The following is a 105,937-nucleotide window of genomic DNA, read 5'->3' as shown; positions in this document are numbered from 1 at the left end:
TGCCTTCATTACAACTAGAACACAACTACTGCCATTTTGATTGCCGGGCCTGTTGAACGGCACTCAGCAGCGGACAAACCCGAGCAGTGATGAGAGTTTCCAGTACCAAGTGTGGAACAAATCTCAGTAGAAACAGCGCAAGAAGTCTTACGATACACCACTCTGAATCAAACCACCAACAGAAAGGAAAAACAATCAGCTGGCATGAGGGCTGAATGACTCCATACAACCCTCACACGGCCTGAGGGTCTCTCCTCCTCCTCCCACCTGCTATCAAGAAGTTTTTATACTGATCTGCGCAGGTTTTGTTGAGTCTTGTGCGGTGATTTTGGACAGGTGATGTTAAAGAACTGGAAAGACCTTTCCAAACAGCCTTTCTACATTCTCACTGATACAGGAGGCACAACTGTCCTTTTAACACTTTGCCCATTACTCCACTTGGTTTTGCTTTTCACCTGATACTGTTCAAAGTTCTGCAAGTCTTAAATTTCCAACTGACAAAGTAATTTCCAGGCTACTAAGTGAAAAGGGGTGTATCTCAGCCTATGTGGTGCTTGAGAAGAATGCTTCCACCAGCCTGCTATGTTGGAAGCAGAAGACAATTTAATGCTCTGCATAGCAAGCAGATGTTTTTCATTCATTATGCTTCTGGTAAGTGTTCATTGTGCAAGTTTCTAAGCCTGAATTTTATAGCTGCATCATCCCCTGCTAGGAGACCAGCAGCCTGTATCATTAAGTGGGCATGTACTTGTAACCAAATGCTAAGAGTACATGTTTCTGACACCTGTACTTCTAAAACACATAAATAAATGAGAAAACATACATATTTTTGCTAAACCTCATAGCATGCAGCTTGTAATCAACCTCATAGGAGATTAAAAGTAATTAAGCAACTTCATTCCAAAGACCAGGATACAAACTGCCTCCAAAGAGCAAATTAAAAACAAATATCAGCTTGTATTTTACATATGCATGAAGAAGCTCCACAAAGCCATCCTTTCATCTTTTTTAAGCACGAAGGAAGAGAGAACACATCAAGGAAGCAGGAGAAATTTAGATAAGCACTGAGAATGTGGCTCTTGTTACAAGATGCTTGAGACACCTTTCTGCATGGAGTATTGATTTAGAAGTCAGGATTGAGACACCATCTCGTTTTTCTTCTAAACAAACACGACTGCGTCAAAAAATCCTTAATGCAACACAGATTCATTCTTTACTGGAAGAATTCACAGTACTCTTAATGTTTTGTAGAACTTCTGGGTCAGAAGGCCAATAACGCCACTTAGAAAATTAAAGGGTTTGGTTTTGGTTTTTACATCAATTTTTCAATCTACTTAGGAAAAAAAACCAACAAACTAACAACAAAAACAACCCCCAACACCCAACCACAGAGCGATTCCAGTGTTAATTTTCACCACTTAATACTTGTGGTTTTATTTGATATATTTTGGATGCTGCCATATCCCATTTTGCTAGATCCATTAAATAAGAAATCAATTATAGTCTTCCCAGGAGAGTGAAGGAAGATTCAGTATTTAAGTCACACAGAATCATCTTTTTTTTTAAATTCAAGAGCTGACAAAGCTTCTCTTGACCAAGGAACGCCATGGATGAGAACACCAGTGCCAATATGCCATTAAGCCCAGCACTTTAACTTCTTAAACAGCATCAATTACATTAAAGCCTGATCTCCAAACAGGTCCAATCGATGCAACACCACAACAGACAAGAATCTGCCTTTGCTGACAACCCCGCACAGGTAAAATGAACTGGCCCATGTTGTAGCAGAGAAGTTGTACAACACACGCCTCTCCTTAGTGAATCCATCTGTACAAGCTCAGTCGTACCCCTTGTCCACCTCCCCACACACGTCACCCCTAAGCAGCGTTTTAAGAACGTCATCCATATTCCCAAATCTGTCCACACCACTCATTCAACCATCTGTGCAATTCCACAGTTCTTACCTGTATTAACTCAGTGCTCTCACCTCGCACCTGGATACCAAAAATCCCAACTGCATCAAGGTAGGACTTGCAGCCTATAGCCATGAGGTGGCAGAGCATTACCCACTCGCTCTGGTATTTCAGCCCCAAAACTCCTTTTCAGTCCAGAACATGATGCTGCAAACCACAACATAGAGCGTTTTGTCCCATTTCAGCATACCAGACAGAGAAACCTCCCCATGAGCAATCCCACCACAACCACTTCAGCATTAAAGCAGTTCCACGTGCTTTCTGCTATGTATAACCTCTCATCAAGGACCGCTTATACATGGGTTTCCATTAACTCCCGCATCTATGAAGTTTGTCTCATCAGAGACACAGTCACACGAGAACTCCCAACTGGGTTGTTTTGAGTATTAACCCCTAGGCTCTATTCTCTTGTATAGGAAATGCATTTGGCAACTGCACTCACTGGGTTATCAACTCATCAACCGTGACGCTTGGGATACCAAGTTTCTACGTTGCCTTTACAGATGAAGACAATGTTTTAGTTCTTTAATATGCCCATTTATTAAACAGGAAGTCCTTCACAAATGATTCCATACTATATTGATCAAGATAAGTGTTAGAAAACTACCATTTTCCCTACATACAAAAATACAGACTTTTACACTATGAAGACATGATCAGAAGAGTACCATGAAAATCTGTAGAGCTCAAATCTTCAAATATCAGTAAGAAAAAGAGACAGAAAGACAACTAAATAAAAAACAATTACAAAAAATATCGTGCCCATATACAAAAGATGGGAGAAGCAAAATGACATTTAAAACTGATAAATACATAATTTAAACTATGCTATAACAGTATGGATTTTCAAAACAAGACTGCTTTCTGTATTGCAAGACATGACAATTCTTCAGCTTGCATTTTTTGTTCAGCATAAAACCCAACAGAAACGAAGCGCACAACATATTGGTGTAAAAACAAGTCAGAGGTTACATTTTCTTGTAGAGTTACTTTGCTTTTGAAATTGGTCAAGCATTAAGAGCACAAATTTCACATACAGAGCTGGGAGATGCTACACGTACACATGTGAGTTCCAGCTGTCGATATGGAGGAGCCAGTGCTCACAGCTGGCAGGTACCGCTACAGAACACACCTGTTCTATTAGCCGGCCTTGTGTGCGGTTGGGGAACTTCAGCAACACTTACCAAATAACGTGAAATTGCTTCAGGGCTGTGAATTGTCTCTATGTGCACGTTTGCTAGCTTGTGATGTTCTCCAAATCCGCCATCGGGATTTGGTGATAAATGAGTACCTGATCTGCAGTCCCCTAAGTCAATAGGGATTTTGCCTGAGTAAGGACAACAGAGTCAGGTTCTGCATTCGCACACAGAGTGCACTTGTAAGATTTTCCTTGGCAAAATGTTACATTTTTTTTCTTACTTCAAAAGCAAAATACCAAGGGTATTACACAGCAGACTTGTGCTCATATGATAAAAGGAAAATTGCATCCCCTTTGCTCAGCCCGAGATGGAATTCTAACCCGCTATTCAACTAATATTCAGAGCTGTTCGCAATTACAATCTGACAGTATTGGACCTGCATCCCCGAGGGATCAAGTCTTTCAGTCAGGCCTGGATGCTCCTTCCTCAGACATTATAAAGTACGAGCTAGAACCAGAATGCTTAGATTACACCCACTGTTATTTCCAGAGGATGCAGACATCCCACGCTGAGCATCTCCTAACACAAGTCTCCAGGACAGGAATCTGGAGCACCTTCCAGCTGACATCAACGGGCTGTATCTCCATCTGTCAGGCAGAGCAAAAGTGAGACAATCTTTGGATTCACCATGAAATCAGACTTACTGTTTAGTGCACAACGGGAAAGCAATGACTACAGCAGCCATAAAACTGGTATTACTGCGAACAAAGCACAACGAAACCAGAGATGCGTTAGTGACTCGTATTACAAAAATAGTGTTTACGGCTTTAATAAATTTACATCTCTATTTTTGTGAATGACAAGTGTTTATACCACACATGGAAGGCACCCTAGGTGAAGCAGTTTTTCAGTATTTGCTTACAATTCTGTGAAAAGACATACAAAGTGTCAACTTTCAAATCAAAATTGAGCATTATATTGAGAAATAAATACATACTTTACTATTTTATTGTGGGTTCCCGAACCCTTACAAACTTCAACATATACAAATAGTTTCAAAATGACACTAACACAGAAGAGAGTAAGTCTAGACAGATATAATGATTAGCCAAGTCATTTGTTATATTATGTCATAAATGTTATGTCTTAAGTATAGAAATCATTTGAAAATGCAATAAATTGGCCACAATATATAAATCAAAATATTTTCTTACTCCAGAACTGTGATGTATGAATTAAAGCTGATGAACTGTAGTGCTAAGATACACTCTCCCTCCTCAATATCCAATGAGTAGAAACCGGTAAACATTCAAGACTAAAGTATAAACAGTAGAAAAATGAAGGTAGCAATTGTTGTAATAAAGGGTGCTAACCAGAACCACTGTAACCTGTAGACAACAGGATAAATCTAACATTACTAAAAATATTTAGACAATAATGCTTCTGGGATTAAAAGGTTACCAAAAGTGATAAATCAGCCTAGTTGAGAGGGTATTTTCTTCCAAGCAAATGAAGGTTTTAATTAAATATGTCTATTGAGACATTTGTCCAAAGCAAAACAAATACAATACCCTGAAATTTCCCATATTCTAAACAATAGTCTGTGGCAGTCAGAACAGGCAGATGCTCATGTTTCATTCTGTTACTCACATCCAGATGTTATTAAAACAGCTGCAGGGACCAGCCCCAATCAAAAAATAAGAAAAACCCCAGATACTCCATTAGTGTGATCTGGCTATTGCTTTTTAAAATGCTCCTATGTCCTCATTCTGAATTCATGAAGATCGTTTCCATATCCTTCCATATACACTAACTGGCTTTTTAAAATTGTACCGATTAAGTCCACGGTATACAGATAAAACCTTCATAGTAAACACAAAGCTCTGTTATAAATATGTCAATCAAGGTAACTATGTATATTGTATATAAAATTAAATATCTTCTGTTTGCCAAGTATAATTTAAAAAGGAATACCTGTGGCTAGTTATTAAAAAAAATTATTAACCCATAGAGATTAAAAGGCAGTTCCACTAACTCATCCATCCAGCATGCTTACAAGAGTTGCACCGGGATTCTGAATAGGCAACTTCATCTCATCACATTTTCATCATAAATAGTCAACATTTTGGGGCATAAGAACACTTTTGAAAGCTGTATATCCCAAAAGAAAATGACATTGTATTGTATACTCTAAACTAAAGGCTATCAAAAATCACAGTGTAAGCAGATTTTTTTAAAGAATATTTTTAGAATACAAATGGTTAAATTATAAAGAGATTTTTAAAAGACAACGTAAAAATAAGACCAAAACAACAAAGGACCCCTTTGAGGTTGGACAGCACTGCTCTGGCTCTGTTGAACACACCTATCCAGGTGGCCAAGTGGCCAACAAGGAAAACAACACACCAGTAAAACTCTGAAGTGGCATTCAGAGATTTCCTGAATATTTGCATCAACGCATTTTAACCATCTCCCTCTGTTAAAATAAAGTGAGAAGTATGGTATAATTTCTACAAACTGTTTTCAAACATTCCACTGTTTTACGTACCTATTTCGGCTTCATTTTATAGTATTACTTTTGTTGCCATTAAAACTCAAATACACATCTCTAGCTGCAGAGCCTTCTTGAGCTTTGTTGGCCCTCAAAACAACCCATTATTTTATGCTGTAAACAACAAGAACTAAGCACCCAATTTCACAAGAGCTCTGTTCTTTTCGGTGAGAAGACTTTCTGCTAGATCCGCAGAGCCCTCTGGATGCAAACACCCACATCCTGCAGGTCTCTGCGAACCAACCACTGCATTTCAGCTGAGCAGCGGTTCGCTGGTAACCACACGGATTTGTCAACATACCTCAGGTTTTAAGAGGCACCATAAACACCGTCGGGGTAGAATCTCCGCACCGTGTCACCAGCCAGCATGGCCGCGGGGTCAGGACAGAGGAACCATCCTACACCCGCGCTTACTGCTCATTCCAGGGGTCTCTCTTCGCCGGGAGGCGCAAAGCAATCATTCCTTCTGCAGCTGTGGATTGTTCATGTATCATTCTGAAAGTACTGGATAACTGTCACATTTGGGTTCCACTTTCCTTCGCACCCTTTAACGCATCTCAAATTCACGATTAGGATTATTTATTTACCCTAAATACCTGCTGCAGATGTTTGGCTCCAGAGATTTCAGAATTAAGACCTGTTATTTATGCACAGTACAAAGCTGTTCAGTATTTCATCTGAGCAGAAGAGAGGGTATTATTTTCTACGCTATTTGAATTGCTATTACATTTGGGGCTTTTAAAATTATGCCCTAAAAACATTATTCTTACTTATTTGGGGTTGTTGGGTTGGTTTGCAGTGGTTTGGTTCTAGTTTTCTTTTTCTGGTTGGCTGGTTAGGGGGGGATTTGGGAGGTTTGTTTGTTTTTCACAGAAAGGAACAAGTAGGAACATTTACAAAGTTGTCATGAGACATGAAAATAACAGATATACAGACAGGGACTAAGGAAGGGTTGCATTAATAAAACCACGTATTAGATAAGTATTTGCTGAGCCTGCACATCCCCAAAATAGCAAAGGTGATAAATACCACATTTGCTTAGGGACGTTAAAGTTCATGGGAAACTAGTGGTTAATTCACTCCAAACGGTCCACATGCAGCTTGTAGCAGATCGATGTTTCAAATTTAGTTGTCTCTCACAGCTACTTTGTTTCCCTTCTATATAATCCAAACAGTAAATAATGTCCCTGGAGTACTACTAAATGCTTCACTTACATTTTTAGAAAGTATATACTGTACAATACTAATATCATCTTGGGTCCCAAACTAAGGAAATCACAAATTTACATTTCTTTTTTCTGGTTTACAAAGTGTATCAGATAGTATTTATTAAATTAATACTCTCTGAGTTCTACCCTGAAACTGTGCTAAGCTCAAGTCATGATGTCAGTAATAAATAAAGACATACTGTTCTCAGCTCAAGAAAACTTATTTCACGTGTAAAAGCACTCAAGGTCATTCAGGTGTATTAGGCTACATGATGAAGTATTGCACTGTATGGGAAGTACAACTGAATCATTCTGCGTTTGTCATTCCAGCTAAAAGAGAACAAAAGCTTTTCATGATCTCTCTCCAGCGAAAATGAAAAGACATCAGTTTTGTCACCGTGTTTTCACAGATGAAAATAGTTCTCTGCCGCTTGATTCAAACATTGCCGTGTCCAGTTCGCATCTGTCACTACCCCACTCCTCTCTGGTACCAAAAAGCCCAGGCACTTCTATCGATCTTCTCTTCGGTATAACCTGCTTTTCATATTTCAGTGACCTACTGCAACATATTGCTGTTTGTTCCTAAGACTCCAATTAACTGCATTCACCCACTTCAGAGTAACAACTACAAGGGTAAGAACATAATGCAAAAAGTGTTCAATTCAGATGTGAAACAGATTCAGGCATACATGGCATACAGTTCTGCTAATTTCAAAGACTTCATCAGCTTAGGCCTGGAAGGAATCCAGCTCTAGAGATCTTCCGCCCCACACATTTTCTTCACGTAACACGCAGGCATGCATATGCCAGATAACAGATTACATACATGAATCACCCATCAAAAAATCAAGGGGCATCTTCCTAATAACATTATGACATGGTCTAACTGATTACTGCAGAATTCAAGTCTTGAGTAGAGAAAATATCCTCTTCAGTGGAAGTACAATTATAATAAGAAAACTTCAGTTAGGTAAAGCTATTTCGAAACAAATCAGTACAGTCGTATTATCCTCCAATTATCTAAACTAATTTTTCAAATAAATACTAGGGGGAAAAGATGCAGAAACACCCAATTAAAAAATAGATTTAAAAAAAATATAAAAATCAATGTTATCTACTACCAACAGATTTAATTTTAGAAAAAACAAACAACCCCCCAAGACAGAAAATATTTATCTTACACGAATCACAATATTGCAACCATAGCAACACTTTATAAACACATAATTTTTTGCTAGTTCTTGCTTACCCAAGGCTTCTCAGAAAGGCTGAACCTTAAACCAAACCAAACCATCACCCATACCAGGAGAAAGAACAAAGCCATGACTGGAAAGCAAGTCTATTGGATCACGGCCCCTTCCTTCTCTATCGTGCCCCTTCAACCTCCTTTTCTCCATCCAACCTACCAAGCTGATTCCTCATTTCAGAATGAAAAACAGAATGTATCCCAACATTCTCAGAAACCACATGCGTGCATTTGATGCATTATGGTGATCATTTAGCAAGCATGCTCATTTTCCACAAGGTCAGACCTGGCCAACGCCATGCATGAACTGAATATGGCCATTTCAGAGTAACCCACAGAGTAACTATCTCAACACTATATATCCATCAATCAAAAATGTGAAATGATTGTCCATTTCAGCTATTTAAGTGCACCAACAGTGAAACCGCAGGAGATATTACAGGTAAGAATTGAGCTGCGCTGCCAAGGCTGCATGAGGACGGACACAGAGAGTTCCTTGGACACGATACGTGGCTAAAGTTATTGCTCTTTGCCCCTCACTTCCTTTTTGCATGTATTAAATTTACTTTTGGTTGATTTCTTTCTTATATTAACCAAGCAATGCCGTGCTGGTCTTAGTGTTTATGACAGACAAAGAAACACTGGCAGAACAGGTATATTCAGAGCTTGCACTTGAGAGACGGAAGGAAAATATCATGCAGTTAATTCAAAACAATGACATACTTCAAAACATATATATATATATACTATATATTATATAAAATATATAATATATGTATATATACATGTGGACATCTTAAACTGATCTTGCTTTTGAATGACCAACATTTACTGCCTTCATGACAACAGCTTCTGACTCAATGCACCTCTGCACAATGCAGCGCTGGGCATTCTTTGCCACCATCTGATCTTCCTTTTCTTCCCCAAAAAAAGAAAAGCCCCTTTATTGTGTGAGGGAGTAAAGCACTTCTTTTCCCTTTGCAGTCCCACGCGAATGTCGCTTTCACGCATCCAGACGCTGAATCTCAGGGCGATGATCTACTTCTCTGGATTCTGTCCGAGCACGTATGTAATCACTGGTCTGCCGACTACTTTGTTGTCTGCTGTTCATTCGCCACTTTTTAATAGCTAAATATGTGTTCACAGCGTACACTGCCATTGCCAAGAAACCAAATATCTACAAGAAGTAGAAAGAGTTGTCAAAGACAATTTTTGAAAACAAGAACAATAGTAGTTTCACAACAAATTCCTCAGAAACTTAGTTTTCTACTTTATTTGCACTGAGAAATCATCATGTTGTGTAAAAATGATGTTTTTCTTCTTCAATGAACTACAGAATCTGCAGAAGTGACTAAGATAAATGATCCCAGAAAACAAAGTTCTCTGTCTACAATCACGACAATTAAATCCTGCAATGCAACTTCAATGGAAGAACCTCTTGTAAAGAAGAATACAGCCCTTCATCCAACAGTTCACTCCTCAGGGTGCACATGGTAGTAGATGAATGACAAGAGAACCAGTCCAGACATCAGCCTGGAGAAGGAGCTCATCTGCAGTTCTTCCTGTATAAACAGCTGTAATTGCTTGTGAATTTTTGGCTCTATTTTTTCCATAGACTTGCAATACAGAGCATTATCACCTAAACTAGCTATGGAGAAAGAAGCAAGGCAAGTTCAACTGCTCAAAGTGTTCTCTGCAAGTCATTTTTGTTTGTTCTTCCCTCGAGCCTTAAGACAAACAACCCAAAGGATGCCAATATTTTTAAATGAAAATTAGCTTACACCGGCCATAAAATGACAAGTAAATTGAGATGGCAAAGGCAACAGGAATATTCATTGAACATAAGGGAAAGGTTACTCTTAGTTTTAATAGAAGATAAGTGTCTTATACAAAGAAGTTCAAATTCTTACCACAGCAGCAATTTCTGCTCCAGTTTTATGGTTTAAAGCAGCAAGTACTACAGAGGCAATGAAAAAGAAGAAAGTGCTGAGTCCAGTGTTGACCAGATCCTAAAAAAATAAATTCATTAGCATTACTAAACAATGATTCTTTGCTTGCTTTTATTAGAAGTGATGAAATAGAAGAAGCGTCGAACGAGAACTATAGTAACACATCCCCACATTCTATGCAGTTTATCTCTTATCCAAAAGAAGGCAAAGATTATTACGCAGGAAACGTAGCACGTGTGCGCATTAGTCTGTGAACTGGAGTCAAACAGCACGTACACATGAAGCACCAGCACAGGTTCTGGATGCATCACCTCCATTTCTGCTGGGTTTATGAGAAATGTACTGCCAGCATAAACAATGAGCAAAGCTCTACCTCAGCTGACGCCAAAGTAACCTGACTATCCAGCTTTAGCGCTTCAGGAACCCCTTGTTCTCTTTCGCATCACAAGAGTGCTCCACGCACTACCCAGATAGCAGTCCTACAAGTTCTTTGAGGCCTTTATTGAAGAAAACTGCATGTCCTATGCTATTTCTATGAGTAGCAGCTGCCTGTATTGCGAGAACGCACAGATTTATTTAATTATTTACACACTTATTGCATAAAATTGATGCTTCAAGCAGGCATTTTAGAACATACGCACAGCGGCACCCCAGGAGCCTCAGTGTAGGGAAAATTCCTGCATTGCTCCAAGCACAGAAAAATGACAGGCAACATGCAATTCAGTTATACGTATGCCGCATATGTCACTCAGCCTCCAGACGACTATGCTGCCATGCCTTAAATAAAGCAGGGCCATTAACGTAAGGTAAGTAAGAATTCTGAATGTCAGCTATTAGCACAATTATGTCAATAAAAGAATATCTGATCAGACTCAAGGGGGGAAAAAAAAGAGTTGGGACTTGAACAGAAGAAATAAAGTGCAAGATTCACTAGGGACTAGCTGTTCAGTATGTTATTTGTGGCATCTTTTAAGATTTTCTTAAAGCATTCGATACATATGTATACTGCACTGTATGCACCCTACAGAGATGCAGGAAATAACAGACTATCGCAATAAATGAACAAACAGCTGAGGTCAGGGAGCAAGGAGAGGTGAGGAGGAGTCAGGGAATGGCAGCTCAGCACAAATATCCTGAAGGAACATGAAATCAGCAGGAGGCAAATACTGTCACAGCCAAGAGGGACAGAAGAAAACCTGCATACAAGTTTGGTGTGCGACTCACAGTCCTGAGTTAAAGAGAAGGGGAGAAGAAAAAAGAAGGAAAAAAGAGCATACTGAACATGCCAACTGCCACCATAGAAAAGCATCCCAACACCACTCTCTAATTAGAACTGAAGGACAAATTTGTTTTACTTGACCCTCATCTTTCACAAGCCTGTTCCTGCTCCTCCACTTACTACACTCTTTTCGTTGTCGAGATCATCTTGTAAAGCACTGTAAGAATTTAGGCTTAGAACACTGAAGACATAAATTTAAACTTATTCCCTGGGCATGAATCCCATGACTCTGTTCCAGCTACACAGCACAAAGACTTGGAAAAGACCATTGTCATCCAGCCACCCCCAAAACATCTGTCTGTCTAGCCGTGATTGGAGAATGCTTTAGAAAGCAATTGTAAAAACTGAAGGTTTTGGGCGCTTTGTTATTCACAGGGAAAACTACCTGTGTTTTGGGGGTCCTGACCCAGCAACAGCTGGTTGTCAAAATGCAGCATACCTGGGGATAAACTGTATGACTTAGCACTGCGGCCCAATTCTGAGAGGTTTCCATTGCTATTTCCACCCACATATTCACATTTCATGAGCCCAGTAAGACTCAAACGGTCTTACCAAATACTGAAGAAACAAAAGCAAACTGCAGGTTTCAGAATCTCCTACCATCTTTCCACCTGCTAGTGCATCGTCAGAGATACACTTTCTCACCTCTATTTAATCTTACTGGTACTTATGGCATCAAACAAAATCGTTTTTTTATGAAATAGTTATTGCAGTTTTAATCTTATAACTTTTTACTTTGCTGAGATAATAGATACTAGAAAATACACGGCATTTCACAAGTTCTCCAAGTATCCTCCTCTCCAACTTTGAGGTCAGTGGTTTGAACTGTGCTTCTGGGGTTCAACAAGGGCTGTGGTTCTCACTGGCACAAACCTTTCCTCACCACAGGGGAAATCTCACTATATATGACAACAGATACCACACCAAGGATGCTGAAACTAAATACGGAGGAGAGGGCAGCTATGTTCTTGAATAATTTAAGTAAAAAACTTTAAAAATTTAGTTCAACCCAAGGTCAAGTTGTATATTTCACTACCAGAGTTCATTTGGCAGCTATATGCTTGAATAATTTAAAGACAAAAATTAAAAATTTAGTTCAACCCATAGTCAAGTTGTGTGGTTTATTACCAGAGTAAATTTGCCACCTATAGAAATGACCTACAGAATGGAAATAAAATCCTAGAAGAAATAACTCTGAAGAACATGGTAATTGCAGTAGGTAAGCACCTCGAAATGTGATGCCATGACAAAAAAACGGGGGGGGGGGGGGGGCGAAAAAGCAATTATACATTCCTTTGGACATATGGACAGAATAGGTGTAAGGTGGTAATCTTACCTGTGCAAGGGATACTGGAATGCTGCATCCTGTTCCGGTAGCCACATTTTTAAAAGTAAGTTGAAAATTGGACAAGGTACAGAGAAGAGCCACAGAAGTTATTTGAAAGGAGGAGGAAATTTCTCACAGTATGAATCAAAGAACCTAAACTGCTTTGAATATTAAAAAGATTGAGCTATGTACATGAAGACTCCAGTGTTCCAATAATCAAGAAACAGTAGCGCTTTGAAAGGTTAACATAGAAAAATCACAACAAAATTAATAACAGAACAAAATTAACAGCTGCAAAGTTAAGACCAGAGTCATATTCAACATGAAGTAAATGTAACTGTAAGGGAGGCAACCACCAGAACAAACAGTCAAAAATGTCCTTAATATTCCACCTTTTGCTTCTTATAATCCAGATTATGTTTTTTCAGACACACACTCTCTTCTTCCTTAGTGCCATACTAAAAAATTAAATGGATGACACACAATGCTCTATGATTTACGGGGTCAGATGTGCTTATTAGTTAATCTTGCTGACCTCTGTCTGTTTTAATCTGCTACCCTGATTATCTTGCCAAAGGAGAATATTACAAGCAAGACAGCAAAACCTCTCCACACCATGATGGACATTGTCACCTGTCTCCATGCTACATATTGACTGGAAGGCTTCTTGTCAGAGGTCTGAAATACTGCTGAAATTACACTACCGGTTGCCTTTGTCATAGTTTTTCCAGGAAACCAAAGATATGTTAGAAACTTTGCCGTCATCACTGGCATTTTATTTCATTGTTCTCCTTTACAAAGAATATCAAATTCATCCTTGCAAAGAATCCAACAATTCAAATCCAAAGAACTGATTCCATCTTGAGGTTCCAGTTTATATGTTTCTCCAGTTCCATTATTCCTGTTTAGGTCAAAACTTTTTAATGTCATTAATACTTGTTTCAGACTCACACAGTTAAAAATATTATATATATATTTTTTTATATATATACATATATATATATATATATAAAATACATATATATATATATATATATATATATATACTTATACACCAATATATAATGGTAACATCACAGATGGAAGTATCAGTGGAGGTTTGTTTTTAATCCAAAATTTGGTACTTACTATTTAGAGCAGAAATATAAGAAAAAAGGCAAAACAAAACACAGTGGTTTTGGACAAAGTCAGAGAAGAAGCAAAAGGGAATTAATTACAGCAAGAATTCAAGAAGGAAAGGACACTCCCTAAAGTAATGTTACTTTTTTCCACGTAAGAGAAAATGAATAATCGTGGCAATAAAAAGAATAAACTAATTGAAAAAAGATGAGCCGTTTCAAATCTGGCCATGATGGAGCTGAAGTTCTTGCTATTATATTTATAGACAAAGTAAAAACCACATCACACAGATAGAAGAATTTCTGCTGAAATTACAGCAACCTCATGAGACAGTATGCTGTGCCATAAAATACTGTACAAACTGCCATCCATAACAGAGAATAAAATCTATGGGCTGAATCAAATCCACTCTAGACTGCTGCTGCTCCCTTTTTCCTTCCCAAAAGGATTTAAAATGAAGACTGACTTCTTGTCATTTGCTAGTTGTGCTCAAGTCACCCTGATCAGTCACCAGTGCTCCTATTAGTCCAAAGGAGAGTATCCAAGACACACTTTGCTACTGCCATCCCCAGCCATCCGCCCACTCTGAAGGAGCAGAAGAGGAATCTTAACTTGTGGAGGAAGATGGGTTTATGCCAAGACAGCGTTTTATACTAAAACAGGGTGAGGCTTTTGTTCTGCTCATTCTGCCGTAAAGGCTGGAAACTCTATAAAAGTGGACAGCATCCTACAGTCTTTCATTTTCAAGGGTCTGGGCAGGTATGGTTCCTGGATTAATGAGGACAGAGAAAAGCTGGACTGGTGGTATGAACTCTGCTAACAGGCCTGGAAACTCCCATGAAGTAACTCCTGAAAGCTGCAAGGGACACCAGCTTTGAAAGCTGCTGTTACATCCTGTTTACACATTACCAGCAGGCGGCTTGGATGCTCAGAGGCGCGTCAGGAATATCCACACGGCTTTATCCATCCCTCTCTCCATGACTTCACACATCCAAGCTTTTTAAGAGACATTCAATCAACACACACGCTCTGCCTTTTTATCCCATATTTTGTGGCGAAGTAAGAGACTGCACAAACAACCAGGTACTATTTAAAAGGGAGACGGTACCATCTTGCAGTTGTAATTTGTATAAACAAAAATATGACGTTTAAACTGGTGGTTGCTTTTGTCATTTGCTTTCTGAAATCCAAGAGTTTCCATTTAAATGGAGTTTAAAGTAGCTAAATGAATGCAATTTGGAAAAGAAGCCTGCACTTTTCAACAGCTTGACTTTGTCACAAAAAGTGACAGAAGTTAATGGCCTGCTGTTGTCCAGGTTGTTTTCCACAAAAGAGAGAGCTCGAAGTAAGGATTACTTTTGGCTGTCTGGTTTTGGCAGCTTGTTTTCCAGCTGGCAGGGGAAGGGAGGGCAAGTGTGGTTATTGGGTTTATGTTGTTTTGGTTTTATCTGCCCTTTTTTGATACATTGTCTCTAATTTTTCCTCCAACCAGTACTTCACTTGCAAGGTTTGGGGACTTCTTCCCTATGTGAAGCTATCAATTTGAATTTTACAAACATAGCGGTTAGTCCTCTAAGACAAGTACACTGCTCAAACTCCCATAATTTTACCCTACAATCATACTATTAAACATTGTATCAGCATTTTGCACCACAATTAAAAATGGAAACATGCTTTCTCAAGTAAAACTAAATCACAGGTAGAAGGAATACAATTAACTATATGAGCACTGAATTCCACCTCTTTTTCTTATTTATTTAGGCTCACACAAGTACAGGAGCCTTATTCAGACACTATAGTCTGCCACTCCAAGATTTACATCAGCATCGCTTCTCCCTATGGAACAGCTCATGACTGGTGATTTCAGCAATCTGTCAGTGACCAGAGGGCTGGATTCCGCTGTGCAGAGACCCCCAAGTGCCCGTCTCATAGCGCGGGGCTGACGGTCCCCGTGGGTCCCTTGTCACACACACAGTCCCCAAAGGGCATTCGCCTGCAGGTGCTCCTGAACAGGAGCTTCCATCCGGCCCCAGGTGTCTGGCTTTGCTGTAAATCAGTTCTAGCTACAGCATCTCAAGCAAACTATGTAAAATAAACCACCCTGAATTAACACATGTGACTTTGAAATGCCTCAGCCAACTCTCTGAAAGGTCAGGGACAAGCTATGATTTTGAAGAAGTGGAAGTAGTGGCCTCAAAACCAAGATTCATATTATTTTATTCTCATTTCTAACTATTTTTGAGTTGGAATACAAGGTCTGTTAGATGTAGTGAAGCTCCTGAATGAATGCTTGGACAAGCCTCATTTCATTTTGGTTTCTTGACGATCACCTGCTTATTTCCCTCTCGGTTCTTTCTCAGCTGCTCCTCACTGCTTTCCCTGCATGTTTTTCCAACAGCAGTCCTGCACAGACAGGAGCAGCAGTCATCACAAAGCAACAGTCCTCACTAGCAACAACTACCAAACCATGGAATACTTCTTGTATTCAAAACGTGTTTTGTATTTCATAGGAATAATGTGTAACTGTTTACACCATGCTCCACCAAATGAGAACTGTCCACCAACAGCACTAATCCGGTGGATATTAATTCTGACAATTTTTTAAAATTTGTAAAATATTAATTTTTATCCTTAATAGGTATTGCTATTTTGACAGCAGTAAACAGAAAAGTGAAGGATGACTTTATTTCTCATTCAAGAGCTTTGCAAGCCAAAGAAAAATCAAGGTGTTTTTTCAAAACAGAAGAGGGAAAAAAAATTAAAAAATAAAATAAAAAAGAAAAGAAAAATAAGATTGCCCCCTGAAGGCCTTTGAAGTGCAGCTCTGTAATCACGCTCTTCAGAGCCTGGGTTGGCATAAGACAGTTTGACATTCTGGCACCACATCAGATTTTCTGCCAGCCAATTCAGTGTCAGCTGCTCGCACACCAAGTTTCATCTCTGTAACAGCTGATAAAACCCCGTCCCTGCAAAGGTGATGAAATGAGTGTTCAGGCAGCACAAACTACAACCGCTGCTGTGCGTCCTCAGAGCCACACCTGACTGCTGGTGTCTGCTCCCTGCAGCCCTGCCTCCCTGGGGCTGAACCCAGCCTAACGAGCCCGGCTGAACCCAGCCTAACGAGCCCGGCTGAACCCAGCCTAACGAGCCCGGCTGAACCCAGCCTAACGAGCCCGGCTGAACCCAGCCTAACGAGCCCGGCTGAACCCAGCCTAACGAGCCCGGCTGAACCCAGCCTAACGAGCCCGGCTGAACCCAGCCTAACGAGCCCGGCTGAACCCAGCCTAGCCTAATGAGCCCAGCTGAACTCTGATTAGTTGTGCTGTGCTTGGTTCTGTGCCTTGTCTCTGAAGCTGCTCTAGGCTGAAAAACTCTATATTCGGAACTGCACGCACAGAAAATACACTACCAGAGTTCCAGTTCATGCTTAAAAATAAAATAAAAATCAGCAGTCAAAAATCTATTGGAGGATTTTTTTCCCTACACACAGACATGAACAGTCCATTCCACCAGCAGGGTAAGCAACGATTTACATCTGTAATGACTCAGATTTCTCACATCATACAAACTTTCATCCAAGAGACGCTATCAAATTCCAGTATTCTCAGCTACTGGCCATCACTTTTGCCCCTCCCCAAGTCATCTCAGTTCTCAGCCCTGAAAAACGGGTACAGCAGCACCACAGTGGATCCACTCTGCAGTGACAGTGACAGTCGGAAAGGCTGGCAAACCACATGCCAGTTCACCCAAACACTGGAGGGAATGACAAACGCTTCTGTTACCTTTCCTACCCCACCTCTGCTTCTAGAGGGCCAGCTCATCCACAGTTTGGCTGCAAGATCTTAAGCGCTCTCAGTACATCACATTAGATTCAAAAAATGAATTTAAGAAAAAACAAACAAACAAACAAACTATAATTTAGCCAAACACAAACATTCAGTTCTTAGTTAACTCTGAAAACAAACATTTCAAAGCGGCAGCTCTGTAGTTAAGCAGGGATCCCCCTGTGCCACTTGCTGGTGTCCTTGCAGAACAGGCTCCCTTTGAGCTGTGAAGCATAAATGAAATGGAAATTTCCACTGACATCTTTCTCAGCTTTTGCATTTTTGCATAATATTGATAGTGCTGCACAACACAGACAAGTGACTGCTCTTTCATCATGTAACTGATCTGCCTCTTTCCAAAACATGCAAAACAAGCTTCTTTCCTGCCTCACCAGCTCCATGTTTCTTCCAGGTTTACCTCAGGAAAATGTGAAAATGATTGCCAAGTTTCTAATTAGGATCAAAACAAAGCTCTTTTTCCTAAATGGCTAAAAATATGCAAATACACAGTTTTTTAAATACATATCTATTAGATGCTAGTATATACTGATCCACGTTTTCATTCCAACTGGGGATAGTGGACATCAGGCAATATCCACAACACATTAGAAAGAAATTTAATTTTAGTAAAGTACAAAAGGAAACAAACCTGTGTTGGACAATAGCAGTCGCTGGTCTGGTACTTTCTAATAGGCAGGATCATTTGAAAGCAAATGGTTTCAAATGCTTCCTAAGAAGTGTGAGTGCTGTGTTTAAAGGGAGAATTCTTCCTAAATTTAAGACTATTAAATTCTTTCAAGCACTCTAACAGCCTCTTCTTCTCGTGCAGCTTCTAAACAGCAAAGTTTGAGACTTTTCACAAGGGAAATACCCATTATAAAGTCATATATATATATATTTTAAAGCATACTAAGTATACTAATGAATTTATACATAAGCAGGAGTAATCCTAAAGCATTCAGGAGTGTGAAACTGTTGCCAGAAAGCAGCTCCTGTGATACTGTCATACAGAGAGCCTGCAAAATAGCCATCGAAACACAAAGGACTAAATATTGAAAGAGGCAAATAATGTTTGAATACACATCTACACTGAAGAATAAAATGCCAAAATAGGCCAAAACAACCACATTCAGCCACAACTCTACGTTCTTACATTTCCTACTAACTTTGCTGTAGTAATCTCCCAGAGGTGTTCTATCAGCAGCCTTCGATCCCCCACTCTGTAGGTGCACCAGCAGACTACAGCTGTATCTGAATAATGAAGATACTCCCGTGCTGCTCTCAGAGTACCAGTCCTATCAAACTAACGGTTGCTAAAGTCAATAAGCAACACTAGGAAGAAGGAACGTCTCAGTTAATGGAAGTCAGAAGCTTCCAGTTCTCACTAATGTTACATATCTTTGGTATAATGATTGAAGAACCATTTCATCTTCAGAACAAAACAAAAAAAATGAGACTTGTGAGATCATGATAATTTACCTCTGCTGATTTGGCAATATGAACTAAAGCAAAAAGCATTTGCAGTGTATTTCATTGGCCCTTCAGGTTGAACTCCAACCATGTCATTGCTCCATGCCATTTAGGTGGGGGGTTCAGAGTGTGGCCATTGCCCCAAAACCCAAAATACTTTTTTTAAAAAAAGCAAACAAAAAAGCCCTACACCACAACTGGTTGGATTTTTAAGCCCTCTTTTCTGTAAAGATCTCTAGCAGAGTGCTATGCAGAGACAAGTAATGCTGCACGCAAAGCAACCACTCTTGTCACTCAAATACCACAGGAGGTCAGAGTGGCTGAAAGGATCTACCAGCTACACGCTGACAACCACGGCATTACTTGGGGGAAAGGCAGAGAGCTGCAGTTCAGCTTCTGTACTTAGGTATGTTAAACATATCGTCAAAGTGTTCTGGCAGGCAGTAAAAGTGTGCCACAGCGCTTACCAACAGAACGAAAAGCACAGATATACAGAAACAAGGGTATGCAAAATCATTAAACTGACTCTTCCAGAGACACAACTTCAGCTCAGCTATGGTCACCACACAACCACTCTGTGGTCTCCTGATAAAACGTCCTGGTCAAACTTCCTTTGAACATAAACTAGATCTGGTATTCACTGTGAAAGCACTTGCATCACACCAGCAAAACCATAATGTATTTCATGTGACACTGATGCACTTACACACAGTTGTTATCATGCTCTTGTACATCCTACTAGCATGTATAGAACTGTGTGGTATAAAAAGATGGTCTTTGATTGCTGTTATGAGCTGTCAGGCTGTTGTGATGCTCATTAAACAACTAGGCTGGCAACAGAAACAGAGACTACCTTCTCTCTGCAGTTGCCGCAGACAATACTGGCAGAACAAAGACAAAAGAAGCAAAGCAAGACAACCTAGAAATACTCCAGTGGTTCCACTGGTTTTGTTTTGCAGGGCTCCTGGATCTCCTCCACGTACAGGTACCAGTCGCAGTTGACGGTCCATCTAATCTATCTACCAAGTACTCTTAGGAAGAGTTCCTCAATAAATCATGCATCCCTAGCATACAAAGGATCATCCAATTCCACATCCCAGTCTCATTTTAGTCATTTAGGCTTCTAAGCTGTTACTGAAAATGTACAAATTACAACATAAATTACATTAAAAGCAAGCTTTTAAAAACCACACAGAAGCCTAAAAAACCTCTGGGACTGGTCTCCAACTCTACTTACAAAATTACTGTTATAAGTTAAAACAGAATGTAGGCACATATGTATCTGTACTGTCCCAAGAAGTTAATATAAATCTCGACAGACCTTTTGCTAGAGTGACTAACGCTGATTTGGTGACCTGTGTTTATGCAACCCAATCTGAAAGTTTAACTCACAGTGCAGGATGGAAATAGAGACTTGGACAAAAGGAATGTGCGCTGCCAGCAGTTCCCTAAAACTCCTCGTATTTGAGAATACATCAAGCATGGCCAGTCAATGTTTAATAGCTATGTGTGTAAGCAATTCAAAACACCTGAATTTCACAGACAGCACATAACTTTTTACACTGCTACCCGATGATTGCATTAATCTGTATAAGAAAATATATGTAGCATGGCTGTCCTAATATAAGAAACAGCTTAAGAGAGAACAACGGGCTACTGTACAAACAGCATCTGTCAAAGTTAAATAACTACAGGCTGCATTTTTATCCACTTCATCCACAAACAGCAATTGCTGCCATTAGCAGGAAGTTTCTTCCTTCCAAAGAGAATCTACTAGAAGACAACTTTAATTCTACTTAATGTTGTTTAATCTTGCTACTTTTCAAAGCCCATTCTGCTGTTAGTATTCAAAAATAAATGTAAGTAAAATGTATACTTTACTCAGCACAAAGAACACCCGCTCGCAATCTTAAACAAGACTAGAAAGTACAGTTCAAAGACCAAACTTAAAAACAGACTTGCAGCTATTTTTAACAGAGCGAGGATTTGTATGAACTTACAGTAAGATTCCAGTTGATCTGCGGTATTCTTGTGTGAAGATTTAGACTGAACATAAGCAACAGAACTCCAGTAACCACTAATGCACTACAGCTCACAAACTCGAAGAAATAAAGGCCTTCGCAAGGGGAGCATTCCATGATGGTCTCTATGCAGATGAATGCAATCAGTGCCAAAACCTAGGAAGAAAAACAAGGGGAAAAAATATAAATAGATTTCCACATTTTGAAAGTAGCCACAAGTATTCCTGAAATTTCCATTGGGAACATGATCAGTTTACACTCAGGAATGTGTGATTTTAGTTTATAACAGGGCACTGTCTAAAGAGCAAAAACAAGGGCAAATTAATGCAAGACTTTCTGGATATCTCCTGTTGAACAAAGTATATTTTAGCAAAGTTACAAGGAGCCTAACATCAAAATGACTGAGACGCAAAAAGGCATGAAACCCCTTCGTGCCACTGGCTTAACGTGCAAATGGCACCTCAGACATTTTATTTCATTTTTCTGTCATGATATGCTATTCCAAAACTTGAAGGTGGAATGCATTTGTTTATTGGGCCAACTTCAAGCCCAATTACATAATAGGAACAGTGTGATTATGAAAGACATTTCAATAAAGCTATTATTTAAAATTCACTATCAACTTGCTATCTAAACCAACACAAAATAGAATAGATTCAAGATCTCTACCAGCATCCAAAAATACCTGCCTTTCCATGCTTTTGATCATCAATATGCTATATTTCAGATAAAAATATTTTATAGTTCTCATATAATACATTAAAACAAGCAGCTAATAGACGAAGGAAAAACTCCTGGTGCTGCAAATTCATACATCTAACTGGGATAATGGTTAGTCACACTAAATTCAGATGATGTCTTGGTAGAGTTAACACAAACGCAGACTTTTGCAAGATGAGAGTTTAATTTACTGTTTAGGATAAAACAGTGAAAATCACTATAATTAAAAAAAAAAAATCTGCCCAATGGACAAAACTAAAATACATAAAAGCCACACATCAACATTAGCTCCCACTGATAGCAACCACTTTGATACCATCAGACACCACTAAGTATACAAGTGACAAATGCTGGTGTATAACTGGTAAAAGGAAAACGGTTGCATGGATGGTTTTCTTCTGCTCTTTGTTTATTTGTATGCTGTTTGTTTTTTAGTTTTCCATGGCAAGCAAGCAAGGCCCTAGGAGTGTTTTGCTTTGGTTTTCAAGACAACAACCCCCCTACCCACTCACTTATATTTTTCAGAAAGAATTCACTTTTTTTGCATAATTAATTTTGCAGAATTAATAATTAATAATCTTCACAGCAATTGTACCTTAAGACTTCATTTTACCCCTTAAGAAATTATAAAATACATTTCCCTGTAACGCACCCTTGTAAGAAAAGCGTTAGTTGTGTACACTTAGGTTTGACCCAACCCAAACCAGTTCGAGCGAGGCGCAGGGCATGACCGCACAGCACTCGTCTGGGCTGTGGCAGCCCAAGTCCATTGACATGTTTATCAGAAAGGTCGGGGGAAAACCTCAATTGCCTCAGTTCATGATGGAGACTCTGGCCACAAATTGGAGGCTGCGTTTTGGAAACATGCACAATAGCTGACTATTAACAGGAACGTTATCATCACAGAGTGGATCGGGACACCTGAACACTTGGTGGTGCTGGGTACGGGGAAAGGAGAACATTCCCATGCATACAATGATTTGTAAAACTTTTGTACTTCAAGGAAGATTCCAACTAAATGCGTTACTATTTTTCTTGCAATAAAAACTTATTTCACCCTTCTCTAAGATTATCCACCCTGCTAGTGCTACAGATAATACTTTCTTGTTAACTGCCCATTCTTTGTCTCGCAATGACTGCTGTAACAAAAAAATGAGATCTGAATTAATCACCGCATCAGAAAAAGCTATCCTCCCACTGAAACTTCCGTTTGCATAAGCACAATAAAAATCTCAGTCTTTAACACAAAATATTTTCGCTTTGAAACATCAGGGTAATCTTGTCCTCCTACACGTTTACAAACTTGCCAGGAGCCTCTTTCCAATTAACTACAAGTAATGTGAATCTTCTATAAAAACACACTAGTGCTGCTTTCACCAGACGTTCCACTCAGAGATGAATCCAATTTTGTTTCTAACAAAAAAAGAAAGCTAACTACTCTGAACACATGGAATGAAAGTGAAATACATTATAGAATCAAACCCATTACTTACTCGGCTACATTACTTAAAAACGTTGTATAAATGCTGCAGCGTGAGCCAAAGCAGCCAAAGGCCATGGTTCAGCCAGTGACCAAGTTCATTAAAAAACAAAAACATCAACACAAAACCAAACCAAAACAAAAAAAAAAGTGTTAACACTGTAAGAAAAATGCTTCATTTTCTCTGCATTTTTAAATTTACAAAATAAGTTATTTATGAGACAGGCTATATAAGTTAGGTTACAATTTTTCCAGCCGGAATACCACTTGGTTGACATGGCCATAAAGCAGAGTGATGTGATCACAAGCGTGCCCCCAAAGCGTCCCACCACAAACACAGTCAGGCTTGGTCTCAGCTACCCCAGCTTATTTTCTGAGGGACTTCAGCACAGGTTTAGCAATAACCCTTTTCTCCTGTTCTCTCACACTCCGTAGCTACAACGAAAACATCTTTCTAATCTACATTTATCTCCATTGCCTGACTAGCCCCATCACTGCCTACTGAATTAGCTAATCAACACACAGCTCACCAACGCTCAAAGACCCAAAATGTCACTTCTCCAAAGCTTCCTACCATCTTCCCTCTGCCATACCATACATCCAAGATAAAACTGGCGCCTTGCCTTACCACATTGATTATACACAGTGTCTCGGGAAAAGGGAGGAAGGACAAAGACGCTCCAGCCCTCCTGGGAAGCCTCCGTGCAGACACTATCTGAGGGTGCAAAGACTCACACTGCCCCAAGTGACCGAGACCCAAAGCTGGAGCAGAGAAAACTCTCATTCCCCAGCTGCTGAAGCTTTGCTCTTGTGAGATAAGTCACCAATGCTACCTCAGAAAACCAGGAGACAGGATCTATCTAGGCCTGTGTCTGTCTCCCACGACTGCCGTTACAGGAATAGCTAAAAACACAAACCAAAAACACACAACCCACCAACGCAAAAAACCCAGTATCATATCAGACTACAGGTCTCTGCCAACGAAATGCGCGCTGCCATTCAGCCAACGCAGAAGGTGACCCTTGCTCTTGAGTCATACCTCTTCTCATGGTTTAGGGTGATGAGTTTTGGCAAGTTTTTCCACAAGCAGAACTTTCAGCTTGGTTTACCGAGGCAAAATGACAAGTTGAATGCGGTGGAGATCTCCTCTTACAAGAATTACTGCTCCCTCCCACAAATGACACAGCTACAGCTTTCTCGGGCAGAGTCAAGAGAGAAAGTTTCCTCTAATGGATGAAACAAACTTTGTCATCTGTTTTTCTCTGCACTGAGTACTTTGGACAGTTTTCTGTTCCACCCCATTTCCTCCAGATTTGTATAAATCTATTACTACCTTTCTTTTTTTTAAACAGTCGCTTTTCGTATCCCTTCTACTTGCACTCTTCTTGAAGTAAGTACAGTAGATCCGCAACTTTGTCACTGTGGAAACATCTGCTTATTCTACTGCATGCTCAGGTCTATGCAGATACAGCCTAGGCTTTCTGCAATGTTTTCTTGAACAAAGGAGACGCGAGCATCTGGTCAACAATGCAGGGTCAACAAACCAGAGCTTCAGCATAAACTGAGGAAAGGTCTGGGTCTGCCCAATGTGTGCAATACAGGTCCAGCTCCATGACGAGCAAACCTGCCCCTGCCCTTCGTCCCTCATCTCCCACCACCACACCATGCACCGGCAGAAGAAAAATTACCCAAGAACAGGATTCAATATGAGATCTATTTCCCAATAATTATATTTTTTGCTTTTCGTCTTAAATAAACCGGCCAACTGCTGTCCAATTCTATAGCACGGGACGCTGAGGGCGGCTAAGATAACTCACGCACAGCGTGAGGCTATTGCACTTCCACTGAACAGCGGCGAACCCCCAAATAAAGGCTCTATTCAGAGGGAAGGAGCCCCTCACTGGAAGGGGATGAAGCGACCGCAATTTAGGGCTATTTAATTCCTGAAAAAGAGCCTCTACACTGGATCCCGAGTCCTTTAATTTACCACATTAGCCTCCTACCATCACTGTATTCATCTCAACTTTCATGTAAACTCCCCTGGAGAAGGGCCCTTAATGAAGAAATCATCTGCCTTAGGGCTATGTAAATGGCTTATATTTACATCACTTTCTTGGCAACACAGGCACGCACTGTATTTCCCCAAAATGGAGAAAATGTGCTATGACAGGCACCAGTGCTGAAAGAGAGCTTTCAGGGGGTTGCTAATGGTGTATTTTTCCTGTCAGAACACGTTGTGTTTTATTTGTGAAGAAAATAATCAAGCAGTTTTGCACTAACAATAAAAAAAAAAGACAGTTCTGCAATGAAAACAAAGTAAAAAAATTCGTTTTCCTGTTTATCTAAAAAGTTACCACAGAAAGCCTTATTGTGTGGTTAAATGACATAATTACGCATGATTTCCACAAAGCCACAAAATGGTCAGCATTTTTTCTGCCTGAAAAATACCCACAGAATTTTCGTAAGAATGTCACACTACCAAGACATTTTTACATCCAGACTGTTTAAATTAATGGCACGGCACAATACATACGCACAAAACAGAGAAGAAATAAATTGCTTTTACACCACTTAAAGTATCTGAAGACATTAAACGTTTTTGAATTAAAATCTAGATTTATTGTTCTCATTTACTTGGCCCAGCAGTCTCAACTTAATGTATGAAACCAAGTGGGTCTCATTCCTTGCAAAACACATGCATTTCCCACATCTAAACCAGCTGACACAGATATGAATATTTGGGATCATATGGCTTAAACACAGTCCTGCTTCTCCAGCAGGAAACCATCTTTTACCCAAAGCAGAATGACTGATTTCCCGCCTGTTCCTACTCTGCATCCTTAAGACTAAAAGAAATGTGTTACTAACTCTGGTAATTGGACTGCAAGGAGCCTTAAATCACAAATGAGTATTAAACTTCCCTGACAACACAGAAAACTTAGGAAAACTATGCTGGCGAGAGAAGAAAGCTTAAGAAACACCAGAGATTCAGCACTCTGGAGGAACTAAATTGTGTTCTAATGGCACAAAACACAACACTGAACAAAACCCAGAGAAACTCAACCAGACCTCTGAATTCAACTCTGATTTGGTTTTGGTGGTGACACTAGAAATAACAGCAGAATATTTACATTTCAGATCTTCAGTGCGCCTCTAGGGTTTTACATGTAGCTGCAATCCTGAAGTTTTCATTATTTCTTAGTTCACTTTTGAACACAACATGGCAAGACTTCCGAGCATTGAATATTATGCAATCTTTATTAAATCAGATGATCTTATGCCACGTCCAATGGTTTACAATAATCCTGGAAAGATTCAGCTACTGCTGACTTCCCTTTCCCAATGTAGGCAAAAGATGGATCCTACACACAGAACATATTCTTGATGTCAGAAATATTTTGGAAATATTATGGAAAAGGGTAATCAGCTTTAAGTTAACAACAGAATCACTAGTTTTGTATCAGCATTTACTAGTTTGTTAATAACAACCATGCAAGGATGCTCAAGAGAACACGTCCCGGGGAGGTACATCCCAGCACACTGTCCAAGTTCCCATCTTCCAGCAATGGTACAGTATCCTCTCCGGTCCGTTTCCCAGTAGTTTCTATTAAGTCAAACACCAAGTACATTAAAACTAACATGCAAAAAAACCCTGGAAATAATGGAAAACTAAAACGCCAGAAGAACTGGAGTTAACTGAAAATTAACTGGACTGAACTAAGATGAACAGAAGAGTTTCTGAACTGGCTAAAACAGAAATGCATCCATTTTAAAAGTTATATTAATCACATTGTCTAGAAGATAAAAAAAGCTGCAGACATGACATAGTGACTTATATCCTGCTAGCCAGGCATTAGTACAGCTTGGACACACCTATACAACAAACATTCTTATCTGCTAGATAAATGCAAAACCAATTCCGGTACAAATACCATTAAACAAATAGGATTTCGCAGTATGGAAATATTACAAACAAACAACATACTTCTTCCTGTTACTGCTCAATAATTTAAGATCTTTTTCATGTCACACATTTATACTGCCTCCAGAATAAATCCATTTTGGCATTCAAAGTAATAAGTGAACATGCAGAGAGAGGCCCTGGTTTGCACAGCTCCCATGCGGTCACCATCAGTATCTGGCCCACTGTTATTCCAGACCTGTAAGAAGTTGCTCATCCCCGCTTCGCACGACTCTGCAGACCTGACTGCGAGTTTGTTCATTTACTCGCGCCCAAACAAAACACAACCCTCTTCCTAACAAGACAAAACCCAACATCGCTCTGATTTAGGTATGTTGCAGTTTTTATCCAGCCAAGCAGATGACCAAAAGAAACAGTGAACAAAATCTGAAGCCAAGGTGCATTGCGACGAGGTCATTTGGTTTAGGCACATTGCATTTTCTCACAGAAGCCTGAATGAGGTTCAATGCCTTCCAGATCAGACAAAAAAGGAATGTAACATGCCACCTGTCCCATAAACAAAAGCCCATCAGCTGTTTTGTAGCAATCCCATCCTATCAGAACACTCATTTGAAGCTCATGCTTCATGTTGACGCTTTAAACAAGGGCAAACACCACACACAAAACACCATCAGTTACTGCCACAGGAACATGTGCCTCCAGTCCCCAGAAACTACAACTCATGTGCACCATAATTCAAAATATTTTCATAAGCAACAGGTCCTGCAAGACAATATTTAACAAACTTCCAGAGTTATAGATATCTAACTTTCCCATTTGTATGTATTAATCACTTAATTCCTGTGCAACTCAGTGAAAGGAACAACCCATAAACAGGAAGGCTTATTCTCTATCTACAGCACACTGAATTGTAGCAATGGCTTCAGCAAGTGCACATAAACCAGTAAATTATAGGAGGCAGGGTTTTTTCTCAATTTCCTGATATTTGAGGCTTAATTTTCCCATTCATTGTCTCATGTTCATTTTGACACACATTTGCGAGCATGGTGCTTTGTAACCATCTCTCTCTCGCTCCCAAACGCCACCAGTACCTCTTGGTGCAAGACACAGCCGGCTCCTCAGAAGGAGCCGCGACTCGGAGGTCAGACAGCCAAACCCTCTCAGCAGCCCCCGGGGCCGCCCTGCGTACCCACACCTACGGCAGAGGAGCACAGGGGTCCTCTGGGGGTTCTCTGCATCACCCTCGGCCACTTCAGCTGCACGTGGTTGGGGCAGAAGGGAGCGAGAGGGGAGAAGAAAGTAATCTTCCACTAGTCCAATTTGCTGCTAGTCCAGGCTTTACTACAATAGTGACACACAGTAAAAACTGACTACAGGAAACAAAATGAAAAAAAAAAAAAGATCTAGTTTAACAACCAAGTTCAATAAAAGTTTAGTAACTCTGCCACCAAGGCAGGGAAAGATATACCTTAACTTCCTTAAAAATCATTGGCAACTCTTGTTTGTCTTAAGGACTAATTTAATACTGCCACTGCAATCACTAGTTTTGTATCAGCATTTACTAGTTTGTTAATAACAACCATGCAGGATGCTCAAGAGAACACGTCCCGGGGAGGTACATCCCAGCACACTGTCCAAGTTCCCATCTTCCAGCAACGGTACAGTATCCTCTCCGGTCCGTTTCCCAGTAGTTTCTATTAAGTCAAGCTGTAAGAACTCATAACTTATCATATCTTTGCTATTTAAACCAAAGGGATAAATATAGTTAACCTATTTTTGTCTTCAGGCTGCGCACACATGTTTTGTATGGTACATCCACATGCTCTTTGCTGGAGCACAGTAAGCTACTGAGACCTTGTTTGTATGATTTTTAAACAACGTGAAAAAATGGCTATTGCTTCACTTAGAAGAATTCTCTACTCAGCTCTTAAAAAATGTATTAAAATTCAACACTTTTGACCTGGCTTCATGTTCCCATTCACTCATGAGCCAACCTGTGTTGGAAACCAGGCTAGTCAAAACCATATTAAAACACAGTACTGTAAAGCTGTAACAAACAGTAGGATAGATTAATTGGGTTTAAGAAGTAAAGGTGTACTCATAAAATTTGTCAAGTATTTGATCTGCACAGCCTCCTGTTTAACTAGCCTGTCAGGCTATTTTTAAAAGTGAAAGTTCTGTTTTAAGACTATCAGAATCAGTCTGTATCCTTTAAAACCCCATTTAATCCCAATTATGAGTAAACATCAAACATCCCACAAATACTAAAACAAGAAAGGAATTTTAATGAGAAAACATTCAAGAACTTGAAGTAATCCTAAGGAATCCATTAAAGTTTTTTTGGGTTTGTTTTTGTTTAAAGGAAATGGTGCAAAATGTCCTTGCAATCCCAACGTTCCCAAGATTGCAATCTGAAGGCCCCCTTAGATGCCATGCCTTAAAAGGCAAAAAGAGTCTAGACACACTGGTAAAACAGAGCATTAAAAAAATAGATGTAGGCCAGAACATTAAAGAGCACTGCCAGCTGTACTGGGGAATGCACGAAACCTTCAAGCCCGTCTTGCTGTTCAGGCTGTCTTAGAAGCATTATACAGTAGTGTCTCATCCAAAATAGAAAAGAGCCCACAAATTGTCATTGCGTAACTGCAAATCCACCTACTCGTGATTTTATAACTGAAGAACAGATCTGCCTGAAGACTGTAAAGGAACTTGGGACGCTGCAAAGAGAGGACTACAGAATATTGTTAACACAAAAGCCCTAAGGCTCTGGCAACAGCGCTTTTGCCTTCTCCGTCACGATTCTTACTGTACTGTACTGTACTGCCACCGCAAACTAAACAGAGTGAACATCCCAAAGAGTTAGGACACTATCCTATAATTACGGAAGAGCACTCTTCCCAACATTCTTTAAAGATGTTACTAAGTGACAACAGCATTCAAACTTAGAAGATCCCAACGTTTAATAAAATGTTTCATTTCCATTAAAGAAAAATTTTCTAAGCATTAAAAGCAACAATTACTTGCTTTCAGAAGAGTATATGATCAAAAAACTAAATAATTCATTCACAGCATTCAACTGACAACATCAGTTCCTAGCACGAAAATAACTTCATAAGACAAAAAGCGACTGAAGGTTATTAAAGACTTGTAGAACTTAAGTGTTTCTCAATACTCACAACCGCACTTGTTGCTTTATTTCATGAACATTTCAGTTTAAAATGTACAAAACTACAGAAAATTCCTAATACAGAAATGTTTGCAGTTGATTCATAAAATAATCTTGCAAAAAGTTGCCAGAACACCCCAAGAGACTGTTATGAGCAGTACTGCATCACCAGAAGGTTTATAGCATTTGAAAATAACAATGTTTAGCTTAAGTGACAGTTACAGCAGAAGTGTCACCGTATGCAACTCCAGATGCAAGTACAGGATGTATTTCTACATACCGGGCACACGGCTGCTGGGTTTTTAAACTATGCCGTAACAAAGGGGACTATCGCGAACAAATTCAGCTCAGTTACAAGCTGAACACTGTGTGAATGTACATACAAGCTAAAGAAAACTTAAACAAGTGCTTTGAATAAGACACTATTCAAGCATCAACGTTTGAATATCAAGTTATACATTAGAAGAAGTTTAACTGCAGACGATGCCACGGACACTTGTTTGGGGAAAAATGCATTATAGTCTTCCAGAAGCTAAGGCATTAAATACCAGAGCCTTAATTACAATTAGCTAAATACAACGGTCAGAAATGTGATACTCACAGTTCCCAGCTCAATTTGCACACAGTGAGACTGAAACATTAAAAGTCGCTCTGCTCGGCTGCAATTACATTTCAGGCATTAAGCCACCCTAAGAAGAGACTGCAGTGCCAGGACAGATTTCATCCTGGACACCTACTAAATAAAACAACGCTTCAGACTTGTCACTGTAAAGACGGCATTACTGGATCTGCGCTGTTGCACAACGCTCAGGCTTCTCAGTTCAGGCGAGTGCTGCATCAGCTCCAAGACTTCTCTGCCCATCTTTGACCCGTCCTCCCTCTACTCATGGTTGTACATTCTTACACCTATTCTACATCAGGTTGGTATTATCCAGCTTTTGCTTTCCTACTCCCATATTCTGAAGAGTTGACCATACAAGTTCCAGAATAACCTAAACATTACTTCCATGTTTTGGAAGCAACTGACCACACAAATCGCCTGAGAATTAGGCGACGTTCTGTCCAGCTCTAATTTAGAAATAGCAACTACTACCAGTACAGCGTAACAGCAGCTGACCCACTGTCAAGGTATCACTGTGCATCCAGTCCTCTTCACATGCAAAATTTCAGTACAAAGTTATTCGTTGAGGTCTAGAAGCAAGGCGGGTATTACTGAAATACAATTTTGAGCGCACGATGATGACTACCAAAGAGTGTGCAAGTTGTCTGACAAAATGATGCATTAACTCACATCAGAAATAACAGATTGCTCCTATACTGGTTATAAGAAAACCACAACCTCTTGCATTTCTAGTCCTTCTCCTTGTCTTATCTCCAGATCATAATTAAATCGCTAGGGAGACTCATCAACAAAAGACATCACTGGAAAAACTACAAGAAAAGAAGGTAGTTTTACAAATAATAATGCCATCAGAACTACATTTCTTACTGTAGTATCAACAATTAGCATAGTGTATCTATTACAATTACACTGGTTCATAATGGGTGAGAAAAAGTAGAGAGTACATATTACTGAGATTACAGAAATCTCTTCTGAAAGCAGAATTTAAAACTATCCACCACCTTAGAGAGAAACTTGTAACAGGAATTTGGAGTTTACTGACAGTAGGACACCAGCCTGTGCTTAAGAGACACCATGGAAGAGACTAAAACCCCCTCACCTTTCTGTGGGGAGACAACCACAGTCTTTTCTTTAGTTAAACACAGGAACAATAAAAAAAGCTAAACAGAGTTCTCTCACCATTTTTCCCTCTATGGTAAATGTCAGCAATGCAGATCTACAACCATTAAAGATAAATCTTTCCAAAGAGAAATCAAGAGTTTCAGAGATACTGAAGAGACATAGTTTCTCTAAAGCCAATTTCTAAGCATATTTGTGATGATAAATTGGATCATTTTTATACAATATTACAGCAATCTTAAGACCGGATGCCAAAGATCACCAGTATCCAATGTCATACTAAACATCTTCTGAACGAGCAGCTACAAATACCACCGGGAATCAACAGCATACATCACAAAAAGACACAAGTATTTCTTATATAAACGCATATTTATTGTTTGTAAATTATAAGAGCATAAAAGATGGAGGATACAGTTAATCACGGAATGACTATAAATTACCAGTGCAATCCTAGGATGGAACAGGAGAGGTATTTGCAGCAGAGGCTTGAAAAGTGATTTCATACGCACTGGTAAAACACCCTTGAAAGGGGTCACCTACTGCTCGGGTTGTGCCACGTGAGAAACCATCACCTCGGTCAGCCGGTGTGCGTGGAAAGGCTGCAGATACTGATGCCCTGACCACTGCGGGAGGACTGTACCATGCAGAGAACATCACCTACTGACCTCTACTGGGCACAGTCTAATTTTCTGTACCTTAACTAACACCCCATTTACATAAAACCAAACTTTACAGTAACTAATATGAAAGAAATCTTGATATATTCACACTGTATTCAATGGCCAACTGGTGACCTCTATGACTTACAGAATGATAGCTGCCTGTAAAGCACCCAGCTCCTCACTCTAACCAGCCATAAATGAAGCAGATCAGGAGTCACAAGAGAGACCCAGGGAGAAAGGAACGGGGAAGAATGAGATACGCCCCAAGATGTGACACACCAGACGGGGGCGGGAGGCTGGGGACTCATCTAATCCTCCCCTCCAGCAGCGATCGGAATGGGATGCCAAGCTGAAGGCACAAGGCGGCAGCGATAATTAAATATGAGATTACTGAACACCTCATAACAGTTTTCAACTGGATTCTAATAGTCAGCAATTAGCTTATTCCTTCTAACATAAATGCTATTACTCTTTTTTTTTTTTTTTTTTAAATGTAATGAACAACAGGAATTCTCTATAGTCCCATTTAGGCATGTATTACTGGCTTTTTGAATTGTTTTCTTCATTTCAACAGATCTTGATAGCAAAGAATTTTACTGTAGTTCTGGCCTTAACCAATTTCTGGATCTGGAAATGTATAATGACAGTAAGCCACAAAACAACTATTTCCAACATTCAGCTACTCTCCACCAGTGAGGACGGAACTTCTTATTCTGAAAATTGTGAACATATGAACTGCTATTCCCACCAGATTTCATTTAGCTTAAAATCTTGACTCCACTGACGAGCAATAGTATATGCTATAGAGAAGACAAGAGCAGCACGCAGTGATGCTTCCCAGTACACTCATCAGCAACTTGTAGCCCAGAGACCTCCCAAGCAGAAGCATTATCTTCTTTAAAACGCGTCTCTGGTGGAGTTTCGTAGTATTTGGAACAGACACACAAAGAAACTAAAGCCTAGGGCTGTCCAAGCCGCAGAGACCACCACTAACAACCCCAAATGCCATCCTCTTTTAAGCTAAGCATGGGATAAGGGTTTCCTGACGCGACCTCCATCAGAAGGTCACAGGAACTGGCCAGGTACAATTCTTCTTATCAGTTGTCCCAATTGTTAAAGGTGAAATATGTTAGTTTAAACCAAGTGCCTGTGAAAACCTAGTGGGATGCTGGTGAGAACCAACCAGGCTCCTCATAATTCACCTGCTGGCCTGATGAACAGCTCATCCCGAGCTGCAGTGCCAAAGAAACAGAGAAGCAGACAACAGGCAGTCAGGATTCACCATCAAAACTTCTGTGGGAAATACATGTCTACACCCAGCTTTAACAATACTAAGATCCTTGAAGGTGCGGTATTAAAACAATCAAGGAAAAACAATATTGCATTTCAAAAAGCTGAACCGAAAAATAAAGTGAGGAGAAGAAAAACAACAACAGACACACAAAACACCCAAAACAAAACACAGACACGCGCAGGCAATCCAAAGCAAAACAGTTTCCAGCAAAGAGGTGGTACCTGCTAACCAGCCCATTTCTTCTGGATCACAGCAATGGGCCCCTCCCGATTCCTCACATAGTAAACACTTGTCTTCCGCAAGCACGCTCAGGAAAAGGAGAGACTCTATTAGGAAATTCAAGGGAATGGGGAAGAAGTAGTGAAATGAAAAAAATCATTTGAGGATATCCACAGGAAAGTTTTACAGGGATATCTGTTTGATTATTGTACAATAATCTCCATGGGAAGCATTAAAGCCCCCCAAAGCATGAGAAACATTAAATCATGCCAGAGAGTAATGAAAATAAACTCCGAAGGGCTTTTCTGCTCTGGTCTCCAAGGACAGCTGTCTAACGGCTCACATCTGCTGTATGGCAAGACACTGCTCCATCTAAACGCCGGCAAGCCAGCTGAGACAATTTCCACCTAGGCTTCAATTTCCCCAAGGGAAAAGCATTTATGTGTACTGGCTTCTCCCTGACTTCCATTTCAAGCTCAAATTCCCATTATAAAAAAAAAGGCATAAAACCAAACATGAGAATTCCATACTACTGCAAGTCCTCCCCCCCGCATTCACGTCCCTTCACCCCGTTCACTTCCCATCCGCCTGGTGACAGCCCATCAGGTGTCTCAGCCACCCCAGTAGCCCTGAAAACTCCTTTGCTGATACGATCCACCACTCACCACCTGCCTTCAAGCTTCTTGAACACAGGCCCGCAGCTCCGGCCCCAGTTGCAGCAGATGTTTCCTCACAGATCCAAGTAAACACACGTACAACTGTTTCAACAGAACAATAACCTATAGGCCAATGAGCTACTTTCCAAAAAGCTCACCTACCTATCAATAAAACTGTGAAAAAGAGGAACATCGGTTCAAAACTAAGCTGTTCCACATGGGTTCTTTTTATTACTTCCTCATATTGAATATTACTGACCGTTAGCAGGCAGATAGATATATTTACTACCTGACTGTTCAATGTAACCCTAAATAGTAAAATACAGTCGTCTTAGTTCACATACCAAATTTAAGATTAACAAAAAAACATAACGCTATTCAACCTTTTCTGGGAGTCAAGAGAAAGCAAGCCAGAATAAGACTCAGAAATAAGCTGCACAAAGCCATACAGGAATCATTATCATAACCCACTATGTCTGTGCACCTTTTAAAGATATTTTAGGGCATATTCTCTTGAAATATTAATCACTTAAAACTATTCACCCTTCTAGCAGTACTTAAATTACTCCATACGCCTACAATGTCATACTGCTTTCCATCTTGTAACAACTCCTGTAACAACATTTTGAATCAATAAAGACAAACCTACAACAAAATAACAGAGCCCTACAACCACCTATTTCCAGTCACTTCTTTTTTTAACCTACTCCCTATTTATTCTGCTTCTGACAATCACATATGGGCATCTGGAAGAAGAGCCAGCTAAGTCACAAAGCCCAACGCTTATCCCTCACATACAGAACTACAAACTAACTTGCGGAAAGTCCTTCAACTGATGATTCGAAAAAACAGCAATGTGTGTCCTGACCTGATACTTTCGTCTGCCAATCATATATGTAATTTAAGACAAATCCTGATGCTAAATGAGGCATATGCCTTGTAATCTTTCCTGTGGCGTTCTTTTTACCAGAGAGACCTTTTTATCTTAAAAAAAAGAAAAATACAAGTGTTGGTTAAGTTTTCTTGTACGCAATAAAGGAAGTTCCTCTTTGCTTTTAAGAGCTAGAGTTCTATACTACGGAGTTTGATACAAAAATACTGTAGAAACTAAGATGTAACAGTATTACTAAACACTATAATTAAAATCATTATACTTAGCAAATAGGCAAATTAAGTGCACTACGGAATGTGTTCTTTTTTTCCTTTCCAAAATGGCTCAGTTTTCTATCGGTTTGCAAAATTCAGTAGTCTGCTCTACCAGTCATCACCATGAATTACATAGAGTTCCTCTTGAGTACAATTGTGCAGAAACTAAAGGTGTTGAGATGGTACGCAGGCTTCCTTCCACCCGATACTCGCCAATTTAAATTCTCGTTAACTTCTGACCCAGTGGATTAATGCACTGCGTAGGAAGCATGTGCACCAGCTCAGATGACTCTTGTTAAAAAGACACAAAACATTACCCTGTTCCCCTGAAGATACTAATCTGCACATATACGTCTTCCTAATGAACTGGAAGTAGCGACGGCTTTGTTCAACAGACAAGAAAACTCCCCTATCCGTAACTCCAGCACAGTGTGGCTTTCCCCATCTTTCTTTATAAGGCTTAAAAACAGGTGTACTCCATATAACTTTGGAAACTGATCCAAATCAAAGCTTAATAATAACAGATTCACTTCCTCATGATCGGTAATCACTCATTTTAATTACAAGCTTTTAACGCAACTCACCACAGTTATTAACGTACTGCAGAAAGGATCGGCAGTAGGAACAGAAACAAAAATCCCGAGGGCAGATTATTTCAGCGTGTCAGGCAGCACCACCCCAGGATTTCTACCACATGGGTAGTGTTTAACAGTTCAAAGGCAGGTAGATGTTGCACAGCGATGACTGATTCTTTGGCTTCAGTCCTGAGAATACATAATGCAAATCCAGCTACACTCGTTAGAACCGACTCAGGTACCAAGCTCATTGCTACCACTTCTGTTCTAAACTGAGGAGATGAGAAAAAAACAAACTGAACTTCCAAATCCTGGATTTTGCTCTGTGTTCATAAAAAATGATCATAGATTCATCACTGCGGTCCTCTATAAACTTGTATCACCGTTGAACCCGGGATACTTTGACTGTATTTTACATGAAACCTGTAGACACCACCTTTGCCTTATGTTAACCAGCAGTGGTTTTACGTGAAGTTATACATACGAAATATCAAAATGTTTCTGCCATCACAGTCCTCAAGGAACTAATCCATTTTAAGGGAAAACAATTTGTACTGCCCTACAAGAAACTACTTTAAAAGTTATTTCAAGCTTACTGCTATTTTCATAGAACACCTACTTCAAATTATCATGAAAAACACATTTGTCGATTAAAAAAAATGCTAATTTTAAAGTGGCTTTGAAAGTAGATCAGAAAAGACAAATATCAGCATCATCAACAGAAAAACTGACAAAATGCTTAGATGTGATTACACATTTAGCGGCTATGGTGCTCTAAGACTCGCACAGACTCCATCAAACAGTTCAGCTGTTCAAAGCCCATGAACAAACACGGCTTGCGTTGTATTTCAGAATGGAAAAACGCGAGTTCGGCAGTGGAGGGCGGGTGCCCAGCGTTTCTTTTCTTTTACTCTGCACACTTAAGACAGGGGTGTCAAACTCATTGTCACCGGGCGCCACAGCAGCCTCGCGGTTGCCTTCGAAGAGCCGAATATCGTTTTAGGACCCTCCAAATGTAGCTACTGCTACTCCTGCGAATACTCCACGGGAAGCTCCGGGCCAGCGCGGCCGGCAGCCGCCGACCCGGCCCGCAGGGACCCCCGGCAGCGGCTCAGAGCGGGACCGGGGCTGGACCCCGCGCTGCCGGGCAGGTCCCGGGCAGACCGGAGCCACCGCCGCGCCGCTCTCAACGCCCCTCGACGGTAAGTCCACCAGAATGAAAGAACGTTTCAATTTACGTACCGGGAAGTTGCCCCTTTTTTTTAAACCTACAGAAATGCTGCAGCTGTGCAGGTCTTGAGCAGCCCCGCGCTCCCAGGGCACAGGCAGGCCCTGGCACGCACACTGAGCTAAAAACTACCGAAATCATCCGGCACAGCGGCAAACTCCTGAAAACCCGCCGGCATGGAGGCCGACCCCGGGCCGGTCCCCGCTGCGAGGGGAAGCCGCCCCAGCTGAGGGGGCCCGCCCGGACCTACCCCCGGCCACCCGAAACCCAGCGGCGCCTCGTCCATCGCCGGGGCCGGCGGCGGGCGGGCCGGGCGGGCAGCTCGCGCCGCTCCGGGCCGAACGGAGCCCCCGCACCGGGCGGCAATGGCCCGGTCACCGGCGCTCGCCCCGGCGCCGAGCAGGGCAGCGCGGGTGACACGGCGCTCCCGGCCCGCGGCGGCTTCCCGGCCGCCTGAAATGGAGGCCGGTTGGGCCGCCGCCAGGCGCCGCGCCCGCAGGTACGCACCTCACCGCCGGGCCGGCAGGGCGAGCGGCACGGCCCCGCCGCCGCGGGCTGCCCTCCGCGCTGCCCGCCCGCACCGGCACGGGGGAGGGAGCCCGCGGGGGGCTCTCCCGAGCGCGGGCGGCCGCGGGCCCGCTCCCCGCCGGCGGTACCTACCACCTCGGCCAGCTTGATCCTGCCGAAGGTGCCCCGCAGGTAGTCCAGGTCGCAGCGGAGGCCGCCCAGCCCGCGGCGCTGGCTGACGGGCTCCGTGGTGGGCTGGTAGGGACTGCTGGCCCCCGAGATCATGGAGGTGCTGGACGCCTCGCCATCGAAGCCCTCCAGGTCATCGCCGTTCCTCATGGTGCCGCCGAGGGGCTGGCCGCGGAGCTCCGGCCCGAGCCGCGCTGCGCTCAGCTAACGGAACGCCGGCTGCATGGCCGCCCCCGCGCCCCGTCAGGCGGAGCGGCGCGGGCAGAGCGGGGGCAGCATCGCGCTGTGCCCCGAACCGGCCGCCGCTGCCGCCGCCCCGGCCCCGCGCGGGAGGAGGAGAGCGCTGTGCGGGCAGCCCTCAGCCCCGCCGCTCGGGGGCGCCTTCGCCCCGCAGGGTACACGAGGAGCCGCCCGGGCCGGGCTGCGACTGCGGCGGGGTCGCCGGGGCTCCCTCGCTCCCCCGGCTCGGAGCCCTGCCCCGCTCCCGGCGCGCCGCTCCGCTCCCACCGCGGACGCTGCCGCCGCTCCTCCCCCTGCGCTCAGCGGAAAGGGCGGAGACAGCCCGCCCCGGAGGGCTGCGCCGCGGCCGGGCGGTGCCTCCACCGGCCCCCGTCCGCTCCGCCCCCGCGGCCGGCACCTGCCCCAGGCCGCCGCCCGGCTCCGGGCCCGGGCTGGCGTGCCCGCCGGGCCAGAGCAGAGCAGGGCAGGGCAGGGAGCTGCGCCGGCGCCGAGCCGAGCCTGGGGCGGCCGCGGGTCACCTTGCTCGGCTGGAGCCGGTCGGAGATCGCGGTTGTCGCTTCCCGGCGGTCCTGGCGCTTCAGGAGGTTTTAGCGTCCTGCTGCGTTAATGGCTGTTTGACTTTGGAGTGTTTTAAATGCAGTGATGGTGATGCTAACACTGAGAAAGTCAAGGATAATGACGTTTTGAATTGTATTCGTAACTCAGAGTTAATCCTTCGAGATACATAAAGTAGTTCACGCTGCTCAGAATTACACTTGGAGCTGTCGTTACGATACTGTACCCACAGTAGTTGGAACACTGGAAACCTTCGGGGTGTTCTTCCACGAGTGCTACAAACATTTTAAAGTGTCATTTTAAATAGCGAAGTTTTCCAAGTAAACAGTTGGTTTTGACAGGCTCTGAATCACTTTTTGGAGACACATTTTCTGTGTCACCATAAATAAGGAGAAATTTCAACATAATCTGGCAAAAAAACAGGTGTATCAAATGCAGCTGAAGGTTTGGGGATTTTTTAACATGGAGACAGACACAGTGCTGTGTACCACAGACCAAGCCGAAATTGAAGTGTTCAGACTCATGAGGAACCCTGCATGGACAGAGACACGGGGTTTTGTCTACCATTAACAGTCATCGTTTGGTTAACTGGGACATTGTTGGCAGTACACAGGCAATAGGTGTCTTTTTCATAACCTCTCTGGTACACACTGGTTCTGGAAGAGGCTGATATTCTCCAGCAAGATGAAGTGTTAGAGGACATGCTTAAGAAGACAAAAACATTGCCCTTTGGTGAAGGGCAAATGGCAGGAAAAGGAAAAAAATGAGAAGAAAACATGGGCAAGGCATGGAGAAGTATGGAAACCGTGTTGCTTGGGGCACATGAAACCAGGGTAACAATAGGAAATCATAAATGTAAGGGGGGAAATCCTGCATTGGCACAGGGCTGGCCATGATGGACTAACAGGTTTTTATAGTCTCTTCTTTCTACTTTTGTGTAACTCCAGGGAAATCATAGTATCATAGAGCTTTTTCTTGCAGGGAATATGACGGGTAGGCAGTTGCCCCTTTAAGAGCTTCTCTGGACTTTTTGACTTAGGGCTCCACAGCTGTTCCAGGAACACAGGATTTCCCCATTTACCTGCAGAGACATTTAACATTCGCTGTGGCGGTTCTAGAAAACCATCCTGGGCAAAATAATGAAAACATTTTTGAAACACCCAGTGAACATTGTTCTTTTGCAGTTGTAACCAAAGCGTATCAGTATGTTGAAGGAGACTCAAAAGGTGTTATTGCAGAAGGCAAATGAAGGACAAAAGGAGAGATGGTTGAGTTAATAAAAGGGCTAGGTGTTAAGAGATCTTGATTGTTTTTTGGCACAGCCACTGCCTCCTGCGCAGCCTTCAGCAAACTTAATAGCTTAGTTTTTCCTTTAAAGTGGAGGACACAAAGTTTAAATGTATTAAAATCATTAGAGCGTTTTGAGAATGCTGTGAAGTATAGACACTCCAAAGCCCCTCTGTTCTTCAGCGAGCTAATTACCTAGGTAGCGAACGCACAGCATGAGTTCGCTCTGCTCCATCCCAAGTGTTATTAGAGCAATTGTGAGGCATGTTTTCAGCCGGCGTGTTGACAGTGTCACTGACGACGGTTTCACAGGCGTTCGGCAGCGCCGTCCGTAGCCACGCTGCCCCTTTCGGCACCGCGGCTGTACAGCCAGCGTCCCCCCATGGTAAATGGCACAGCGCCAATCCCAAGCCATACCAGAGGATTTTCTGGCGTCCTCCTGGACCGGTGGGTGGGCTGGACAGACTTGGCAAGGGCTTCTGAGGCTGCTGCCAACATTTAACAAAGGAATCCTTTACACACATTCTTGCCTGATACGGCACCTTTGCAGCGTGCTCTGTAGCACTTGAAGGAAAAAAAAAGTCCACATTTAATATGTAAATAAAAGTATTGATCCAGTAAATGGTAACTGCATTCATTCAGGGCAGATCACATTGCTTTCAGCTAACTTTGTTTCTACAAGTTCAGATGCTTTTCAAGCATAGATTGCCCCTTCATCGCGGGCCTGCACACCAAGACCAGGAAAATGGGGAAACAGGTCAATGCTCCACACCCAAACACCACCACAGTATCAACGCTGATGGAACTCATGAGGGAGGACTTCATATGCAGCTGAAAGACGACTGAACAGTGAAAACAAGGAAGAAAGAGCACAGAGAGGAGGAAATCCAAGTATGCTATTCATAGAAACTATAATTACTTGAGCAAAGATCTGTATTTTTGCAGAACAGTTAAGCCAGTTTTGACAGAATTGAACATTTGGCATCAGAAACAATCTCCAGGACAGCGGTGATAAAGTAAAACCAACTGGTGATTTAGCTGTAAAAAGCAGTAGGAAGAGAATCTTAAATATTATCACTGATCAAACTGAACAAACAACCCTCACCTCTCAACTTCCACCTCAACTATTCACACAGCCTTTAATCAACTGTGGATTCATTGCATTAAGCACATTTAAGTTTTATTTTCAAGATCGAAGCATAGGATTCTATTTCAACTTAATAGGAAAACCAACTTTAAATCAGATCTTTAAAGCTGCATTTATGTAGTTTTAACACACTTAGAAGTTTTTTAATGTTTATACATAACATTTTGTAGATCTGAATGGTGCTTATTACGAATGGTGCTTAAATGTAGTTAAGAGTGCGAAAGGAATTAGAATCCTAATGGGAAAGTTACATCTGTGCAAGTACCTGGAAAGAGCTGAGAGGTTCTTTAAGAAAACGCTCCGGTATTTCCACATGACCTACCAAAGGGAAGGAGCGCTGGTATGCTGCCAAATTCCAAGAGAGCTGAGCAGTGATTAGAGTTTAACTCTGGCATCAGAGAGGAGGCTTTTTTCCCCTTGAATTTCTCAATGTAAAAAATGCCAAAGCTTTTCCTCAACTTTTCAGTTGGGTAAAAAAAAGAGAAAAAAACAAACCACCACAAACCCCACCCTAAGAAGCTACTGAAGAACTTGCTTAAAGAAAACATCTGGTAGTTTTAAGTGCCTTAGTTCAGTAAGTCGTCCTTTTTCACAGGGTGGGAGTGTGGCATGCACATCGTGATTCTGTAGCCATGAGCAGCATGGGAAGCAGGCAAGTAACTTTGCTGAGTCAGACTCAGGAATTAATACAACAGGAATAAGCTGCAAGTTCTGACACGGACTTTAAGCAGAAGGAAAACTGGACAGAATGTTGGGGAGCTGGTTATCTCTATCCAGTGGAGGATAACTGCTGCTGATTCCGTGTCCAGCCACGGCTGAAGTAACGCTGTGCAACCTCCCTGGGTCCGACCACTCAGCACAAAGGCACCTCAGGAACAATAACGAGAACCAAATTCCTCAGCTAGGAGTCAAAACACAGTCATAGCAACTGAGGGAAGTACAAAGAGAAGCAGAGAGGAGGACAGAAAGAAACTACTTTGAGGGGCAACCTATCAAAGTTTCTTTCGCTGAATATCCAGAAACCTTTCCCAGCTGACAGCATAGTGCCTGCTTCTCAAATCTGACAGTTTGGTCGGGGTGCTTCAGGCACACACTGACACAGCACAGCAAGCAACTCTGGGCTTTTTGTCTGGTTAAAAAAGGGCAGCTCTAGGAACAGAAAGTGTTAGTGAATCCTGTTCCTGCCTGCAGTTGTAACATCAGCCCACGCACACTGCCAACACCGTCACCTGTATTCCAGCCCTTATGCTCTGGAAAATAAACAGAGCAGCCCTGGAATCCCCGCAGGCCTTGCGTGCTGGTGCGACAGGTTCCTCCAACACGCGCCCCGCAGGGCAGCCACCGGGTCCCACAGCTGGGGCCGGGAGGCAGCGGCTGGAGTCAGCACAGGACCCGTCCCACGGAGCTCCACAGGGCTGGCTTCATCTTTAAGGGGACAGGTAAACACATCACTCCTGGAATTTCACCATCGCTACCAGGAAACAGTATTTTCCCTTCAAAAACAAACCATCAAAACAAAAGGTCTGCCAAAAAAACAAAGCCTAGAAAGGCAACACCACCAATAAAATTAGCTAGACCCTTACTTTGCAGACTTATGAACGCAACCTTATATGTTATTAACAATGAGCCATTCACAGAGCAACTTTTTTTCTTCAATCTAGCATTAGAGATTAACATCTTCAGTATTGTCTACTGGGCCAGGTATTTTTTTCCCCTGCCTTCGTCAGTGATGAAATAGTCACTGACTCCTTTCACCTCCAAAAACTTGTAAGGACATCTGCAAGTGCCAGAGAGGGGTTACCTTGCAGCCACAGCTGGGCTGAAGGGCAGCAGACACTCCACATAGCAGGGAGGTGAACTTAATTTCTATAAAAAAATAGAAGCAGAACCTCATATTCTTAAGAAAAGTGCCAGCAGACCTTTAATGGTGCTGGGAACCAGCCAAGACTGTGGGTTATGTTTCTTTTGAAAGAATCCTGTATAATGAAGCACACTGAAAAATATGCAGGGAGACTGACAGCAGTGTTTATTTTATTCATGGCACTACATTTATTCAGAGAACAGAGGGGGGGGAAAAAAAGCCCTGAACCAAGGAAAAAAGGTAGTCTTCTTCCAATAATACCATAAAAACATAGAGTCTTAGAACAGAAGGTCAGAAAACACTAGTTCCTCCTGACTGCCCGGGCATGGTCATGTTCCCCCTGTGATAGTCAGTATTTTGATAGCAAGAGATGGAGCGTGCAGGGTACCGCAGGCCTTGGGAGGGAAAGAGCTGGGTTTTATGTTTTGAGGAGGTGGGAAGCTGAAGGGGAGGATGAAAACATTGTATAAACCATGTTTTATACGCTACGTTTTAAAGGTCCCTTAGCAAGCTTAAAAAAAAAAAGATGAAGTACACTCACTGCATTCTTTCTTTCCATGGACGAAATGGGCCAGTGAAAACAACTGACCTCAACTGTTTTAATACTGTGTTTGCTGTTACGTAACCAATCAGCCCCTGCGCTTCTGGTGGGGAACTGTGAATGTTAAGAAAGTTCATTGTGAATTATCCTTCTGAATTTGCTTTACTTATAGCTAAACTACAGCTTATTGCTAACATGTCAACAGTTCAAAGAATATTCCTTTTTTTCAACAGCACTAAATTCCCCCCATACAACAGAACTTTATGTTCAGCTAATCTGGCTCATTCCCTTGCAGAGCATTTCTTTAGTTACATCCATCTTCGACATGTAAGGGAAAGTTTTGGCTTTTTTTCCTTTCTTTAAACAGGAAAAATAATTTCGACTCTTCCATCACTGGCTGTAAACTCAATGCAGGCAGATGGTCCCAACTCTACAAAGCCATACACAGCGGAACTAATACATCCTGATTCCTTGCAGACTTAGGTCTTCTCTTCCCACCTTCCCCTGACCCAGCACCCTCCCCAGGGTCCCTTTTCACACACCACAGGCTTAGCTCCTATTTATGTCCTCAAACTACTGCCTGAGCAAAAGGAAGCAAGTGCTATGCCAGGTTCCGTGTGTGCAGACCGACTGTTGTTTGGCCCGTCTCGCCGATGAACTAGCCAAACTTACTTGGCAATCCCTACCTCAAGCAGAGGAAATCTTTGGATATATCGTCTCCACCAAGCCACTAATTTTCATGCAACTGGTATTAAGTCAGCTGTCTGCAAGATCGTTCTTGTCACTGAAGTTGGCCAAAGGATCTACCTTCTTTGTGACGAGGGGGTAGAATAGAGCAGAGCACAAACGCAACAGCAGAGGAGACTGTGCGTAACGTATTTGAAATACGACAGCAGCCTCTCAATAGTTGTTCAGTTAAAAGGTGACTTGGAGAGATTTTGACAGGATTTTGTGAAATGTGAAGTACCTCAGATTCTGCCAGTTTCACTGGCAATTTCTCAGCCCAGCAAAACAGCGTTGCAAGGTACCAGTCCAAGCCAGCTAAACAGTTGCTAATTATAGTTGCCTACTGACAATCCAGTATTTTTCTGGGGCACGGGTGCTTTTCCCAGGAAAATAAACCTGTGTGTAACAATTCAGGTTTATAACATACACAAATTTCAGTATTAATGCAGTCACCCCAATCTCTTACATAGAAGGCTAATATAAGCTAAGGCTAATATACCACTTTCTTGTTTCAAAACCAGCCCATTGCAACAGGAACTAACAGTTATTAGCAAAGGATACTGTCAGCTGAAAGCTGTTGAGCATTTGTGAGTGGAGTCCCACAGCGAGATTACAGCACAGGTGATAAAAGTCTCCATTGCTTTCCTTACTGACCTCCACACCTGAGCTAGATAATCCAGTTCAGGGTTTGGCTGAAGTACCAAGGTCTCTCCCCCTTGCCTTGTGCCTTTGGTCTGGATTTAAGAGATTTTCTGTGTAGTCAGTGACTGATCTTTAATAAAATGGAATTTTTTTCTCCTCCCTCTGTGCCTACGGGCACAGTAACTCAAGTCTTTCAAACCATCGGAAAAATCTGAACCTCTTCACTTTCTAATAATCTCTGAAGAGTAGTCAGTACACCAAGTCCCTCACAGAGAGTAATTTGATTCCTCTTAAAAAGAGAGGTTTTAATTTGATAGTACTTAGTGATTCATTACCAATGTAAACCAGTTTTTATTAACCAACCACAGCAAGTAACACTCATCTCCACCTTTATGCTACCATTGAAGACATACATGATCAGTATGGTCATTTAAACTTGAGTGCAACATCCAAGTTTGCTCTGCAGCCGAAATGTGTGTCAAGCCTGTGTTGGGATCCAGACTTTAATTACCAGGCCTCTGTCCCAGCATACATTACCCTCCTAGGACACGCAGTTAAACAACAGGAAAGCAAATGTAAGAGTTACAAGGGTGTTATTCCGTTTCGATCCACTGTTATGGTCTTTCTGAAGAAAGTAACTTTCAACTTCAGCATGTCTGAAGAGGAAATCTGCAGTCAGTTCCCCCCTCCCCAGTTAACATAACCAATAATTCTCTTCATGTACTCAAAAAATACTTTCTAAATCTCATCTTGAAGGACTAAAATAATTCCTTACATTAATGAGCTTATGAAAACATAAAGCATTATGGCAATTCAAAAATTATATTTGTTTCATGGCCTCAGAAAGATTCACTTCTAGAGAAACTATGTATTTCAGAAACCAAAGGCTTATTTCATTTCTATTTCAGAGGCAGAGTGACTCAAGAAGCATTAATCGCTAGAACTTCAGTCCATGCAGGGGGATACATAAGCATCCAGGTAAAGTAAAAACGAAGCAAACTAGCAGAATACTAATTAAATCCATGTACTCTTCCTGTGCTTAGTAGGAAGAAAACGCTACACCCACGAAAGGCAGAAAATACTATTGGCAGAGCAGAGGCATTTGCACCACTCAAGCAATTTACCCCTTACATTTCTCATCATCTGGCCTTTAATCCAGCAAATTTAGGAGCAGTGCTCTGCTTGAAAACAGTATTCCACATAATATATTATAAAGTATACATCTTCACCTGGAAAAACATCCAACTGTTTCCCCATTCTCCTGAAATATATTACTTTGCATCCAACCTGGTTCTGCTGGCATAACTGTTTATGTGTAAACTACCACGAGCACTCCTCTCTCTGCAAACAGGGCTGCACCAACTCTGCTTTACTTACACAAGGTACGTGCTCTAAACTCCGGGGGAGCCGCATTAGCAACAGGTGGTACAAGAACTCCCAAGAAGAAAGCTGTCATCGAGGTGCACAACGGTCCAAGCCAACCTCTCCTGTGCAGAGAACACACTAATATTCTGCTTCCCGAGAAAGAGCTCTAGGGGGGGATCTTAAAAACAACAAAAAAGCACAGCATAAAGCAGTCTGGATTCGTGTTTATTGAAGCCAGTAATTAAAGATGTCCTCATTTTGCCAGCACTAGAAAGCAAGATTCCACATGACTGCATACTGCACCTGGTTAAAGCCATACAAATGGACTAAGGTTTGTTTCATACATTTGCAGTCCTAATTGTAAGTTGGAAAAAAACCCAATAAACTTAGTATACAGGACAGTGAACTTTCATTTACAGCATGTATATTGTTAAGTTCATGATGTACAGAGCAGTCACTTTCAACGTAGTTAAATTAAATAAAATACGAAATTCTGTTCAGTTTAAACAGGTTTTTTAAATGCCAATAAAAAAAAGTGCAAACTTAAAATCAAGCAGCATAACCACAGCATTTTTACGAAGGGCCAATCTTTAAACTTTTCTATTTGCTTCAAGTTGAATGCTTTCATCTTTTGTTTTCTTAGTTTAAACGTGAACAGTAGATGCAGTCACTATAATGCATATAAATATAGTCATATAATAGTTTAAACAGTCTACCATACAAGTGTATCTGCAAATAAAATGAAGTTTCACTTGAAAACGTAAAGGCTGTTTGCAATTTGGCCTTTGGTTCCAATGCCTGAAGACACCCGAATTAACAACCGTGCAGCTCACCCAAGCTGACAGACTTCGGCAATCACAGGATGCTACATTACTTACGACTTTCTTCCATAAACTAGGAGCATTCACTTGCAATTAGAAACCGGAAATCCGTTCCTGTTTTGTCACAAGCAGCTTTCTGCAACACTGCTAAGTTATCATACGTTATCAGTTTTAATCGATTTTAGTGTATTTAACATTTTTGTAGAACCGGAAAGTACTTCGATTTTAAGTTTTAGCCGTATTACTAGAGAAAGTGCTTATCAGGTTAGATGACAAAAAATGCAGCTTCAGACTGAGGTTTTCAAACTATATCCCATTATGATCACACCCTTTTTCAATTTTCCTGTCAAGTTTTTTCAAGTTTAAACCTCCGATCTCAATTCTCGGTGTCAGGAGGACAGTGTGTAATTACTTCTGGTGCGGTAACTTGCAGCTGGCGCCCGCAACACCAGGAACCACATCCACGCGACCCACCAGCTGTCCCCAGCCTCAGGCTAACTGTTATCTACACAACTGTATCACTTCAGGTCATACCGCTGATTTTTTAAAAAAGTAAAAAAAAAAAAAAGAAAAACATAGTATTTTCAACAAAAAAACTGGCACAAGTAACATACTCATGTTAATGTTTGTCGAAGAGGCAAGTAAATACTCGTAGCTTTCTAGATAATGTTTAGACAGACTTACAAGAACAGCCTCTTGATGTAACATAGGATTTGAAGTTAACATCCAGTACTGTGTTAGTGGTCAATCTAATTCTGTATATTTAAGTAACAATATATATTAGGGAAGTTATATCCAGACATCAGATTTAGTACAAGTTCATATCAATAAAAAGTAAACTCTGCAAAATTCAAATTGTGGTTTTTCCCTTCAACATTAAGAGCACAGAATATGCTTGGTAGCTTTAATTTATGGTAGTGTGTACATGTAAAACAAGCATACTGTATATAAAATCAAAGTGCCATTTCAGTAACGATAGCAGTTTTGTTTGTTTTTACAGAATGATGGTTTGATGTGACCGTGGGCAGAGCTCTGCTAGAGCAACGGGGACAACCACAACCCACCTTTCCAAATGAAATGCTACATTAGAGAAAATACAAGTTATTAAGTGTGTTCACCATGTACACATTCATACGTTTAGGTTACCTTCAGAATTGGAGTTGGCTGCACCTGCAGCGGATGCGGTTGGAACTAGGGCCTTGAAAGTCTTTTCTAAAAACCTCCATAGGTGTAAGGCAGGAATCAATTTTAGCTTGGTAGCTAATATTTAGTTACAAAAAGTACGAAAAAAAATACTGAGAGCGTTCTGTAGCATATTTCATTATGGGAAAATGATACGTCACCCACCATTCTTCATAGGCTAGCCTCTTGGCGTAAAAAAAGGCAGAAGCTATCAGAAAACAGGATTTAAAATTAAATACAAATTGCCAAACTACCCATTTTAAAATAAAACCAAACAGTGACTGTTTGTACTACAGTGCACAATAAAGTCAAGCACCTCCTAAAGACACATCACACACTGTGCCAGGCACTTGGATCTAAACAAGTTATAGTTTCTCCCTTTGTCAGCTACACCAGAAAGGGCATCCACACTCTTAGACTTTTTTAAAAACTAAAACAAGATTTATAACAAGAATAAATTCCCATGACACTTAGTGTTTGGCCTGGAATTCTCCAATGTAAAGTAGTCTTTTGAAAACAGTGATTATTTACCCTATGTGAAACACAGGATTTAACAACATTGCTCCTCTCCAGTCAATCCAACGTTCTAGTTTCTCACTGTCCCAAGTCTGTTTCCCCTTTCAGGGCTCCACTCCCTCCCTAGGCTCCTTTCACCTAATTAATGCTCTGTTACACCACCACCACCTTTCCAATACTAGAATGCATTTGCAAACATACAAGTAGCCAATTCCAGTAACTCTGAAAGAGGATTTAATTTCTCTTTCTTGCCTTGTGTGCAGTCAGTAGTAGTATTTTAATAAGAATTCTCCATTTTTGCTTCTCTGTGTTCTTCCCAACAGGAAATGCAGCTGCACCTGCTTACCTCCAAAACCAAAAGAATTGCCCTATATAAACTCTAAATGGTTATCTTATACAGAGGGATTTTATATGCAAACTTCCTGAATGTGCACTTTTTACTGGGACAAGGCAATGATGGAGTAAGCTCATTTCCCCTGCCCCAAGAAAACTGATAGCATCTGCCATAGCAGAAAATTCCTGGTCTTATCAGATCAATTTACATAGTTATTTGGTCATTTACATATGCATTTTTATGCGCTATCAAGCTTCGTTCTCTGTTGGAGGAGAGTTTGTTGTTACCATAGAGTCTGGCTTGCGAGTCATCCTATCCAATTCCTCTTGAACATTTGTCAAAACTGTTTTTTGTCCTAAAAAGAAAAAGGACAAGGTTAAAACAATTTCATTTCAATTAAATGTTTTAACCAATGAGTACAAGTATTCATGAAATCACTTTCATATGACAATATATCATTTATTTTCGCATTATTTCACCACCTAGCCAAGAACACAGGCCCTGACACAATGCAAGGTAACATCTACCTAAAGACCGATAAATACTCAGATTTGATTGACTTTAAAGAGATGAAATGCTGAATTATACAGCAACATAAAGCAAAGAAAATCTGTGATACATTTCACAGCAACTAACATTTTGAAAACAATCACATTTAGAATTTGCTATAAAAAACAACTGTACTCAGTTCTATTATTAGAACTGATAGCAAGGACTGCCTTTAAACCCAGATTTTAGCCACAAGTTTTCCAAGGTACATAGGACACCTGCTACAAAAATCACATTTGTTTGGCCACACTTACACTTGCTGTGTTTTAATATTAAACAACTAACAGGAAGAACTCTTATGTCTGCAGACAGTTTTTCCCTTAAAAAAGGGGACACAACTTGCATATTCATGTAATATCTCAGAGCAGTCATTTCAAAGGGCTTCTTCAATTGGAAACAGACACGCTGAAGTATTTAATGGAAAAGCATATCTTACATTTTTATATTAGACTCAACTTTTTAACAATTCTCTAACTGAACCATCAGTTTAATCCTCTCACTCTGAAAATTATAAACCCACAAACTGAACACTAAAATTGGAACTAAATATTCTATATGCCTAATACATACAAGCATTTAAGATTAAAAAGCTATATTTTTAGACAAAAAGTAGATTATATAACCATGTACAGCTTCCTTACATAGCCAAAGAATTTAACAAGCATCTGTTTTCCAGCTCAAATGTGTGTGAAATATTAGGTGGATTTTTTCCAGGGTACATGCTGAAAACATTAAGAAGGCAAGATTTAACTGTTGGAGATTTAAGTGTTTTTTCCAAAGTACAAAGACATAACCAAGTTAAAAGGTTACCTTTAATCACCACAAAGGTTTTAGATTCAAGCACTAGTTGTAAGCCACAGTACTCTTAACAGCATCTATTCAAAGCATGAGTATTTAAACTAAATTTAAAATTGAGTACATTAACAGTAATATAACTTACAATACAAAACACGTAACATGTAAACTAATGGTACCTTGGAGTCAAAAAAATCTAAATGCTAAAACAATAAAAAACACGCAAAATTCTTGCTCAGACAAAAGTAGATCTAAACAAAAACTGTGGCTTTTTTAAATGCTAGATGGACTAGAACCTCAAGCTTCCAAAGAACACCAAGCAGCTGTGTCCTGCAACTACCTCATATTGGACACAAGAAACATGGTTCAACGACAGGCAGGTTTACACACCCCCCTTTACCACCACCACAGGTGAGCACCTTTCAAAGAAGAAGACAGACAAGGAGCTGTCTTAAGAGAATAACGTTTTCCCCTACATTATAAGTTAAACTGGTAACTCACTTTCAGTTTCCCTACAAAAATATTGTCAAGGATGGTAATGGCCTTAGTCAATGAGATGAGCTTTATACAATTATTACGTATTCTCCTTCCTAGACTCGAGTGAGAGCAGGGAACCCTAGTTCTTTATCTGCTGCACAGGAATGGAAAGGTGAAGGCAAATCTTGGAATCTGCAAGAATCTTCTTGTGAATATAAATGAAATAACTTTTAAGTCTAGAAGTCCATGCCAAGAAAAATAATACACCACAGAAACCACCAAATGAACTTCTTTGAAATATCATGGAAGGAAAAAAATAAAAAAAGAAATTAACACTTCCTGAATATGATCAAGACTCAAATATTATTTATATCTCAGCAGTATAACTTCACTCGCATAGTCAAGTTATAACAGGCTTACTAGAAGCCCTGGAGTTGCGAAGCTGCAGTAGTTTAGTTCTTAAAGACTGCACATTTTGGCACTGTCATCTGTCAGGGTCTGGCACTTTACTGACCAGTTTAAAAGATGCACACTGTTAGACCAATGTGGGCCAAATAAAATATTGAAAACATGCACACCAGCCTGCAATCACAAGTCCAATACCTGATTTCTTGGCTGTACTTTGCACTCCTCCAGCACCAGGACTCCCAGGAGAGCCAGTCTTTTTGCTCAAGAGACTGTTAAAGAAACTAGCCAAGACACCTTCACTTGCAGCATTATCTAAATAAAAAATAGATATATCACAGAATAGTTAGTATTGGTAAACAATAGAACTTATTTTTTACATACATATATAACTCTCTTACCAATCAGTGAAATAGACCTAAAATATGAGAGTCTTTCCTTGCTCAATTTAAAGACACGAGTCCTTTCAATTCTTTGGCAAAGTCAGAAATGACTGAGACTGTATTACTGCTCTTCTGGAATGGCAGCAGGGAGGTGATATTAATCTAAATATTTGTATGCTTTTGTTTTCTCTACATGTAGAATCCAAGAAACAATGTATTCATTATGGATGTGTAAAGTCCATTAACAAACTGCGTAGACATTTTACCGCTGTCTCTCACGCCGCACTACCCTTCATAAATCAGAACGTGGATGTGCAGCAATGGGACACGATCCAGAACTGCACGAGGAGGGTACCCACTGTGGGGGAGGTTTGGCACCAGTCACCATCAAAACAACGCTGGCCCCACCAACTTGTTCAATGCTCAGAGAGGAAAGAAACCAGCCCACACCGCCAAGTTCTGTCTTAGGGCTGAGGAGGTTTGGGGAAAGGGTGTAATTCCCAAGCTTCTTCATCTACTATAAAAAATTGCACTCTAGAGAAGGTTTAGTAGAATGGGTTTCATTGTGGATTCCAGAATAAGTGAGGTGAAGTATAAAATTGCATGTAGTTTAAAGCAATCCCCAGTCTAATAATCAAACTGATGCATAATAGATGTATTTAGGCAACCTAAGGAAACAATGCATTTGAGCTCTGACCCTGCTTGGCAGTCACAGAAATCTACTTCAAATCATATGAATGACACAAGAAAGAAAAAAGAAAATCAAACCTGAAGCTGTCATCAGTTCATTCCTGTTACTAAACTAACGATACCATTAGTGAATAAATTGCAAAATCCTTCTACAAGAGATGATTTCTTTTTAAGGGAAGTAACACATGATAAAAACAATAAAATGCTTATTCTTACTTTTAATATTTGGATCTGGTTTCTTAACTGATGTTATTGGTGAGGCACTGGGTACATTGGCAGGACCAGCTCTGCCTTGAGTTCTTGGGGATCCTGCAGGGCCTCTTGCAGGAGATTCCTGTAAAAAAGTCCAAATCACACAAATTAGAGAAGAAAGAAAATGTAACATCACATACTAATTACTTTTTAAACCTCTATATTAGCACTGTAGTGTATGCACACTAGGAAGAAAAAACCTCAAAGAAAACACCACTAGTTATTTTGGGCATGTGCCTCCACTGAAAGAAAGGATGAATCACTGTAGTAATTTTTTAGTTCAATAATCATCAGGTATTTCTATGTTACCACAGTGAATTACAATTAAGCAATTTATAATCAACATTTTAAAATATTGCCTTTTTTATTATTTACTTTCTGCAGTTGGAGATTATGTATTTTACATTTACAAAATGAATCTCTACAGGTTAGAATTGCTCCCTCTTTCCTAGAAGGAAAGAAAACACCTCTACTCTTCTCTTGGATCTACTTACTGATGCTCTTGTAGGCGTTGCTGGCTGTTTGGCAAGGAATGACTGCAAAAACAACACATTAAGAAAATTAAACATATTTCAGAATAATGTAAGTGTTAGCTTCACTGTGTTTTATTTCTTTAACTTATTTGACAATTTTTTTCTGATATTTACGGGCTTCCTTTGATATTTCTATACTTCCAGACTTTACCACTAGAGGACAGCGTTAAAACGAATAAATAAGCTTCAGCCCTTTGTCTTAGGCAGCCGGTCCAGAACTATAGAAAAGCCAGAACCACAGCCACCCAAGTCTGTAACCACTATATTTATAATCAACTATACAGGAAAGTTTTGGGTTTGGTTTGGGAGCAGTAAAGAAAGTAAGATGACACGGCACAGCCAAATTTGACATCTTAAAGGCTTTCAAGCCTCTGGCTGTAAGAAAACTGCAACACTAAGATGATTTAAAAGTATTTATATTTTACAGATCAATATATCTATGCTGTGAAATTTCAGATCTTCTTCTCATTCTTCCCCTTTGAAATGTAAATTATTTCTGTTCTCAGCATATTTTCCTTCAACTTGCCAACATAAGTGGCCATATTTTCTATTTGCCTTTGATAAAATAGTCTTATGTCACAACTACATGTGAATTTGCAAAACTGAACAGTGGCTATCTAGTGATTTAAATGAGGAATTAAAAACTGTAGGCAATAACAATGGAGAGCTTTGGTTTCATTCTTCCATTCTTACCTGCTGCTTCATAAGAAATACTTGTTCATCTTCTGCTGCCAGCTCTTTGTCATGGACTAACTGTTGAAAAAGTATCTTGTTAATAGAAGTTTTAAAATGAAAGCCTGATGTTTCACACATTTGGATTAAAAAAATAAATACATTTAGATTTGGAGCCCTTCAATATTAATAGTTATTAGTAGCCATTCAAACTGCTTATTTGTCAGGGGCCAGGGAAGAGTTTACCCCTTTTTACCTTTCTTACAGGAGGTTTCACAATGAAGTCCTCATACGCATCTTCTGGTTTCACTGTTGTGAAGTTTTCATGTAAAATGGCAATTTTCTTTTCATTGTCCCAACCAGCAGGTCTACAAAAAGAAGGAAAGCTTTTCCTTTTCGGTCACAAAAAGCACTTCTACAGAGACCATTTATTTACTGCCCTCTACCTGAATAAAGCAATTCTGTTACAGGTCAGTCCTCATTCTCAGTTAAATTCCAAAGACAGTAAAGAGCTGGAATGGTAGACTCTGAGTCCAGTAACCCAAATAATACACACTAAGTTGTTTTTCAGTCCAAGACTTCAGAAGATTCACATACTAAGCTTCTGAATGACACAAATGATTCAAGTTATTTTTATATATAGTTATATGAAGTGTAATGCTTAATATAAAATAATCTGAAACCATGCTGCTTATCCAACTGACTTACATAAAAACTGCATCCTTTTCTACCACTAAGGCAGGTGTGGTAAACTGAAAACCGTATGTTTTATGTACAATGTACTTATACAACAGATCAAGGTTCTTTTCCTCCTTAACTGATGTATAAATCAAGGCAGCCCCATCTGATTATTTATTTAAGGAAAACATGTAAGATATAGCTTTTAAATTATAGTAAGAATTTCAAAACAGGACCTAATGGACATATATTTACTACACCTAATTTTGAGAAGTAGTTTAAGGCAAAAACTATAGCCATTTAATACCCAGGAGAGGAAGGGGGCATAACAGGAGCGGACTCATGATACTTTTCCCGACATGCATAAATGTTACCTACTCTCCCAGGAATCTAACTTTGAAAAAGTCAAAAACTAAAGAAACTGCCAAAAATCTCAGGTTTATGTGGAAATTGCAAGTTTTGAGGGGAAAACCAAGAAAAAGCACCTCACAAAATGCAAGGCAAATCCTTTGTAAAGGAACAAAAGCTCCAAAACCATGCAGAATTTAAAAACCATGCTATACACCTCTCAACATTTTCAAAACAAAAAATGCCAAGTAGTAAATAACTAAATACCAAGCCATCTTGAAGTGCAATTTCTCAGATTAACTTTATGTGCAATTCAACGCTAAAACATATTTTCTTGCTTCCACATGACAGCAAATCGCTTCAGTGCAGGAAAGGATACACTGTAAGCAGAATCTACGAATGTGTGACTGAATGAAGTCGAAGTGTTCTTCTCTGTAATCGTGCTCCTTCTCTAGTACACTCACTGCATCGCACTGCAAGAAAGGGAAACAACCAAAACCAGAAACACACCGTCACTCCCAGCACATCTTAAAACATCTTCCTTAATATTACAAACACATCGCATTTACTTTGAGCCTTTGGTTTTAAAGTGCCACCAATACATCATAACATAAATTAATTCACATTTAATTGATACAGTTATATCCTTCTGCAAAATTAAACAAAAGTAATTGCAGTTTTCCATAGTGGCAAACAGCACCAGAAACTCACTTTTGTACAAACTACCAGCACCGGAATACCAAGGTTATGAGTCAGCACGTTTTCTCCAAGCGGCAAAGAAACGTGTTCATCCTCTTGGCCAGAAGGGCCTCTCCTCTGCGGTGATCCTTGGTAGCCTTCTTCAGGTTCCACATACTCTTGAAACTCCTTTATAACTATTAAGAGAGAGATCTTCTTAAGATACAAAGGAACTAGTTCTTTATAAACCATAACCAATCTACGAATAACTAGAACTCACCTTTTTTGGTTTTTTGCTTTTATAACGAGGCACAATATGAGAACAGAATGCAAGCTTAAGCCTTGTTGCCCCCTTCAAACACAATAATTCTCCACCAGCATTTACAGTGAGTTAAATCAAGGGTGTTTTGTATCCAGAACAAGCAATCAAAACTATCTGCAAGAGCTACAGTATGTACAAATGCACATTCCTCAACTCAATGCATTTCATTATAAGGGAGCTGATAACAGAAAACATAAATATAGTTTGGCAACGTCACCAATACTCGGTGCAATTTGTACCTACTTTTGGCAGAAAGCATGGTGAAAATGTACATGGGCACAGAAAACACCAAGCTGAAACAGCCACTCTGACTTATAAACTATGATTCAATTTTAGTTTCTATGACTGTGAATTTCTGTTGCAGGAGTCGAACGTTAGAAACAGAAAAAATACACTGCATAAATACAAACTCAAGGACTTCTAAATGTTATCTGAAGAGATTCTGTTATATTCTGGAAAACTATAATGGAGTCCAGAGGAACCTAGACGTCTTCTACATTTTCAGTGTTTTAATTTTATGGTAATGACGCATGTTCCAATAATACTGAATACTATGAAATACTGAAGTGCCTAAGAAGTAGTATTAACCCCATTTTGGAAGCGCACTGTGACCCCACGCAAGCTTAATCAAAAGTGGGCTGCAACTCACAGCTTTTCCGTCTTTTTCCAGGATGAACGCCCAGAGCAGATCCATCTGCCTACGGGATGTGCCTGCTCCCCGCCATGAGGAGCACTCGGAAAGAGCCAAGCCAAGCGCCACGAGCTGCTCCCCTGAAAGCATCTTTACATTAGAAACAGTGGGAGCAGGCTGACCGTACACACAGTACGGAAAACGCTTTGAAAAAGCTCCCGATCTCCAGCACAGTCACAAAGACAGTGTTGTTCAGCACATCCATCCATCCATGTGACAGGGAAGGAACTGCAATTCTACTGCAGGCCATGGGATACTGCTGAGGTTTAGGAAGTGGAAAAACCTCAGAATAGTTTAAAATACAAATCTTGCCAAATGAAGTCACTGTACCTTTTCAGAATAGGAACCATTCCTGCAATAGAATGGGCATGTGCAAGGGAGATCAAATCAGAACGACACTTCTGTTCAAAGCTGCACAATCTGCAATTTTTATTTAAAATATAAAATTGTGTGATTCCTGTGCAAAACAAGGAAGCTCTAGTCCAGAGAAAAGCTTAAAAAACACATATTAAATATGGACAATAAGACTTCTAATCACTAAAAATATTCAAATGCAGTTGCTTTTAAACTTGGGGAGGCAGTGCCTTCTGGTGGAGAGAAAACAACCGTGCATTCAAAGAGATCCTTTCCTCCAGTGTTGTTCCATATTCAGCAACTGGAAATCAAAATTCCATTATACATTCTGCACATTAAATATGTTTACTGACTATCTCACAGAAAGCAAATTAATTCCAGAGCATTTAACTACAAAAGGGTTTTTGGTAAGTACTTGATAGGAAAAAAAAAACCTATTGAAGACAAGTAGATCACAACAGTTAAAAAACACCATTTACATCCACCACAATCATTCAGATAAGCCTCTCTGACTTAATCGGATGTAAAAGCATATTTGACAATACTGCTCTCAATTTACTACAGCATTATAATCAGACAATATTAGTTTCCTAGGCTTTGGCCATATCAGAGCAGAAAAAAATTTCTTTACTGAGTTATCTATTAGTATAAAACCCCTCAAAATCGAGAAAGGAGAGCCTCTCTTGAAAACAGGAAGACTCTTGACAACATGACACAAACCATTATTTAAGATTCCCCAAGAAGTTTACTAATATAAAGAAGAGCAAATGCAACATAGAAACTTCAGAAATCTGGTGGACATCCTGATGAGTTTCTGCTGAATGGGAATGAAGACCACGATCCTCGAGAGCCAAGACCCGCCAAGAGCAGGCAGCACCAAACCTGCGCTCCACAGCCCTGCGACCAGCCCGGCCGTACCTCGCTCTGCCTGATCCGCGCACGGAGGAAGAAACAAACTGGAGACTGTTGTTGATGAAGATTGTTAATAATGCACGTGGTCTGGCATTCATCCCTGACTAGAGACTGAGAAATAACACAGAAAACACTCAGCTTCAGTTAACAAGGGTGGCTGCTGAACAAGCAACTATCAGAGTTAAAAGAGAGCAAAAGAAGCTCTAGTAAGAACCTCGAACTGCTATATCTTGAACACAAATACACTTGTTTCTGAATTAAAGGGGTTTAAGTGCCTGCTAGCATTTTATACTAATAGATAACTCAGTAAAGAAATTTTTTTCTGCTCTGATATGACCAAAGCCTAGGAAACTAATATTGTCTGATTATAATGCTGTAGTAAATTGAGAGCAGTATTGTCAAATATGCTTTTACATCCGATTAAGTCAGAGAGGCTTATCTGAATGATTGTGGTGGATGTAAATGGTGTTTTTTAACTGTTGTGATCTACTTGTCTTCAAGTGCCTGCTAGCTCTTAAAAACTCTTTAAAAGACTCTCCCTGAACCCCCATTATCATTCAAACTTCAGCCATTAAATCCCAGTAAAGTTATACCACAAGGGCTGTCAGATTTACCTCTCACCAACAAACTGCAGCCCAGGCGGCTAATAAAGAAGCTCGCTTCAGTTAAAGTGCCACACGGCAATTCAATACTCTTTCTTTACTTCCAATATCTGTTTCTCACTTGACCTCCATCCTTAAACTTTTAATGGCCATAAAGTTCATCATACACCCAAACAGCTTGTATAAATCTCTCCTCTTTTTTTTCCTAACGAGCTATGAATATTTTCTCCTCCACACACTTCATGTTAAGGAATCACATTTTCTATGGTATGGGAAATAACTCTTTTATTGATTAAAAAGTAGAAGAAAAAAACTCTGGCTTTTTTTTTTTTAAACAGGAAATAAGATGATGCACATAAAATAGGAAGCCAGAAAAGCAAAAGTTCATCTGACAAATCAGTAATATTCTGCTACCTATCAGTAAGGTTGAGTATTAGGAACAGTCTATCACATTTGAAAAATTATCACCTGGTGATGATATGCCATAAAAATCACACCTCCGCTACTCATTTATCTGCCGGACTTGGGGCTTATCTAGGTAAAAAAAGCCTTTTATTTATACTTTTATGTTTTACACAGCAAATGAATGCAAGTTTACAGTTAACCCTTTTGTTCTCACCTTATTGCTTATTTCCACAAGCTACTGAAAGCTGACTGTCACAAGAACAGAAGTACCACCAAGAAAGCAATCCATAATTATTCTTATGTTTGATTGTTCTAGCAACAATAAACTCGCCAGTCTTGAAGCACTTTTTAACTGCAATATGGAAACAGCAGACAAGCACTACAACTTAACTACTTAGATCACAAAGGCACTGAACAGCAGAACAAGAAAAACACAGAAAATTTTCCAGAGACAATCGTTCCGTATTTACACTCTATTGAATTTCACAACCAATTCATGCAGCTTTTTTTTGAGCACTATCTTCACTGACCATAAATTTTAGTCTTGTGAAAAGAATTTCTAGACAAAAAACATCTGGTCAAATTAAGTTTATTCTATTCTTTAGCTTAAGAATTATTGGAGCTGTGAGTAAGATGAAAAAAAAAGGCAGAGAATCTGAAACCAGTTCAGCCTAAATGGGACACTGCTTAATTTTCAGAAAAACGTATTCTTGTGTTTCAAGTGTTCAGCTTCAAATGCTCCAGAGGACATTAATATAATAGCCATTTTACCAGTATACTTCCTTTCTGCATTTCTTGATTCTTGACAGTCTTCTGCTTCGCTGTCATAAAGAGGGATGCAAAATTTAGATCTTCCTCAAAATAATTAATCCAATGTGTGTTATTTAAACAATTATTTATCATAATTGAGCCTGAATTAAATTAGAACACTTGAACTGACATTATATATCTGAACCCACACTGGCCAAGCTTTTAGCAAGGAATTTCCAGAGCAGCTCAGCGCTAGCAGTGAGCGCAGACAAACAACGCTCCTGGTATACTCTGAATAACTCAATTTCTTTCGAGGCAGCCTGTTGCTTCCGTATGTGTGTCCTGCCTCCCACTCTGGAAGCTCCTTAACACAAAAGGAAAGCTCGTACACCAGATGGAGCCCAGCGTCATCCACCCAGCCAAGCCAAGAGGCAGTATCTCAAATAGCAAACACGAGACAAAAGACTGGGTGGAGAAAGGCCACAAAGCCCTGGAAATCAAAGACAAGCAGTCCAAAGTTCAATTCCACTGAGAAGGGTAGGCTAACAAAAGGATTTCTGGAAACTGGTAATAAGATCTTCGTAATGGAGAAGGAACAACCTAGCAGCACTTTAAAGGGATGCTGTCAGAATAATACTAGAAAATGTTTCCCCAGAGTCAACAAGAACTACAGGCACTGGTACCGAGTGTAATCGCTGGGGAAAGCCCTGTGGACACTGGGTCTGGTCCACATGCCACAGGTTCTACCTAGAAGCAAATGTACGGGAACGCAGCTCTGCAAGCTGAACTCAAACATGCACCTCCCTGTGGGGAGATGCTGCAGGGGGGCTTTACCAGAACGAATTTAGCACATCCCTTCACTCTGCACCCCATTTCTATATTTTGACTGCCTGCTTTACATTTGTGCTTTGTTATCCCATCTTTTTTTATATCTGGGCTACTGCAACACAGTGGCAGCTTATCTTAGGAAGCATACACAGCTGGATTTCAGTAAGTAAACTTTGCTGGTGTAGCTTTATTGCTGGACTGCGGTCAAAAGGCATTCTTCAGGCATGTGTGCTCTATATGGTCTGAGCAGCTACACTAATATACCCACAGCTAGAACAGGAATTTCTTTTAGCAAAATTTGCTGTTAAGAGAATTACAAGCTATGGTGGGGAAAGTTTTGAGCACAGGTCCAGCCCCAGGGCCAGCTTGCAACGATACGGAAGACACACATTTGAAATGACACAAGTGTCCTACACAGAGACCGAGGAAAGGAGAGAGATGGAAGTTTGGGGGTGCAGACAGCAGGGCCCGTTTCACCTGCACACTGATACTGAAGTTCACTGCTCAGCCATCGCATGGCAGCAGAGCCCTGCAAGCCTGTCAAGCTAGGCAGCTCTCAAATTTTCCTTTGCCCTCAACTCTATTAAAGTACAAGAGTAACAGGGAATTTCTACAAGACTTTAATTTTGAAGTCTCTTAAGACAATACCATTCCGAGTTCCCTAAACACTGTGCTAAAGCTTTGCAATAGTTGTAAGTAGCTCCTCCACACAATAGACTCTTAAGGAAGGTTTAAAATACTTCTCTTTCCAAAAGTAAAATTTAAGTGCACAAACTCTGCATTTATTTGGACTTCCCTAAAATTCGGTGTGCCTCAGAAAAGTGCAAATTGGGTTAGCTGTTGTATTCTGAGACTAGACCTGCCTTTTCATCTCCCATTCCCAAAAATCTCTCATACACACATACAAACAAAAGCTTTTTCCCCTTAAAAAATGTCAGATTTTACTCTTTTTAAAAAAATATATATAAGCTGGTGATCAAATCCAGGTGGTTTCTGTCATTAAGTTTAAACTCTAGTTAGTATGCTGTAGGCACAAGCCTTTTGGGAAAGGAGATCAGCTATAGAAATACATGTGAATGCTCACATGCCAAACAGATTACACTGCTGCCTAAAGTGAATCTAAGGAAGCTCCCAGACAGTATTTGCAAGGCTTAAACGCTCCAGTACAGCGAGCCACCAGCCCTGAACAAAAGCAGCAACCAGCAAAGATCAGTCTGAATCTACACTGCAGCTAAGGCCTTTTCCACTGAAGGAATTTATTTAGAGTAATTCAATAGGGAAACAGAAAAAAAACTCAAGAAACATTCAAAACTATTTTAGGAAAGAAAAGAAGCTGCAGGAAACAACACTGCAGTGGTGACTGCTTGCCAGTGCCAGACTCTTTCCTGCCACAGATATGCCAGGAAAGACAGTTAATTTATACAACATTCCTAAAGTCATAAGGTAGGAATGGCTGCAGTCAGAGACAACTGGATGTACCAGGATCACAGCCTAAGCCTCGTGAAAAACAAAGAGACCTACTGGAAGATAAACACAGGGTGGAAATTGGACCTGGCTTAGACAGCACAGGAGAGCAGACAGCTCATTTCAGTACTGAATTTTGTCAATATTTTTAAAAAGTCATTTTGTATGTAGTCATTCTTAAAAAATAATTTCATTATCAAAATCTCATTACTGCAAGGGATTTAGACCATTAATTCACCTGATGTTTTGTTAGCACAGCAAAACCGTAAGAGTTATTTTAAAGCCTAATAGTCTTTTTGAATTTGAGTTGTAATCACAATTTCAAAGTAATTCTTATCCAACCCATTCTTAAAACACTACTCTGAAGAAATGTATCATTATAACAGACAGCTGCAAGAGTTAGTTCAAAACAACAACCAAAAAAAAGGGAACAGAATATATGGATGCACAAAAACTTACACTTCTGTTCCATGTCTCTTATATCTTCTGGAGGAATTTTCATCTTATCAATATGTTCTTGCAAGACACTGGCCCATTTCTGTAAAGACTCCATAACAGTCCAAGGTCTAGACATATCTGCAACAAACACTACAAGGGTGTCTTGCAGAGATTCTGCAGAAACTGCAAACTTCAATAGCCCCTTATGGTATAAGTCTCCGTCCAGAATCCAAACGTTACAGCGAGTATGATCTGAAAAGAAAAGGTACAGTTGTAACTCAACAGATACCAACCTTCTTGCTTTGCTAGTCCACAAGTAAACAGATGAGTACATCAGTGTTAAATGAAAGACCAAACCCCAACTACCAGCAGATCTTGTCTGTTTATTTTCAACACAGGTGTGCATGTAAATGCCTACATTACTCAGTAGATGCTTTCATTTAACAGGATTTTTTCTAGGTTCAGAATCTTTTAAAAAATAATTTATGTTATTTGGCTTTTGCTAAGGACAGCTGACACAACAGTTTTCAGATACTGCACAGCATTCCTGAATTTGAAATATGTGTATTCCAAGTAAAACCAGAATACGTGTGACACATGTTAACTCCAAGTTCAAAAGGGGGTGGTTCTAGCTGAGGCCAGCAGGGAAGCCTGAGGTGTCCCTCTGACACATTAGCTGGTTTAACATACTAAAGACATCTCACAACAGAAATAAGCTGCAAACAAGATACAGGCAATAAGCAGCTTAGGTTTCTAGCACAGGAGGAGGAGCAACCACAGGATAAACTCACAACCTACCAAACTGTAAAGTTGTGCTACCTGCTCTTAATTCACATGGACTTAGCATTGGCTCCTACTGGCAGGCTCCTTATAGAACGAGTACTGGACAAAAGAGCTGGTATTTTAGTTTTGTGTTTCTCCCTAGCATGAGAAGTTTAACCCAAAACGTGAACTTTGGCAAGAGCAGCAGAAACTGAAAATGGAACATCATCCAGGAGTGATTTATCAGGTACTCCAAACAACAAAATCTATCCAAATTATTATTATTAATAATAACAACATTATCCTTGGAACTTCCCCCTGAACAGGAACAACTATCTTCTAGCCCCTTTCAATACATTCCCTGTTCCACTACAGCTGTCCAGAGGGAACGGTGAGTCTCCATAGGTATTACATGCAAGATACGTGAATTCTGAAATACACAGATCAGGAAAACAACCACTGCAGAGCCCAGATTTTCAAAACTCACAGTTCTTCACAATTACTCTGCCTCATTATGCTTCCATGCCCTGCGCTCCAAATCGTTTAACTTCACTAAATAAATCCCATCCCTGTAGTCATGATAACTTTAAGAAATAATCAATCAGGATGAAAAAAAAACCCACTGGCTCTACAAAAAGGCAGAAACTTGACTAAGGAAATCGGAATTAAAAAAGAGCACAGAGATATACATACCACCCTTCTAATCAGGTCTTGGATAAAATTACTGAACAGCCAAGTTACAGACAGATTATAGCAAGATGCTATACGTGGGCAGTCTTCATTTAGCATTTGTTATGCTCCTACTTATGTACTGTTAGGCTGTCATAAGACACTGAAACATCAGTCATGACACAAATAGGCCAACAGTTACGCTTTTAACTTAAAAGATCTTCCAAGTGCTCATCTCAGATCTATCCTTTACAGTAAACAGTTACAGTAATCGTTGTGTATCTAAGAAATGAATCTCTGCATATTCCTTGTTTCCCCCATCCTTCCCACCCCTTCCAGGAAGCCGTCTCACTGACATCACACAGGATTCTCACAGCACTGGATGTGCCAATCTAAAGCTGCCGAAGACCCCTAAGGACAGAGGGAGAGCCTGATAAAAGTTTGGAAAAACAGAAAGGAAGCTAGGACATAATGTGAACACATTCACTATTTCACAATAGCAAATGAAACATCAGTGCAGGACTCTATTATTCTCTGGAGCGCAGAAGCATCCTTTTTATATTCCCAAAAGCAGAAATCTACCAGTGAATAAAAACCCTGGGAGCTTTCCATGAGTGAAAGGTTATTGATAGACATTGACTTCCTCCTTGAAGCAAATACTAAAGTGTTAAAAACCCACCTTAAGTCTACCTATAGTCTATGGAAGTTTACAGTTCCCATCAGCACTTTCACAGTTTCTCCTGTGGAGAGTGCTGTGATCGCAGAAAAGACTTTCACACCTTATCAAGTAACAAAAATTAATAAATATCTAATTCACTGCTGCTAAGCTGCTTTTTTAAGGCAATACCTAAAAGCTACAAAGGTTTTCTTTGCTAAACCACTCTGTCCTACTTAAGGATTTAAGTTTCTGCTTTACATTTAGAACACAGCCAGGAACTAGAACACAGGTGGAACTAGAATGCAGTTGGAACTATCACTCAAATGAAACCAATCTGCTAGAAAGACTGGAAGTCCAGCACTACCCTTAAAATGCATTTTTTTTTAAAAAAAAAAAAGATAACACTGCATGAAAATGAAAGGTTTTCCTCCTTTCTTACAATGAAGAGGTATGGCTTGTGATTTACATTTGCTACAAATACAAAACACACTTTACAATACAGTCCTGGTTGTTCACAATTTGGCAAGAACTTGAAGGCAAATTCAACCTTGTCAGCACCACGTCAAGCTCCTAGTTAGTCATATGATGTCAACGTTAACTAGACCTTCCATAGCGGCTACGACATTAGACACCAAAACACAGCAGTTACCAGATTCTGTTGGAAAAGCAGGTGCTACTTATTAAGGACTATTAAAATATTAGCTGAAACTAAATTTCTAAATCTTGTCACTATTTCATTATGCCTTTAGCCATAAAGAATATTTTCCAGCTTCGATGAATTTTACTGCAGATGGTTGATTCTGCAACCTGCAACTACACCTCCTGCTTTTACTCAGAAGGGATCAGTGGTAACTAGAAATCCCTCGTTCAAGCTGTGAAGAGAAGGAAAACAGGGAAAAACAATTTTCAAGAGAACGACTTTAAAGATGTTTCCAAAAAGAATTCCCAGTAGAAACCAGCGTACCAGCAGCGCTTGGCTCAATCTGGAATAACCAGTTCCACTGCAATGTGCATTTATATGACTGAGGCCAGTCCAAACCTGAGGCAAAAAAACAAGACTACTTGATTTTGTTACAGGTAAGAACGCAACAACAGCATGGCTCTACTTCATTGGCACATTTGGCAAAGTCAGGACAACTGTGTTGCATTTGTAATCTGAGGCAGTTCAACTGAAAGTCCTCTATGGTGTTCATAATTGCCAGCTCACCCATACGGCAGGGGTGTCAAACTACTCCTACATTTATACAGTCCTAAAACTACATTCAGGCCTTTGAAGGCAACCATGAGGCTGATGTGGCCCTGGTGACAATGAGTTGGACATGCCTGCCACAGAGTATCGCTAGGAAACCAGGGGAGGTAGTTTGTCACATTGTCTTCCTGTACATCCTCACTTTAACTCTGCCCCGTCACTGCAAGAGACTCTGAAGGATACTCCAGAAATACATATCCTTTAGCAAAATTATGCAGAGCCTCTCTTCTACCTCCTAGAAATTAAGTTGCTCAGCTCTTGAAAGCAGACTAGCCAGCATTGCCACAAAACACCTGTTCATCACAAAGAAAGGCAAAGAATTAAAACTGGCCATGCTCCCTGAGAAATTCCACTAGGAAAGGACTCTTGGGCCTGAGCTCCAAGGTTGTTTAATATCCTAAGCTAACTTTAGAGCTAGTGCAGTGTGTGCTTTCATCCAGATGAACTATGGTGCCATGTATGCAGAAGAAGCCATACCCTCCAAGGATACTGTACCTGGGGCTAACGATCTAAGAGAATCCTCTCTCTCAGGATTACTACTCAGGCATCCCTAAACCTCTTGAACAAATGCCTTAGCCGCGGCAGAATTTGGCATAATAGCCCAGGACAGAGATTTTTCACGCAGAGATTCAGTAGTGGACTTATTCTAAGCTACTCTGAGACCTAGGGACCAGAGTATTGAGTGTTACATTGGACAACTGACATCTAACAGAACTGAACCAGCCAACAACCGATGCAGTGGGGACGTGTATCTTGCCATCCAAGCTGGGTGTCCAGTCACTGCCAAGAAAAAAGCTGATGACTGTGAAAATCAAAAAGTTAGTGGCTACCTGTATTAGCCACGGAGGTTCTTCAAAAGAGAAGCGTTTTCTGTGTATTTGCTTAATTTTCCTGCTAAAAAAGAGAACGCTTTAATCATTGATCTAATCTTTAGGGGAAAAGAAAAAGTAACTGTAAACTAAGGTATGCACCTAGAAATCTAGAGTAATCTTACTTCAAATGTAGGAAGAGTCAGATTCAAATATCCCTTAAGGAGGAAGGGGGGTGGGGATAAGAAGCAAAACAGAAGATTTTCCTTAAGATTTTCAAAGGATGGTGGGAGGTAGATAATGACTCAGCACTATGACCAAAATATTTCTCCTGGACAGAGGAAACTCTTCCAAAATGAAGAAAAAGACAGAGAGAGCAAAGAAATCTTCCAGCACCTGGGAAAGAAGTTGGAAACATGTTCTCACTCCACTATGAAGTTTCAGTTACCAGTGCTGATCTGACAGCCCTGGAAATCTTTGTGCTTTGCTGGTCTTGAATAGGTTGGGGTGTAATAAAAAGCAGATACCTCAATATGTGATAGTAAGCTCCTGAATGCCTATCTTCAGTTTCTTCAGGGCTTCCAAGAATTGTGGCTCAATCATAAAGGCTTTGTTCCTAAACCTGTATCTGAGCATACACAGACTTAAAGCATGCAAAGAGTTTAAGGAAACTAACCCAAACCTGTCCTAGAGAAGGACGAGCATTATCTTTCTCTGCTGGGAGGTCCTGACCCACTTTGCTATTTATTTTGCTCACTGACGACACTAACAAGACAGAAAAGAAAAAGGCATGTATTATTAGATCCTAACACATCCATTAAAGGGACATATGCATTCTCCAGCTGAGTCTGGCAGTCAAAAGGGTCTCTTTTTCCTGCTTGTGATGTCAGAGTTCTTATGACAGGCTTCTCCTAATCACCTTAAATACTCATCACTTCCAGATACTCAGGAATACCTGCAAAATATTTCCACAGTAGGGACATACTTGAGGTTTGATAAAGAGCACCAGGAAAAAAAGGCACACCAAATATTCTTCTGCTTATAATACCATATCCTTTGATGCTGCAAGAAGCCTTATGTCACAGGCTGTCCTAACACTCCTAATCACAGTGGTTTTTTTCTCCCATGAAGTATTTATGCAGTACTAAAGAAGACTGTGCATGAGAAAGCACTTATACCAAGAACTTCAAGAAGCCAAGAATGGCTCAGCATTTCCAATTACAGCACAAAAGATGTTTAGGAACTGCAAGATTAGGTGGCCACTGAAGACACAGGCAATGTACTCATCCTTTAATTGTGCCTAACTTAATATCCAAAGACAGTTTATTAACATGTGAGCGCAGGACCAATCTCCATAACAACCAGTCACATATGGTACTTAATCACTCGTGCAAGTCTTTAGTACATTTCCATTTCTAAAACAATATTATAGGATCTTCCTAGTTCATTTCTTTCAGAAACATGGATAAAGCATCATCATTGCTTCCCCCCTTCTGAACTGACAACTCAGAACGAAGTCATGAACAGGAAGACTGTCATTTCCCATTTTTGAAGAGGGAAACTAACACAAAGAGGTCCAGCATTTTGCTCAAAATGAGAGAAGCAGAAGCAGACTTAGGAGCAAGGATAATAAACTCACTCCCCATCTCTTCCCGCCCCTAACCTTCCTAAAAATAGGAATATTCTGTTAATTAGACCTGCTTTTAAACGATCTTTCATCATCATCCCCTTCCCATATAGTAGAGAATACCAATCATCAACAACAACAAAGATAAAGACAAGAGGCAAAGACACAAGATCCAATCTGAGAAAAAATACTAATTCTAACTTAAAGATCTGTTCTTCACTCACTCAGCTCTAGCAAAATACCCCAGTTATAGTTAACCAAAATACTGCACACAGCCCCTGCAAGGAAACACCAAAACCCTATGCCCAGAAATCCATACTGAGAATTAAATTCTCATGGATGTATTGCTTTCTATCATTATCAGGTAGTCATACCAAATTACACTACATCTGCTAGTAAGTCAACATCAGCAAATCTATCTACCCTAAAAGTAAACTGATCCAGAGAGCTGCTCAAGTGCACTTTTTCTCATACACAGGTCAAGCTGTAAGAAGGGCAAGCGGGAGAATGAACACTGAATGTAAAATGCATTTAACTTACAAGAAATTAATACAGCTTCTAAAATACAGAGAACAACGCTAGAACCAGTTACCTGGGCGTAACCCAAAATACACTGATGAAACCACAGTTATAAAAAAAGGCATGTCAGCTACTTAATTACAGTAAAGAGATTACACATAAAATGAACCTACCATCTCTGTCTTCATCGTGAATATTTAGATACAAGTATTCCAGTCCTCTTCCTTTCTTGCCATGCTCAGCTCCCTGTATCTTAGCCATAAGCGTGGTTTTACCTGAACCATCATCACCTGCCAGTAAGTTTTTACAGGATAAAAAGACACTTTCAGAATTAATTTTAACTTTGTAGAAACATTTTTTTCAAAACACACTTAAGCAATCAGAAATATCTTTGTACATTTTTTGACACTACTTATCTGCTGTTTCCTTTCAAGTATTCCAGCTAAATCCAACAGCCTATACCATGACAAGAATGAAGCACTTAAATATTCTGTATTGCAATCCTTTTGTTAAAATATATACTATAAATCTAACAGCATAATAAAACAAAAAGAAAGTAAAACTATCAGCCTGAAGACAATAATACCGTAGATCATATCACATAACCTAATTTTAACAAACTGATACTTCGGTTTGTTCACATCATTGTTTTAAACACACTTTCTACAAAAACAAAAACAACCACAACCACCCAAATGCTTTCATATACTACTTACCAAAAACAAGAATATTCTTGCCCGATGGCAGTTTAGACCTTGACCGGGTAGAAACTTCACTCAGTATTGAGGACCTAGAAAAACAGCATCCCCCTTGTCAGGCTGACAGGCAGGGCGGTGCACGCGCAGACACACAGACAAGGCGCGCGCAGACACACAGACACAGCGCGCGCAGACACACAGACACAGCGCGCGCAGACACACAGACACAGCACACAGCGCGCGCAGACACACAGACACAGCGCGCACAGACACACAGACACAGCGCACGCTGCCCAGTGACAGCACCCGTGAGCTCAGCAGATCTGCGCAGACCAATGCGTTCACATTCGTTCTATTTACGAACCAGATATGATGCTACAGTCAGAGATTCAGGTTCATTTCAAAACACCAAAAGCATGCCACCTTTTTGAGAAAAGCTTTTATAATTTATAAAACTCACACCGTGACATTTTCTGAAGTTTTTCTCCCTTATAAAACGTCACATAACTGCAAACATTACTTTTGAACTGATGACTAACTCTTCCCACAATCCATTACTGTACTTCATGCACAATTTTTTTGGCCATTATTAGTGTTCTTCTACGCATTCCTCGGACATAAAAAACGAAAACCCATGCGATCGCGTCTCCCGGAGCCCACCCCGCACACCTCCGGCAGAGCCGAGTCCCGGGCTCCACACCCCTGCGCTCCCGCCCCTCACAGCCATGCTGCCCTCGCTCCGGGGGGCGCGGGGCGCCCCTCACGCACCCCACAGCCCCTCCACACCCAGCAAGGGCCCCGCTCCCCACCCGTCCCACTCCCCGCCGGCTCCGCCGCCTCAGCCGCCGGGCGGGCCGGCCCCGCCGCCGCCACCCCCGCTCCTGTCAGCGCGGCCCGAGCGCGGCCCCGCAGCCCGCGCCCACCGCTGCCCGGCCCGGCGGGGCGCACACGCCGCTCCAGCCCGGCCCAGGACTGCCGGCCGCCGCGGGAGGGCTGAGGCGGCTCGGCAGAGCAGGAGAACCCGCCGTGACAGCGCGGGACTCCCGAGAGCAGCCGCTCGGCTCCGCCGCTGGGATGCCGCGGCCCGGGAGGCGCCCCCCGCCCGGCGCGGCCGCTCACCAGAGGTTCTGCCCCTCCTCCTCCTCGCTGGGGAGCTCAGCGCCGCCGGGCCCGTCCGGCCCCAGCAGCTTCTTCTCCACCAGCACCGGCGCCATCTTGCCGACTGCAGCCACAAAGAGTGACCTCACCCGGGCCCGCCGAGGACCCCGCTCCTCCCTCTCCCCGGCCCGGCTGTGCGGGCAGCCCGCGCTGCCGGCCCCGCCGCGGCTCAACGCCGCCGCCGCCCCCCGCCCCTGGCGGCCGCCCCGCCGCTCCCGGCCGCGCCGCTTTCCGTTCAGGCGGCGCCCGGGCAGCCCCGGCAGCGCTCCCCGCCCTGGGCGGTGTCTTCCGCGGCGGGTGTGGCCGCCGCCGGCAGCGCCCCCTGGTGCCCGCGAGGCGCTCCCGGTGAGCGCGGGACCGGCGGGGCGCAGGCAGCGGGGCGCAGGCAGCGGGGCGCAGGCAGCGGGGCGCAGGCAGCGGGGCGCAGGCAGCGGGGCGCAGGCAGCGGGGCGCAGGCAGCGGGGCGCAGGCAGCGGGGCAGCTCCCGGTGAGCGCGGGACCGGCGGGGCGCAGGCAGCGGGGCGCAGGCAGCGGGGCGCAGGCAGCGGGGCGCAGGCAGCGGGGCGCAGGCAGCGGGGCGCAGGCAGCGGGGCGCAGGCAGCGGGGCGCAGGCAGCGGGGCAGCGCGCAGGCTGAGCGCACCTGCAGGAAAGGAAGGGCCTGTTCCACATCACTGCTCCCGAAGCAAGATTTAACTGCCACCCGCATTCTCCCACCCCGCCAATAATTGCTGCTCTTCCAACAGAACTACAAAGCAAATTCAAGTGTTCTTAAAAACACGTTTTCCTTTGTGATTTGTAACCAATTCAGCCTTTCAAAACGAAAAATACCATGCTTCAGCAGCCTAAGGACGACGATTATTCTTATGCAATTACATTTTTAGGATGCTCCTTATGCGTGGATTTCAAACTATTTTATGCAAGGAAACTAGTAAGATTATCAAGACTGTGCAATGACTGAAAAGGAGAGAAAAAAAGATTGACACAAGAGGTTTCTGCCTGCTTCTAGTCCATGACCCTTCTCTTTTGGATTACACAGAATGTTCTAATGATGCCTGTTCAGCAGCTGAAGCACCAGAAGAGGTTGTGGAAATTTAATCCTCTAAGACCTTCAGAATCTGAGCAGCCTAACTTTGAAATGCGCCTTGCCCTAGGGGGATGAGATCACGGACTCCAGAGGCCCTCCCCAACCTAACTCATGCCTAATATTAGGTAAATTGTCACTATTGCGATATTCTGACTTTGTGTCAACTCAAGATTTATGCGTTGCATATTTTCTCCACTTGAAATATATTTAGACGGCGATAATACAGATTACCGATGTACATGCCGTCAACAAAGTAGCAGCTTATCCAGACCAGCTTCCAAGCCCTTGGAAAAATACTGTAGAGAGTGTAGCAGACCAAAATCTCCCCGCTGTGCATACGGCTCTCGGTAGCTCTTTGGACTCATATTCTGCAAATACGCGTGCCAATATCTGACTACGTCTTTGAATGGAGCTTTCCAAGCAGGATCTTTTATAGAAGCTTGTATATTCTAATCATAGAAAAACCAAAGTGCAACAGCTGAGAGTATCAGAAGACCCATTTATTATCTCATTGGCATCATCTTTACTGCAAGATGTTCAGTTTTTGTTATTGTGCTTGTTTCTAAGCATTTAAGCTACGTTGTAGTGAAAACCTAGTGCTAATAAGATAACTAAACTTTTTCCATAAGAAATTAACTAATAAATAATAATTCCTTTATCAGAATATTATTTAATTTGTATTTTTTATCTAAGGTTATCATTGAAAAATCAAGTTACTACGGCTTTCACTGAAGCTTTGTACAAAAATTGTATAATTAGCAGAAACGGCAGTTCTGCTCACTTGAATAATACACCACAAATGTCCAACTGTAAACAGAAGCCAAATCTTATCAGTACCTGCATTCTACTTAGTTCAACGCTGAAGTACTTTACATAGGTCCAGGAATGTTTTCCCAGTCATTAATATCTGTCAAGAAATATTGCAGCGGAACCACACATTAAATCTTCTACCCAGAAGTTGACATTTCCATAGGCTTTCCATTTCAATTTACTTACTCTACCAATGTAAACTTTCCCTGCTACACGCAAGTTGGTGTTTTCTGTCAGAGATACATTTTTCTGCTCATACAGCACATTAAGTGCATGACAAAATATCTTACCTGTTTTAAACATTTCACTGATTGAGAGGAAACAAATTCAGACACAAAAACATTAACATTTATCAGTTTCTGACATAAAATACTCATTTTAGCAATACAGCCTTTTCTTACCAATGGTATAAAGCAAACTATACAAAGATTCAAACAGGAAGCCAAACTGAATGTTACATAAATGAAATGTCTAAGAACATTACATTTTACTGATAAAGATTTTTTTAAGCTATGCTAGCATTATTAAAAAGAAAACAAACACCACCTTATCGAATTACATGTGACTGAAATGTACAAAGCACAACAACTGGGCCATAAATGTTACCCTGAAAACCATGAGTCCAAGCCAATCTAAATTCTCTCAGGGCTCGTACTGTTGTGCCAATACCTCATGGTTAATCAAGCTGTTCTTTGACATTCTGCAACAAAATCCAAAATGCTCTTGAAAGATGTTATTGACTATCTTTGTTTTTTTTCTTGCCTCTGTAAAACAGAGATAAAAGAGACAAATGTTGACACAAAACGCTACACAATTTTAGAAAACATTTCAATATAAAATCACTTGCCACTAAACACTCCCACTCATTTCCAAAGGACAGCAGAAATGCTGCCCGCTCCATCCACACAGAGCATCGCTGTGTGAGGAGCGCACATTAAACATGGTGAAAACCACCAGAATTTTCACAAACCACCATCAAAAAAGATACCAAACAGAAAAAATACTAACTTCCTGATAAACGCAGGGATTAATTTAGGGTCCTTAACTGAAATCCCTGTTCTCTTTGTACCCTGTCAGGTGGCACTGTCACATTCAAAGGTTCTCTGATATTTTCCCAGCTTAGTTCTCCCTCCAAGCACAAGCCCACCTGAATTACCTCGGGGACCATTCTAATGCTCAGCGTGCATGGCATTGAACTGACACCAAGTACAGTCCCACGGGTTGCAAATTCTGATGGTCTGACTTTTTTTTGCAAGTCAGTTCAGGGGCAAAAGCTGAAAACCGAGCTGACCACATATATGATTAGTAGAAAATAAAATTAGGATTACTTGCAATTGTAACCTGTAGTATTTCTTGGCAAGATCAACATTTGTCCGTCCTTTCTGAAATGGATAAGACCACAAAATTAAATTCCAGTGATTACCCATTTTTTTTACTCCGCTACAAAGATAGTTAATTTCTTCAGTTGTGAAATCTTTTCGGGTTCTTCTCTTTTTTAAAGTTCTTGTCTTCATGTCCAGGGAACACATTTCATTGTTCCACAAATATGTATTTTTCTGCAATTAAAAATTATGTGAATTCAAATGCTATTGCATATTTGGAAGTAGCGTATTATTACTGATAATGCGATCTTATGTAATTCTGAAGAAATGATTGCTTTGTCAAGATAACAATGGTTCTTCAAGATTTCTTCACTGTCACCCGCTTACTGACATACAGTGTTTTTCCATGACCATTTCTGTCGTGCCTACATAGTTTATACCTTTAGTATGTTTTTTTCTTGAGGTTTCTGTTATGCTACGGAAATGTTACAAGTGCAGGAAAAAGCGTACCTCCATAGCCATTATTCAGAAAGAACTGTCAGTTGAAAAACACTTAACTCATTTCAGGGATAAATCAGTAGGACTGGAGTAGAATCTCTTTTCAAGAAGGTTCACTTTGCTACTGGGCTCCTGTTAAAGGTGACTTTAAAAGAACTTATGCAATTCATCATTATGTTATTTGAACATTTATAAATATGTGAGTGTATGATTAGGCTTTGCATAACTAACCTCACCCTTGTCAAGTGAATATATGCAATTTTCTTTTAAGCGCTGACATTCCTGGTTGCACATTTCTTTGACTCTTTGTCTCTTCAAGTTAGCATCTTGGGTTTTTTTGAAAGCTATGAAATTGTGAACAAGGAACCTCTTAGTTACTTGAAACTAACTGAAATCTACTGTAAAACTGAATATGGTGTTGTAAAGGAACATTTCTTCTAATGAACTTGAATATGTAAATATTGCTTTATTAGTAATACCTCGTTTTCATTCAATCTTGTTCTCATAATTGACATTAACACTTGAGGATTATTTATGCATCGGAAGCAACTGGCAAATAACAGGAATTAACTCAAACATCGGTAATACTATGACTGAAGGTACAGGAACACAGGTATTTAGCTTGTCAGCCGTTTCTCTCCAATAGCAAGCACAGGTGCTTTTCTAAATGCCCTGACCTAAATGCAAAACCTGATCTTTCAGTTATACTTACTAAAGAATTAATTTTCTGGTAATACTCACACTTTTTATACGTAGGTATCAAGTTATAGTTGTCAGTCAGCTTGGTATTTTTACTATGTTCATCTCTATTTGAAGTATTAGATTTATTTTTTCTAATTGGAGTCAAAAGAATACCTTAAAGAAACCCAAAGAATAAATATTATGCGTCTTTCTTAAAAATAAATATAAAAAACCGCACACAAAACACAGGTAGTGTTTTAGGAATTAAAATTTAAGAGAGAACCATCTTTTGAGCCATACTACTATCCGGTCTTGGATGAAAGACTTGAAAATTCAGTTTACTTCAGAAAATGTCTACTTGCTACTAGTGTAATGAGCTCTTGAGATTAAATAAAGCGGTTTGTTCTGGTTTGGTTTTTTAAAAACATGAGAAGACCTCCATAGCTACCATAGCCAAATTAATTAATTTCTGAATCTGGAGGGGAAAAGACAATTTAAAAAAATCTACTAGCTTTTACTAGTTGATGAATGTAGTAAAGTATGGCTGTAGTTGGAGCTCTGCAGGAGGTACCCACAGACACCATATTCTGAAGAAAATTCCTTGTGAATTATGTAAAAAAAAAAAAAATATATATATACATATATATATATGCAGAGTAAGAAAAAAATTATAACCATTAACTTTTTTGCCATAGTACAGAATAAAATACTGTAAAAGATATGTACTCTGCTATTTACCAATGGACAGTTGTGCATTATAAGGAATACCAGATTTCACGGGCAACTGATGGTTCAGAGAGTTCCTAAAGGGCACTGCAGAAAGTGACAGATCTTATATTCACTTTTCCATCTCTACCTTAAGAATAAGATGCTAATAACATCTTATTCAATACCACGTAATACAGGACAGGTAGACAGATCTCCTGTAGTTAATTTTCTGTTTTCAGTTACTTGCTCTAGTATTGTTGTATATGTTAAGGTTTACCCTTTAGCTGTTTAGCACATGGAGACCCAAGTCCTTAGCAGAGCTCCAAGCAGGAACACAAACAGGTATCATAGGATAACACGGCTGTAACTGTGTAATAGAGTGATGCTGAATCCAGGAACAGGCAACTGTACCGTTTTCTGATCCCAACTATACCTCTTCATTTTAAAAATTAATGCCACAAAACTGAAAAATACCAGATGGCATGGAAGTAACCCTGACAGGATTCAAAGTAGTATCTACAAAGAAAGCACCAGATAACTTCATTGTGAGGTAATGTGCACAACACAATTTTGTGATTATAGAATATGCATTTTCTGGCCTATTAATACACAGATTTTTCACAGAATCCACAGGAAAAAAACCCAAACATAATTCCCTATCTACAGCATCCCATGGTAAAGTCCTGCTAAAGAACTTCTTAAACAGTAAGGCTTTTTGCATTCATTTCCAAACCGAGCCCTTACTTTGGAAACTATCCTTTTTGCTCCTAAAAGTTGCTATTTCTGTATGCAGTCTGTCTTTCTTCACTGGGGTCAGCACCATTTCTGGAAAATATAACATGGACATCAGTACAAATGATATTAAGCAGTAACTGTTTACTTTTCAAAATGCCTCCTTTAAACAAGAAAAAATATAGGATGCGCTTTTAACTCATCAAGAATTATAAGGCTCTTACATCCATAAGCATGCAATATTAGAATAAAATGACCGTGTTATGATGTCATAGATCCATTCACATATATTTCAACTTAATATATTCCCTTCTATTATTATAGTACTTGACTAGCTCTGGTAAACAGGACAGAGCCTCATCAAAGCCCACAATGAGGATACATCACTACTGCGAAGAAATACACAAGATCCTCAAAACAAAAGTGGCTAGTTCTGATCTCATTTACTACAAATCATTAGTAAATTAAACTGAGTGTATTTACAAGAGCAGGACAATCAGATTTACATCAAATAAAGTTCAGAATTTTAAATGCAATTTAAAACAGTAGTTACAACTACAAAAAATATCAGAATTACTCTCATAAGTTGCATATCTACTGTTGTTGCAAACAGCCAATTTGCGAAGTTCCTTTTTATATCTTTCTTCAGCTTCCAGAATGACTTTGTGATGGTCACACTGGTATGGACAACTTTGCAACACCTTGGTAAAGGTTCTGCTATTGAAGGGCAGTCCTGCTGTACAACCTGGAAAAAAAAAAGGGATATTTCAAGCACGACTGATAAAGCACCTACCATAAAGTCCAACATTTTCTTTTGCTCGCTATGATAAACGATTTGACCTCCAGTTTTCCAAATACACATCTCAAAAGAGGTCACACTTCTCATAGGTCTTAAAATTTCTGTAAAGTCAGTTCACTTACTGCATTGCTGTCTCATTAAGCCTTCTTTCATGGACTCGGGAAAGAAAGACCTAAGATAATATTTACCTAAACACCTTAAATTTGCCATCTTATGGGATGCAGATGTAGCTGAAGTAGATTTTTCTTCCTTGGTTATCTCTGGGTAGAATGCATGCTGATCTAAATTAGGAAGGAAATGAAACCAGAAAGAAAATACAATCTGTCTTTTGCCATGGCAATCATGCATCAGGATACCATTTAAATGGATCACATTTACATTTTTGTAAATCCAAATTAATTACATTTAATTCAGTACTTTTTCATCACTCTCCCAAAGCATATTACTTCAATTTGAACACAGCAAAATATCTTTATAAACTTAAATTGCTTAACTATGTTCTATAGACTTCATTCCTATTTGGAATCAGATGCTGAAAAATGTGATGTACTGGAATATTATTTATTCTCCAATTAAATAGGTACAACCTAGAGATCAGCTTCGTTACCTGCAGGGCTACCATTCTGGTAAATATTAACCTAATGAATAAGCATAAATTTTATAAATCAACAGGAAACTAAACTTGATTGAACAGATCCCAATTCTGAAATAAGTATATCAGATGGAGAAGATCAATGCAAATCTGAAAAACTTTTATCTTAAACATATGTTCGACATGCAGGAATAGCTCCAGGCCAAAGTCCTTCTCACAGGTAGGCTCTATCCTCAGTCTTACAAGTACAGAATAAAACCAGCATCCTTACACATTTTTTGTTAATGGCTTTCACTGTTCGGTACGGATTGTATTCAGACTAAACTTAAAACATCTGTCTCTTATACATTCATTTGAATAGCTAAACTAAAAAAAAAAAAAGCTAACATATGTCTTAGAAGAGAAGTAGAATAACTATTCTTCTAGTAAAATTGTATATGATAAAGAATTCCAAACCAATGCAAATAAAGGATATTATACATAATGTACTCTATAATCTAATAATATATAACATCGGATAAAAAGCAGTGGTAATAGTAGACAAAACTAATTAAAATCTCAGTAAGAACAAAATTATTCAAGAAAGGAGCATGCTTAGCTATTTGTACCTGATGTGCATGTCTGCTTCATATTTTTAGCAATCTCTGCTGGTTGATTAAATGTGTGTTCGCTGGGAAGATCAAAATGTGAACAATTAAAAAAAAAAATAATCAAACTTCATAACATACATTTACCTGTAGAATGACTACACACATTCCAAAGGCAAAATAAGGAGCACATTAAATATGTAAAACATACAAAAAAATAATTTGATTATCCCAAGCTACTGGGCTCGTGGTATCCAGCATGTAATCACTGTGTGATAGGAATCCGTTTACCAGAGATCTGTGATGAGCATTCCCTGCTGTGCTCTTCAGCACATCTGTGCCAGCATTTGCAATGCAGTGCTTTCAGGGGATGCTGGTTTCCAGAATCATTTGCAATGCTGGTTCACATAAGGATTACTCAGCGCACCTAAAACCTTCACAAAGTCTTCAAAATAGTTTAGCTTTCACCAGATGTAGCAATTGTTCTCAAAGGTAACCAATTTTACTTTTTTCTTATACTGATTGACTTTTTCGCAACCGACATGCTCCTATGATATGGTGATCATGCATTTTTCTGCGTCCTTGACTACCTCCAACTGCTGCAGGAGCAAGGAGCCTCATGCATAGTTATGCTTTGGTAACCACTGTTTTCACACAAATACGTATGCAAGGAGAGCACTCCCCACTCCAAATTAGTTCCTTAACAGTTTTGTGCTTCAGAGATCAGAACAACAAATAAAGAAGCTGGGTGAAATTCAGCAGCAAAGCAAAATTTACCTCAATGTACCACAGAAAATATCCTAGGCTTTTGATAATTTCTGCAGTAGTTGCACAATAAAAATGTGGAGTTCAAAAAAAGGAGAAACATAGTTTTGTTCACATTCTCTCATTGCCTGCCTTGAGGGATATTCCAGATATAAACTCAAGATAATGGAATCTGTATTTATTCTCACAAGTTGCCTATAATCAATTTTTTGTTTATCAATAGGAAAGACAGTCATAAGCAGGGAAAAAAAAAAAAAAGAAAATAAGTATTCACGTGAGCGCAACGAGCAAGAGAACAGTAAATGACTAAACAAGATGCTTTTTCTTCCCATGCAGGGAAGCAATCGAACACGAGGGGAAAAAAAGTGGGCAGAGAGTTTTCCTAAGTTTGTTGGCATTCCAATTTCAATTTTTTTGTGGAGCAGTTCCGTAAGTGCTGTTTTCCTAGTAAGTGCATACCACAGATGTGTCTGTGGTTTCAGGCAAACAAGTGGGTCCAACCTTGATCCATTGAACCAGTGAGAATTGAGGCAAAAACTACAGATGCTTTTCAACACTATGTTGAAGGTGTTAGAGCACGGCTCTCTATACAATCTGACAGAAGCCCGCCATTCAGAGATAAAGATCAGAAGCTTTTATTACTACAATGCCCACAATCTTTGATCTGTTTTGTCAAAAACACCTACAGAATACTCTCTAGTGAGCCACTGAAAGCCTATGCCTTTTCACCAGCAGAAAAACACATGATTAGTAACAGATAATTTGAAAGGCTAACATTCCATTTGGAAATTACTAAAGAAAAGCTACTTAGTATTTCTGCTTAGGTGTAAGATACTTACCTCACCTGAGGAACAGACTGATTTTCGACACAAGCAGTTTTTTCATTTATACCGTGCCTCTGAAGTACTATGCCTGTTTGCAGTTCATTAAGTGAATGTGGTATATTACTCTGCTCATTTTGTCTAGTAGAAGCATTGACTGGGTCCACAGTGCTCACTATTCCATTTTTCAGTGGAGAAGATGGAGCAAGAACATGATCATCCAACCTAGAGGTCAATGGTGGACAATGTACTTCTTTATGTGTTCTTTCTATGTAAATTTTTGGATCAGCAGGATTCACTTCATAGTATTTTGATGCTTCAGTATTGGCTTCTGAAGACCTGTCTACCAATACTCTTCCTTGCACTCTCTCCTGTATCAAAAAATACTAGTTAGCAACTACACAAGCTCTTTAAAAATAGGAAATAAATCTAGCAACAAGACTAAGTAAAATAGTAAAATAGACCACTCTAACTCTGAAGGTAAAACAAATTCCAGAGAAGCTTCAAAACCCCCTGATCTAAAGCAAACAAGACAGCAATGCTGCTGAAGGTGTTCAAGGGGTAGTTACTACGTGACGATTCCAGGCTGAAGCAATGGATTTCTTACCATACAAGGCACTTAGAGAAAGGAAAAGATTAAATTAACTTAGATCCAGCTAAATAACTCAAAAACTTGCTGTTCCACACCCAGAGTTACTAAGTAGCTATACAGCACAAGGAAAACAGGAAACAATTTTATTTCAGTTTATATTCACATTTGTTCATTATCATCTTTCCCATCACAGCTGTACAATAACGGGAATTTCATGCATACAAATATTAAAATTATTGGTTCAAATGACTGGCAAATTAAAACCAAATCCAACTCTTGTTTCTCCAACCTAAGTGATCTCAATTTTGTAGAAAATCTGGGTTTACAATAAACTAAAATGCTTCATAGAAATACAGATGCCTGCATTCTTTGATTGCCCTGCATACTTGCAACTTTGTATGATACACAGTAATGGTAAAAGTTGCAGGTCATAGTTTCACACATATCCAATGTTTTCCTCACTTTTCCAGCTCACACTGACATTATCTTAAGGGTTTACTATCTATTTCTCCCTAAACTCCACAAAGATTTGCTTAAGTTTGATCCTACTTTAGTAAATAGGCCCACCTTATTATGCTCTTTTTCAATCAACTGTATTCTGTGTAAAATTTCTTTGGCTTTCTTCCAGTAGTCTTGCATACTTCTTTTTCTGACTCGCACTTCCAACTCTTCTGCATTGTCCATGTTTAATGAATTATCATTTATTTGCAGGGACAACTGTTCAGCTTTATAGAATATAAATCAAAATTAATATTGCAAATTCTACCAATTAACATGCTAATAAGTATTTATTATATTTTAGCATGCTGAGGGATGGCCCAAATAATTTAATGCAAAATATAACCTCTTAGTAATTTTGTATTACTGTTAATTGAAATTTACATATAAACGTTAATACACTTCTAATATAAACTACAGTTACAAGAGGTGAGCTTGCAATTGTAGTTACTATAAGCTGTTCACACAATGATGCTGTGCTCTAAAATGTTACTTTATCGTGGACTTAATATGAACTTTATAGGTCCCTTACAAGTGTGGGTCTGGTTACTTTTTTTAAAAAACAACTCCATATTAATGGACAGTGAAAATCACCACACACCTCCAATCTTAAACAAAACTCTCAGTTAAGTTTTCAGTACAAAAACACAGACACATGCTTTTTACTAATTATCAATTGCATAATACCTTTCATGCTTTAGAGACTAAAGGACAAGGTGTCCTTCTGTTTCATTGGTAGTATTATACTGTTAATTAAAACAAAACAAACAAACGAGACACTTCAAAACACACTCTACTTTGAAAATAAACATCAAGGTTTTTTAATATTGCAAAATAATTGTATTCATAGTGATTTCGGGTTTGATTATCTACTGGTTTCATCTCTATGTACAACGGCACACACCCAGGAATAGAGTGCCAACTAAGTCTTAAATGACAATGTTAATATCTTGCATATGATTTATAGATGGGAAAGCTTTTAAGAACTGGGCCTCAGTTTATTGGATTCACAAATGCATTATTGCAACATTGTTAATTTTTACTTCTATTTTTTCTACTTAAATCCCATAATCAGTCCATGGTGACCAATACACAACTTTTCTGCAGAATACAAACATCTCTTGGAGTACACAGAATAACAAAGCCACGACAGGTAAAATTATTTCGAAAGTCAACAGAACTTAAAGATGGAAGTAATCTCTGTAATTTTTAAAGCAGTAACAGTAAGCTTACTCATTTGTTTGCAGTTTTGCAGCACAAAAGTAGCAGCTTTGTTTAGTTCTTCATCCTGAGACTCAGTTAATACCTGAATCATAAGTGGAAGACCATTGTTCTGGAGCAGTTCACACTGGTTTTCTTCTAAAATAGGACATTGTAAAGAAAAAAAAGTGTTATATTTTCACCACATATGCTTGGGAAAGCCCTGAGGAGCCTAGCAAAACATTTCAGGGTTACCTTCTGGTTATGCTACTTCAAAAACAATACTGTTACATAGCTTTTTTTAAAAAAAATTAATAGCTATGTAAAGTGGACAGAAGCTGTATATCTCAAGGGCCATTAAAAACAGAGCTCAAAAAGATTTATTTGGTATATGTACTGTAGTAGTTTTCAGGTCTGGATGAATTTTCCCCTGAGATACCTAAGCCCAGCTCTGAATTCTTGCATAATAGTCTACTACTTCTAAGCTCTTGAAGATGCTATCTGTTAACAGGTTTTAAAATTTAAAAATGAAACATTATAGCAAACATCCTTTTCTGAGTATTAATATTACATCTCATTAATGTTTACAGATATATAAAGGGTGAGTGTCAGGAGAACGGAACCAGGCTCTTCTCGGTGACAACCAATGATAGGACAAGGGATATGGGTTCAAACTGGAACACAAAAGGTTCGACTTAAACTTAGGAAGAAACTTCTCCCCAGTGAGGGTGGCAGAGCCTGGCCCAGGCTGCCCAGGGAGGTTGTGGAGTCTCCTTCTCTGCAGACATTCCAACCCGCCTGGACACCTTCCTGTGTAACCTCATCTGGGTGTTCCTGCTCCATGGGGGGATTGCACTGCATGAGCTTTCCAGGGCCCTTCCAATTCCTGACATTCTGTGATTCTGTGAATAGAACTTTCCCTCATGTTCCCATCTTGATGAAATGACATCATTGAAGTAATGTATGAGAACTTAGCAGAAACTGACAGGAAAAAATAAAAAAAAAGATCTTACCACAAACTTCAGTACAGTGTCCAATTGTTAGAATAATACTGATTTTTTCTCCTGTATCCAGAGTGTCATTGGACAGCAGCTTCAGTAGCTCTGACACAGTGTGATACTTTGTCAAGACAACACCCATAGCAGCTATTATGTTAAAAATAATTTGGAGAAAAATAAACTAGACAGAATGCAGGCATCATCCAAGCATAAAACACTGTTTTTCCAGGGAACTCTACAGACCCCTGCAAGCTTTGGACCTGCACAGTCCTTCTCTCTCATTTTAACAATTCAAATTGTGACATCCCCGCCAGTGCAGTAATTCTGCCCGTGCTGCTCCCCAAATCCAACACTGCCCTTTCTCCCCTATCGTGCTGTATAAAGATGTGGTAGAAGATCAGATAAACAAGGGCTTTGCAACGTGCAAGTTTTGTAGACCTCTGCTGAGTTTCTCCATATCCTTTATCAGCTCCAGAACAGAGCAAGAAAGAGTAGAAAAAGGTTTGACACATGGACTATCTGCCGCAAACACAGACAAGAAATTTTCTGGTAGAGGGCAATCTTTTTCTGGAACTGGGAACACCACTGCTAGTAATTACATGCTGAAACCTAACCCTGTCACATAACAACTTTTCTGAAACTAGGCTCAAAACCAGTGCAGGTATACAGTTCTAAACTTCTTTGAACTTCTGGTAGCGAGCACTTATGGCAGTAGCATCATATAAAATAATCATGGCCAGCACCACTGGCTCATCAGGCTCACAGGTTTCTCAAAATCTTCTGACGGAATATACAAAGAGCTCATTAGGACAGGACTATACAGAGAGTAAATCAGGGTGAAGACGTGTTATACAGATATATCACATTTTCAGCTCCATGACCCAGTTACTAGAGCTTACAGAACTTATTAGCTCACACATAGGTTTACAGAAACACAAGTATTAAATTCCAGATCCAAGCTGACTGCCATAGCCAGTTCTCAGCTTTACTTACACAAAACTAGCTCCGGGATCTTACTTTTCATTTTCAGTATAGGTTAAGTTTCACTATGTTTATTTAACCAACCTCAGATGAACTGAATCATTCCCCACAGACATGTTTGAATTTTAAAGAATCTGTAATATAAACTGGTACGGATATAACTTAATCGCCTTTTAGCATCCACTCATAGCACTTTTCTACCAAAATGAGACTTTAAAAACTGCATTTTAAAATTACCATATGTAAAAAATGGTAGCAGGGTTTTCACTCACAGTCGTTAGCAATGCAGGCATCCAGAGTCTTTGTTACTACTACTGCAAGTTTTGTGCTAGAGTGACTCATACAGGAATCATGCATCAGCTTGATGAGAACTTTAGCTAACGTATCCAGTCCTCCAACAGAAACAAAATATTTCTGCACATATGCTTAGTGGGGAAAAAAAAAAAAAAAGAAAATGTGTCTTAAATAATACAAGTTTCAAATTGTTTTAGCATTTTATCAATTCGGGTCATCACAATTTTTCTGTGCGTGTATTAATCATTACCTTTCCACCCATACAACAGAAATGAAGGTGGATATATATATAAATCTCAAGAAATATAGTCATCGCCTTTAAAAATAGTTACAGGAAACACATGGCCCTAAAATATGCATACAAACAGCAAGCATTATGCCTGAATTTTACCTAAGTTATGGTTTTCAGAGATGTAATAATGACTTATATTTGTAAAATACTTCTAATCAAAATAGCTTCCAAACAGTTTTTACTGACTTTACTAAATGCAGCCAGTTTGTAGCGATTTGTGGACTTAAGCACAATGCAGCGCAAGTAAAGATCGTGGAATTTAGTTTTCAGAGTAAAAGCGGGAAGAACAGCAAAAGAATTTGTAAAGATTAACAAAAATAAATCAAACATTTAACAGTTGAATTAACTTTACTTTCGGAAAAGAAAAACTATTTAAAGCTTGAGCTGCACTTACAGTTATTTGCAACTGTGAGACCAACAAATGAACAAATAGGACGAACTATCTCAGGTTCTGTGCAACTTTCGAGCCACTCTTTGGCATACGGAAAGACTGAACAGCAAATATTTTGATTATCTTCTGGAAAAATAAAAACAAATAAACCCAAATCAAAATCTGAAATGTCAGTTGAACAGTAAAAATGAAAACTAACTGTTGCCACCTTGGAAAAATACTTTAAACTTTCTCCACAATTTTAACAGCAACACTTACCATTCTGAGGGTTGTTAACACAGGCACAGAGAGTACTGCAGACTGAAGACCACAGCTGATAGCACTGATTAGTATTTTCATCTGACAGATTCATCTCAGATGTGGAAAGAGTTGTTCTGTTAAGAACAATGCAAACCAGTCCCAAACCGGCAAGCAAATATAAGTCTCAAATAGTCTACAATTTTTCTGTTTGAATTGCAACTGTTTGTTTACCTGAATAACTGTAGCAGAAGACCAATGCAGCCTGTATCTCTGACATAGGTTTGCCCACTTTCTAAAAAAGAACATATACAAGACTCCAAAGACACATGCAACTTGAGACAAAATTCTTAATGTCACATTTAATTTACATATGTGCATTCTATTTCCACTTCCTAAGCATATATGGTCCACAAACACAAAACAAAAATCACAGCAACAATTTGGCAAAAATGTTCCATTTCTTTCTATGTCTATTTTTTTCTATACATTGTCAGAAACTACTGGTTTGCATTTTTTTTTCTTAACTATGATTTCAGTTTTTGGACTACAACACTTTCTGCTATTTAAGGAAATCCCAGTAAGCAACGATCTACTTACGCACTTCAGGTTCAGTTACATCAACCATCCATCTTTATAAATTAAATTTACCAAAACATTAGTTACTGAATTAGTTACAAATGTCTGTACTGCAGATTGGCAGATAGAAAAAAAAAAAGGAGTTATAAAACAGAAAAAAAACACAACTTACTATTATTTGAAACCAGTACTAAGATGACATAGACAGACATTCTTTTCAAGTTCACACCAGAATCCTTATTAACTAAAAATAAAATGAGGTCTTCAAACAATGCAGAAGTACACAAGGTTTGTTGACAATAAACTGAAACCAGAAAATAAAAACCATTAAGTCCTAAAGCAAGCCATTCAAAATTCTAAATTATTTTTGTAATATAGTAACTACAGTCTCAGTTGCATCCAGCATGCGGTGAGTGGAGACAGAATACCGCTATAAAGTGACTGAGGGCTTCCTCCCGTAGTTAGTTTTAATGCAATCAGGACCTTGGCAAACTTTGGAACAATCCACGAGTCACTGAACGCTTGCTGAGGAAGAGTGGTGCAGCTGACAGGTATCATACAGACATGCTGCCTGCACCAATCAACAAGGTATTTCTCCAAATCTGGGGACAGACAAGTGAAATGGTAGCAACTTCATCAGCTCGAGTCATGGGCAGTAATCTTGTAATCTGATTTTTTGAGACCAAAAAAGTAACAGAGACAAAGCACAAGCAATAACATGGGATCATAACTGTCTCATAACAGACAAATAATATTACTTATCATTACCATTACTCTCTATTATAATTCCTAAGGTAAACAAAGCCGCTTCCTTCACTATGCAATGAACACTTGACTTTGCAAGATCATTTATAAACATCAAACCACCAATTTCTCGAAAATATTCACTTGCTTCACCTACAACAGAAAAAATGAACAAAAATTAAACTTTTGCTTTTGTTTCCCCGTAAAATGAAAATGGTCCGAGATCCTATAACTTCTCAAGCCTTACATCCTTTAGATATTTTTTACAGTGACAACCAGATTCTTAGCATTTATTGTGATCATAAAATTGCGTTGCTTCTAATGAAAAATGCTTCTTACTGTTTTGTTGACAAATTGAATAAATAGTGATCAAAGCCTCTTTCTGAGATGCAGGGCAGTCCATCTGATATTTAAGGCATTCAAGCAGTAAGTTCAGATCTGTTTTCATATCTAAGAGCAAACACAAAAAAACTTCATGCAAATTGTTATATTTTCTTTATACTGATCCATTTAGCACTACAATAAATTTGACCAAAAATGTAGTACGTATACACTTTTTAAAGAAAAAAAATACAGTGAGCAAAACAGAGCTACACTACTTCTATCCATCTATAAATGACAAACACACCTAATATAAAGATATTCTTCTCCATAGTATGTTATTTGAGCATGATTCCTTTGCTAAAGTAACAGCTCCCTTTTAATATTTCTGGCCTTTAACTATCAGTAACTGTTAGTAAATGTGATGTAAACTACTGAATATTGAAGTCACAACTGCAAGGTATAATACATTAAATGTATTTACGTTAAAATCTAGAACCATAGAAATATTCAGAGTGAAAATGCAAATGAAAATCTACAAAGTGAATTGAGAAAGAATCCAACAAAGCAAGGCTTGCTATATGATATTTAGTTACAGTAGACTTAATCACCACACCATCTAGAATCTTTAATAAGTTGTCAGGTTAGTAAGCTAACGCAAAGCATCTTCTGGGCACCTACATACAACTCTAGGTAGGTAAACCACTTTGCAAATCTGTTTCTTAGTCTCTTGGGTATAATAAAAAGACTTACTTCCTAATTATTTGCAACAGTAACAGCAGATATTGTGTATTTTAAACACTTGCAAGATTTGGCATTAGATTTGCCCTTACCACACTGGTTTTTCTGCACCTTCTGATTTTCCATTTTTGGTTGTATCCCTGTTCTTGTTCTACAATGGCAAGGAAAAAGTGCTTTATTTTCTGTTTAGATTAGCAGTGTTTGTAATATCATACGCAGTATAAATTAAATCATTTTTCTTAAAATACACCCCTTTTTTTTTTGGTTTTACACTATCATTTGACACACAGTTTAATATGCTCTCGAATGGCAAAGATTTCCTTTGGAAATACAGTATTTTTATAGTAACACTGCATTTGTAACTATTTTGTTATTGTGTTTTGAAAGTTAACATTTTGCAAAAATCAGGTGATTCCATGTTACTATCGTGGGGCACAGAAAACACCCATCAATGAAAATATACCAATCTCTGTGTCATTTATCACAACAAATCTGACCCAATTTTCCCTACAACAGGTTGCCAACTTTGTCATAAGCCAACAAGTGGCAGTAAGGCCACCAAGTAATGTTATGTAGACGATCAAGTGTGTCTGACATCCACTATAAAACATTCATTCTACTACAGCTACTCAGTGAGCCACTAAAACATAATTATGTTGTTTGATCAGAATTGATCAAAACCAAAGACAATGAGCATAAATGGAGACATTCTTTCTTAAAGTAAGAATTTATTTTTGTTCACCAAAGAAATCACATTACATGAACCATGTGAACCAGAAAACCCCACAGCACTGATTCTGCATAAACCTCATGTGCCAGCGTCCGAGTTAGTCAAGCAGTACTGACAGGGAAATTCAGGTTTGGCAGCAGACAGACAGTCCCTTGGAGAGGAAATCTGAAAAGAGTTTATCTTCCTTTGCCCTTTCAGAAATGATAATGTATATGCATTTTGTCTTGTTGCAAATTTAGACCTGCCACAATAGCAGAAAAGTTTCAGGTCTTCCTCACATCTTTTTACCCCTACTGGTAGCACCCTACTAGACTAAGAGAAAACAAGAACTACCCACATATTCCTTAACAAAAGAAAGGCTGTAAAATGAGCTCGCTTTGGAGCTCATTTCAAAGTTTAATTAAATACACATTTCTACAATTAAGGAACCTTAAATATAAGCAGCACAAGTTTTTTTTTTAATGCTACAGAAAGATAGGTCTTGACCCCAACCAGGTCTTTTTTTGCAACAAACAGAAGGCACACAAAATCGTATTTATAAGACAGCAGACATTAAAATGCAAATAGCTCTATTCTGATGTTGCATCAAAGGGCAAAGATGAAAAGATAAATTACAGGATTTGCTACAGACTTCTGGTAAGCATTGCCTATAAATTACATTACCTCTTCCCCGTCAGTTATGGGAAACAACCTAGTAACATCTCCTCAAACTTCAAAACTACACTCTTAAAAAAGTGGACATATGGATGTGTTTGCTCAGCAGCATTAGAGCACAGAGCCTGAATGTTCAGACAGATGGACGCAGGAGGTTGTGGAGCTCAGGAGGCTGACGGGAAGGTGCCCGGTCAGGGCCGGGACTACCGGACTCAGCCCCGTGAGGACACACCGGGGTAGAAACCGTCAGTCTCAGGGGTATTTGTTCTTTTTAAAATCCAATGGTCAAATCCTGTGCGTCAGAAGTTTGGGTTGCTGGTGTCCTATTGAAACAAAAACAGCAGCAGCTGAGGGTGCAACTGCTGACTTGAGAAACGCTGCTCAGTCTAACAGGCCTTTGAAGTCTTCCCGTGCTATTTCAGTGTTCATCCCATCCCGCCGCCCTCTCCAATGAGCCATGTATCATTTATAGCTCATTATTACAGTTAGGCTTTGAAGTAGAAGTCTTAAGAAGTACTCCGGATGATCCCAAATATAAAAAGGGAAGAATACATAAAAGATTTAAAAATAAAAAAAGGCCAACAGTTTCAAGATGAAACGGCAAAATCCTCCTTCTGCCAGCTTCTGGGAGGGGTGTGCAACATCAAGAGGATGGGAAATAGGGCACGGATTACCTGTCAGTCTGGCAGCGGGAGTGGTTCAGCTCAGCCGCGAAGGACCACGGGGGCAACCCCTGGTGCGCCCGGCCGGCACCGCCGTACCGGGTCAGCACCGCGGTGGCGGGTCAGCCGCACCGCCGTACCGGGCCAGCACCGCCGTACCGGGTCAGCACCGCGGTGGCGGGTCAGCCGCACCGCCGTACCGGGTCAGCACCGCCGTACCGGGTCAGCACCGCGGTGGCGGGTCAGCCGCACCGCCGTACCGGGTCAGCACCGCCGCACCGGGTCAGCACCGCCGCACCGGGTCAGCCGCAGCGCCGTACCGGGTCAGCACCGCCGTACCGGGTCACCCCGCGGCCCGGGCCCTGAGGAGAAGGCCCCTCCGCGCAGCCGCCCTCAGCCACGCGCCTTTCCCGCCCCGCCGCGGCGCGCGCGGCCGCTCGCGCTTGCCGGCCCCTCAGCAGCAGCCGCGGCGGCGCGGGGAGCGGCGGCCCCTCGGGCACGGAGGCGCCGCAGCCGCGGTCCGCCCGGGCTCCGGGAGACAGACAGAGCCTTCGGCCGCATCGAGCGCTGTCTGACACCTGGCGTGGCTCCAGCCCCAGGCCAGGGGGAAACGTTTTGGTTTTCAATGCAGCTCAGTTTCCGCTCCCCCTATTTTGGATATGATGGCAGCACAACACACATTGTGCCAGCACCTGACAGGTACCAGTCACAACGGGTACAGGGAAGAGAATCCTTCACTGGATCCATACAGCTGAAAGAACCAGGCTTTCAGGAACATGATCCCTTTCCCCCATGTCCTTGAACTCAATAAAAGGGATTACAGCTTTCCCCAGCTCTCCTCACAGTTATATCCTCAGACCAAAGTCACATTGGCCTTCTCTAACCTAACTGAAAAGCAGCTGTTGTGAAGAAGTTCAGCTCTACTGCAAACCAGGCGAGTCCATCTGTAAACACAACTCACCCTGTCAAAGAACAGCTGCCACCTTCTTCTCTCAAAGGCGAATCAGAAAATTCTAGATTTAAAAAAAATGTCGGGATTTGATATGATTTTATTTGTCCCCAGAGGAAAAAAAATGATAAAATTGTTACAAATAAAGGAACTTTAATTTGCAGGTAAAACAGAAGAGTCCAGTCAGTGGCACGATATTTACAGAACAAGCAGCAGTGGGAGATCGTTACCCTATAGCTGGAAGGTCGCTGAAGTCTGTGACATTCCACTGTAAATGTAGGTGTTATTAAAAATTACAAACTGCCCTGTAATGACTTTGATAACCTCCTGTGCAGCAGCTCCTGGAAAGGAAAAAACAAACAGAACAGCACAAAACCAAACAAAAAGGGAGTTAGCAGCTGGTATTTAAGAACTAGTAAAAGAATGTTATTTATCTAGAACTCACTACACTGGAATTATTTGGGAAGTGCCTGACACAGCTCCTAGGAGGTAAAAATGCCTTTCAGGACGTTCCAGGCAGAAAGCTGTTACTGGGAAAGGCAGCTTCGCATCCACTCTGCTGTATACACTTGCTCTCTCCATGTACATATCCACACAAACACAGTAAAAACGCGCAAGCAGACAGACCCATATAAACTGTGACCTCTAAATGAAACTGAGAAGTTCAATTAAAAAAATCATATACATTTAAACTGTAAAATAAATTGAAGGGTCACTGCACTGTAATCCCTGCATGTTCTCCTGTAGCATGAAATAGTCTGTAATTTCTTCAGAAGTTACCTTTATATTAATTTTTCTAAAGCACTGCACATACCAAGTTTCATTTAAGCAGAAAAAAAATCCCAAATCCACAGACTACTTAATACATAATTATCTTCAGCACTGCATGAAGCCAAATAAAGAACTTAACTGGATATATAAATTTTGAGCATCCATTATAGAATCACAGAATCGACTGGGTTGGAAAAGACCTCAGAGATCATCGAGTCCAAGCCTTGGTCCAACTCCAGTCCGTTTACTAGATCATGGCACTAAGTGCCATGTCCAACCTCAGTTTAAAAACCTCCAGGGCCGGTGAGTCCAGCACCTCCCTGGGCAGCCATTCCAATGCCTGACCACTCTCTCTGTAAAGAATGTCTTTCTAATATCCAGCCTAAATTTCCCCTGGTAGAGTTTAAGCCCATGCCCCCTTGTCCTATTGCTGACTGCCTGGGAGAAGAGACCAATCCCCACCTGGCTAGAACTGCCCTTCAGGTAGTTATAGAGAGTCTTGATAATACCCACAGGTTGAATTAAGGTAAGCAATCAAGGCTATTTATATTTAATAGATACGTAACATAAGTGTTATTGAGTTAAAGGAAGATGTGTACTGTGTTAATTTTAATATTAGTACAATTATTCCTTTAAAAACAAACCTCAAAGCCTCTTTCAAGCATTTTATTTCAAAACACATTATAAAGCTACTAGAATTGATATACTGAGACTAATTTTTAAGTTTATTTGGTTTCTTTTACTGACTTGAAACCCTTGCTTTGTCCACCTTCTCTATACGCCATAGGAGGTTACATCTGGAGAATGAAGGGGGCAGATTTTGTTCTAACACTGTTTAAACTACAGTCTGTGATCACAGCCTTTGCTCTGACAATACAAAGTAATTAAACCAGAGGAGATTCTGACCCAAGCATGTACTGCAGCAGGTGGGTTTATTTGTATGGCCCTTCAACATACAGTGACATTCTTACCTCCCATGAAGGCAGCAACAGCATGTGGCTCAGCAGCTCCATAGCGACAACTGGAGAGCAAAGTAACACTTAGTGTTTTCAGGTCAGTTCTACCGATAAAGCAACACTTACGATATAATACTTACAACTCATGAACATAGTCATCTTTCACCACTACAGACAACCCATGTTCTTGTAAGAAACCACTGAGGCATGATTTTAGTTTTCCAATATCATCTTCTACCTGGTAGTTGTAGACACCTGGAAAACCAGTTAACTGTTTCGTCACAGAACCATAACAACATAGTCAAAGTTCATGGGTTTACATGGCAGCGAAAGAATTTTGCTTTCTGAAAAGTTTCTAAGCCAGTTAACATATTATTAGTAGACTAATAATTGCATGTTCTGTTGGTGCTACACATGGTAGTGACAAATACTGAATAGCTGAACCGATTCATAACCCACACAACCCATTTCAGTGTTATCAATTCAGATAAATTCCATAATTTCCTAATGAGAAAAAATTCTCACTTTAACTTTCACATTCTTAAAGTTAATATTAATATGGAAGCAAAACTACAACTAACACTATATTAATAGTTTATAGTATTATAGTAACTATTAGTTGTGGGGTTTTTTATGACATTAGGTAACTCTGGCATTAACATACCTGGATATCTACCATGCTGCTTATAAAATCTATCTACAGCCCGCAGCATCAGGTACAGCACTAGTTCACTGTCTGGATTATCCATATGGGAAACTGAAAACAGGAAGAGAACTGGTTAACTGGTACACACAAAATGGAAAAAAAAGGATTTTTAACTACTTGAAATCAAGTATTCCCAATGTGCTTAAACTGTAAACTCCGCACTGAAAATATAATTTAATGAAAACAACCCGCAGCTGAGAATCTCGATGAGTCAGTTTTCAGATACACAAGTTTGACTCCAGTGTATGACCAAACATATTGAAGGTATTTGATTTAAACTGGTCAGTGAAGATATTCACATTTCAGCTCTGACACATGCTCTAACATTAAATCATAGAATCATAGAATGTCAGGGGTTGGAAGGGACCTGGAAAGCTCATCCAGTGCAATCCCCCCATGGAGCAGGAACACCCAGATGAGGTTACACAGGAAGGTGTCCAGGCGGGTTGGAATGTCTGCAGAGGAGACTCCACAACCCCCCTGGGCAGCCTGGGCCAGGCTCTGCCACCCTCACTGAGAAGAAGTTTCTTCTCAAGTTTAAGTGGAACCTCTTGTGTTCCAGCTTAAACCCATTATCTCTTATTATGCCTTCAATAAAAATAATTGAGCTTTTTTTTTTTTTAATTTATCCAGGTTCAAAAAAAAAAAACAAAATGCAACATGAAGTAACTAGTTTGCTAGTTCACATACTGAAAATATAAGCTTAGAGGGGGTCAAGGCAATTAGTCTTGTAACTTTGGTCAGGTGAAAGCACCTTTCCAACTCTGTCAGAGAAAACTGAGGTACAGAAAAGAGAAATTTGAAGAAAATGTTTTATTTATGTGCTATCAAAAATAAAATCTCCATGAAAAAACACCTGAAACATGTATCAATCTGTAAGGTCATTTTTTAACTTTCAAAAATCAAATTTAATTCAACATTCTAGATGTGGAAACGATACTTGTAGTTGATGCCAAATTATAAAACTGCATAATAAAACAGAATGTGTAACATACAATTCTTTTTGATCACAAAACCATTTCAAGTTGAAAATGCAATTGAAGTATGTGCAAAACTGGAGTACTTACTGATTTCATCCTTGTTAAAAGTGTTCAAGCCATATTCTTCAGCCAGAGATCTACAGCGTACTACTCGGAGAAAAGCCGAGTTGCTGCCTAAGCAGAGGGTGCAGAAAGGAGAGCATCACCTACTTGAATGCATCACCAACTAGAAAATCTTTGCAAGTCTGTATCTTTGATGAGTTAAACATGAAACACTAAAACTTATAATAATTTCATTTAACACTTTGATGTTTCTTCCAGTTTCTTGCAGCAATAAAATCTACTGAACTACATTTAGGTCTATGATCACAAGTATTTTAGGGAAGTATTTTGTGCTTATTTACTTGTAGAATCTACATGTATCCACCATGTTAATGTAAAAGCGCACAAGACGTGTAGCTCTTCCATAGCAATTCATCAATCACAGCCATCAACTTCACATTCTCCTCTCCCATACTAAAAACAAACAAGGGTGCTTTTCCACTACATCTCCTATGATTCTATGAAAAATTCAAATATTGAGTTACTGATTAATAACTACATTGGCAGTCAAAAGTTTTTGATTCTTTGATAATTTGCATAAACACAGGGACAGAATTCAAGCATACTTACAAAATAATTTTAATTCTCTCTCTGAAATAGATTCGGGTGCCTAAAAGAGAGAATATACTCTCATTCCAGTACATACAATGACCAAAGAATTTATGTTTTCAGATATATTCACACATTCATTGTGAACTAGTCATTTTTGTTAAAATAAAATAAACAAACAAGCAAAACTCAAATTGTAAATAATATATCTCTGTACTCCTTTTGCTTTTATAGGACCAAATCAAACGTGATAAATAAAACAGACCCTGGATAAAAAATTTAATTAGAACTCATTTAAACCTTTTGAAAAAATAAGGTAACTAAGCCTTCTCTTTTCGTATCTGTCTTCTGTGACTTATGTCTGTACAGAAAGTCAGGGTAAAAGTATTTCTATCTTGTCAGAACGAGGGTAGATTTTTCATTACCTTGCCTAAGGATTGTAACAGTTTAGCAGCATGGTTACCCACAGCAGCAATATCCTTCTTCGCTTTTTCACGGTATCTGTGAATAATAAAGAAGTCTTATCAAGTACAAGATAAAGCCATCAACTTCACAGTGAAGACCATTTCTTTTTGGTTTATATTATACAGACAAAATACATGCCATGTGAATGAAGTGAGCCACCTCAAGGCCGGGAATACACCTGTTACTTCCCTGTCTGACTGTTGGGCATGGCTGGGCTGTTCACTAAACATGTGGTCTAGAAAACAGTTAAAATAAATGTAACTACAAAAAGACAGAGGAAGAACATTAAGTAGTTTCAGAACAACAGCTATGTGTCCTTCATTTGGCTTGAAGGATGTCATTCATTTCTGTATTTCAGTATTTGTGGCCATAGCGTATTAGTTCTGTTACGACCTATGACAATGCAAACATCTCTACAACACGGTATTTAATAAAATTCAATTTATGAGCTCATTAAGGAACTGTAAGTGTTCTATTTAGAATTAAATACCTAGGAAACTAGAATTTCTGTAACCTGGTTGACATACATACTGAGGAGAAAAAAACAAAGGCTGCGTTTCAGCAACAATTTGCTTTGGGCAGCAGTAGCTGGGCTATGGGATCCACTACAGGACTGTCTTTACTAGATCCAAAACCAAGAAAAGTGATCCCTTACTGCCCAGCCTTAGGAAACTGGGGTGCACTGGAGGCTGAGGCCCTGGTTCCAGACAGCCCCAGGCTGCCATGCTCCTCACACCCTCCTCACTCCACTCCCACATACACTTTTCTTTTTAAATACAGGAATTCATGCACTTTGTGAGGTCTGAAGTCATCACCATTTACTACCAATAGTAACTATTAAAGTAAAAACCGTATACTTACACGTTTTGCAACTTGATGAATTTATTGGAGTCTGCGATCATGTCAGGAATAGTGCCCCGGACAGGCAAGCTTCCTTGTCCCTCATTTGCCACAAATTCCTTCACAGCTCGAGCCAAAACCCAGAAGGAGGGTGACTGCAAATGCACAAGAGATAGTCACGTACACAAATGTTATTTATGATGCTTCTGCTACATTTAAGCTTTACCCTTAATTACTCATTACCTGCTCTGTGAGGTTTATGCAGCAATCATCATTAAAAATCTCTTCAATGCATCTTGGAATCTATGAAAAAAATAAAACGGGTTTGTATTTACTTGACTTGGGATTTCCTGAACTCTCTCAACACTCACTACATAGATGAGCCAACTCTAAGTGACCTCAGAGTTTCACACCAAAATCTCTGCTGAATCTTGCATACTTAGTGCTTTTCAAACATATTTCAAATAGTAGCACTGCCTGAAAACAAGGCACGTGCTTCTGATCTAGATAAACATTACAAACAAAATCTCACCTCACTTCCATCTTCCACAAGGAAGATTTAAAAAACTGGCAGCACTATCAGCAAAAGGTACCACCGGTATCAGCAAAAGGTACCACCGGTATCAGCAAAAGGTACCACCGGTATCAGCAAAAGGTACCACCGGTATCAGCAAAAGGTACCACCGGTATCAGCTGTCCATCCTACCGGCCAGACGTGGAGCAGCAAAAAAGCCAGGGAAGTAAAGAGGGGCTGCAGAAGTGAGTGGTTTGACCCCTTAACTGCCAGATTTCAGTCTGACACATAAACTGAAATAAATCACTAATAACCTGGGACACGGCTTGTAGTGGCCCAGATGTGAGCACTAAGTTTTACCTGCTGCTTTTTTGGGAGACTTAATGTGACTGTGCAAGCAAGGACCAGCACCGTTCAAATAAAAACTGAATGTCATCCACAAAGAATCACAAAATGTTTTTTTACCCCATGTAACTTTTGCAATTTACTATGGATGAGAAATTAAAGAAATCAGATGTCAATTCTAAACCATGAGTTACTGCTTCAGGATTATTTAAAAACAACAAAAACGTCATTTTTAACACCTTTTTGCTTGATCAGTTTATGAAAGGAATTCCATAACATGTTTCTTCAAAGAGGAAAGTACTGAATTTGCTGAGTCAAAGGTCCCTTGCAGCACCTCACTTCTATACAGAATCAATACTGCAGCAAGCGGCTTCAATATAGCATCATTTCAACAAAGGCTTTTTCTCCTAGCAATGTATGTAAATCGAACATCACCCACACTAGTGGCTGCTAATTTACCAAGCGCTCCACAGTTTGATCTGTAAAAGAAACGTGGTAAAGTCTAAGCCAGGCATGCATTGCTAATGAACTCTGGCTACTGATTCTTTCTGTACTTGAATTCACATCTTCAGGACAGAAGCGTAGCTTCCCTGCATGAGCAAGGAAATAAAAATTTCCATAAGCTACAGTGCCACCTAGTCTAGGTCTATTTTACTACACATTATTTCAATTTTTAAAACTGTAATAATCCCGTTTTACCTAAATATAAACGTTGCAAATGGAATTTCTGTCCTAAAAGTGCATAATATGTTCTGAAAAAATGAGGTAGTTGAAGTTTCTTCAGTTTTGTCCCATAAATGTTTATTTTACCTCTGTAGTATTTAATGCGGTGTTCACATTTTTTATAGCTTCTTCAAAGTTTTCCTCATCTTCTGGGGTCCCACTTTCATTCTTTAAGATACCTTATTGAAAACAAATAAACCAAAACTCATGTTCTGAGTTACAATTCATCATGTGGGTCTTACCAACAGAGCAGACTGGCTTTGAATGCATTTGGGGCATAATAACTAAGCAGCAAAAAACTGGATTACTAGTAAGACGTACTGATAAAATCAGCTACATGTACATTCTGCATCAGATTAGTTTTCCTGTGATGTTATGTACAAGTTGCTTATCACAAATATATCAGTTTATTTGTGTGAGAAAGAGAGTAGAGTTTCATAATCACTGAATGAATGCAGATGGTGGTAAAAAGGCAATTCAACTCTCCTTCCCAGCCCCAGTCATGTCTTGGTGTGTTTTTTCGGTCAAATCTGTCAACACTTACAAACCCACCCAACAAGCCAGACCAAGAAATGGACTGCACTAAAAACCTAATTTAACCAAAGGTAATCACTACAGACCGGTTCCCAGCCCAGCCCGGGGATGAAGATGACAGAACACTCCGCAATGTGCACGTGGGCCAGCTTTAAATGAGAGAATACCAGAAGTTCAGTTACTGGTTTTATTCTACAATAATCTATGGCAACATATTTCTAGATCTTAGAAACCCCTCACTGATTTTAGCATCTGCAAGCACCTGCGTAAGACAGTCATTGTGCAAAAGAATTGTACTGCATGTGCCAGCAGACTCTCATAAATCAACCCGGAGAGAACTTCGGATTATTTTCCAGATATTGCCTCACATATTTCTGCCAGTATGAATAAGCGACTCTACGACATATATTACCTTGCCGAATCAGTTGTCTGAAAGCTTCTTTTTCTTTGTAACTCTTAGGCAACTGGTCACTGTTCTAAATTGAAAAACACAAAAATATTTCTATTTAAAACAGCTATTGCTAATTTCATTGTGCTCAGACTGCTGAACTCCAGAAGTCTGTCACTGTCCACACATATTCACTTCTATTTCAACTAGTAAACTTTTTAATGGTTTCACCCTCTTTTCTTTATTTGTTACACATTGCGAACATAATAACCTAGTTTAGAAAAGAACTAATTAAAGAGGTAGTAACAATAATACCGATGATTTATGAAGTTTTGCAATATACCTCGTTGAACCATTTTGTTAGATATTTGGCTACAATCACAATCCACGGAGTGTGGCTGTGGTCCTGTAATTGAAGAGCAGAGAAACATTTGTCAAGTTGAGAAAAGATAAAAATGGGACGCAAATTACAAATCTATTTTAAATGTACATATCTAACATCCCCTCCACTGTTGTAAAAACGCAGGACACGCTCCACATTTCAGCTCAGAAATAACATTCTCTAACTACTATAAAACAAATCACTAAATCACTATTCCCTTACTTAAAAGAAGGGTGGCTGAGCCAAGTTCTCCAACATTTATCCAAAGTGGAACTTATGTTATGCAAAAACATCCACACTGCAAAGCCCTGCAGCAGTAGGCAATCATAAATATTCTTTTAAAAATGGGAGGCACGAGGAAATAAATCTAATAAAATATCCAAGTTGTCCAACAATATTCATTACTTCCCAACACCCCCATTTGCTTAAGATATAAATACAGACAGTAATATGTGGGGCAAAGGTAAAAAATAGCACTTTGTGACTGATAGTGCAGTTGCCTCTGCTCAGCTGAGGCTCGGCAGCACGAGAAGTAATCTGTGAAGAGTCATCCTCATAGAACCCCTGTTCTGTGTCTGCATCTGTCGTAGAGCACATAATGTAAACCACATACCAACCTTTTTGTCCATATGATCCAAGTCATAAGACTGAATGTGTTCCCTCAGTTCCGGAAATGGTTTGTCCAGTCTCAGATCTTCTAACGTATTGTCAGGATGGGATTCAACAACTGTGAGAAAAAGTTACACAATGCATATCACACTTACGTTCGACCTTCAAAACAGCACTATACACCGAATACAGCACATCATCTGCTCCTTATGCTGCTTGATTCTCAGAGTAAGTGTTTTGTGTAATTAATTTTAATGTGAGATAATCTCAATTTTACTATTTGTTGCAGTCCATATGATTTCTATGCATTCCTCCAAGAGTGCTCCTAGTGACAAACTGCAAACTACATAAGACTTAACAAATACTAAATACAACACAAAATAAAGATGGAAAAAAAAAAGTGACATCACATATTGAACCCTTAAGGCTTTTAGAAGAGTCTTTATCTCAGGAAACCCTCTAACCTGTATGTTCTTTCATAACGATCCTCATATAACCAACCAGTCCATAAGTCCTGCAGACCAGCAGAGGAATGTTGGAATTCCAGAGAAGTTCAGCCAAGCGCAGCAACGTACTGTAAGGAAAACCACTTGTTTTGTCAGATATACGAGAGGACAACAGTTAACTACAAACTTAACTCTTACACAAGTTGCTTGTGAAAGGTAATTTTTCTATGGGAGAACTCTAATATTATCATGATTCTAAGCACATACCAGGTCATTAATTTTATATGTGAATTTACACTAGGTTAGAAATATATTTATCCATTAGCTCACTTATATTTAACTCTATTCTCCCAAATGTTCCAACTATCAATTAAACAAAAAACTCCAATGAGATTGGTATGTTGCACAAACATAACTTCCAGTAGGGGCAATTCCAATCACAGGCTTTTGCATAGCATATAAATACTCTTTATTCACAGATGTCTGCAGGAAAATCACCACTTCAAAGAGGCAAGTTGACTCTTATTTCTTTAAGAGACAGTATCTCCAGCTCCTCTATAAGTAGAGGGAGGGAGATATATATGAAGTATGAACAGCCTCTTCCTTACAAAACCAAGATTTAACTATTCATCTATCCAGCAACCTCTTGCCTCTGTGGAGGCAGCTTTGCTACTGAAACAGGAACGTCCTCTTCTCCACCAGTTTCTCAATATTCTGAGAACTGTCATTTTTCCTGTGTACTGTTCCCTGGAAGGCAGCACAGGAGACACCTCTCAGCAAGTTTCTACAGGCAAAATAAATATATACACGGGTAAAATGGAAAAACCTACACAAAAGATAAAGCAGATTCACAAAAATCTAAAGGTATCACAGCTCCTATGATCTGTTAGGTTTTACATAAGAACACTTGTTATAGTGATTTTGGACCAGAAACAACTTTCACTACAAGAGCAGTTGACATAGAAGAATATATCTGGAGACAGCAACTATGAGTCAGACGGGGATCTGAAGAAGGTTTTAAACTATGTAGTAATATATTAAAGGTCTGTAGAAAAAATGCCATAATTTACTGTAACTTTTCTTCACAATGACAGAGTTGCATTTTGCGTAAGTTTTCCTGCAAACATATGCCTGCAATTGAAACCTGCTTTTACAACTGAATGAAAACAAACAAAAAACAACTTCAGGTTACTCTTTACCTTTCTGGTAGTTGGGTTGCAACCACCAAGTTAAACCGATTAAAAAAGGAAGGGTCATTCTCTAGAAGTTTTTCTGGACTCTAAATAGTTGGGAAAAAAAACAAATGTCAGGAAACACACAGGTATTATTTCAGACTTTCATCACATTGTGTACCAGGAAACATACGACTGATTTCAGAAAACAAACCTCTTCGACAAAGTTTCCAGAAACATCATTGTTCAGTTCTTGCAAGAGCTCAGTAGCACTCTGGGCACGATTCTGTTTCAGAAAAATCAAAACAATGTTTAACCTCCTGAACTGTAATTTATATAGCATATCAGTACTACATATGCAGCATGCTAAAAAAAAAATACATGAGGTAGGATTTCTTATTCCAAGTCTTGCTTATCTGAAGAAAAAAATAAATCCCTTTACAGCAGGCACTTGTTTGAGTCCATCTTCAGTAATATCATTTTAAAAACAAAAGTTATGTGACAGCTATGTATTCCTTTCCAGGAGTTGCCAATGCCTTTGGACTCTCCCATTTTTGTGATTCTTTTTACCCACCATTCACCTCTCTACTCTTAGTTTTACTCCTTCAACCACAATTCTCTTTCATCTTAACCTTCCAAATATTTTCTTAACTGTGTCCTGTTCATTTTTCCATTCAATCTTACCAGAATTGAACTTATCTTCTCACTTATGAGCGACTAAAAAGCAAGCATGGGGTATTTTGACAAAGAATACATAGATTTTAACCTATCCACATATGTTTTTAGCATTACTCATAATACTACATTTGACTATTAACTCAACACTTTCATGCTTTCAACACACCTAAATTAACACTTGTTACGTCCTTACCTGACCAATATGGCTTTTTTGTAGGAAGAAACTGAAAAGGAGACAAGAGTTACATGTGAGGTTGTATTTTGAAGAAAAACAACATTAAAGCTACATTTGTAGTGCAGAGTATGCTGCTGACTCCCATACACAAACTAATTCCCCTTAAATGTGCCTTTCTGCACTGTAATATTTTCCTCATGATCAGTTTCTTAAGGAAGCTTTCCAATGCCTGGACCACAAATCTGAAAGATAAGACACACCAAACTCCTCGAGAAGCCAGGATCATACCGCAGATTCGTTTTCACTAGGCTAATTAAAGATCCATTGGTACTCATTTCTGTATGTAACGGAATACCCTCTGCCCACACATAACCCTTGTAAGTAGACAGATATTTGTAGGTATCTACCTGAACCATAAGAGAACGGGATCTAGAACGAGCAAAGAGATCGTTTCTATAGGATTCATAAAGAGTTTCTTATCCTTTCCCCTGCTGCACACAGCCTTTAAAGCTGTGAAAGCTAATAGGTGGCTATTAGCCTAATTTCACAATGATAAACTAAAAATAAGTTATTTGCACAATGAAAATTTTGGAAAATACATTTAGTCATGCTGGAACACAAGGAAATCTTGCATTATCATGTATCAAGATTACAGCAAACAGGTTCTTTTTGAATGTTTTTATATTGAGCAAACTACTGTCTTTATAAACTCGATTTGTGAAGCAAACAGACCTGTAAGATACAAAAACAGCAACTAAAAAACCATGTAAAATTTAGGAGCTAATTTCAAAACTATCATGCATGCTGTGTGTGCCACAAACGTCCCAAAGCACAAAAGACTTGGAGAAATACATCTGGGGTTTTAAAGTTATTAAGAATCTTATAGAATTCCTTAACAAGTACACTAACAGAACTACTTATGAAACCCTGTTACTTCTCATTTTTATCAGAAACTAGTAACAAACCTACTTATTTCCAACATCTTCTCCAGAGACCCAATTCCCATCGACAATTGTAAATGAACCAATACCTTGGGGGAAAAAAAAGTTACAATAAATAACTAGGCATTAGGAAATTATCAGGTACATCACTACAAAATGCAAAAGAAGTATCTTCTTACCTGGCAGCACTAAGTTTTTGAGTATTTCAGTTCCCGTCGCTGTTGCATTTATCACACAAACATGGGCAGATTCTAAAGCTTCTTGTCCATGGTCACCCCACAATCTACATCGGGATGGAAACAGAAACATTCTGATGTCATTTCATTTCAGATAATAATGCCAATATAAAGAATTTTTTAAACATTTAAGCAATCCCAAATGGAAGCTTGCATACTGCTCTCCATTCAACCGAGAAGTGGCTAAATCACAGTAACCAGGATGAGCTTTCCTTAAGAAAACTTGGTGTGACAAACATGAAACTTTCTGAAGAGCAACCCAATTTTACTGACATTTCATTCCCTCCATCTATTATACTCTGCACGTTTTCTGTTGTAAAATATTTAGCTTTTTAAAAATCAGCATGTTGTCCTAAAACTGAATGTTCTGGGGTTTGTAAGTTTTATTATAATACATTTTAATGGTTTTTAATATTTTTTACGATTTATAATACAAGACACTGAAAGGCACCAGCAGATGGAAACGACTCTTGTATTCACTACGTCTATGAGATAACACAGGCTGCACTGGGGACAGGACAGTACTCGGGCACAAACCCCACACACGGGCAGGAATGTTACTCAGTGCAGCTGCAGAGAAGAACGTTACTGCCCAGGCACAGCAAAGCATTATAACTAAGGCTCTCAAATGTGTACAAGATGTGCAGATGAACCCAAGCCACACTCCAAATGCAGGCTGGCTCCGCTACGAGCCGCCCCCGCCTCACTTCACCTGGCGCCTTTTTCCCTACGCAGGCACGAACGCGCCGCTGCCCGGCGGAGCCGAGAGGCGAGCGGCCCAACAGCCCGGCCGGCCCGGCCACGGCCTCCCCGCCACCCGGGCTCCGCCGCAGCCGGCACTGCCGCTCCCCGGCGGCTCAGCGGGGCAGCGAGCAGCCCGGCCCGCCCAGCGCAGCCGCAGCCGCGCCGCCCGCCGCACCTCTCCCTACGAGCGGCCGCGGAGGGGCCCGGCGATGGGACGGGCAGCCAGAGCCGCAGGAGCGCGGGCTGCGGCCGGCGACAGCCCCGCAGAACCCGGCCGCAGCCCCCACCGCGCTACCTCAGCTGCCGGTCGTATCTCTGCTCCTTGAGGCTGGCCCGGCCCGCCTGCGCCATTGCCCCACGCTCCCCGGCAGCCGCTGCGCAGGCGCGGGCGGGCGCATGCGCGGGGCCGCTGGACGGCGCTGCGGGCCGCCGGAGCGGGAGCCGACCGGGGGGCGGGGCTGTGGGAGGGGCGGGGCTGTGGGCGGGGCGAGGTGGAGCGACGCGGGAGGGGCGCACTCGGCTCCTCCTCCCCGGCGGGACGCGTCCCGGGCTCCCTGCGGGAGACACGGGCGGTGCTGCAGTCCTGTGGCGAGAAGCGGGAGAATTCGTGTTGACGCGGAGATTTGAGCAGATCCGGTCGGGATCCGGTGGGGATGCCGTCATTGTTCAGTGAGATCGAGACGGCAGTTTGGAAAACGGTGGGAAAAACCCGCGCCGAGCGAGGTCGGGGTGTCTTTGGGGACACTGGTGGGAATCACAAGCACAGAAACACAGGATGCGTTTCCTTCAGGAATACATTTCTAAAAATAAGGTCCCATTCCGAAAACTCATGTTCAAAAAAGGTATTTCTCTTCATATCTCAACCCACTTTCTGGTGTGAAGTTTTGAGGCGTTTTACAGCAGTCTGAGTCAGAAGCCCTGCAGGTACCCGCACTCAGGAAAATCAGGTTAGATACATTTGCAGAGTTGGTGTACACTATTACAATTATTTCTATTCAGTATTGAGACAAAAAAAACTGAAATCTTTTGTATCTATGCACTTCTGTTATGAAAATCTTTCCATACAGGATCAATACAGCTTGTCCTGTGAAGCGCACTAAAAAAGGAAAGCTTCACACCTTTAAAAATTTCAACAACAAAAGAGAGGTCCTAAAATGTGTGCATTGTTCCCATTTGTTAGCCCATAAAAGAGTATTGTGATCCTTTCAATCT

The 105,937-nt window shown here is 40.3% G+C and overlaps 4 protein-coding genes and 1 long non-coding RNA gene across 12 annotated transcripts; 1 reads left to right on the top strand and 4 right to left on the bottom strand.

Annotated features, from left to right (window-relative positions):
- Nucleotides 1-2,488: 2,488 nt before the first annotated feature.
- CMTM4 (CKLF like MARVEL transmembrane domain containing 4) lies at nucleotides 2,489-39,167 on the bottom strand. Its single transcript, XM_065028477.1, has 4 exons — nucleotides 38,579-39,167; nucleotides 21,086-21,262; nucleotides 10,028-10,126; nucleotides 2,489-9,294 (listed from the first exon to the last, which is right to left on the bottom strand). Exons 1-4 carry the CDS (start codon nucleotides 38,762-38,764, stop codon nucleotides 9,121-9,123), a joined length of 636 nt encoding a protein of 211 aa, XP_064884549.1. The 5' UTR covers nucleotides 38,765-39,167; the 3' UTR covers nucleotides 2,489-9,120.
- On the top strand, nucleotides 37,559-48,422 carry LOC110355890 (uncharacterized). Its single transcript, XR_010465830.1, has 2 exons — nucleotides 37,559-37,892; nucleotides 46,522-48,422. It is a non-coding gene; the product is annotated as an uncharacterized LOC110355890 (long non-coding RNA).
- Nucleotides 47,187-71,460, bottom strand: DYNC1LI2 (dynein cytoplasmic 1 light intermediate chain 2). Its single transcript, XM_065028472.1, has 13 exons — nucleotides 71,168-71,460; nucleotides 70,067-70,140; nucleotides 69,524-69,640; nucleotides 63,079-63,309; nucleotides 56,325-56,488; nucleotides 55,993-56,086; nucleotides 55,296-55,431; nucleotides 54,844-54,955; nucleotides 54,609-54,668; nucleotides 53,877-53,918; nucleotides 53,347-53,464; nucleotides 52,256-52,372; nucleotides 47,187-50,186 (listed from the first exon to the last, which is right to left on the bottom strand). Exons 1-13 carry the CDS (start codon nucleotides 71,260-71,262, stop codon nucleotides 50,080-50,082), a joined length of 1,467 nt encoding a protein of 488 aa, XP_064884544.1. The 5' UTR covers nucleotides 71,263-71,460; the 3' UTR covers nucleotides 47,187-50,079.
- A 1,310-nt stretch (nucleotides 71,461-72,770) lies between these two features.
- TERB1 (telomere repeat binding bouquet formation protein 1) lies at nucleotides 72,771-91,401 on the bottom strand. Of its 7 annotated transcripts, none has more exons than XM_021282048.2 (21): nucleotides 90,533-91,401; nucleotides 88,567-88,625; nucleotides 87,752-87,862; nucleotides 87,437-87,565; nucleotides 86,841-86,972; nucleotides 86,324-86,384; nucleotides 86,111-86,226; nucleotides 85,856-85,978; nucleotides 85,148-85,300; nucleotides 83,910-84,041; nucleotides 82,930-83,055; nucleotides 81,766-81,923; nucleotides 80,625-80,977; nucleotides 79,042-79,103; nucleotides 78,030-78,122; nucleotides 77,620-77,787; nucleotides 77,055-77,135; nucleotides 75,663-75,776; nucleotides 75,153-75,265; nucleotides 74,430-74,657; nucleotides 72,771-73,865 (listed from the first exon to the last, which is right to left on the bottom strand). In XM_021282048.2, exons 2-21 carry the CDS (start codon nucleotides 88,598-88,600, stop codon nucleotides 73,842-73,844), a joined length of 2,511 nt encoding a protein of 836 aa, XP_021137723.1. In that variant the 5' UTR covers nucleotides 88,601-88,625; nucleotides 90,533-91,401; the 3' UTR covers nucleotides 72,771-73,841. The 7 variants fall into 7 exon arrangements, 6 of the variants coding, with proteins under 6 accessions (XP_021137723.1, XP_021137722.1, XP_021137729.1 ...); XM_021282047.2 differs by having other exon boundaries at nucleotides 74,525-74,657; XM_021282054.2 differs by having other exon boundaries at nucleotides 74,430-74,483.
- Nucleotides 91,402-91,551: 150 nt separating this feature from the next.
- NAE1 (NEDD8 activating enzyme E1 subunit 1) lies at nucleotides 91,552-105,179 on the bottom strand. 2 transcript variants are annotated; one of them, XM_065028446.1, is made up of 20 exons: nucleotides 105,021-105,179; nucleotides 103,925-104,028; nucleotides 103,774-103,834; nucleotides 102,823-102,853; nucleotides 102,166-102,237; nucleotides 101,979-102,058; nucleotides 100,798-100,907; nucleotides 100,342-100,451; nucleotides 99,686-99,748; nucleotides 99,367-99,430; nucleotides 98,508-98,599; nucleotides 97,082-97,141; nucleotides 96,860-96,993; nucleotides 95,959-96,034; nucleotides 95,555-95,594; nucleotides 94,970-95,056; nucleotides 93,861-93,953; nucleotides 93,337-93,451; nucleotides 93,212-93,261; nucleotides 91,552-91,810 (listed from the first exon to the last, which is right to left on the bottom strand). In XM_065028446.1, exons 1-20 carry the CDS (start codon nucleotides 105,074-105,076, stop codon nucleotides 91,701-91,703), a joined length of 1,608 nt encoding a protein of 535 aa, XP_064884518.1. In that variant the 5' UTR covers nucleotides 105,077-105,179; the 3' UTR covers nucleotides 91,552-91,700. The 2 variants fall into 2 exon arrangements, with proteins under 2 accessions (XP_064884518.1, XP_064884519.1); XM_065028447.1 differs by having other exon boundaries at nucleotides 103,770-103,834; nucleotides 105,021-105,117.
- Nucleotides 105,180-105,937: the final 758 nt, after the last annotated feature.

The sequence above is a fragment of the Columba livia genome, chromosome 13 (assembly GCF_036013475.1).
Source record: "Columba livia isolate bColLiv1 breed racing homer chromosome 13, bColLiv1.pat.W.v2, whole genome shotgun sequence".
Taxonomy (NCBI): domain Eukaryota; kingdom Metazoa; phylum Chordata; class Aves; order Columbiformes; family Columbidae; genus Columba; species Columba livia.
This window is presented reverse-complemented; position numbering and strand designations above follow the sequence as displayed.

Excerpts from the sequence above, each read along its gene's own strand:
- CMTM4 (XM_065028477.1), bottom strand. The coding sequence starts at position 38,764 with ATGAGGAACGGCGATGACCTGGAGGGCTTCGATGGCGAGGCGTCCAGC. Across the intron at positions 10,127-21,085 it reads AGATCAACTGGAATCTTACT|GATCTGGTCAACACTGGACT; the intron begins GTAAGTTCATAC and ends TTATTTTTTTAG. Across the intron at positions 9,295-10,027 it reads GAGCAGAAATTGCTGCTGTG|ATATTTGGTTTCTTGGCAAT; the intron begins GTAAGAATTTGA and ends TACTTCTTGTAG.
- DYNC1LI2 (XM_065028472.1), bottom strand. The coding sequence starts at position 71,262 with ATGGCGCCGGTGCTGGTGGAGAAGAAGCTGCTGGGGCCGGACGGGCCC. Across the intron at positions 55,432-55,992 it reads TCGTAGATTCTGCTTACAGT|ATGGGGCTGCCTTGATTTAT; the intron begins GTATCCTTTCCT and ends ATAAATAATCAG. Across the intron at positions 53,919-54,608 it reads TATTTCTTATGAAGCAGCAG|TCATTCCTTGCCAAACAGCC; the intron begins GTAAGAATGGAA and ends TTGTTTTTGCAG.
- TERB1 (XM_021282047.2), bottom strand. The coding sequence starts at position 88,600 with ATGGAAAATCAGAAGGTGCAGAAAAACCAGTGTG. Across the intron at positions 84,042-85,147 it reads TGCCTGCATTGCTAACGACT|CTGCTATGGGTGTTGTCTTG; the intron begins GTGAGTGAAAAC and ends TTAACATAATAG. Across the intron at positions 73,866-74,524 it reads TAGCGGAGTAAAAAAAATGG|AGGCAAGAAAAAAAACAAAG; the intron begins GTAATCACTGGA and ends TCTGTTTTACAG.
- NAE1 (XM_065028446.1), bottom strand. The coding sequence starts at position 105,076 with ATGGCGCAGGCGGGCCGGGCCAGCCTCAAGGAGCAGAGATACGACCGG. Across the intron at positions 100,452-100,797 it reads CGTTATGAAAGAACATACAG|TTGTTGAATCCCATCCTGAC; the intron begins GTTAGAGGGTTT and ends TTTTTCTCACAG. Across the intron at positions 97,142-98,507 it reads CCGCATTAAATACTACAGAG|ATTCCAAGATGCATTGAAGA; the intron begins GTAAAATAAACA and ends TTTTTTTCATAG.